At 36.3% G+C, this 144,179-nt stretch overlaps 1 protein-coding gene across 2 annotated transcripts; it reads right to left on the bottom strand.

Annotated features, from left to right (window-relative positions):
* Positions 1–23,639: 23,639 nt before the first annotated feature.
* hs3st4 (heparan sulfate (glucosamine) 3-O-sulfotransferase 4) lies at positions 23,640–137,389 on the bottom strand. 2 transcript variants are annotated; one of them, XM_058768428.1, is made up of 3 exons: positions 136,612–137,389; positions 135,990–136,493; positions 23,640–25,055 (listed from the first exon to the last, which is right to left on the bottom strand). In XM_058768428.1, the coding sequence occupies exons 1-3, from the start codon at positions 136,632–136,634 to the stop codon at positions 24,401–24,403; spliced, it is 1,182 nt and encodes a 393-aa protein (XP_058624411.1). In that variant the 5' UTR covers positions 136,635–137,389; the 3' UTR covers positions 23,640–24,400. The 2 variants fall into 2 exon arrangements, with proteins under 2 accessions (XP_058624411.1, XP_058624410.1); XM_058768427.1 differs by having other exon boundaries at positions 135,990–137,389.
* Between the last annotated feature and the right edge of the window lie 6,790 nt (positions 137,390–144,179).

The raw sequence follows: 144,179 nt of genomic DNA, 5'->3' as shown, positions 1-144,179 counted from the left end.
ATTCTAGCAAAAGCATGGAATAAACATTAAAACTGAAGAATAAACAATTCAAAATGGATAACAGGGTTGCAGATTTAACCTAAATGAAGCTGTCATTCAGTAGACGCTGGCTAATTTTGTAAACGTTGTTTGTTTTTATTGATGAGTATTTTATATTTCCCACAGATTAATGAACAAAAAATAATTTGATCATTTTCTTCTTACAATACCTTTAGTGGCACGGTTGAATGGTTGAGCTTGATGAATGCTGTCAACAGAAAATTATGTTAGTTCTTGGGTTCATTTTTGATAATTAAAATTAGTTAATGATTTAAAAAAACAACAACTGTGAACTGTGAACAAGCATAAATAAATAAAAGAAAAAATGCATTTGGCAGGTGAATTTAATCAAAGGAACAGACTATTGAAGATATACATTTTGGTCAGTTCATGAATACCTTGGGAACTGAACCTATGACCTTTCTCTACTATTTGTGCTGCAGGAACTTACAGGAGTAGTTTAACAGAAACATAATCATGATAAAATTTCAAGTTTCTCTCATTTCAAGTTTCCAGCTTATGATATCTACCTCACATCCCTTCACAAGTAATAAAATTTGAATGATTTCACAAGTTTCACAAATCAGTTTTCATTAATAATATATGCTGTATTATATAATTCATACATAGGTTCTAGACAGGCCCTTCCAAAAATGTATATTGATACTGGTACACCAGAAAGACAAAGAGGGCAAGAGTGGTCTTTTTTTTTCTTCTTTCCAGCAGTTGTCACCAAAAACATAAACTTATATGGTGTTATAGCGTTCTCCCGGATTCATGCCATTGAAACATGTCAGTTGATGTATGTTTATATCAGTGTGTTCTTGTCAAAATGTCTCTTTTTTTTTTCTTCTTTCCAAATCTTCAGCAGGAGAATAATATGACAGATGTGATGTTCAAACTGCCATTCCTCTTAATAATTTGGTCTCTTGAGCTCAGTAATACTCCAGGGTATACTCTTCTGTGAATCTGTGATCTCAGAACAATGTTAATTACCAAAGAGAAAGTGTAATGTATATGTTGGAAGTTAAAGCTCAAGTGTGCTTATAAAATATACACTCACAACTCTGTAATCTATTAGACATACTGTCTCTGAAAGATTCAGTCCGGATTATCCTTTTTACATTGATTTTTATAGCCTCTCAAATTACTTGAAGTAATATGTTTTGTTGTTTTTGTTGGTGCTGTTGCAAAACCATAGTATCATAAAGGTAGTCAATTTTTACATTTTTACATTTCATGGCTTTCGAAGCTTTGTATGAGGAACAAACTGATATTTAAGTTGTTCTGTAAAAATCTTTCCCATCTTTTCAGATCCCTTCACGCATCTCTGTAATGGTTTAATATAATTAAACCGGTACTGTCACGAATCTGGTTCGTGGCCTTCCCTCCGACTGCCACAAGAGGTCGCCTCTCCTTCATATTGACTCTCACACCACACAGACTGTTACACATCACCCTGGACTGCATTTCCCATCATCCATTGCACTGATTACACACAGCTGTCACCAATCACACGCTCATCTGAAAGCTATTAGACACACTATATAACACCCACTCAGAACCTGTTCAGATCACCGAGTATTGTTCAGCCTTCATCATTGTGGTAGCTGATAGCCACTTTACAGAGCCTGTCTTAGTTTTCGTAGTCATAGTCTTGCCTGTTATTTTCCCGTGTTTTGATTCTAGCTTGTGTATCTTGGATTTACCCTTTGCCTTGCCATTTCGGACTCTGTATGCCACTGCCTGGACTATTGCTATGTACCTGGATTATATCTCTTTGCCTTGCCCTGTTGGATATTGTTCGCCGATCGAAGACCTCCACTTGCTCTAGGATTGCTCTTGTCTGACCTCTTTTATGTCTGTTTGCTGTGAACTGACCATGCCTGTTTTGACCATTCTAATTAATAAAGCTCTGCTGGATCCGTACGTTTCCTCTGTTCCTCCCGTAACAGGTACATTTACCATAAAAACATCATAAAACATTGTGTGGTTGAAGCCATATTCAAATATGTGATCAAATCTTCTTAGAAAATTGAAGCACACTCTCATTTCAACCCATGAAGTGGATCAAACATTTTTTGACATTTAACACTCGAGTCCAGATGACTCAGTAAACAATCTGAGGCTTCATTCAGCTGAACCATTAGAGGGGCTTCAGTCTCTGTGTGTTGGCCAGTGATGGACTGGAAGCACCCTTGGGGAGAGCAGCAACATACTGCCAGATTTTTTTTAGTGCTGACACTGTGGGCAAAACGCAGGTGCATTCATTATCCTGTAATTACCCCGCTGTTAGTCCTCTGGTATATTATTCATTACATGCATTCTCCACACAGTGCAGTGACAGGGTGGGGAGAGTCCGCACTGCAAATGGATGAGCACAGCACAGCACACCGCACTAACTATATCATCCCACACCATCATCATTAATACTTCAGTAAAGGTGAAAAGTAAATCATCACAGTTCAAGGCCAACTGTGAATGACCTGTCTTTTTTCCTTTTCCTTTTCTAGAGGATAAATTGTCCTTTCCTTGTCATTTGCATTTCATTTAATGAAGAGTATCACCTTTAATTGCAGGCTTTACCATTAAAGCATCCATACTTTACACTTTTTTTTTTCTGATAAAGTCATGTTGTCTTGAATCAAAAACATGTACAATTTATTTTTACCTGACCATTTCCCATGTTCTCTTTGACCCTTAGGCTGATTATACCTTTAAAGGAGTAGTTCAACCAAAAATGAAAATTTGCTAAAAACTTACCCTCAGGCCATCCAAGATGTAGGTAAGTTTATTTCTTCATCAGAACAGATTTGGAGAAATTTAGCCTTACATCACTTGCTCACCAATGGATCCTCTGCAGTGAATGCAGTGGATCCTAACAGCTGCTAAAAACATCATAATAATCCACAAGTAATTCACACTACTCCATCACTGAGACATAACTTCAAACCATTGTTTCAGGGAAAAAACTAAAAACTAAACATCACATTCCAAAGTAAGAAAGCGGTTACAGTAATTTACTCCTCACAAGGAATAACAGTCTATTTTGCAATGGTTACTTCTTTAAAATTGAGACATCCTTATTCTGACATATACAGCTGACAAATGCAACTTCTGGAGGCCGCAGCCTTCAGGATGAGACACGGCTAGTGTTTTTGAATAAATCTGTTAGGTGAACGATAAAATGACTCACCCACAAAGACAAACACTTGTCGCCACCTACTGGTGTATCGTGTAACATGGTGTAACATGCAGAAAGAGTCACTGGCAAATCCCCATCATCACTAATAAACAGTCTCTCTGCAACACACAAACTCAAACAAGCGGAGTGATACAAATAGTGAAATATCCCAGTGCTGTTGAGCTGTTATATCAACACGCTTGGAATGCTTTTCAGCCAGGCCAGGCTTTAAATTAACAATACGTTTTACAATATTTTACATAGTACATTAAAGTTTTATTGCAAAAATATACTTTTTTTCCATGACGTAAATTGAATAAGGAAATAGGAAAGAAATATGGAAAATATTTTAGCTTTAATTTTATTTTCTTTGTTGATAAATTACTATCTGGCAACCAAAAATGCTGGTGGCTTGTAATAATGTCAGTCACAATATTCATGCATATGTAATAGAGGGCTTTAATAGAATATCCATTCTCCTGCAGGAAATTGGTGGGTGTAAGTAAATATGATATGTCAACATAAATAATAGTTTCATGAGCATTTTACATGCAACCTAGCATTTAGCGGCTAACGGGAGAGAGAGAGCATACTGAAACACTCAGGGGATCACAACACAAGAGCAGCCTTCGCTCACTGAGCAGCACGGAAAACAAGGGACACTAGATCTGCCCAACCTAAAGGAGAATAAATTGAGGATGTATTGATCCCAAGGCAAGCCCAGCAAAGAGCAGACACTGCACCTCAGAGAAGGAGCTCATCAACCACAGAGATGTTACACTACATGTGAGGAAAAGGACATGCTTGAAGTAAAGAGATCAAATGGACTCCTTAATGGGCTTGCCGGCAAGTCTTGCACAAGAAAAACCAATGATGCTTTTTATAGCGAGAGGGTAAAATAATGCTGTTTATTATGCAGAATATGACATTCGGTTTAACCGATCCTTTTTGGAAAAGCTTTCATAAAATGAGGATTGATCAAGTCATTTCGAACATTATTTCTTTCTAGTAGCTCCTGGGTGTTTTGCACTTCATTTAAAAAAATTCAAGGCAAACAAATTTGAGAAGTTAACCATCATTTTAATCATTTTAACAAGATATTCCTGCACGTAGTCTTTGAAACACTGGCTTAAGATGGCTGGCTGGCTGGCTGGCTAAAATGTACTGAGGATATTAAATTATCTTGCATCAACTGTTTCTCAAGAGAAACACACTATTCTTCATTCTGGAGGCATTTTTAAAATGTATGTGGTCTTGCACAGTTGACCAACATTAAATCAAAGCCCTTTCTTTGTAATTAAATTCTAATTTTAAATGTATACAATATTAACCAACTTACAGTGCACCTATTATGCTTTTGATTTTGATTATGATTTTACCTTTGTTTTAGTGTACAATATAGCAGTTTGTGAATGAAAAACGTCTGCAAAGTTTAAAAGATCAAAGTGCACGACAAATTAACTTGGAAAAAGTCTTCCCATCTGAATCAGGAGAGAAATATGCACAGATCAAGCATAGTTCACAAGTGAAAACAGTCTGTAACAGTTCTAAACATATGTCAGTAGATTTTGATGTGAGAGGACAACAGTGGATGGACTGTTTTATAGGAGTTATCTCCAATAAAAGATGCAGTTTCTGCACTGGCTGAAACAAGTCACTAGTAATTCTAGTCTTAGTTCCTGCACAAATCTAGAGGCTTGTAAAAAATTTGCATAATGCCCACCTATGGTCTTCACTAGCTGCCCGCGAACAATGTGTACAGTGTTGGGAGTAAAACGTTACAAATACAATAGTATATAACTTTTTGGCTGTAACACATTACTAATAACATTTGGGTAATATTATTACTCGTTACAATCTCAGTAACAGACATTGCAACAACATATTTTAACTCAAAAGTAAGTGGTTCTGAATACTGTTAAATTTAAAGGATTTAATGTGTAGTGAGGAGAACTAAAATAGTCTATAAGCTAGCTATTGTGTTTATTGTTTGTCAATTAACATTCTGCGTTATTTACTGCTATTTCTGAATGTAATTGCGGTTTGTGTTTCAAAGTGAAAGTAACTCAAAAGTAGTATAATGCATTACAATTCAGAAACAGTAATATTGTAATGTAACTAATTCAAAAGACATTAATAAGTATAATGCATTACATTCTTGAAGTAACTTGACCAACACTTAATGTGTACTTCGAACCAGCCTTAAACACTTTAGTTGTAGATGAGGTCTGTAAGAGCTTGGTTTGTGTTGTCGCAATGTCTAAATTTTTTTCTTTGAGCTTTTCAGCTTTGCTTGGCATTCTGGTACAGTCCCACAGGTGCACAAGCACATCAATAAAATAGAATTGTACACATTGGTTTGTTGATTGACATACACTTGTTACCACTGATGGAGAAGGATTTATGACACACTTATGACATCTCATCTACAATGTACAACAAACTTAAAAACGGCCTGCCACAGAGAAATGTCCTCAAGATTTGTTTGCAATGGTGGTTCGGATTAATCAGCTATTCCCTCTGGTGTATCATTGTCGGATTCAGGCTTGAATTGATATGGTAAAATGACACCATTGTTACTGTTCATATCACAAGTACTAAGCCTCATGCAGATTGATATCTGAAAGTTTTTTCTTCTTCTCATTAACATTCTAATATTAAAATGGAATAAAACACAACAATAACAACTACGTAGGTCAGCTGATTAACTTAAAAGTCCATAAATTTGGTGGTTAGTTCATACAGCTGTTAACACTTTCTCCAACAAGCAGATGAGATGAGACCCTTTTTTTTTTTTCTCGGTTTGGTCAGGTGATGTTAGACATATCTGTTAGACCCCCTTGGATAGTTAAAATAGCATAATAGGAGTGCTTCAGTGACATTAATTTATTCTCATTTAATTTAATATTGTATGAAGAAACCCCTTGTCCTCATGAAACAAAACAGAAATAAAAAGTGGTACAAAATCCCTGCTCACATCTGAAGAAGCATGAACATCATTTAGTTAAAGCTTCAGTGTTGTCTTCAGAGCATGCTGACATGTCATCCATGCGTGAGTACTGCAGAAGCTGTTTTGCTCTGATTAGACTCACACCCATTTGCATTTAGTAGTCAGCGTTTCACGTGATGCCTTTTGAGAAAATGACAACATGCTGTTTAAAAGTTGTATTCCTGGTTTTGTACTTCAAATATGAAGGTTTGAGGAATGCTTTTATTTGAATCAATAGAAGACAGAGCTGTTTATTATGCAACTAAGATTGTAATAAGAACAACTTTAAATGCATTAATGGACTCTGCAATTACCAGATACATCAAAGATGATATATTAAAAATGCTAGCAGTGGACTGTGTAGTTTTTTTTTTTTTTTAGTGTGAAAGATGGGGAAGTGAAATGCACATGCACATACACATTTATTGGCCTCAGATGGGTGCATCCATGGCGTCTCCCTACCTATAATATTAATACAGTGAAAATTATATTTCCTTTTATTGTTCCCAATAGCTGTTGTTCGGCTATTAGTATTAATAGTACTGTTTTCTCAGTTCATTAGTCATCAGATTCTCAGTAAACAGTGCAGGTGTCACGAAGGCTGCAAGCCTGAGATGAGTGCCCACTAAAAACCACCTCAAACCAACATACATCATCATTTCAAACCATTTCTGGTTCATTTGGATTTAGACAAAACAGATCACAAGATAAAAGGTGGGCATTATTACATTGACAGCTAATCAAACAATTATTGTGATGAAAAGAATATAATGGGAATTATTACATATTTACACAATTACATTATTTTAAATAAATAAATAAATTAAAATTATATTTTTTTACAGTAAACCATTATTCATGACTGCTGTCTTGATTTCATTTATACCTTACTTCACAAATTAGCACTAATGTAACCTTCTATTTTTATTTTTTATTTATTTTATTTATATCAGACTGTTGTATAGGAATTTATCTACATATACGACATACATTTAAATATATATGAATTTATATATGAATATATAATATATATGAATCTATATGAAATATAAAAATGTTATTTATATGTATATGTTAAAAAACAACAACAAAAACATAACACACATTTTAGAGTGGCCTTTTATTGTGGCCAGTCTAAGGCACACCTGTGCAATAATGATGCTGTCTAATCAGCATCTTGATATGCCACACCTGTGAAGTGGATGGAGTATCTCGGCAAAGGAGAAGTGCTCACTAACACAGATTTAGACAGATTTGTGAACAATATTTGAGAGAAATAGGCCTTTTGTGTACATAGAAAAAGTCTTAGATCTTGAAAAATGGGGGCAAAAGCAAAAGTGTTGCGTTTTTAATTTTGTTCAGTGTACATACATCGGTCTGTCTGTCTGTCTATATCTATCTATATACAGTACATGCACATGTACTGTATATGTATGTATATATAACAGATCAATCCTAAATATTTTCCTTGATACATAGCATTTTATTTTTGCTGTGTATGTGAGTATGTGATGCATAAACATAAATGAGAAATTAAAGAGAAAGAAAAAACAAAAAACAAAAAAAACTACACTTCATATGATCTTTATTTAACATAACAATTGGAGTGAGAAACCTTTCAGTTACTCAGTGCAGTATGAAGAGATAAGTTAATATGTGCGTGATTCAATCATTTCATTCCTACGGGAAAGCCTGTCTCCACCTGTCAACACATCCAGCCGTCTCTGCTCAATATTCTTCCTGTTCTGACTCTCCCTCACCCACTTTGACTTATATGCAGCTATAACGCTGGCAGAGTATTTGGGAGAGCTTTCCATATTTTGAAATGAGTGACTAAATGAGTGACTAGCCAATGAAGCTTTCCTTGCAGCTCTCTTTGGTCTCTATTTAAAATTGATGACTTATGGACCAACAAGAACTTCCAACACAGCCCTCCATGAGAATTCGTACTCTCGGCTCTATAGAAAAACCTGACCAAACACGACGGACTCACTGCAGAAGAGTTTATGGGGCTCCAGTCTTTGAGAGCTTCAGCAACACAGCTCCATTTATATTTCAGCGGCCCGATATGAATAATGCACAGAAACCAGTAAGAAGGAATTTAATGATGCCTTTTTGGTAGGGTCTGCCTCTCGGAGCAGACGCATCCCCTCTTCCCATCCACCTGCTCTAGTTTAGCCTGAGGGAGGGAGGTGCTGATATGAACAAATCTTGACCTCATCTGTCTCATACATGTGGAGGAGCATGTGAGGGAGGTGCTGAGGTCTGGAGGAGGTGTGGTGGGGGCTGGAGCTCTTCAGCCTCTCGGCATATTGATCCGTTCTGACATCTCATGTAATGATGTTTATTCAGTAATGAAATGACTGGAAACTGGGCTGTATCAGACTGCTTTTAATTAAGACTCGAAAAAAGCCCAGCCTCACCTACTGTATAGCGGAGCATCTATTTTAGCAATCCTATAAGATCACTGCATGTCACACTGTGCGACATGGATCTAATAAACTTGGCTACGACACATGTGTAGATTGTACGATGACTCGTGCGATACGATGCACGTTACTATAGAAGAATAATTCCTCATCAGTATGCGCTAGTGCTAAACAAAAAGAGCATGATAAATTACTCTTTAGCAGTTGTATTTTTGATGTGTGCTGAAAAAAAAGTGGAAGCGGCGAAAGAGGAAGGGATAAGAGCTTGAGGTAAGCAGTTTTATGTTTTAGCGTCATGTCGCGTTGGTTTCATGTTGCAGTTTTATTGGTTGGTCAGTAAACGTGAATCGTACCAGCAAACACATTGTGCGATGATCATGTTGTATCGTAGGCTATCTTTGGTCGCAAGATCATGACAACGGCCGTCTTTGAACCTCTCTCACTGTACAACACAGGACCACTGATTAGGAACACAGAAATCGCCACGATTGCTTCACGATGCCAATCTTTCGTCTGGGACAGCCGAAAATCGTGCAGTGTGTTTAGGGCTTAACACAAGCTTCCTCACTTGTACCAAACAACCAAGATCTGATGGTGACAGTCATGCTTGTAGATTTGAGGATTAAATCCAATATTGTTGGAATAATTGCAGGGAAGTTTGGCTCCATATGACATTTCGTTCCTAGCAGTATATGGAATGAATTGACATTTCAGGCAATACACAGAAACTTGTGGTCTGAAATCAATGTTTGGACCACAGAGTACAGCTCTTAATAGACACCTTACACAGTCGTTGTCCCTTTTAACAGCCCAGGTGCGACATTATTTCGCAAGGAAACTGTAAAAATCTATCCACACTGCAATGCTACTTTCACTGCTGTCATTGATTAATGTACAGTTTTATATAAATGTATGATTATTTTTACCTAGTGCATTGGGTTGTGTATGTTTTACTATGTAATTACCACTGTAACCATTGAAGTGAAAACAAAACTCAAAAGCCCTTATTGTGCAGTACAACCTCTCTTTTACTGGCTCTGCACATTTCAATGAAACAGCAAATATTGTTTAAACATACAACGGGGTCTTTATAGCCCCTGAGCAAGGGTTGTGCATTTGAATAAAAAGTAGAATTAAAATGGAATTTTAATGTGAAATTCATAAAGCTGCTATAAGTGTAGTTTTTAAAAAGTGTTTAAATTTCACTCATTTCCAGAAATATTAGATAATGGTAATGATCAATGTTCTAAAAGAAACCTACAGAAGCCCTAAGAGCCCATATGCTATTATTATTAATATTTTTTGTCTTGTATTCTATGTAGTCATCACAACTTAATTTTTCCTACAAAAGTTATTTTCTCAAGATTTCGACAGAGGTTGTTTTCTCTTATTTATTCTTGGTCTGAAGGCAAACAGAAACCATTTCTAAGTGCAATAAAAACTGCAGTTGTTTTTAGTTTGATCAAAGACTCAGTCAAACTGAAATAGCTCAATGTCTGTCAGTAGACACTGAACAATTAAATCAGTCTGTAACACTTGAGAAGGAGACTGCAACTGTATCACAGTATAGACATTATAGTGGCTCTGAACATGTGGTCAACTAAAAGCTAACTCATTATATTTGATAAAATAATACATACAAATGGCTTAAATGGTTGTAGTATTTTAACAGTATTGAACATGTTTAGTTGAGAAAAATGTATGCTATATATGTTTACTCTGTCAAGAGAGAATTTCGTTGCAGTTTAAATAATTCATCTTGCTGTGATTGCAATTTACATTCCAATTAAACATTCTGCAGGACTCAGATTAATTTCACATTCACACAATTGCTCAAAATTTACTCAACGTCAGGCCATCCAAGATCTTACGGAGCCCTTTACAGGACATTGTGGTGGGAAAAATTCGGGGTGAATGGAAAAAATTCAGGGTGGGAGGGAATTTTTTTTTTCAAATGTTTTGCGTTCTCTCGCAAAACTTTTGCGTTCCCTCGAGAAACTTTGCGTTCCCTCGCAAAGATATTTGCATTCTCTCGCAAAACTTTTGCGTTCTCTCGCAAAGATATTTGCGTTCCCTCGCAAAACTTTTGCGTTCTCTCGCAAAGATATTTGCGTTCTCTCGCAAAACCATTTGAGTTCGGACAAACGCTTCCTGTTTACTTTGCAGCTTGCAGTGGTTATAGCTCGTATGTTCACAATGAGCGGTTCATAGAGTTTTATTTTGAACTTGGACTCAAATAAATTAATAAGTCAGTGCTTAGTTCAAGGCACGGTTTTGGGACATAATAAAACGCTTAATGTGGCTTAATGTTTTAAAACAGTGACTTGGAGGACCAAATTCGATAATAATAAAAGCTGATACAATTATTAGGCTAATATTAATAACCTTATTAATAATATTACTAAGCAGAATAGCCCAGAATATGAACGCAACGCCCTGCACGTAGCCTAAGCTTTTTCTCCCCCATAAAACGCTTAAGGTAGGCTATAATGAAAACGGTGATTTAAAAATACCAAATCCGTTGCATTCATATTCTGGGCTATTCTCCTTTATTAATAGTAATATTATTAATAAGGTTATTAATATAAACCTAACAATTTTATTAGTATTTATTATTATCGAATTTGGTCCTAATATCACTGTTTAAAGCCACATTAAAGCGTTTTAGAATGTCCCAAAACCGTGCTTCGACATAAGCACTGACTGTATTACTTTGAGTGCAAGTTCAAAATAAAACTCTATGAACCGCTCCATTGTGAACATACGAGCTATAACCACTGCAAGCTGCAAAGTAAACAGGAAGCGTTTGTCCGAACTCAAATGGTTTTGCGAGAGAACGCAAAAGTTTTGCGAGAGAATGCAAATATCTTTGCGAGAGAACGCAAAAATTTTGCGAGGGAACGCAAAGTTTCTCGATGGAATGCAAAAGTTTTGCGAGAGAACGCAAAACATTTGAAATTTTCCTCCCACCCTGAATTTTTTTCATTCACCCCGAATTTTTCCCACCACAATGTCCTGTAAAGGGCTCCGTAAAGATCTAGATGAGTCTCTTCGTGAAAACATATTTGGAGAAATGTAGCATTACATAATTTGCTCACCAATAGTTCCAATTGCGATGTGATCCAACTGTTTGGACTCTCATTCTGACTGCACTCATTCACTGCAGAGGATCCACTGGTGAGCAAGTCTTGTAATGCAAAATTTCTCCAATGAAGATATAAACTCATCAAACTCATGTTGGATGGCCTGAAGATGAGTTAACAATTTTTATTTTTGGGTGAACTATTCCGTTAAAGCCCAAATTTTGCTCAGCATTAGTGGTTTTCCCTCTAAAATCTGATCAATGACTTTATTACTGCAAGCAGTGTATTTACATTATAATTGGGGACAGAACACAACCTTACTGAACACATTCTGCGTTCTGCTCAACCTCAGCCCAGTGATTAATGATCTTACTGTGAATCTCTGGAAAATCACACACAAAGAGAGAAAGAGACAGAGAGAGAGAGAGAGAGAGAGGGTGAGTGTTATTATTGCTATTTTTCTGTTACTATGTGGTCATAAAACTTTTATGCACCCCTAAGGTTTGCTCAAGGATTTTTGAAACTTCAGAATCTGAGGACACATTTTGATGCCTGCGACTCTTGTTTTCAATAGAAGACATTCGGATGGATTTTAGAGATTTCTGTTTCTGCATGTCAAACCCAAAATCTCTAGTGATTTCCTCTGCTGACTGTTTTCCATGCAATTAAGTGATAAGCACTGTTCCAGACCATCCATATGTGATGTAGGAATTCTCTGAATTCATGAATATAACATAGCGGTCTCTAAACACAGCAGACAACAATTCTTTTGCTAGACTCCCTTTTTTTCAACTGAATGCATCTCATATTCCGTTTGAGAGACATCTGTTTGTTCAAAACAAACAGACTTAGACACATCCTGACAGCAGCTGCAAACTCCCACCCTGAGGCGGGTGTGAATCCGAAACATTATAGTAATTGAGAGAAAAGAAGTAATGTGTTGCTCTGGAAAAACAAAAACAAAAAAACATTACTTCTACAAATACTAAAAGGAAAGGTCAAATTATTACAATCTGACCGAGATAATATGTTTCATAGCTCAAGGATCAGAAGATTAGCTTGCTCACAAAACAGCAAACTTGAATTGTAGAATAATGACAGATGAATAGTTCAAATTAAATAACCTCTCACAGATTTCCTAAATTTGTCATTGCTGTTGTTTTGGATTTGCATCCGTTTATCAAAATGGACTTTGCTGCTGGACACAAGAACCCAAACAAACCGCACTTAAAAACATTATGTTTTCTACCGGCTTCATTCAAATGAGCTAATTCAACACAATCCTTGAAATTGTGGTACAATTTATATTCATTGTGTGCAGTCTATTCAAATGTGTAAAACAGACTTTTAAGCAGTTTGAATAACATTTGGTTGGTTCCCAGCATCCTTTTCATGGGATTGAATTGAGAGTGTAAATGTTGAACATTTACTGTTATTTTGTGTTGTGTTGGTCCCTTGCCAGTGTTAAATGTTCAGTTGCAATTAGATTTAGAAGAGTTTATTATTGTGGTGAAGAGTGGCAATTGTGTTATATGTGCTAATGTGAATGAAGATGATACTGTATTCCAGGCATCCTCAAATCTGGCCCACTCCTGCAGAGTTTAGCTCTAACCCTAATCAAACACACCTGAGCATGCTAATCAGAGTCTTCAAGATCATTAGGAAATCACAGGTAGGTGAGTTTGATCAGGGTTGGAGCTAAACTCTGCAGCAGATTGGCCCTCCAGGGAAAGATTTGAGGAACCCTGCTGTATTCATTAGTTAGGAAGTCTCTTCATCCTTGTTACTGCAATAGATATTGCATGTCACAAAATATAATTTTCACAAGTGTGTTGTTGCTAGCTAGTAGTCTCCTAGAGTTAGTTTGGCATCTCTAATTGTTTGGGGTCTGCTCAATTCAGTGAGTGCATTTATGCTCGTTTTCAGTCTTCTGTTTTTCAAAACAATTTGTACTATGGCAAATCCTCATAACCCTACAAATCTATTTGTTGCATACATCAACATATCTCAGTCTAATAACAGTCAGTCTTGGCTAGAAAATAATCCCACACAGGTTCATTACTGAAACAGGGTACGATCTAACAGCTTGAATGTAAAGTAGAGAATTGTTATATTGTTAAAATAGTTATATTGTAAGAAATCTCTGGCAACAAGTAACCAAACTCTGTAGCTAAGGTCCATGAGCTTTTTGTCATTGCACCATATGTATTCATGTTTCCACACAGACAAAATCAATATACCACCTCATTAAATGTCTTTAGAGACTCAAGGACATTCGGGATAAGATCTTCAGGATAAAAAGGGAAGTATGAAGCAATATACTGTTCAGTTTTTGCAAAATATGAAAAGAAAATGAAAGAAATTAATAGCTATAACCAAAATTGAGAACCCTTCAGATTACGTTTATTCATAAGAATGAAAGTTTCCACTCATCTAACATTTCAAATGAACTGAAGGAAAACAGAGACTGTGTTATACTAGAGCATGTAAATCTCTATTCAACAACTTATTAAAATTCCTGCTTTGGGTGCAGGCACACATACCAATCAGATCTGGCGTCTTTTTGTCTTGCATCATTTATGTGTTGCCAGGGCAAGATACAACAGAGATACACAGCCCATTGGCAAAGACCTCTACCGTGTTTGGAGGAATCGTGGCTGCTGTGGATTTCTTTCCTATTTAATCAGGGTGGGAAAGTCTCTGCTCCTGAGGTGGAATATATTTGCATAAAGATACTTCTACCATGACTGGACCCTCCTGTATCAGACTCTTCTGAGAGTTGACTTCTCAAACTGTACAGATGTGAACAGAATCAGTGATGTGTGGATTTCTCTACTTTGGTTCACAATTTGGTTCATGCAGATGTTTTACATTATAGATGTTAAATAAACAGGTCTCATAATATACAAAGCTATGCAAACCATTTCAAAGAATGTAACAGTATAACTTCTTCACACAGCATAACTTTACATAACACAAACTTCACAGAACAAAACTTCATATAACTTTACATACATAACTTTACAGAGCTTTACATACTGTATCAACTGTATAGAACAAAACTTTGCATAACTCCACATACCATAAATACCATACCAAAACATATCAACAGCTTTACAGAACAAAACTTCACATACCACAACATGCTGAAACAACTTTACATAGCATATTAACTTAACAACGTAAAAGCTTTACATATCACACCATAACTTTACAAAACATAACACAACAAAACAACTTTATATAACATAACTTTCATAACATAGCAAAACTAACATAAAACACACAGTATATGTGTTTCTGTTAGTTATACTCATAACCATTATAATCCACAGCTTTAGCAAATGAAATGGATAATTATAAGTGCTATAAATAACAAAACAAACAAACAAACAAACTAATGAATAATATATATGTAATTTTCTGAGGCCTGGGAAAACCTTTAAGGACATTACACCATGACTGTAAACATAAGAGTAGAAAAAGCAACTGGTTAAATATTAAAGTAATGCTTTGGGCAATTTAAAGTGGAAGTTAACTGTATTTAACATTTCCGATATCATTTTTATACACATAAAACAACAGAGCTGGATGCTATTTAATAATTGAGGCTTCTAAAATCATTTAAAAGGCATTATCCACGCTTGTTTAGTTTCCTTTAGAGCTCAGGCTGACTGACCTAAGAAAATGCTGCATTATAGCAGATGCCTCTAATGCACAAGGGAATAATGGCTATGCTTAAAATTACACTTAAAGATGTCACTTTGTTCGCTTGTTTGAATGTGTAAAAAGCTTTGTCCATAAGGCAAAGCAATGAGAGAAGAACATGCAATCACACACAAAGACCTGTCTTGCCTGAAGTGTTTATATGCTCTTAAATTAATAACGGTTCCATGTATGAGCTTGTCTGGAAACTAGAGTGCATAGAGGTAATAGTTTTAGTTCCTATAGTCAATATTTCATGTTCAACACCAGTAATTAAAACATTCTCATATATACGAATTAAATGTATTTGTGTTTCTTATTTGGAGAAAACTGCAAACTAATATAGCAGGGAGTAAAAAGGGATAATTCATTTTATGGGTGTAGAAGCAACCATAATGCAAATTTGGACCCATTAAAGCCTGGTGAAAAATGTATTGAGGGCAAATTAGCAATCCAAAAGAGATTAAAATGATAAGGAATGGAGCAAAACATACTTCCATGCCTTTCTAATGAATAATGAATAAAGAACTGTGCTGTTGAGCGTCCTTGCTCTGAATGTCTTTTGTTCCGAAATCTATATAGGTGCTAGCACAACTCATTTTGTAATTTTTTTTTTTTATCCATTTTTGTACCTGATAATATTCAAGAACATGTTTAAATGATCCAGTGAGGTTTAAAAGTAGCCATGATTATGGATTTGATTGTGGGCGGTGCATCGGTTCAGTCACTGAACTGCAATGGGAATGTTAGTCGATGTTTCTATGTAGTGTATTGCTCACATGCAGTTCCATGTCTCTTTATGATAAAGTTTTACTTAGTGTTCTTGTGGGGACATTTTTTGGTCCCCATGAGGAAAACAGCTGAGGTTTAGAGGACTTTTACAGTGTAAAAATCATGGAAATAGAAAATGTTCATGGAAAGTCCCCATAAAACCCCATCATGAGTGTGTATTTTGTTTATTTTTAGGCCTTTTTATTTTAATGGTGAAGTAGACAGATGTCAAGAATGACCAGTCACAAGTCAGATTTGAAACCGTGTCTTGTGCATGAACAGCTTGCCTCAATTTGTCTGGGCCTTGTGTGCTTCTAGCCACAGTACTATATTCCTATGTAGCTTAATTTGTCACATTTAATTGCACTTTTCTGCAGAATGTGCACTTTTAAATAAGTTGATACAAAATGTTCCAGGGGCAAAAGCAACTGAATCAATTTCTGCTGTATTGCTGAACTGTGCTGCAAAATGAAGGTCTTTAACAGGGGAAGTTGTGCGTCTCTGTAAGTTTCTAGAGGCTGTAGAGCAATATCCTCCAAAGCGTCATTTGGTATTCTAGCGTCACACTCTAATAGAACACACCTCCCACAAACATAATGAATGTTTACTGGCAAAAGGTTAATATCCACTCGGCAGAAGATGAATCAACACTCTATTAATGAGACTATTACCAATAATGATGGATAGAGAAACTAGATACCTTCACAGCCAGGATCATTTTGGAGGTATTGATTAGTGGGATGATGCATTTTTAGACATCACTGTCTCGATGGCCTGAGGGGTAAACCAACGCTTTGTCACCCAGTACAAACCTATAGACTTTGCTGTAACCTGTTGTCTTTTCTCAGCCATACCGCTGTGTATCATAAAACAATGCACAAACAATAACAAAAGGATGCGTCCATAACAGTATGATATGTGTATGTACACTATTCTATAGGTAGCAACAATATCTAAATGAATGGTTCATCCAAAAATGAAAATTTGCTGAAAAATTGCTCATGCTTAGGTCATCCAAGAGGTAGATGAGTTTGTTTTTTCATTGAAACATATTTTCAGAAACTTGGCATTACATCACTTGCTCACCAATGGATCCTCTGCAGTGAATGGATGCTGTGCTGTCAGAATGAGAGTCCAAACAGCTGATAAAAAAACAAAAAAAAAACAATCACAATCCACAAGTAATCCACACGACTCCAGTCCATAAATTAATATCTTAGAAAGTTAAAAAAAAAAAAAAAAGTCCACCATTAAAACATTTTTTAATTAAAAATGTTTCTTCTGGATAAAATACCATACTGTCCATAAAAGTCCATACTGCTTTCTCCAGTAAAAAAAAAAAAAGTTGTCTAATCTGAATCAGGGGAGAAATATGCACAGATCAAGCAAAAACCATTTACAAGCAAAAACCATCCAAATAAATTCTAAACTAATATATTGTTGAATTTTGATGTGAAAGGACAACAGGGGATGGACACCGGAGAACGTTATTATGGATTATAGATTTGTATTTTAATAAACAATGGTGAATATATATAGTTTTTTTTTTCTTCAGAAATCACATTTCAGCACATATCTTGAAAATGAGTTTCTAATTTTCACAAAATAAAAAAAATAAATGTTGTATTGTGAATGGGTGTCCAAAGTCATGTTCTCATTTTTTTAAATTTTAATTAAAATTTTTAGGAGCTCTTCTATATGATAAACCAGCTAAGGATTTTAACGCTCATCACGTTATTAAGCTGAAATGTAAATGCCACCAACTGGAAATTACCCAACTTCATTGTCCATGCTTTACCTGCCACAACAATGATTTTTTTTCAGCTTGTGATAACAGGCCAACTGCAGTGGTTCTGATAGGAGTGAATGACTCCGCCTGTAGTCTAGCAGAGATCAGTCCGTCTCAGAACCACACGCCATAACCCCCCCATAGGGACAGGCAATTGGAGGACAGCTTTGCATGTCTTTCATGCAACAGATCTCTGGTAGGGTGTATCAAAGAGGTATTTCTCTGAAAACAGACCCTGCATACCTGAGGGGTTGAGTGGAAGAAACAGTTCAAATCAAAGGCTAAAATTAGGACTGTAGGGTTTCTATAAAGTTTGATCCATATGAAGTATTTTTGGAAAGATGTCTGGGTTTAGGATAAAAGAAAGTGAAATGATTTTATTTGCTTATTGCATATATTTTTGTTTCGATCACTTACGTTAAAGGTGCATTTTGTAGTTGTTTAGCTAGCATTAGCATCGCTGTTCTTCGTAGCTTTTAGTACTGATTCCACAATAGTGTTAGAGGCAGCACTGCCATCCATTGATGTGTTATTTTGCTTACATTGCTTATTTAAATTATGCTGATAGTGAGTTTTAGAGATTGTTCTATGCAATAATTAATTTACTTACCTGTCCAACAAATAAAAAGAAGCAACTTGAGCATCACAGTATTTCTCTGTCATCGAATCTTTCCACATTGTGTTTGCCGTACTGATGTTCACGCTTGTATTTGTCTTCATTAGTCTTCTGTCTTTTGGCTTCAGACTTTTTCTGCTTCTTCGGCCATGCAGGTACTGATTCTCCTGTTGTCTCCACTGGTAAAGCAAGATAATAAGTGTGTTTCATTGGGTGGGTCTCAGTCAACACCCTACTGCCCAGCAGTAAGGGCACTGATCAGGAAACTGGAAAGTCCCACGATAAACACATTTCTGAACAGTCTTCATCTCATGTATGTGTACACCATTCAGATGACTCTAGACAAAAACACCATTTATTTCATAACGTGTAAATTTTATAAAGTATTTAACTTTATTGTCCTTAAAGTTTGTACCACCGTGATAATACTTTATGCTTTTCACTTAGTGGGTTTTAAAATAAGAGAAAATCCTAATCTATATCTATAGACCATTATATCATTGGACTTTTAAGCAAAGAACACCTTAGAATTAATATTAAGTGTATATGACATCTAATGTGAAAACATAAAAAAATATAACAAAACACATACAGTATAATAAAAATGAAATGAAATCACTTCTAAGAGAAATAAAGCAATGTATGCTCAATGATTCTTGCTATGAGAAGTTTACCTAGTGCCTTTGTTCACACGGTGGATATTTGACTCCAACACTGAAGCCCTTCTGCTGTACGTTTGACAATATCAGAGATTGATTTAAATGTAAAACCTCAGGTTTAGCTCTGGAATAACAGTGTCAAAAGAGGGTAGGATTTATATTATCCCTCTTTTATAATAACAAAGGACACTAAAGAAACGTCTCTTGTCGGAGCGCAGAAATGAAAGACTGAAACGTAATCGAAATTTAATTCCTTTCAAGGTTTGACTCTTTTTCCCCCGGACTCTCAGAGGTTCTGGTTTCTTTTCTCACTGCACTTCTGAGCCTTCAAAGCTCTTGTTTCTATCTTTTTGCTCACTGAGTCAGCAAAAGCATTGCTAGTACATAACAGCAGCACATCAGCTCTTTCACAAACACACACACACACATGCAGGAGGCTGAGACCTCGGTGGCTCTCGTTCCACTTTTATTTTCTGTTTGAAAAAGAATTCTGTCTGCATATGTACATTATACACTTCCGATATTTACATCATAGCATTTTTTTCTAGATCAGTGTGCAAATACATAGAATATTCATGAAGCTGTACATTCCAAAATATCCGCAAGAACCTAATCACCGCCGCAGCTTATTCAAACCTTGAGTATTTTCACACCAAATACTCATATCTTCTTTTTTTTTTTTCTTCACAGTGTGTTGATTGTAGTCTCGTTCTGGTGAGTAATTATCCATATGAAACTAAAGCAAAGGATTATACCATGTCTTAACCACCGAATGTCCAGCAAAAAGCTAAATTGTTGCGACACAATTACACATTCATCATTTTTTCATGTTTAAAAGAGTGCTGCAGGAATTATGTATTTTTATAGTCCAGCCTGGAAGTCGGCATCACCCTGGTTCCCTCAACAAAAAAACCAATAGGATTTTCCATTTGGGATTTGGATTATTGCAGAAAATAAGCTCTGTGGCCAAGAAAGGTTTATGATTCTTATATGTTTTGTTCATCATGATGTTTTAATTGCAAATAATTTTTGAATTCAGAAAGCTAAATACAATCATCAAAAGTAACCATGCTGAAAAAATAAAAAAATAAAAGCAGCCTATGCTGCTTGGCTGGTCTCAGCCTGACCAGCTAAAAAGTGGCCAGAAGACCAGTTAAAAACAGCCAATGATTTTTTTTTTTTTTCACCAGGAAAATAACAAACTACTATAAACAAACTGCATCACAGTCACATGATTCCAATGTCACTATTATGCTTCAAATTGTTCCAGTCTTCATTAAAAAAACAAAAAAACATTTTCCCTGAAATTTAAGTTATAATAGTTTGTAAGAGCACAGTAATAAACACAACGAGGCTGTGAAAGCAAGCTAACGAGTAGTTGAGTTTACCTGTTCTGTGTGATGACGTTTAATATGCAAGATTCATAAAAGCTTAATATAAGCTCAAGTGGAGTATTTTATGTCATAAAAAAAGTGAAAATATATTACTTATTTCAAGCATTTAACCAAACAAAACAAAACAAAACAAAACAAAACATAAAAATATTCTAAAAACCCATTGACTTTGGAAGTGAAAAACGCTAGTTTCCAGGTATAAGGACTAATTCCTGCAGCACTCTGTGTACAGTTTTGAGGAGCAGGAATTTGGACAAATTAAATTTCATTGTGGGTGGGGCTACTCAGCGTGACACCACAAAAAATAGAACTAATAACACCTGCAAAATGTCTCTTGTTGCGAGAAAGCACGCAGAAACCTTTTAGTAGTTTAGCGCATCATTCCTGGTTAGGACACAGTGTTTGGGAAACCATAATTTGACATTAGTGCTTGGTTTGCACAAATCATAAAAAAAAGTACGAAAGAGAAAGAAAAAGCAGCCAGTTGGCTCCCACCTGTCTTACTCCACAGATCCATTGTCGAGGGAAGAATGGAGGTGTGTTACATGGAGGAGAGAAAGTTGAAATCAGAGCGCCTTTCAGCAGAGCACCAGGGGGATAGCTACACAGCTGAGGCTCAAAGCAGAACGGGTGACCTGGGATATTGTGGTTCAGGCTTCAGTGTTCAGTCAGGGGGATATAAAAGGGCAGCACAGCGCTTACTCTGATTGAACCAATTGCTCTGTGTAACTATCTCTCAGGTCTGTCATTCCCCTCAGGCGAAAAACACACCAGCTCAGCACTGAGAACATACAAGAAGCGCCGTACGGCCAGAGAGGTGTGCAGAGGGAGGGCCGGTACAGGCCAGGGATGTGTATTAAGACCGTGTTTATTGATTTATTGGCTGCATTGATTGTCGAAGTTGTTAAATAGTTCACAGACATGGCAGACAGACTGAATGGAGGGGGAATTCGAAAAGCATGAGAATGCGAAAGCAATGTTGAATGGACATTGACACCCTGTTATTTTCTTATCAAACAAGCCAGATTCATGTAAACCACATTTCTGCTTTTTTTTCCCCCCGGAGAATTCTGTGGAATAAGTAAACTCGGAAAAGTGACTTAAGTTCATTCTGGCCTGAATGTTTGTAATCAATTAACAACAGAAAATAATACATTCTAAATGTGAGGCTAGTGAGATTTGCTTTATCTCAGTTTTTGTATCCTGAGGGTGTACTTTAAATGTCATAGCACAAATGTAATTAATGTTTTCTTAAAATTATCCAATGGGCTGTTTCATTTAATCACTGCTTGCTATTCAAGTAACGCTCTTTTCAGCTGAGACTTGGAGTTGCATGTTTTAAATTATCAGATAGCACAACACAGACTTAAATTGGCAAATAAATAAGTATCGAGTGGCATTATAGAGTAGTTTTAGGCATGACTAGGTCATGCAACAGTGCTTTGCATAATATTTAAATGTATGACAACACCGTGTGAGATGAAGGCAATTGAGAAATGTTGTTTTGGGTCATGAATGGCCAAGACTTACACATTGTCAGATTAATACTGAAAAACATTTGACTCTCCAAATCAAGTGCACAAGTATATAACAAAATCCACCATATCGTCAGCTAACAGAGTGTTTTTATGAAAACAACATGGCTTTTTGGTAAAAAATAAAGCATTTAGCATCAAGATCAATGCAGTATTCCCAGAAATTTCCATACAGTGGTTCTTTAAAGTGATCCTGAAATGTATCAGTCAGGTAAGTTGCACATTGAAAAATCTCACTTCCTTGATGATTTTCACAGGCATCTCTTTTAATGTCACATTTGTCTGTAATGACAGAGGACTTTGTTACAGCAGATGTTTGGTAACTCCCTGCTGCTCTCTCCGCCAGCATTGCTGCTACACTCATTATCATGTTGCTGTATCACTATGCCAGCGACTGTTTTTTCTTTTTTCTTTTTTTTTCTCTTTAATGTGGGGGGTTAAACCCAGGAATGTTGCATATGTGCAACACTTTGAATTTTTCTGAAATAAGCCGTGAGAGTGATAATGACAGTTTTAGTGGCTGTGATCAACTCGCATAAGAAATGGCATCACTCTTGAGGTTGTGATTAATGACACACAATGTTGCACATTGTCAGAAATTATATATATGTATATATATAAAAAAAAAAAAAAAAAATAGATACTGCTAAATCACTCACATACCATTTCACACATCATTTAGACCTGCCATTCCTTCAATCCACACTCACACAATGAAAACAATTCTGCAGTTCTGGTACTGTGCAGTTATACATACTGTATGTAACCTCAATACTGTACTGTATATACCATGTTAATGAATAATTACCATATTAATAGTAAAAATCATGGCAATAGCATGGCAGATGTCTAAAAGCCTGTTTTATTACCATGTACAGTACACAGCCATTCAAAAGTATGGGGTAAGTAAGATTATTCCCCCAAAAAATTATGTTTTTTTAATACTAATACTATTTTGTTCGACAATATGCATTAAATTGATCAAAAGCAATAGTAAAGATTTTCATAATGTCAGAAGATTTATATTTCAAATAAATGCTTTTTATTGATCAAAGAATCCTGAAAAAAATGTGTCATGGTTTATACAAAATATTAAGCAGCTCAATTTTCAACATTTATAATAATAAGAAATGTTGTTGTTTTTTTTAGAGTCAAATCAGCACAATAGAATGATTTTTGAAGGATTATGTGACATTGAAGACTGGAGTAATGATGCTGAAAATTCAGCTTTGCCTTCGCAGGAATAATAATAATTACATTTTAAAGTATACGCAAATATAACAGTTATTTTAAATTGTAATAATATTTCACGATATTACTGTTTTTACAAACAAATGCAGCCTCTGTGTTTCGAAAACATAAAAAAATCTTACCGACCCCAAACTTTTAAACAGTGGTGTAAGCAAACATTTATGCAAATTGAAGAATTGAAAAAAAAAAAGTACTGCATGTATTGCATTTCTTCAAGCTAATTTATTAAAGAGGTAAGGTCCAAAAGCCTGATGCCTGAAAATAAATGTTTTAAGATTTGAAAAATGTTAAATATATGCAGTACAATTGTAGTTCTGATAATATATTGCATACTATAATATTAAATACATGATATAATTTAAAAAATGCATATAGGAGTGTAAGCTTTTGGACCCAACTATCTGAATTTTTATTAGCCACAAAACAAAACAGTATGCATAAAATTGGGCAGAAATAGCTGAAACATTTTCATTTTAGAGGATTACTGTATTGATAAGATCTGCATTTGATTGTAGTTGTTTCTAGTCTTCTGAATCCACAAATAACCTCGAATGATCCCTCAGACTCAATTGTACTGCACTCACTGCTGGTGTGCGAGAAAAAGGGAGAGATTAAAAAGAAAATCCTCAGGGTGACGGTGGGTAAGGACACTTAACTCGTCGCATGCATCATCATAGAAGACATGATTCGTATAGCAACTCTTTCTGAAGAAAATGAATAAAATCCTCTTCTCTTGACAAATATAAATATATTTATGTTCGGGATAATATGTACAATAACCATGTTTGCCATCATAAACACCATTGGTATTGGGGGTTGACACAGCAGATTAGCACTCTTGCTATGGGTACACACACTTTCGCAAAGACAGCAATGACCGATTGGCGTGTTGAAGCACGGATCGATGAGGGGCGTTCGGCTATGAGAAGGCTGGTGGTGTGGAGAGCAGCAGTGGTTTAGTCCCGAGAGCCAGGCAAGCTGCCGTCCTCCTCCAGTTCCCACTGAAAGTTTTGCCCTGTCATTTGGTAGAACATCATGTTAAAGGGCTTGTAGAATTTGTGCAGTCTGCGAATGACATCGGGGTCTATTTTGGGGTGAGTTCTGCCCTTGGACTTGCCAAGGCACCGTGGGGTACTGCTGTCCTCTGGCTTCTTCAAGCAAGGGAATCCCTTGGTTTTATTGAAATAGAAATGTTTGTCAGTAACAATACGCTTGAGTCCCAGGAAATCCTGCACCTTTGCCATCTCGCCGGCCGGATCGACGATAAGCTGCTCTCCGCTGACAAAGTGCATCTGCGAGAGCGGGAAATACTGCATCCAGCTCTCCAGGTGAAGCGCGTAGATCCCTATTCGCAGGGCACTCCACGACGCGTCGATCAAGCCCAGCGTTCGGTTCTTGAAGGCCAGCACTTCGAAAGTAGGAATCTCGGGCCTCTTGGAGAGCGTCTGAGTATAATCCGAAATGGCTCTGGTCACTGGGTTGCGGACGACTATGATTAGCTTAATGTCTCTCGCCATCGAGTGGATTCGCTTCGGGGCGCTGTTTGTCACGAAGTAGCTGGGTGTCTTCTCCATCGTGATCTGTCCCTCCAGAGTAGACGGCATCAGCTCCCTGCAAACAACAGAAGTGAGAGAAGCAAATTAGTGTGAAGCAGTTAACACGATGCACTCTCTTCATTATAATGAAGCAATACCCAAGGACACGGTACGTTCAAAATTGATTCAACTAGTAAGTGGTAAATTATTTGAAATCACACGTGAAAATAACTGTTATTATCACTGGACATAATGTTGCAAGTAGAAGCGTACAGCTAATTACAGCCACAGAGTAACATACAAGAGATAAAAGCCCAAAGATGAAACGTGTACATGTACGAGCGCTCGTTGCTTAATTGACTCCATCTGTGTTACTCCTGGCACTGTTTTGGAACTTTAATAACGAGTTCACTGCATATCATTAATACTGCTGAGCCTGGGGTATTGTTTTATCATACATTTACACTCTGTACCCAGCAAAGCTTTTTTCTAATAATTTTTTTTAATGTGTTGCAGATTTAGGTAACCTTGAGGTATAATATTCTAGATTATCACACCTAAACAATAAATGTTAAAAAGAAAAAAAATATCAGTAAGCATCAGACATTTTTTGTTAATCTCAAAAATTTTATTTATTTATTTATTTATACGTAAAAAAAAAAAAAAAAAAAAAATACAAACGGACTCAAATGCAAATCTCTTACAGGTTTTGTGATTTAAAGCACTTAACTCAAAAATTATTTCAAAAACTTCTAAAAAGTAATGTCAGGCTACAGGCTAGTTATTCAGATTAAAATGAATCATATAGTCTATGATGTAAATTGAATTCAGAATGGTTACTTTTATAAACATGATGATATTTATAAATATACTATTGTTATTATGAATAAATGCAAAAAAGTAACACTGGAGTATAACTCGGACTGTATAACTATTGTGTTATTGATTCGATTTTTTGATATTTGTTATTGCACTTTGAGATTTGAACACATTCTGACATATTTTTATGACATATGTATCAGGCTAGATGTGCTAGTAATGTTTATAAAACATTGCAAAGGAATGCAATGTGCATAAAACAACAACATATGTTGCTGCAGCAGTGTTAAAATCCAGACATCTGATGTCAAAGTACATACATAAAATAAAAACATTATCACGTCCTTTTTACAGTTTAAAAGTTCTATGCATCCTATGACCTTTCTCCTCTTCTTGTTCTGATTTAATGTTCAGATGCCTCACTGGAAGAACAACATATTAAGTATGGCATTTTCTGTGATAAAAGATGTATGTGCTTTGAGTGATTACAGTCAGCTGTTTGTCACTGTATGAAGTATTGTGTTCAACTTTTTATCATCAAGATCAAACTGGGAGATGAATCAGTGTGCCAGGAAAGAGTCATTCATAAGTGAAGGAAATTAAATAAATATTTATCTCTGTTTTGGGCTTATATTGCAATGTGATCCATGCCCCAGGAGGGCAAAACAAATGAATATTTAGCAAGCTCTCTGCTCTATGATCTATTCATACTGATCTATTCAGTATGATCCCTCATTAAATCTCACAACAAGAATTTGACCTAAATTTATGAGTACATAATTAATTTGCCTTCAGTTCTACGTAATTGAGACACTATGGGACTTATCAGTACACACACAATAAATAAATAAAATAAAAATCACAGACATAAAATTTAAATTCTACATAAAATTCACTAAAATGATCTTATATCTTATTAAATAAATAAATGTGTTTATTTATATATAAATAAATGTATATGTGTTGGGGAAGCTATTTCATTAAGGGGCTATTTAAGGAGAAGATATTTATACATTTCTAAAATATAGAACTGATAATGTAATCAGATAACAATTTATAATTTAATTAGATAATTTATGATTTAACAGTATTTCCCAATCTTAAAAACAATGAGGCTTTTTAAATAAATTAATCTAGATTACGGTGACAGCATTAATTAAAATTTAAAAAAGTACTAAAACTAAAAATTACAATATATATTAATTAAACAATATATTTGTTATGTGTCCTTCCTAATAAAGCACATGACGAAGGAGTATCCACAAAACAGAGTCTTTTAATGAGAATTCAAACAAGAAAAAGAAATAATCCAGGAGCGAGGGGTATCAAACACATAGATCAAATAATAGCAGACAAAGAAACAAAGATGAACACAGGCTTTAAATACTAAACGTAATCAAGGGGAAACAGAAACAGGTGTGGAGCTAATCAACTAATCAGGGGAACTAAGGAAACTATGTCAAACTGTAACATATCGCCTCCTCCCGGAACGGTGCGTCCCCGCGCCGACAAAAGCAGTCCAACAGAGGAGGGAGGGTGGGGGTTCTGGAGGTGGGCGTGGAGCAGGAGGGGGGCAGGCAACAGGAAAGGGGCACAGTTCATAGGGCCAGGGTGGAGTCGATGGAGGAAGGAGCCAGGGAGGAGCCCGGAGCAGGAGGAGCCAGGTTGGCGGGCCACGGTGGAGTTGACGGCGGGAGGAGCCATGGTGGAGAAGGGACCGACGACACCAGGGGACCGACTGACGGAGACTGAGCTGCTGGAGGTGGAGACCCAGGTGGAATGGAGCAGACAGAGAGCCAGGGCGAAACTGTGGATCCGGAGGGCCAAGGCAGAGCTGAAGGCTCAGGCGACTGAGGTGGAGGCGGGGATCCGGAAGACCGCGGTGGAGCCGGTGCGACTGAGGCTGAAGGTGGAGCTGGAGGGAAGGAGGAGCCTGACAGAGCCGGAGGGATGGAGTGACGAGGCAAAGCCAGAGGAGTGGAGTCCCAAGGCGGCGGATGGTCGACGACTGACCAAGGCGGAGCCGGAGGGATGAGCGAGCCCGGTGGAACCAGTGGGATGACGGGCCATGGTGGAGGCGAGGGAGCTAGGAGCCGAGGCGAAGCCGATGGGTCGGAGGACCGAAGTGTAGTCCACGGCTCGGAGGCTGGAAGTGGAGACAGGGGATCCGCATGTCTGGCTGGAGCTGGAGACTGGAAGTCCCGAGGCGGCGGAACAGAGCGCATGGCAGGCGCTGACTGAGGGTGAGCTGAGGGACTGACAGGCATCAGCGGAGATGGAGGTGAGGAACTAGATGGTTTGAGAGGGAGGTTGGGAGGGAACACAGGAGGACATGAGCTGGATGGAACCAGCGGAGACGCAGGAGATTCAGGAGCACAGGTTAGTACTTCTCCAAACCAGTCTATAAGGTCCATCTTGAAGATGTCCATTAGTTCCTCTATATAGCTCCCAGAAACCAGATGCAGCTCACCCTCAGTCGCGGGAGTGTGGGCTGGGCTTCCCTCCAAGCCCTCGAACACCACCAAAACTCCCTCGAGGACGGACTGAGGCTCAGGCTCTGTGGCGATGATGGGCTCAGTCGCAGTGGGCTCAGGCTCTCCATCTGCAGTGGGCGTAATCCTCCTTGGGACCGTTCGCTGGAGATGTAGGAGATGTAGAAGACGCAGAGCGAGCGGTCGGGGAAGTGGGTGAGGCACGCCAGATCGAGAAAGTCCCTGGTATGGTCTTCCAGCGAACGGTCCATCTGCTCCAGGCACAGGAGTTGGACGGCGGGCAGATCCATTCCGGGAGAGGACCAGGAAAGAAAAAAATTAAATAAAATAAACAGAAAGAAAAATGCCGCTTAATTACAAACTTTTTGGTCTGCTATTCTGTTACGTGTCCTTACTAATAAAGCGCACAACGAAGGAGTATCCACAAAACAGAGTCTTTTAATGAGAATTCACACAAGAAACAGAAATAATCCAGGAGCAAGGGGTAGCAAACACGTAGATCAAATAATAGCAGACAAAGATGAACACAGGCGTTAAATACTAAACGTACTCAAGGGGAAACAGAAACAGGTGTGGAGCTAATCAACTAATCAGGGGAACTAAGGAAACTAGGTCAAACTGTAACAATATTTCATTACATATATATATATATATATATATATATAATAGTGTATGTATATATATATATATATATATATATATATATAAATAGCGGTAAAATGCAAAAGCTTTTCAAGAGAGACAAAACAAATGTATGGTTTTAAATACACACTGTTGGTGGCAATACAATCCTTTCTGTGGCTGCATGGACTAAATCACCCAAAGCCAAATATAAACTTTAGTTAAGCGATTTTAGCTGAATTAAAGTGTTACAGGCTGAAGGTCTTACTTTAGGGCACAACGGTTAAAGAGCAGGTCTTTAACTTTAGCTGAAGCCTGTCAAAATGTTCTGCACTATTTATTATGTAATTCTTGAAATGTTTGCTTTTTTCACTGTGTTTGACCTTTTCTAGCTTTTACGGGAGCAGGAAATAAATAAATAAAGCTGAGTTAAACCAGAAATTCAGAGTTTAAATACCTGCTTGCACACACTTTCTCAGAACTATCAACATATTAAACAAAAAATGGAAAAGTTCACCCAAAAATGAAAATTTCTTCATCGGATCAGATTTGGAGAAATGTAACATTACATCACTTGCTCACCAATAGATCCTCTGCAGTTAATGGGTGCCGTCAGAATGAGAATCCAAACAAACAAGAGTTTTGTGGATTATATTACTTTTTTATGTTTTTATCAAAATCTGTAAAATCTGAAAAAGAAACAAAATCACCTCCATCTCGGATGGCTTGAGGGTGAGCACATTTCAAGCAGTTTTGGGGTGAACTATTCCTTTACTTTCCATATCTTCACATTGAACAACTGCATTCACTTTGTGCAATCACAAATATTTGTGTGAAGTCTAGGTAAATAAAGAAAAGGTGTTTTTAAAAATTATTCCCTTGAACCTCTCAGTAAAGACTCTTATTTCCTCTCAAATTGCCACCAACTGCTCCTCATTATTATTACATTTACCGTACGCAACAACAAGCAATGGGTAAGAACTCAAGTTATTCAGGCTTATTTGCTAATACTATAATATCTGAGAGTTCAACACGTAGAAAACCGAAGGGGTCGGACTTCCAGCCTCACAGCTCAAAATCATATTACTCTGGGGCATTACTGATGAAAACAGCAATAACCTTTGATAAAGGAGGTTCCACACTGTAAACATCATATAAAAGACAATCAGTAGCTTTGTTACATTCAGTACAATGTCAATCTGTAATTCATCATCAGCAGAATAACCTGGCTATATCATCTTATTTAACCAACATGAAATATTTAAAGGTTCTGAAAATTATATTATTTTTTTGCGCTACAATCTGATCACCTATAATCATATATTATTGACCATATGTCAGTGTGCTAACAGGGGAGGGGGAACTAAATATTTTGTGGAAGGGACTGCAGATACTTATAATCTGATATTTTTCGAAATTGTATTCTTTCATCCTGCATTGATTTTGCAAAACCTACTGTTAGAAAAAAAGGTTGCCAACACATCTGAAGGTTCAAAGTGCACTGTAATGTGCAGAGGCAGCACACATACTCACAATAGATTGGATACTGCATGTGCTGTTTCACACAGCAGCACCTTGCACAGACTTCATTTATTATATAGATGCTGAGGGATTGTGGAACTGAAATATAAGCATTGTCCATCAAATTGTATTAAATTGAACTGCACCACAGTTCACAGGTGACAATGAAGTGTGTGTGTGTGTGTGTGTGTATATACCCTACATTATGGGGACAAAATGTCCCCACAACGATGCCGATATCCAAAGTCCTTGTCCTTGCGGGGACATTTGTTGGCCCCCATGAGGAAACAAGCTTATAAATCATACAGAATGAAGTTTTGGAAAATCTAAAAATGCAGAAAATTTTGTGTGCGGTGTAGGTTTAGGTTAGGGCGGTAGAAAATATAGTTTGTACAGTAGAAAAAAAAAAAAACATTATGCCTAAGGAATGTCCCTATAAAACATGGAAACCCAACATGTGTGTGTGTATGTGTGATTTTTTTTTTTTTACTTTCTATTTTTCTTTTCTTTTCTTTTAATATCCAGTTTAATATGCAGAGACAACTACAGTACGGTGGCCGAGAGAGCTCAACATGCTGCAGCTTCAGAAAACACATGCAAATAGAAAAAGTACCAGCAAATCAAGAAAACATCTTCATGAGTTTGACAGCAGGTGCTGCAAATACTCACAATGCAAACAAATAAAGAAACGCGCTGCAAATGCTCACAACACAACCAAATAAAGAATTTTATTTGCAGCGCATTTCTTTGTTTGGTTGTGTTGTGATCATTTGTAGCATGTGTGTTGTCATATTGACGAAGTTGTTTTCTTAATTTGCAGGTGTTTTCTTCTATTTGCAGTGTGTTTCTTTGTTTGGTTGTGTTGTGAGCATTTGCAGTGTGTGTGTTGTCAAATTGACGAAGTTGTTTTTTTAATTTGCGGGTGTTTTTTTTCTATTTGCAGCGTGTCGAGCTTTCTCGGCCACCGTACTACAGGCCTATTTGTAATCAACATTTCTATGTTGATTTCATCTAAAAAGTGTAAGACTGGCCCTGTTGCTCATTTATTTATTTATAATATATATTGAATATTTTATGAAATATTTAACACTGCCTTTTTTGTAATGCATTATAAAGGTATTCGTAATGCACATTGTAATCTATCATATCTTTTCATAAATAACTGAAGACAAACTGTAGTTTGTCATGTGTTTTAATGCATCATGTTTTCTGTGTATTATAATGTATAATAACTTTGGTTACATTTATTCTTGAGATCATACAATGCATTATAAGGTGCATTACAAGACAAAATTAAAAAAGAATGTTCAGCCAAAAATGAGAACTCATTTACTCAGGCCATCCAAGATGTAGATAATTTTCTCTCTGACCTGAGAGTGAGTAACTTTTCAGCAATTTCCATTTATCGGTAACCCATTCCTTTAATTACATACATTATAAAATACTTTTAGAATGCATTTTATGTAAAGGATTCAAGTAAAGTGTTACCATCTTTTTTTCCTATTCCATTTTGTGTATAAATGTCTAACAATTATAATAAAAATAAAGTATTACTTATAAAATAGCTTATGAAGCAATATAGTTGATTGTAGTGTTGTCTCTTTCGATATATACATTCAGAATGTCTTCCGATGTGACAGCTGTCGCTCTCGCACAAATATGGCGATAGCACAAGCCAATCAATCACTGCACGCTGGACACATTTTAAATGAGCATCTCTCCGGGCCGCATTCGAATTCTCCTTGTGGAACACATCAAATGGAGTACATATATCCTCCATGCCCCTCAGCACACGCATGCACACACTCACTCACAAGTGCCTCTGTAATTTCATTTCTGTAACAGTATTGCACTTCTGATGGGTAATTTCCCAATGGATTATGCTTTGCTCAACATGCTATAGAGCTGTGGCCACTTCTAGAGCAGTAATGGGATATAAAACACATCTGTAGATAGCACAGTGACTAGAAAGAGTATTAGTTTTCATTACATTCCATCAATGTTCTACACTTCCTCAGTGCGGTAATGAATGACTAAAGATTTTTTGCCCTCTCAAGGTCTTCAGGAGTTGCTATTTAAAGTCCACGATGGAGCACACAAGATGCCCAGGACGGGGGTTTGTTTGCTCACAAGTTGAATTGACAAAAAAAAAAAAAAACTTGCTGAGAGCGACCAAAACGGGAAAAAACCCATAATGAATCACCTTGGATTCACCTATGTAAATCGCATCTAAAGTACAGGCGCAACGAGCAGCAGGCCTCGATGTTTAATAACAACACGTCATGCTTCTCCGGACGAAACGTTCCGTCAACAGGACAGATGACTGATGCTCAAGGTAACCTTCTGCATTTAAGACAAGCACATAACCGGCCATTGTCCTCATCAAGCTCGATGCAACTCATTATATGTGTAATTGCAAAAATATGGAGATTATGGAGGCGCGATACCTTCATTTGTGATTGAGGTCGAACTCATTTTGATTGTGAGCGAATCAGTCATGGATGGTGTACATTTAAAATGTCAGAGGGAGGGAGAGGTGGAAAAGAAAACAGAATGCTGATAAACAAGCTAATTTTCCTACGCGCCGTGGATGACTCGGCTGGCCTTGCACTCAGCTGGAACGGTGAAAAACAGATACAAATGGTTAACAATTGCTTATGCCTGCATGAGGAGTGCAGCATGACACGGGTCATTCGGGTGGGCAGGTAAATACAGCGCGAGGGGCTGAAAAGGCTTCCCTCACCATCTGCTGTTTACCTACTCGCACAAATCGCATAATATACCGGAGCTATTTGTCTATAGGCCTTGCCGTGCTTGCATAACGCTTGGATAAACATGCTTAGGACAACTAGAGTTAAATGAGATAAATTCCTTCGTAGCTCCGTGGATCATTTCATGCAGACCGAATTTTTCAGTTTAAGAAGAAAAAATGCATGGTGCATTGATGATTGTGAATTTCATGTTGTGTAAGTTGTTTATTTCTTTTTGTTTTCATTTTACAGCCAAATAGCAGGTGAGCACAGAAGGAATAGCAGTTTAATGAACATCATTTTTGAGGGAATGTTGCTTTCAGAGCGCAAAACTATATTGCCTCTTTGTGCTTTGAAGTTAAAAGCATTCTAATTGCCACTTGCTGAGATCTCCAAGACAGAGAAAGATAATGCATGATCCAGAGGCACTATTTTACACTGGTATTTCTCAGGTTTGCCTCCAAATGCATCTTCTAAGCCGCTCTCTGTCTCCAAGGCAGATGTGGAAAAACTCGCAGAGAATGCAGAGATGCCTCACCTTTAGTTATAGACATTGTATTGGCCATATTGGTCACATTTTTAACTGACGTTTGTTCATTGTTAATTAAGTTCTGAATTAATTAAATTCTGAATACTGTTATTATGTACTATGCTAAATTCAAATTTGAATTGCACTAACAAGACTTGCATTAAAAAAAAAAAACACACAAGTTTTGTAATTAAATGTCAAAACTGATTATACCTATTTCTATTTTCAATAATAAATAATTGTAATAATAAATAATTTTCAATAATAAACATTGTAATTAATCTTAATTTTGTCCAGTATATTACTCTCTGATAACTTTTTAGAAATAAATTAGAGCATTCCTGGACAATAGTCATAAACCATTTTCTTCAAATATAATGAAATATTGAAAATTATATATATATATATATATATATATATATATATATATATATATAGAATTTCAAGCATTAATTATTAATATCATTACTTACGTCTCTTGAAATGCCATAAAATAAAAATTTATGTGTATACACATTCATGCAATTATGTTTTAGTAGCTGTCCATATGTCGGTATTGTATGTTTCAGTAAATGTACTTGTGGTAGAACCTATGATTTGTCTATGATAGTATAAGTAATTCATACAAAAATTACATTTACAGCAGCACGAGTAGCCTCCCCACAGTGAGATAACCCTGCATTGTGTGCGCCCTTTTATAACTCTGAATACTTCCATGCACAATGTTTCCCACAGCAGCTCTGCATGTACCTCGGTTGTTTATCAAGGGGATGTAATGGCAGAATTGCCTGATTGTTTCAGGAGAACAGGATGTGGGAGGGACTCATGGCAGAGATTCAAGAAGAAGTCAATAACAGGAGCAAGACTTTCCCAAAAACAAGTCAATGATTGCAACGACGAATCGCTCCAAGACATAAAACTTTGCTGTAATTATAGAGAAGGTATTCAAGCAATATTTGGCAACAACAAACCAATCCAGCATATAGTGTATCTTCATAATATATATGTGAGTCAGTGAAGGGATGAAAAGATTATATTGGTCACATGTGTAATTTCTGGATCAATAAAAAAGTTAGTTTCACAAAAATTCCCCAGATTTACTACTGGTAGAGCAAACCGATAGCCCCGCCTCAAACTCATGCCATTGGTTGAGCCAGTGTTGCTAGGTCTGTATGCTCAAACAAATAGAGCAATGTTTTGTTAACACCAAAGAGACACAGTGTTTACACTTTTGGTGGAGTCAACCTACGAATGGTTTATTTATAGTCATGTCTACATTAGTCTGAGATAGTATTTTAACATTGAAAAAGGGTTAGTTCACCCCAAAATGAAAATTCTGTCATCATTACAGTCATGTTGTTGTTGTTTTTTCTTTCTTTCTTCGGTAACACTTTATTTTAAGGTCTCTTAACTAGTTGTTAATTAGCATGCATATTAATAGAATATTAGCCATTTATTAGTAGTAATTAAGCACATATTAATGCCTTATTCTACATGACCTTATTCTACATCACTAATCCTAACCAATACCTAAACATAACAACTACCTTACTAACTATTAATAAACAGCAAATTAGGAATTTATTGAGGGAAAAGTCGTAGTTAATAGTGAATAAGTGTTCCCTATTCTAAAGTGTTACCCTTTCTTCTATAAACAAACAACTATAGACAAAAACAGGTGAAATGTTCTTCAAAATATCTTATTTTGTGTTTAGCATGAGAAAGTTATCAGGTTTGGAATGACAAGAGAGTAAATAAATGATGACAGAATTTTCATGTTTTTAACATCCCAACATGATTTCATGAGCATTCTTTTACATTCATTTGTGTGATATTGGCAGCATCTATGGTAAAACGTAACCATTTAGAGACATACAAATGTTTATTTAATTTATGAATATTTAATGTTGCTTTTTGCCATTTTTGAAATACATGATCAATATAATGTTATATTGTAACAAATTATTTGGGCATAGGGTTAAGGGATCTAATACAGCAGTAAACATGTAACTATATAAATATGATATAAAGGAATTTAGAAATACTTGACTTTTCTAACTAAATTTTAGTTGCTGTCGATATGTCCATACTGTATGTTTTGAACATCTACCCAAACTGGAAAAGGTATGTTTTGTAGCTGTAAATGATTCATATAAACATTTATCAGACAACACTGAGAGAAAAAAGTGGTGAACAATTTTCACTCAGAAATTTTACAAATATATACACATAGACAATAAGAATAAGAATTAAACATGAAGTAGAAATAGTATTTTCTTATAAAATGTACTCCATTAATGGGGTTGTTTTATTTACAAATCGAAGTAAAAAGTGCAAAAGCCAATGCCGCCGAACTTCAACACACAATCTCACTGCAAGAGCTTGAGCGCATCTAGATGTGCTTTTGGTATGATATGAAGAGGCCCAAAACGCACAGGGAATTGTTTTTCTTTTCTTATGGGGTGAACAGAAAGGCTTTCTGAGAACAATGCCAAGAGACTAGACAGGATGAAACACCTACGACAGTTCCCCAGACAGTTGTGCCTCTGTTTCCTTTGCGCTCTTACCCGGCTGACTGATGTTGTGCTAAGAGAGCTGTAGAACAGTCAGTTTCTAAGTTGCATGGAGAGAGGTGTGAGTAATTAAGACAACAACACGTTCTCCCCGCTGCAAGCAAAGCCCCTTCCGGTTCCCCGAGAACTGTTCACTTCAATAAAACCATTTAGGAGAGAACTGACAGCTGGTCTTGATCAAAAAAACCTTTTCTGTTCTCTCCTCCTGCGATCCCCAGAAGGCCATTCTACGTCCAACAGCGAGGCAGCACAGTGCATCGCTAGCCATCCTGCCAGCCTGCTGCACTTAGATCTAAAGCTATGTTTATGAGCCTCTTGGACATGCTGAGCGTGATGAAATCAACCAGAGGAGAAGCTTTATGGATCTTTGGAATATCACCATAAAGCTGATAATTGCTCCATGAAACCAGCCTGTATATCACCTTGTAAATTAGCTTGTTTTCCCTCGCAACATCATTTTAACGAGAAATTGCAGAGGAAGGCGCCACACCTCCGAGCGTCAGACTCTATTTATGAATTCGGTCCTGAGGGGAGAGTAGAAGCGAATTTTCTTTTCCCATTTTATCACTCACACGGCCTGGATGGCTCTAGAAACCTGCCATTCAGTGGAATATGCATGAAGGTACTTTCAGAACTTGCGTCTGTTTACGTTGCTTTCGATGGCGCGAGGAGAGCGCTTCAGGCTACGCGCATACAATTTCCTCACAATAGCCCTCGATATCCTGTGATTGGTGAGGCAATTACAAAAACGAGTAGACGCCACATTTTGCTCCTGCTATAGAGCGCCAGAGACTGCACGAGCACGCTGATCAGTCATTTTGTATTTTACCAAGATGCAATTGAAAAATTATTGCCATCTGAAAAAATTAAAAAAGCGCAGTAGAAGTCACACCTGGGTACAATAGAGGCAAAGGCTATAATTTCTATCCAGAAAATCTAGCTGATATGGTTCAGTTAAGCAGAACTGATTAATATGACAGATTGGATGTGATAGATTTTATTGCCAAAAAGAAACAGCGATGAGCACTCATCCAGGTACTGAGAGAGATTGCACTGCTGCCCATGAATGATAACACCACAGCTTTCCTACTCTGCATGAGTGACGGGAGTTACAGGCATCCATTAGTGACGGGATAACTGTGTAGAGACCCATGCATTAAAAATCAGACTTTTCCATATGGCTTCCATCCATGATAACGGACTGACATCAGAGAAGAAATGCAGCATGAATCCGCTGTCGTTTCTTCCATGTGCGTGCCCATACATGCGATGCATCATGATCCATTGTGTAGGAGACAATTAGAGCTGCCAACTGATTCAAGATTATAATCAAATTATTTTCCGATATGCCAATTAATTCATCGACGTGATTACAAGTTGTCTCATATATCAATATTGGCTAAGAAATGTTCCCAAATTTAGCTCTTTTTAGCTCAGCTGAGTCTGTCAGAAATAAACGGTCATAAGTGTTGCTTTTTTAATTTTTACAATGGATTTATCTGTCAGGTGGCCATTTCTGTCCATGCATATTTTTGCACAAACATGAAGGTTTTATTTTAATTTATATACAGATCAGGGACAATAATATGATTAATGATTATTAAAACTTTTTGCTTTATTTTTATTTCATTATTCTTCAAAAGTTTGGGGTCAATACGATTTTTTAAATGAATACTTATGTTCAGCAAAGATGCATTAAATTGAAAAAAAAAAAAAGAATGTTGTAAGATTTCTATTTTAAATATATGCTTTTCCTTTGAACATTTTATTTATTAAAGAATCCTGAATATTTTTTAAAAATTCACGATATTATTGTTTTCAATAATCAATCAAATAAATGCAGCCTTGGTGAGCATAAGAGATTTCTTTCCCACATAGATAGATAGATAGATAGATAGATAGATAGATAGATAGATAGATAGATAGATAGATAGATAGATAGATAGATAGATAGATAGATAGATAGATAGATAGATAGATAGATAGATAGATAGATTTGTAAATCATTTCTGTAAGTGTATTTTGGTATTGCATATATTTTTAAATGAATGCTTTATAATGAGAATAACAGCAAAGAAAGAATTGGAGCTCCAGCTGGGGCACAGGTTCAAGTCTGACCTGCATCATGTCCTGCTCTCCTTTCCCCTTCTCGTTTCCAAATAATTTCCTTCTATCTACACTGTATTATTTAATAAAAGGCAAAAAGCCCATAAATAAAAAAGGAGGAAGCAGCCTGCCTCTGTGAACAAAATAAGACCTAAGTAGACTGTCTTATGGCGTTGTTTGTCTGATATGCTGAAGTCCTCTGAAGCACAACAGTACTTTTAGAGTGCTGTTAGTCTGCAGGCACTCCATTGAGTCTGATATTTGCTTGAGTCAGCATCACAGGACCCCATTTGTCCAGTGCACTTACTTATAATAGCTTTGTGCAAAGCAGCATTTGGGAGCAGCTACGGCTCCGCTCATTCCGCCAATGACACTCCACCGCTCTAACATCACATACTACGGAACATTTCTCTCTGATACAGTCAAACGTGATGTATTTTCTCAATTTCCCTGCTCGGACTCACTGGACTGGGAATTACTAGCCTTTGAGAAAATCTAGACAGTGGATTGATATATTCACTAACAATGCACAATGGGTGAGCCGTTTAGATATCACTGTAGCAGTCATTATTAAAATAATATCAAAGTTTTCGGTGTCTTCTGCTCTTTGGCGATAGTGTGATTTGCAGCATGAAAGTGAACTCCTGACCGTATTTAAATTAAAATATCTCTCCCCTCCTCTGAGCCAGTTCTGCTAAATACTTTAAATATATCGAAGATTCAATTTATTTCTCTATCTGTGTGAAAGGCTCAGGCCGGCAGTGGCCTCCTGAACGTGAAGCTGATCAGCATTCTCTTGCCCTCACAGGTATGGTTGAGTACTTTGAGATACGGAGAACCTGAAAGTTTTTAATTAATTAAATTTTTTTATTTAAAGGTGCTGTATGTAGGATTGACACCCAGCGGTTGAACTCGGTATTGCAGTCCAAAATTCAAAATATTGGAGACGTTTTTTTTCACCCGGCCCCTCCTCCTCAGACTTGACGCACACGCAGGTTGCCAGATTAACGACACCAACAGGAACGAGCGCACATGCCGATGAATGAAATTAAATACGCTGTGTTTTCCTCCAACTGGCAACCCGGGGTGCAGAAATACAATTGGGTAAACTGGCAGTGGGCGGTTTCACAAACCATAACAAACACAGATATTCCGGGCCGGAATGCACGTTTTCAAAGGAGAATAACTGACTGTAGCATTGTTTTTTAGATAAACAAGTATGTTAACTTAGCATGTTTCTTAAATATCTACAAACATATTGTGTTATTTTTATGCTTTAGTAGAGTCAAAATCCTACATACAGCACCTTTAAGAACAGATTAAGTAAAGTATATCTTAGCAATTTGTATTCAGGTGGTTCTACAGTCTGTATGTGGACAGACTACATTTTTTTTTTTAGATGACTCTACCGGCAATGTGGTAGAAACAGTGTGTACTCCAGTTCATTAACTGCTCTCTTATAGAGTATAATTACCCTCAATGCACCCCACCTACAAACATGCGCATGAACCAGCAAATAAGTAAATATTTTAGTTTCTGAAAGACTGTTTTTACTATGTAGTGTATATTGCACAATAGACGTACAGTATGCACAGATTTATAGTTATGTTATTTTTTGAAACTTTTGTAAGAACTTTTGAGTTTAAAGTAATGTATCAATCGTATATTGATGACTGAGGCTAGTTGTCACATGGGGACATTAAAAAAAAACAAAAAACTGTGTCTTAGTAGCTGAGTCAAAAGTCCCTTTAAATATGTTTTCCCTAGCAGCAGTCTTATATATTGATTTCAAACATCTAGGCCTAGTTCAAAACCCTTATAAACTGAAAATATCTATAAATTCTGTCTCAAACTCCAAGATCATCATACAGTACTGCTGGGTAAAACAGTGATAAAAACACACTCAAATACTGTACACTCTTAAAAACAAAGGTGCTTAAAATGTTCTTCACAGTGATCTCACAGAAGAACCATTTTTGACTCCACAAAAGAACCATTCCGTCAAAGGTTATTTAAAGAACCATCTCTTTCTATAATCTGAAGAACCTTCTTTCACCACAAAGAAGCTTTTATGAAACAGAAAGGTTCTTCAGATGTTAAAGGTTCTTTATGGAACCATTTAGACAAAAAGGTTCTTCTATGGCATCGTGAAGCTCCTTTATTTCTAAGAGTGTACATTCAGGCAAGAGTCCACCATTTCTGCACGTTACTTTTTATATTTTTGCTGTTCCACGAATTGTTTTAAAGTTTACATTTTTCTGAAAAGCCTGTAATAGTCTTTTTAATGGCAGCTACCATTGTGGAACCTTACCCCTATAGCATGACAACATAAATGTCAATGTGTTTTCAATGAACTGTATCTTTCTGCCTGGGCAATAATGGTGGATGGTGGAAATATTCAATAGTTTTTTTTTTTTTTTTTGTAGCCAGAGTATGTGCATATACAGAAAATGACTTTCAAAGATAAACTGAGAAACGTTCACTTCAATAAAAATTGTGAGAACCATCTTCTTTTTTTCACCTCCTGTATATACTCTATAGTAAGAAAAAATACCAAAATGTTTTTAAAAATGCATTTATTTTGTGCTAAGTATACTACAAATACATTTACATATTTATGTGCTTAATAAAAATACCCTGCAAAAACTGGTATACTTAAAGTATACAAAATTGGAACAATTAATTTTGTGCTTAATGCACTTTAATTGTGCAGAAGTAGTGCTGAAGTCCAAATAAATATATACTGAAGTATATTTGATTGTGCTAAAGTGGAACTATTAAAAGTATATTTCAGGTACAATTTAAATATCTTGCATATTACACAGAGATCATACAATGCTTATTAATACTGACATTAAAACACATTTTAGGCTCATATTAAGATATGTACATTGGGCAATAAATAAATACTCCAAATAAAGTTTAAATATAATTTTATATTATTAAGTCTTAAGAGATATATCAATAAATATGTTAATGGATTTGATATATACTGTACTTAGTATCAAACTCACAAATTTAAATTTCTAAGTATGCTCAGATTGATTCTCAGTTAAGTCCCAAAGTGTTAAAATAAACTTTTTCACCAACCTACGAGTGCAACACAAAAGAGAATGGAACCAAGACAGAAAAAGGTTCTTGGACTTCACTAATCCATCAAAGTCCTGTGTATGTTTTTCAGGCTCTGGTACTCAATGCGTTGTTGACCTTTGATATGCTTTAAGGGCGAAACATATTAAAGCGTTGAGAATGGAGCAGAAGCACCAATGCTTATAGCTAATGTGCATGCAGTGTTGTCATTCAACTTTTAAATGTCACCGTCTCTTTTTATCTTGTGTGTACTGCAACTTCAAGAAGACATCTTCACTGTATAGTCTAACCAAGACAGGCACAGATGTTTTTACTTTCTTTTACTTCTATGGTTTCTAAAGGCTGTTGGCTACTTGCACTTTCTTTATAAACACTAAAGTAAACAAGAAGTACACATTGGCATACTTGAAAAATAGAGTACTTATTACCAATATAGTTTCAAAGAATATACTTAAGTGTAAACTTAATGCAATGTTATTTGCAATTAAATGAAAATGTATTATATTTTACATTCATATTAAATGCAACTAGCCGAATGTTTCTGACCCACTTAAGTATGCATTCTTTGCACATATATGCATTCTTTAATCTTTATACATAATTTCATAATTCTGTTGTCTTTGAAACATAATAAAATGTACTGCCGAATGTACTAACAAGCATTTATGGTAAACTAAAATATACTTTAATGCTATTTTTATCAAAGCTTGTATGTCATATATTTAAATATATCCGTACTTACACATGTGTAATGATAAAGCAATTTAGTACATTTCAAATGTATTAACTTTAAATTTAATATCAAATAACCAACAATTAAAGTTACAATGTGAAAACAGTGATGCTTTATTACGATACGGACAGTATTGTCTTTTGATATTATTACAAAATGCACTTTTAAAACGTGTACTTCATTGTGTTAAGACATATAGTCATGAAAGTATACTCAAGATATCTAATGCACTTTTAATTATTCTTTATTACTACACATAATATAGTATATTTGAATTACGCTAACAATAATCTTGAAATATACAGTATCTAAGCACACTTCTTTTTTTATATAAGGGCAGCTTTGCATAAGTGAGGAGTGAGTTTAGACCTTTTCTCATTTCAACAGCAGAGCAGGTTTAGATTAACCTTTCCTAATTAAAGAGCTCCTTACCGTAGTAAACATCTTCATTTTAGGACCAAAATAACAGGTCACTAAAATCCAGGCTAGAACCGCATTAGCTTTCACAGAGACGTGATCGCGCAGTGGTGTTTATTAGTGAACATCTGGCTTCATGGAAAGAGCCTGCTAAGAATGTTATAATCACGTACTGAAGGACTAAGCTGCTCCATTAAAGGCTAAGCTGAACTATTACTGGAACGTTTGGTAATCCAAATTGTGCTTTTACTGCCTCAAATAATGCTGTGAAAAAGGAACTGCTTAAAAAAATATATACACATTCCAACTCCACAAGCAGGTTTTCTGTCACCTGATAATGAAATCTCTTGTCTTCAAGAGTTGCAGGTGTGATCGGGAGGGATTTCTGGGCAATTAAAGCTGTAGCGGTTGTCTCGCAGACAAGGCACTTATGCAAGTGTAAAACGAACACGATGGAAATTCAAGCAACACATTTGTCATGTGGTCTGCCGCAGCATATGGAGAGGAACGCCTGTTTGCTTCCTGTCTCCAAATGTCCATCATTTATCTTTACCTACATATGCAATATATGGAGCACTTTGGCTTACAGAGCTCTGGATGATGCAGCATTTTAATGCAAAATTACAGTAAACACTGAACCAGGGTACTGCCAAAAGTTCTTGTTGACATAAAACATGCCAACGGATTCGACCAATGAAAAATCAACAAGAGCAGTTTGTGCTTTCAAAGAGAAACACAACACAAGCCCTAGATTACAATGTTATCTAGACATCATTAATAATCGGACAGCTTCAGTCTCCATTTTAACTGTCTTTCTATACCGTACTCTGAGCTCGACTAATACTGTTTTAGCCCTCTTTTTAGACTTGGATTTCATGTATATTTAATGATGCCGTGGATCAAAGCACGAGATGTACAATTCAATTTCACTACGTCACTTGCAACCCTGTTATGTGCAATGTTGCACCGCTGTTGCTCGATGGTTTCAAGCGGTGTACTTTCCTGTCAAATTCCTGCATAATATCTCCTAGCAGCATGCTGTGTCGGCTCAATAAACGAGAAAAATCATTCTTTATCTTCAGAGGGAGCGACACAGAACATGCCGACTGTGAAATGACTCCCAAGTCATTGAGCACTTCTCTGGCTTGCGATTCGAGAGATGCGTCTAGATATATGTGTAATCCTGGAATGGATCTCGGCACCGCTTTCAGAAAGCCTTGGGGCAACTAATAGCTTGTTTAAGCACTTCCAATAAACCACTGTACATATCTGTAATCTCTTCATCAGATGTGGTTTGATATTAGGGGAGGATCACACATTGCGAAGGCAAGGATAATGTTTTACTGATACACAGATTAATTTGTGTAATCTGCATGGCCGAAAGGAAGATTTTAAGTGCGACGTGTCAGCGTTTATGGATTATTTAAAACCTCAGTATTTAATCCTTGTCTCGGGTTTCTGTCATCACGATAATCTCAAAGATTGTTCTTTTCTTGGAGAAGCTGTTCATACACATTTACATTCATTACACACATTTACACAATATCTCACTGTATCCAATTACATTCCTTGTTTTCAATCAACCAATCAATAAATTTAAAAAAAATGAATAAATGGATGCAATGACCTCACTTGGTAATCAAAATATACCTTTGGCTTTGAATGAATGAATGAATGAATGAATTAATTAATAAATAAATAAACAAATAAATAAATTCCTTGCTAAAATCGAGCAGTAACCTCACTTGGTAATCAAAATATACATTTGGCTATAAATGAATGAATGAATGAGCAAATTAATGAATGAATATTGTACTGAAAAGGTAGAAATGCAGTTAAACCATTTTTGACTGAAGAAGAAAAAAAAAAGCAAATAAATTCTAAGCTCTAGAGCTCGTCCGAATATGGCATTTTGTAAACAATTAATATTAAATACAGCAATGAACACCCATAAAATGATAATTTTAAGTATTTAACAGCCGTTTGAAGTGACTGTGAATCATTGATTAGAGAATGTGAGCAGCCCGTGTGGATTGTGGGACAGTCGGTGGGCTTAAATCATAGCTCAGAGTCAGGAGAGATTCGAATGAGGCAGGGCTCCAGTAGCACTGAATATTCTCTAACCGGAAACAAGATCCTCCAGGCGCTGATGGAAGATCCTGTCCTTTGATCCCCAGCTGCACATCCAACCTTGAAAAAGCTTAATTTAGGCAGGAGGCAGAGGGGGATGAAAAATTATACTTTCAAGCAACTTTGCCATTATCACCTCACAAATGTAAACGGGCCAATACTCTGAGAGAGAGAATGATTGAACAAAACCACAAACATTGTTTATCCTATAGTCCAAATTCTTTATCTTTGGAAATTTAAATATTGTTCCAATGTATTTTATTAAATATGTACTAATATCAGTTATCTGCATATTACTGTATATTCTTTGAATCACATACTGTATATTATTTGTTTGCATACACACACACAAATACAATATACAAAATATATACAGATGTCACAGTATACAGTACTCAAAATATATACAGATGCAACATAGCATCTCAGGGAAAGACTCACAGAACAAAGGTTAGCATGGCATTTGCAAATGTTATAAGTGTTAAAAGTGCTGGAATTCGGCAACATTTGTATTCAGCCGTCCTCAGTTTCATTCAAGAGATCCCATGTGTGTATTTACTGACAAATATTTGAAATAATACAGAAAATATGGGAGCAAATCATTGCTAGAAGCAAGCAGTAATCTCACTTGGTAATCAAAATATGCCTTTGGCTTTGTTTTATTCGGGAGTGATTCTGCTCTCTCAGTACATGCAGTATATTCAGTGTCATGGAAAAGTGCCACTGGAGTTCAGTCAGCCTCGTTTTTTTGTTATATTTGACCCTTAAATAACTTCATCATGACCCACTTTAGGTAATTTTACCAACTTGCTTTGTTTAGACTTTCAAATAGAGCACAATGAAATTAGCCCGAATGTCAGCATGAGTGAAAACTCAAGAGCCCTGTATTGTTACTGTGGCAAAAATTGTTGCCTTATTTATAAACTAACAAATAATTTGAAGCATTTTATTATCAAATTATACCTTTATTTTCACAATCTTCCAGTTAAAAATTAATTTCAGCCTTTACAGGGGTAAGTATATTCACAGAAGAGCAAGCAGATAGTATTCTGCGGCTGTTGGTAAGATATAAACAATTTTTCCAAGTGCTTTGAAATTATGAGATTACAGTTAGGTCAATAGTACTTCTTATACCTTACGTGAGAAGTGCAAATAGACTGTGGCGTCTGCCCACATGAGCGTCTCTGCAGCCGGCTCTTATAATCAGTGCTGTAAAACGAGTTACAAGACACCAGTGAATAAACCCCCACTGCTGCTTCTGAATGAGCCTGTGGACTCAAACAGATCCTTAAACATCCTTATTTAAGGGCTAATTTTATGACTCTGCTCATCACCAGACATTACACAGGCTCTAGAAACTATGTTGTGTTAAATATTACATTGTTATGGCCAGACTGATAAAAATAATCTGTAAGAGACACCACAATCTCAGATTCTCCAGGTCGGGAAATCTGACCTCATAATGCGTTCATGAATGATGAAGCCCTTCATTACATTTAAAAGACCTTAAGTTTAAAAGGGACTGTTAGAACAAAATCAGATAAGCTTCCCTCATTCCCTCAAGTCTTTAGGCACAGCAGTATGTGAGTTTCAAAATAGCAAGTTGCTTGGCAGCTATTTTCTAATTCTGCTGAAAAGGCCAGCTTACACCTGCGTGCACTTCCATGCGGGTCCAGTACAGGTTTGATATTGGTCTAGCTGGTGCACCAGTGTGTTTTAGAGGAGTAAAGGTAAGATGGCAGAGCTGGATGATTTCCAGCATCCAAAACACAGTGAGTAACACTGATATTAGCATTTTGCTTAGCTAATACTCTGATAAACACAAAAGAAACATGTTCAAATACAACCCGAATTCCGGAAATGTTGGGACGTTTTTTATATTTGAATAAAATGAAAACTAAAAGACTTTCAAATCACATGAGCCAATATTTTATTCACAATAGAAAATAGAGAACATACCAAATGTTTAAACTGAGAAATGTTACAATTGTATACACAAAATGAGCTCATTTCAAATTTTATGCCTGCTACAGGTCTCAAAATAGTTGGGATGGGGGCATGTTTACCATGGTGTAGCATCTTCTCTTCTTTTCAAAACAGTTTGAAGACGTCTGGGCATCGAGGTTATAGTTTCTGGAGTTTTGGTGTTGGAATTTGGTCCCATTCTTGCCTGATATCGGTTTCCAGCTGCTGAAGAGTTTGTGGTCGTCTTTGATGTATTTTTCGTTTAATGATGTGCCATATGTTCTCTATAGGTGAAAGATCTGGACTGCAGGCAGGCCAATTCAGCACCCGGACTCTACTACAACAAAGCCATGCTGTTGTAATAGTGCAGTATGTGGGTTTGCAATGTCCTGCTGAAATACACGAGGCCTTCCCTGAAATAGACGTCATCTGGAGGGGAGCATATGTTGCTCTAAAACCTTTATATACCTTTCAGCATTCACAGTGCCTTCCAAAACACGCAAGCTGCCCATACCGTATGCACTTATGCACCCCCATACCATCAGAGATGCTGGCTTTTGAACTGAACACTGATAACGCGCTGGAAGGTCTCCCTCCTCTTTAGCCCTGAGGACACGGCGTCCGTGATTTCCAACAAGAATGTCAAATTTGGACTCGTCTGACCATAGAACACTTTTCCACTTTGAAACAGTCCATTTTAAATGAGCCTTGGTCCACAGGACACGACGGCGCTTCTGGACCATGTTCACATATGGCTTCCTTTTTGCATGATAGAGCTTTAGTTGGCATCTGCAGATGGCACGGCGGATTGTGTTTACCGACAGTGTTTTTTTTTTTGACCTGTAGCAGGCATCAAATTTGAAATGAGCTCATTTAGTGGATAAAAGTGTAAAATTTCTCCGTTTAAACATTTATGTTCTCTATGTTCTATTGTGAATAAAATATTGGCTCATGTGATTTGAAAGTCTTTTAGTTTTCATTTTATTCAAATTTAAAAAACGTCCCAACAATTCCGAATTCGGGTTGTACTGCAAATACAGAATCATTTGTTCACACGTTACAAAGTTTGTGGTCAGTTCACTATCCCTTTCAAGGAAAAACAATTAAAATTGACATTTCCCTTAAATGCATTTAACATCTTAGATTACAGTTGTCAGAATGTATTCTGTTATTTATATGACAGATACATGTATATGGAGTCAATTTAATGCTGCATATATATGCAAAAGTAAATAAAGTTTTGCAAAAGAAAATGAAGTATTACAAGAAGAAAATAAGTTTTGCAAAGAAAAAGAAAGAATTTCAAAAGAAAATGAAGTATTGCAAAAAGAAAATATGTTTTGCAAACAAAAATAAAGAATTGCAAAATATAAATAAAACAGAGCAAAAGCAATGATTTTGCAATACATATTTTCCATGGCCATATCTACTAATTTATTTGCAATGCAGCTTTTATTTTGCGTTTCAGTCAAGTTTGAGCTTGTGATACCGTTTTCCTTTTGCTTCACGTTTCTCGCGTCTCACTTTGTGGCGCTGTTTTGACATGGGGGTGGAGTCAGGGGACGGGGCGTGTCCAACAGGCCTGGGCATGCCTCCCTGGAAGTGACGTCATCGGCCCGAGACGCAGATCACAGCTGATCCAGGCACCGTCATTGAGCAGAGGCATGCGGGTGGATCGTTTCCTTTTATTCACTAGCTTTAAAACATGCATGTTTTCATTTTATTAACAAATGTATATGTGTATTAGCAGCGTTTGCTCAAGTTAAAGAAGTTGTTAATATGAACATCTGCTGTTTATTTCTCTCAATGTGTGCACACTTTTATAGCATTAAAATGTGTATTGTTTCATTTGGTTAACTAAATGTGCATTCATAGTGCTTGTTTAAAATCTCTTAACCTGTGCACAGCGCTCTTTGTTTACATTAGTTCAGAGTTACTGCTAGTTTTAATGTAAAAGAATGCAATTAACTTCACAAACTATACATCATTAAGAAGGTCTAAGATTCAAGCTTCATATCCATCTCGACTTCGTTTTTCATTTACATAACTCCTGGCATAAATTAAGAAATGACATAATACAGTGACATACTACGTTTTTAGCCATATCAAAACAGTAGTCATGGCATGGGTAAATTTGACCCGCTGGCGCTTTTAGGTATACAGCGACCTCTGCTGGTTGAAGTGTTAACCATAGGCTACGTACTGGACTGTATTGCACGCGATGTAGACAACTTTCGAATTAAGTTTATTATGAATAAATGTTACATAAAGTATAATAAAATAGGCCGACAAGAAAACATTTTTATCCATTCCACAAGTCTTGTAAGTCCATGTATTTTATTAGTATTGGTAATATTTTTATATTTGTTGTTAATGTAGGCTATTTGATTTATTTTCCCTTCATTTCGATCTCTTAACGTTCAGGGCTGTATTATAATAATAATAATAATAATAATAATAGCCTAATATACACATATATTACATAAAAAGACATGATCAACGGACTGTGGGATGTATAAATATATTTGATCAGTCTCTGATAATCCCAGGTTGCTATGGTCACGCGGGTTTGTTTATGCATGATTAAACTCATGGCCACGACATACAGTATTATCACGTTCCCACGACTTAATATCTCGTGGCCACAACAAAACTAAACCAAAAAGACTTTTTAATCTTTTTTTAAACTTCCAGTGACAGTCATTTCTTAATTTATGCCATGAGTTATGTAAATGAAAAACGAGATGGATATGAAGCTTGAGTCTTAGACCTTTTTAATGATGTATAGTTTATGAAGTTAATTGCATTCTTTTACATTAAAACTAGCAGTAACTCTGAACTAATGTAAACAAAGAGCGCTGTGCACAGGTTAAGAGATTTTAAACAAGCACTATGAATGCACATTTAGTTAACCAGATGAAACAATACACATTTTAATGCTATAAAAGTGTGCACACATTGAGAGAAATAAACAGCAGATGTTCATATTAACAACTTCTTTAACTTGAGCAAACGCTGCTAATACACATATACATTTGTTAATAAAATTAAAACATGCATGTTTTAAAGCTAGTGAATAAAAGGAAACGATCCACCCGCATGCCTCTGCTCAATGACGGTGCCTGGATCAGCTGTGATCTGCGTCTCGGCCGATGACGCCACTTCCAGGGAGGCATGCCCAGGCCTGTTGGACACGCCCCGTCCCCTGACTCCACCCCCATGTCAAAACAGCGCCACAAAGTGAGACGCGCAGAAACGTGAAGCGCAAAGGGGAAAACGGTATCGCAAGCTCAAACTTGACTGAAACGCAAAATAAAAGCTGCATTGCAAATAAATTAGTAGATATGGCCATGGAAAATATGTATTGCAAAATCATTGCTTTTGCTCTGTTTTATCTATATTTTGCAATTCTTTATTTTTCTTTGCAAAACTTATTTTCTTCTTGCAATACTTCATTATCTTTTGCATATATATGCGGCATTAAATTGACTCCATACATGTATAATGCTTTAAACTGTGTCAAAATGAGGGAATTTTGCTGCCCACTATGATGCCTGAAAATGCTGTCCAGGTAGGCCACTCATTGGATTTTGGAAGACAGCAACAGTTGTACTGTTGTCAATGTACATCTTTTGCTGTCTGCTGTTTTACCAACATTCAATTAAACCTTGGGATCTTATGAGTTGACACAAAAAACTGCAATGCGTCTTTTTCTGTGTTTCCCTACTGCGAGGAACCCTAACCAGATGTTATTTCAAAGCCAAGATTTTTAATGCCAGGGAAGAAGGAGGATTTGGATTTAACCCAGATTATAGACACATAAAGGACACCAGTGAGTGGAAGCTTGCAAACTGTAAATTCACAAATATGAACGACACACATCGTTAGACATGCAAAATTGCCTCTGATGTTGGCAATGTTTACAAGGGGGAGGGCTGAATCCATTCTTGACTGATTGATTTTACATTGATTAGACTTACAATGACTCATGTGCATCTTAAAACAAACACACAACAGCCAACATGGTGCCTTGTGATGCTCTGCAGAAACCCATCCACTACAGTTTCGGTGTTCACACAGAAAGTACTCTTGTGTGGAGACATGCTGACCTGTCCTTGAACCCAAAACTTATTGGAACAGGTAGAGCTGTATCAAGACAAGCTTTTAGGAGGAATGTTCTCCACTGATAAGTTTTACAATGCCACGTCTGCACCAGTAAACCGATATGTTTGCATGAAAGATAAATTAACCTTAAGAATTGAGTTTAAAAATAAGCTACTTTTCATGTAACCCTCTAAGACTAATACAGCCATAGCTAACAGAAAACATACTCAGAATGTTCTGGCAAGGTTTTCTCAAAGTTATGAACAAACATACTTCCAGTAACGTAAATAGATAAACGTTTGAAGTTACCTAGTGTTAATAATGTTCTGAAACAGTTAGCACAAAATTTCATTTATACATCATTCATGGAATATTTTTCTGAAACTTTGTAGTTGGACATTTATCTAATGTTTTTTTTTTTTGTTGTTGTTGTTTTTTTAATGTTACTACTTGTTTTTTTACCTTGAAAAAGTCTACTAGCCGAAACATTGATTAATAAATGTGCTTAAGTGAGTGTGCAGTTGTTCTCTAATCTATTTATATTTTTTCCTTCAACTTGCACCTCATAAGGTGTGCGTTTGCCTCGCTTTGCTTGCACTACTTGTTTTAGAACATTCAGAAGCAACATTCCAACAATATTTGCAAATGATAAAATGGAATGTTCACTTAATATTTGTATACAACCAAGAACATTTTGAAAGCATTTTAAAAAATAAATAAAAACATTTTGAAAGTTTAGAGAACATAGAGAAATAAAGTTTTCATAACTCAGTACCTGGGACTCTTGGTCTGTAATACATTTGTACAAAGATATTCTGATAATAAATTAACCCAACAAAAGCCTTTTGATATATACACATTCAGACCTGCAAATGTACTTAACAAATACTGTTAAAAATTACTTCTAAATGTATGTTTTTTTTAATTTTTTTTATATAGAATACAAATGGTTATTTTATGGCAATTTCTTCTATGAAAGAATTAGTCTTAAGCCTATATGCTATATTTATATGTTTGACACATAATCAAATCATTTACAGAACCGTGTCATTCTTTAATGTGATTTTTCTCAGTCCATTAAAATGTGTTGAAAGGAAGCAAAAATAATTCCCACAAGCTGAAGGTGTCTGAAATGACAGTCAAAACTGGCTTCATCTTGTGCTATTTTGGACATTTAAGCTGATTAATAGTTATTTATATGCAATGATGCAATTATGTATGAATCAAAAACACATTTCCATGGCAGTACACACATTCACTGGTGGGCAGTCTTTTTTTAGTTATTGTACATAATCGCCATCTTTATAGTCCTTGAAGGATACAAACAGATCTGCTCAGTTAATCTGCCTTTCATTCTCACAAACGTAAATGCGTGGTGATGATGTGCCATCTTTGTTTGTTTGTTTACTGTGGTTTGTTTACATGTAGAGTAAGGTGAAGCATATGAGCCGTGCAGAGCCTTGGCCGCTTGCTGAGCGTGTTCTGAATGCAGCGAGAGGAGAGCTCTCGACTACGAATAAAGAAAAGCCTCATGATGATGGCCACATTATTAATGGATTTTCTGTTGGCATGGAGCAAATCTGCAATGATTATGAACCTAAAAGGTTCATTATTTTTGTAAGCAATTGATGCAAGCAACTCAAACAATTTCCTCTGAGAGTCCACTGGGTCCTTCTTTTCCTTACAGCTGCTTTACACCAAGATAAACCAGACAAGCTCACCATGCTCATTATAAAAATGAGCCTCCCCAAAACTCAGTGGCTCTGCCCAGAGGAACATTTTATTGCTCAGAGGTTGCTCTTTCATAACTCAGAAGACCTTATGGTAACCTAATTATCTTTTATTTAAGTTTCAACTTAAATCTCTTTTAAAATGTCTTTGGATACATAAAAATAGAGCCAAATGAGGCCACTCTTGACATAAAGTAAGAGGGTAGTAAAAACAATTTTTGTGGAAAGCACAGTTCAGGCAATTTGATTTGGAATATTTGATGAGAAATGTGCATATGGAAATCTCTAACTTCAGATTTGTTAATAATTATTTCTGTTGAATTAAGTTTATTATTCTTAACACACTGGCAACTATTTTATTTTATTTTATTTTAGAATTGCTCTAAGGAAAAAACTTGAATAAAAAAATCAACATTTATACTAAGTGAAGTAGTTCTAGGGGAAACCATTTGAAATAATAAACTAAAATAAATAAATAAAATGTGTTTCTGTTTTATGGATTAATATTATTTTAATATCATCCACAAACTATTAAAATATTTACTTGAATTTCAGACTAGTTTAAGTCGTCATGTGCTTTTGTCATTATATTTTTTAATTATTTGTTTTATAATATTTCTATATAGCTTTATTTTAGTTTTAGCAATTTTAGTAATTCAACAATAAACTTTATTATTTAAAGTGTTTAGTAATATTTTAGATATATAGTATTCGAGTAATATTTTAAAGAGACTATTTTCAGTTTTCATTTGAATTTTAGATGAAGTTGTAGTAATTATTGTTGTATTGTTGTATTCTTTTGATATTATTATTATTTTCTATTATTATTTTAATATTTCTATATATAGCTTTAATTCGTTTTTATTTAAATTTTAGTAGTTCACCATTTTTAATTTTCATTTGCTTTTTAGGCTTTTCTATAGTGACCGCGAGCTGACATGTTCGGTTCACTTAGTTTATTATGTCGTGGCCACAACTTCTTATGTTGAGGGAACGACATATTATTTTCGTGGCCACGAGTTTAATGTGTAAACAAACCTGTGTGACCATAGCAACCTGGGATTATCAGAAATGGATAAAACATTTTTATTAACAATAAACATTTAATTTAATATTTGTATATTATTATTATTATTGTTTTAAGTTGTTAGGGCTATATTTTTTTAGCCTATTTATTTCATATAAATATAATATTTTATTATTTCCCCTTTCAATTCTTATCGCTTTACCTAATTAACATTCTGTATAATTATGCTAGTATTTGCTACCATATTTTTGCAAATACTGTAAACCCTGACAATTAGCCTATGCCAATAAAGTTTTGACTTTATGATTGTATTTATGCCCGTGTGTGATGATAATGAGCGTGTTTTCATTTACAAATGAAACTATGTGAATGCTTCATTCTTCAACGAAACACTATAGTATTAATAATATTAATTAGCCTAAATAAAATGAAATATGTGTTAAATTTAAACTGCATTCCAGTAAAAATTTGAGTCAGCACAATCAGACCTTCATTGGCATATTGTGCATTTACAGTAGGTTATCATTTACAAAAATATTCGGAAAGTTAAGTACAGATATCGAAATGAAGGGCAAAAAAAAAAAACAAATATAAAAATATAAACAATAACAAAAAGCTAATAATATTAATAATTATTATATACAAATATTACAGGGGAAAAACGATTAGTTAATGGACTTACAAGACTGTGTGATGGATAAAAATTTATTCATGATAAACTTCATTTGAATGCTGTCTACATGGCGTGCAATACAGTCCGTTAGCCAAGGCCTATGGTTAGTCTAATATAATAATTTAATAATGTAATAATTTCTATAACAATTAATATATTAATTTCTTAATTCAAAATAAAATATTAATAAATATTATTTCTGATAATCCCGGGTTGCTATGGTCACGCAGCTTTGTTTACGCATTAAACTCATGGCCACAAAAAATGGATGTCGTTCCCTCAACATAGCATCTCGTGGCCACGACATAATATCACGTTCCCACAAGATAATATGACGTTCCCACAAATTAATATCTCGTGGCCACGACAAAACAAAGTGAACCGAACATGTCAGCTCGCAGTGACCGTACTTTTCATATAATATTTCAATGTTTTATTCTAGCTTAATTTTAATTACTCAATCGATTTTTAAAAGTGTTAGTTTTAATTAACAAAGACAACACTGCTGTATGTGTGACCTTTAAACTGATCACCTCATACACACCCACTCCCATCAAACGTCCTTATACTGAGTCTTAAAATAACAGCAGTTTCAGAGATACATAAGCCACAGCTGCTCGGGCTGTTGTTCTTGAAGATATTACGAGGCCAGTGAGATTCAGCCGCAGTGGGGGGCCTGAATATGTCTTTCATTATTAATAAAGATGTGACTACAGTCCCTGCCTGACAGCCCTCAAGTCCCACACTGCCTTAATGTGCAGCCGGTGACAAGCCGAGAGCAGGAGCACCCACGCACACTCCAGCCCGGCTGTTGTCACACCATCCCACCATAACCTGTAATTATTCATGCTGCCTAAGTGCTCCCTACCAGATATTGGGATCATTTGTTAGGTGAGTCTAGTTTCAGAGCGAGAGAAAGAAGGAGAGCAAGTAAAAAGAGTGAGAGAGTGAAAGGGTATAATCCAAGCTACTGCAGTGAAAGTGTCTCTCCCCTCCTTTCAGCACCGGCCCTTGATTGATCTGAAATTACTACTTGAGATGTGAACCACAGAAGCAGAAGGACTGAAACACTAATTTAGAACATCTCATTTCTGGTAATTTCAAAGTCCTGGTGTTTTCTTAAACACGCAGCTCAAGAGAGACCAGCTGGGGTAGAGGCTCTGTCAGGGTGCAGGTCTTAATATTCCCGCTTTAATTCTTCATCAGACAAATGTTGTCAGCAGGACAGGTTGGGGAAGAAAAACAAGCTAACAATGTTCAGTCACTCAAGACTCAGGGATGTGTTTTCTGCAACAAATTGTGTAAAGGCAGCATTGTAATTATTCATAAGGAGGGATGTTGTAGTAGGCTATTTTGTGTCAGACCGCTTTAAATAGATTATGAAAAATTATGAATAAGTAAATAAATGTTATTTAATTTTTATTTATTTATTTAGAAAGGTTCATTTTTCTTAGGTAAAAAAAAAAAAAAAACAAGATGAAAAAAATTGTCTATTTATTTTGAGTGCTCTGATTCTAGGGAGAAACATTCAAACTAAAATGTGTTGTAACTTATGAGTAAATATATTAAGTAAATAAAATAATTTAATATCTTATTAAATTTAATTATATTTAGCAGGTTCACTTGCAGTGACTCCATAGTAGCATCATTTAAACTAAAACGAATCACAACTTCCTAAAAGATTGGTTGATTGATTGATTGATTGATTGATTGATTGATTGAATTAATTAATTAATTAATTTTATTCATATATTAAAAAAAAAAAAAGAGACATGAGAAGAGAGGGAGACGGATGAGACAGGGAGAAACACTGAACCTGAGATTTTTAATTACAACTTTCTTTTAAAGTAAATGTATTAAGCAAGTGTGTAAATTTAATTTCTGATTTCTAATTCGATTTGACAAGTTCAGTTTCACTGATTAAAGTGTAGCAGCAGACACATTTAAACTAAAATGTATCTTTTTTTTTTTTTAGTTAAATAAACAAATAAATATATATATATATTTTTATTACATTTTATTAAATTCAAATTTTATTACATTTATTACATTGCTTTATTTTTGACCACATGGTGATCAGTGGTCATCCAGTTCAGCTTCCATTTTGCTTTGTTACAGTTTTTCTCTGCCGATTTATCACTTTTTCTAAAAAGTAATGTAATGCGCTCAAAGCAATTAACACAGCTATCTAAACACAGGCTTATCTTAACCAAACAGTTTAACTTTACTGCAAAATGAAGCACTGCAATTTAATCTAGTAATGCTTTTATTAAAAGTATATATTAATATCACATCTATATGTGTGTTCTCTACTGATTATTCAGCTCTATGCACAAATACACTATTGAAAATACATGTTTATTGGAAAGTTCTTCAGCAGGGAGTTTTGTTTTATATATACTGTATTATATATATATATATATATATATATATATATATATATATTGTGTTTATCTAAACATTTGGACATATCTGGACATTTACAATTAATGTAAAGAACAGAACTTGAGTCTCAGGAGGACTACAAATCTACACTATCAACAATAATAGCAAGACATGTAAATGTCCAAACATTTTTTCAATGGAAATGAATGCAACAAGAAAATTGTAGACATAGTGGTTCAGAACAACATTTGATGTTAATTTATACTTTTAATAAACACATAGAAAAAAATCGCAGTGCTTCATTTTGCAGCTGACAAGTTGAACTGTTAGGTTAAGATAAGCCTGTGATGGATGTGCTAATTGTTTTGAGAGCACTTACATTTCTTTGGAGAAAAGTGTCAAATCGATTGAGAAAAATATTGCAACTATTATGGCAACATTTAAGAGTTTGTGCAGTGTTTTGAGAAAATTATCCACATGATTTGTAATTTGTATGAAATTAATGAAAACTTACAATCTGTTTAGGACAATTACAAAGTGTTCAGCTCACTGTGTAAACTGTTTTGAGAACAGTGACCTGACTTGTGTCAAATCGATTGAGAAAAAGTGTAATAAAAATAAAAATAAAATAATTGTTTGATAGAAATTGTACACTTTTCCTAGACTCTCCTTTTTCACACATATATAAGACACTATGCCATTCAAAGTGTCTTTTACTTTCGTCATGTCTTATCTCAAACAGAGCACCAAGTGTGACACTAATACCGGCTAGAAATATAGGTGCATGACACCCCTATTTTTCCAGTCCAAATAAACGTACCAGGTTCACCCCATGCACTTCAATTAATGTCTCACCATGTCAGAGTCGAATCCCCTGTGTGAAAGAACAGATTTGAAGGGGGATTCTGTGTGTCGGCGTGATGGTCTCTCTCTGTGAGCTGAGTCAGAGAAAATCAGCTGCTGTCAGTCTGTCAGATCCACTGATGATGACGGAGTGGCACGGCTGCATGTCTCTCATAACACACATGTGCACCCCAAAATTACAATTCTTTCAACATTTACTCACCCTCATGTTTTTCTAAACCTGTACGAGGCTTTCAAACATCAAAAGTATCATGAATGTGGCCCATGTAGCTTATTTATTGCTGTATTTCAAATACTTTAAAGCCATATGATAGCTTTGTGTAAGGACTGAAATTGTGTAAACACTGAAAATCTCAGGTGAAAAAGTTCATAGTGCTTTTGTGTCATTATTGAAGCTTGAAAGCCTCTTTTTTCATAATTGCATGAAGACCTTTGCTCCATGAAAGACAGACATGAAGGTGAGTAAAAGATTACAGAATTTACGTTTTTTAGTGAACTGTCACTTTAAGGAGGAGGTAGAAGAGCAGCAGCAAGCAAGCATCCATTTCAGCGGTTTACAGTGAGACACTTCCTCTCAGATGGGATGAGCTAAGTCTGAAAGGCCTGAGACTTCCTCATGGCTGTCTCAAATGGATAACGCCACCACATAAACTGCCAGGTCCTGGAGAGCACACTGACAATTTAGAGCAGGGGTTAAAATAAGACACTTACAAATACAAATTACAAACACATTAGGTGACTGAAATAAAGAACAGGGACTAAAACAATGATACTAGCTGATGTTGTGATAGATGATAGATCAGGCATTTGCAGCTTACAAGGAATAAACTAAGAATTCAATTAATAATTCAACAATGCATTTTTAAGAACACAAGAAATGCATTTAAATACATACATACACACATACATACATATATGTATATATTCTTGCTGTTCCTTACAATTTAACGAAACCAGGTCTATTAAGCTCGAAAAAGAAAAGAAAAAGCACATTACATTATTCCATACAACTTGTATGTTATATTCCATGTCTTCTGAAGCCTTTGGGGTCTGTTTGTTTGTTTGGTCTCACACACTTTACTTTAAGGTCCAATTCTCACTATTAACAAACCATTAACTGCGACGTTTGCCTCAAACTCCTAATTTGCTGCTTATTATTAAGGTAGTTGTTAAGTTTAGGTCCTTATACTAAAGTGTTACCGTTCGTTCATTCATTCATTCATTCATACATTCATTCATACATTCATTCATATCCAGCAATGATACATTGACTGATCAAAATTGACCAAAGTACAAAACATATTTAAAACAAACCTTGTTCTTTGTACTTATCAATTATCAATGAATCCTGATAAAACATGTTTCACAGTTTCCACAGGATAACTGTTTTCAACTCTGATAATAATAATAATAATAATAATAATAATAATAAAATGTTTCTTTAGAAGCAAATCAGCATATTAGAATGATTTCTGAAGGATCATGTGACACTTGAGACTGGAATAATGATGCTGAAAATTCAGCTTTGCATCACAGGAATGAATTACTGTACATGTTACAATATACTCAAATACAAAACAGCAATATTACAATATGATATTGATCAAATAAATGCAGTCTTGGTGAGCATAAGACGATACTTACAAAAACAATTAAAAATCTTACTGACCCCGAACTTTCAAATGTGACGAACAGACTGAATATCTGTGCCTCTCAAATCAAATCTTTCACTGAAGTATGGTTTAAATATCATCCCGTTCCTCACACAAAACTATCGTATGTCTTTAGGATAGAATATACTGCAAAATGGTGCTTTTATGGAGTTTTTATCATTTGTGGAGTTTGAAAGACTCAGTCCACTCTCATTTTCATTGTGTTGAACAAAAAAAAAAGTTTCCAGGATATTCTAACAAAAAATCATACAGGTTTGGAATGACACGAGGGTGAGAAAATGATGACAGAAATGTAATATTTGGGTGAACGATCCCTTCAAGTGTCATTCCAGTCCTTGTTAGCTGAAAAATTGCCTGAAGCGCAGTAACAGACTGATATGAGCTATAATCTCAACTATTGGCACTTGCACCACACCAGCGCACCGACACAGAGACTTCCAGTATGTGTGGCCTAGCGTCTGAAGGCATGATTGAAGGACTGCAGAGGCTGAAGATAATATGAATGCCGGTGAGTACCAATTGGCAGGAAGAGGAGGGCGCCGGGATTCGACTGACAAAATCAGCCCAATGAGAAGAGCACAGCGTTAATGAGCCTTTTCATACCAAACCATGAGCAAGAACCCTGGGGAAACGGGGTAATTAACAAGCGTGCTGACGAAAAAATTCTGATACTTTTCAGAAGCACTGGCTGTTTTCATTATCCAACTCAAAACATGTTTTGCTGTTTTCAGTTTGATAATTCTCCGGCGTCAGGACAATAACAGGCCTCGGAGGTCCTCGAAACGTGCTGGATGTCATTATGAACTGTTATTTCGCCAGATACGACGTAAAGGTCAAATGTACAGAGGGCAATTATGCCGAGTCCGACTGATCTGTGTCTATCAGTGGTAATTACAGAGGGACATTAAACGACGACTCGACAGTGGAAGTGAAGAAAACGTGTGTTCTTTCCTTTTAGACAAACTGTGCTTCATCGAGACATCGCTTTAATCACAAGAGCAGACATTGTGGCTCCGACTACAGATGACTTCCTGGTTTGAAAAGAAATGTATTGGTTTGCTTTTATCATTTCAGTACCGTGTTATCTTTGCCTAATGTCTGCTGAAAATGACCGTCATTCAATCAAAAGTGCAGGCATTTCAAAAGGTTGCACAGAAAAGGGGGACGTCGGAAAGAAGGCTATTACCCACATAGGCGGATGAGTTCTGATGGGCATGTTGATACGGCGAACTAGCGGAATTTGTGTGCGAAGAAAGTGAATAAAATGCCAGTCAAGCCAGCAAATGTCATCTGGAAAAATGGGACAGATCAGAGCTATAAAAACCTTTGCAAGACCAATTAAAGATAAATACGACAAAGATTGATAGGGGAAGCATCGGGTTATCAGGGCACTTTCATTTTGGAGCAATTAGCGGCTGGGCCGATGAGGCAGCCTCACGACCGCAGAGGAGCGAGAGAAGACCAGAGACGAGAAACACGACATCATTTTGCTGGAATCAATGCACGTGACCTTTGCAGCCTGAAAGATCGCTGGGTTTTTTCGCCCGAATACTTGATAGAATTACAGTGAACATGAGTCACGGACAGGGGGATGAACCGCTGACCTTCTGGGCCAGATGCCCGTCACGACCCGCCATGCTCTTGTCTGAGGTTCATGCCCTGTAACACACAGTCTTTCTGAATTTGCAGACGTAACTCAACGCCACGGGTGACCTTTCTGAAGCCTTGGTGGAGAAATTGACCCGTAGATTCTGTTGATCAGTTTTCCTTTCTCTCGCATTCATAAAATTCTAGCGTGACTGTTTTGTAACAAAAGGTGCATCCAGAAGGAGCGGCGGTAGAAGGCAGGATTTGCTTCCATGAAGAGAATCTCACAGATTGCCCCATGAAAAATGCACTCAACGTTGGAAGTGATGCCAGTTCAATGCTGGTTGAGTGGGGATGGGACTCAGGAGAACAAAGGATGAGACAAACAAACAATATCATCAAATATGGATGATTGTCTTTCCCTCCCAAAATGGCGCATTTGACCATGTAAATGGTTGCTTTTTTTATTGTAATCCAGTGAGACTTAGAATATGCAGTTAAAAACAATTCAATAAAGAGAGTCAGATATAGCCTGCAAAGGTCCAAAGCTACTGTCAACTGAATATTACTGAACACAGATTCACCGTCCTGCAGCTACTTCCAACAGTGCGCTGAATGAGAAAGGCTTTTATATAAGTATAATAGAATACACATTTACAGTACATATGGCTACATTAGAAATAATAATATAGAAGACATAAAAAAAAGGGTAGTATTTTATTGATCTATTTTTATTATTTTTTAAGGGGCACCAGTGGCAGCCCCAGGCTCTGTAGGTGAGATATGACATGACCAAAGAAAAACAAACATTATTTCAACAACTTCTTTTATTTTAGGGTAAACCCTAGTGAAAAAAAAAAAATAGTATACTTAAGTACAATTTATTCGTATGTAATTCAGTATAACTAAATATAGTTGTGGCACACTATACATTGGTATACTTAAAGTCTGCTAAATTGGAACAAATCATTTTGTACTAAATGTATTTTAGTTGTGCAAAAGCAGTTTAATAAAGTTGTACTAAATATACTTGTTTGTGCTAAAGTGGAACTATTCCAAGTATACTTAAGTACACTTTAAATATCCACTCTTTTATTAAAATTTTTAAATGCAGAATTCATTCAGCATAAACTTCAAATGTATTTTGATGACATTACAATTGTAATTAAATTACACTGTAAGAGTGTTGAACATACATTAATATTATACTAATAATAAACTGAGTTCATACTATCCCTTACTTTTAGTGACTTTAAAATGCAAGGCAATGGCATTCCAAGTAAACTTGATGTGTGCTAATGGCACAATTATTGTGTGCTTCTAAACCAATAAATTAACCTTTATAAATACTGGCACAGCTTAAAGGGATACTCCACCCCAAAATTAAAATTTTGTCATTAATCACTTAACTCCTATGTTGTTCCAAACCCGTAAAAGCTTTGTTCGTCTTCGGAACACAAATTAAGATATTTTAGATGAAAAGCGGGAGGCTTGTGACTGTCCCATTGACTGCCAAGTAAATTACACTGTCAAGGTCCATCGTATGAAAAACATTATCAGAATAGTCCATCTGCCATCAATGGTTCAACCGTAACGTTATGAAGTGACGAGAATACTTTTTGTATGGAAATAAAACAAAAATAATGACTTTATTCAACAATTCGGCATAGTAACGTCACTGTAGCATCACCGTAGCGCCATTTTGGAGAGTATCACTGCACGCAAAATGCGTACGCTCTTCGGTGTCAGCCGTGACACAAGGACGCGTTTTCTACGTGGATTTATGCTTTGATTTAAATGCAAACAGCTCATCCCTTTGTGGCTGACACGGAAAAACGTAAGCATTTTGTGTGCAGTGAATATCTTAAATTCTGTTCCGAAGACGAACTAAGCTTTTGCGGGTTTGGATCGACATAGGAGTTAAGTGATTAAAGGGGTGGTTTACTGCTTTTTTTCTTTGCTTGATTGTGTTTATGGGGTGCAATATAACATGTCTTTGTGTTTCGTTTGTTAAAAAACTCCTTATTTTTCATATATTTCACCTTTATTGTAAGCCGCTTTCTCCTCTGTCATTTGAACGACCAGTTGACTTCCCGATTCTCTGAAACCACTCCCTCAGAAACAGGCAATGGGCTCAGATTGGTTAGTTGGGCCGGTGTGTTGTGATTGGCTAAACTGCGTACTGCACATTGTCCGGAAACGTCACGCCCATTACCTTCACGGGCGACAGTTGCATGTGCTCCAGTCAAATGTAAATAATGGTGTCAATATTGCCGTCTCAGTTTGAGCCAGAATCAGACCCAGAAAGCGGTAATGAAGAGAGTCAAGCAGAACTTCCGCAAGCACGGCTCTTACAAACGTTTCTGAATGGAAGTTTGCTGTTGTGATTACATATCATTTTTTGAAGTTTGTACACGTTTGTCTTATGCACACAAAATAGCATCGAACTAACTGGCCACTATAACCAAACAGCATTGGCTTGTGTTTACGTTCTTGATCAAATCGAAAAATTACGTCATAAAGTATACATGGAAAATACATTTACAAAATTAGTACATAATTACAAATTCGGTTCCAAAATGTTTGTATGCGTTTGTCATAGACACACGAAATAGCATTTAACTAACTGGCTACTAAAGCCAGCGTTGGCATTTGTTTACGTCCTTGATAAAACTAAAACATTACGTCTGAAATTATACATGCAAATACATTTAAAATTATGAAATCTTACTTACAGGTCGTGGCCCAACAACTGCTGCCTCTGTTTTTAAAGTTGTAACTGCTCCATGTTTTAGTAATAGTTTCTGTGAGAATCCGGCATTGAACTCGTGTAGATTCTGGAAGCTGTCTTCCGTAAAATGCGCAGCACAGAGAGCTAAATTAGGATTGTAATTGTCAGGAACATAATCAAACATAAATTTTAACCATTGTTAACGAACTACAGCGTCCGTAGGAAGCCCGAACACAGAAGACCTGACAGCTGGGTGAAAATAACACCGTTTCAACGGTATGACTACAACTCTCCACTATAACTCTTCCTCTTCGACAAAGCTGCAGAACATGGCCTTGCCCCCTTTTTTGCATGTTCCGGAGGGAGGGGTTTGATGGGTTTTTTACGTATGCAACCCGGGAAGTATCTCGTTGTAGTCCCATAGGAGTCATTTTTGTAGGCATTAAACTTCCTGATTTTTAAAAGACGATATCTCCACTTACGTTGAACTTTCAGCGCCTCAACTTTGCAGATACTGTTCATGCACCAACAGCAACATTACACACTATTTAAAATGAAAAAAGTGAAATTGCAGTAAACCACCCCTTTGATGACAAAATTTAAATTTTGGGGTGGAGTATCCCTTTAAGAAATTGCCTTTTACTAACACCCCCAGCATACCTGCCAACTCAATTATCCAGAGAACATCAGTGGAACATTGGACTCAGACATTTGAACATTAGCTGTAGGAAACACTGTGGCAGCACAAATTATATGTACTTAAAGACTGCGAATCGCAGAAAAGTCTTAATAAAGGTGCAGTAAGCGGTGCGTGTAAATAAACGTGAAACGGCCTGTATAGAACACAAAAGTGTGTTAAACCTGAAGTTGTTAATGTTAGCAGACACAACATTAAATATCATCTGCAGAATGTTTTGCTTCCCTTTTACCTGACATGATCTGTCATTAACGCTGCAGAAAACAATTGGATAATTTAGTAAAATTTAGTTTTACTCTTGTGCACGCACTGTGACTAAAACACAGACAGTTCCGTTTGTTGGTAGAAGAATGTGAACATACTGCTTATGTTTCAGTGCATGCGGAAGGAATAAAACCATCCGTAACATCTCTGCCCATTGTCTCTGCACGCTTCAACTCTTAATGCACTGCACAAATGTTAATGTAAAATGCAATGAAATGTTTTGGAGGTTTGACGGTCTCGCAGTACGCTGCGGATTTATATGTGACGTATCAATTGATATTATTTTAATACATTTTGTTACTTTTCATGTAGTTAACGTCTGAATTTATTTGACATTTTAACTTTTTGTGCAATTTTGAGGGCTGGTCAGGATCATTTTAATAATTCGTTTAATAATTCATTATCATTTGACAGCCCAAAGTGCTGCAGTCCACATTTCCAAGTGCAACGTTGTCGTTGTCCGTATAAGACATTAAAGAACCATTAATGGAAAAAGTCTGTTGGTACAGGTGCATTGGAGTGTATTGGGAATATACTAAAGTAATAAACCTTCTGATCAAGTTCGTGAATTTCTTTCACCATTTCAAATCCATGACTCAAATCCATGTTGTTTACATATCTTTACTTTTGTAACTGCTTTCTAAATGTGACCATGGGCCACAAAACCAGTCATAAGGGTCAATTATCTGAAAGCTGATGAAAAAAAAAAAAAGTCTTTAGCAATGCATATTATTAATCAAAATTAAGTTTATATATATTCACAGTTGGAAATTTACGAAATATCTTCATGGAACATGATCTTTACTTAATATCCTAATTATTTTTGGCATAAAAGAAAAACCCATCATTTTGACCCATTCAATGTGTTTTTGGCTCTTGCAAATATACCCCAGCGACTTAAGACTGTTTTATTTTATTTTTTTGGTCCATGGGTCACATATGTATGTAAAGCTGCTTTGCAACCATGCAAAACTGTGAAAAGCACTATTTGAAGAGTGGTTAAATATTTGAAGAGCTGATAAAATGTAAAAACTGTAACTTGAATGCAATGTAAGTCGCTTTGGATAAAAGCGTCTGCTAAATGCATAAATGTAAATGTAAATGTAAATTATTGAAAAGGTAAAGTTCATAACTATACAAAGTACTGCATCATTATGAATTATTGATATGATATATGATAATATGATATGATTATATGATAATTATTTGTAACTCAAAACAATTATTTTTATCTAAACTATTTTTATACTCAAGTAGAACTGAAATACAGTGTATTGTATTGTACATTTAATCATAACAGGTCAACAGAGGATTCAACTAAAATAAATTACTGAAGTATTATTTCAATATTTAACAAATTAAATAGTTTTATTTGAAAATCCCCCATTGTTACATTTGTGCTGTAGGCAAAAGTTGTGTTTGGAAACTCTGCCCTTAAAGCACCTGTTAGCAGAAACATACTGGATGTTTCAATTCACACCTCACATTTTCTTTGGTTTGCCCAAAAAAAAAAAAAAAAAAATCATCTTCAAATAAGATGATCATCTTACAATAATTTAATTATTATCATATTTGAAATCCATGGTGAGACTTGTGTCTTTAGCTGTAATGAGTTTCTAGACTCTAAAGGTTTCTTCTGAGAAAATGTGCCAAATCTGCAACACAGATTCCCAATAATGTGCACTCTGCCGAATTCAGATGTTTAGAAAAGCACAGCAAAACACATTGTTGGTGAATTTCAGAGCTCATCAAAGTATAAGGTGAGGAGAGACTTATCAAGCCCCCTTCACCGAACATACTGTAGCCTATATTTAGGCCGATGTTAAAATCGCATTATTAAACTACTTAAGATACTTTTAAGGGGTGAAGGAACAAAGAAATATCAATACACAGAATGTGATATTGTCTCTTGTGCCATAGTCTTAGATGAGAAATCCATTTTTGGGAAGTGTGATATGGTCTCCCATTCTCTCTATAGTAAACAACATATCATTCTCACCCACTAATTTCCCAACTAACACGGCATATTTTCATATGACATCACACAATAACTCCCAGGTGGAATCCAGTCTCGTTCTTTTCATCTCCGGAAGGAGCTTCCAGCCCACCGCAATCCTGCCTTCAGACGCTGTCTGAAGTACACAGAGCCGTGGCGCTCTCTCTCTCTCTCTCTCTCTCTCTCTATATATATTTCATCCTTCCCCAAATGCATATGTAAAAAGTATAGTATTTTACAAATGAATTTGTAGTGCACTAAGTTTGTGCTTGATGAAAGCATGAAATAACTAAATTTAGAGTGTATTTTCAGTTAGTATAGACATGTCAATCTATTTTTAGTATACTTATCATAAAATAAATATATTTTAAATGCAGTTAAGTATATTTATTTTTCACTAGGGAAGTGTTTGTTTAGCATTGGGATTCAGCTCTAAATCTCAATCTAATATATAATTATTTTGAATAAATCACACAAAATTGCACTTGCACTTGACAGCCAGTGATCTGCATGCATTTTTGTTTTATGGAAAAAGCAGCTTTGACATGTAAATAATAATAACATGATTCTGTATGCTAACCCTTTTTAAGTTTTGAATGTCATGTGGGTGGGTAGATCACATTTAGACATGTTAATGGCTGTTTTCTGAAAACATGTATTTTCTTACAGTAATCATGTACTTAAGATGACTTATAAATAAAGAAACGTAAACATTTATGAGATGTAAAAAATATTCATATAGAAACAATATCATTTAAAACATCGGAGTTGGAAAGATATTTGAATTTTTTTAAAGACATATCTTATGCTCACCAAGGCTGCTTTTATTTGATAAATACAGTTCTATTTTGAAATATAATTGCAATTTAACATCACAGTTTTATATTTGAATTTGTTTTAAAATGTAATTTATTCATGTGACTGCAAATCTCAATTTTCAGCATCCATTACTTCAGTCTTCAGTGTCACATTCATCATTCAGAAATCATTCTATTCTGATTTTTTGCTCAACAAACATTTCATATTGTTAATGCTGAAAATATACTTAATATTTTTGCAGAAACTGATACTTGTTTTTTTTAGATTTTTTTGCTGAATAGAAAGTTTAAAATGACAGCATTCATTTAAAATAGAAATCTTTGTTGAACATTTTGCTCCGTTGAAAGAAAAATCTAACTTTTGAATACTAGTGCATTGGAAGTTTGATCACTTGTGTTTAAATTCTGACAGCATGCGTTTTCTTCAATGGCCATTCTGGATACATACATGAATAATAAATATAATATAATATATAAAATATTAATATATTATAATTAATATAAACTGCAAAAATAAAAAAAGGCAAAATCTAAACCTTAAACATTGCATTCTGAGCACACCACGTACCCCAGACCCCCTCACTCCAACAAACCACATATTCAGTAGATTCAAAAACTCTTATATTAGCTCGGTTATTTGAAAAGCCACATTATGGAGGTCGGAAATTCAATTTTCCTGCTTTGCGCAAGTAAATGCATGAACGGTTAATCAATTACAGTTGCTTAAAATCTGATTCACTCTGCATAATGCCCAAACAGCCGTGCCACTTCTCACACTACCAGCCTTGGCAATGCCAACTCTTCAATTTTAGTTGCTGAAATGGAGTGTTTATAGACACCGTGCTGCAGTTTAAACTCGACCTGGACCTGCTCCAATTATACAACGCAATAGGAAATAAATCGACTTTGATCAGTGTTTCTCAATCCTGCTCCTGGGAGCCCCCCAGCTCTGCACATTTTAGGTGTCTCACTAATCTGACACCCAATTCGGGTCTTGGAGCTTCTACTAATGAGCCGGTGAGTTGAATCAGGTGCTTAGATGAGGGACACATCCCTATAGCACAGTGCTAGGAGGCTCCCGAGAGCAGGATTGAGAAATATGGAATTCTATACAACTGATGGATCAAAACAATCTTCCAAATCAAACTTTCGTTCTATTTTCTCCCCCTTTTAAATCCATTTTTGGGACGTGTCATATGGTCTCCCATTCTCTCTATAGTAAACAACATATCATTCTCACCCACTAATTTCCCAACTAACACGACATATTTTCATATGACATCACACAATAACTCCCAGGTGGAATCCAGTCTCGTTCTTTTCATCTCCGGAAGGAGCTTCCAGCCCACCGCAATCCTGCCTTCAGACGCTGTCTGAAGTACACAGAGCCATGGTGCTTATTTACTTCTCGCAGCCATCATCTTCATGTCAAAACCACTTTTAAACTCTTATCACTTAATCTGCGGGAAGAGGAATGAAACGCCACGGTAAAATGAAAAATGTGCTTCATAACGATAGTGGCACGGCGAATGATGAAAAGCGAAGCGGCACAATGACACTTCCTCTGACAAGTGCAGGCCGGCATCAACAAATATCTGAAAAGCACAATATAGGTGTGTTATTTTTTAATTCCGTGTCTCATTTTGAGCCCAAACGACAGACCTATGTGGGAGACATGTTTGCAGCAAACTTTCATCGTCTCGCAGCGGTTTCCACGGTAACGATGAGGGAGGCAGATATCAGAGGATCCTCGGCACTGGCACAAATCGAGGCTGCTATATTGGAGTAACTTAATAAAGGGGAGTGACACATGACCAGGAAATCCATGCGAAAACACAATGAAGTCTTCAGACGATCAATAGTCACAATTTGTCAAAACGGTGAAGCATTGTCAAGCACACCAAGTGTCAATCAGGTGACTTAATTTCTACATACGTATCCCCAGTACGGCTGATTACAGTGGCATTGTTCTCCAATTTCAGCGTGGCAATTTAGAAGCTGTAGCAATGAATGCTGACAAAAGCTTCTCATTAGAGACCTTTGACGCAGACGGGGATGGGAGAAAGTGAATTCTCTGGGCTTCTAACCAAATCAAAAATCACCAAAACCCAAACCGGGCAAATCAAATTGCCTGGGGCCAAAACAGATTCTAGCTCTGCTATAAAACAGCAACAGCAACAACAAGACAGATACTGCAAACATCGACACGCACTGCACACAAAACAGCTACAGATTTCAGATGCCTTCACCTGTTCGGAAAGAATGGAGGTGAATGAATTTCACCATAATATTATTATGACAAACTGCGTCGCAAGCTACGTCCACATTGTTGTTTTTCAAACGCGTCTCTCGGCCTTGAATATTAATGGGATTTTATATGTGAATTTTTACTTGCTAATTGTTGCCGTCTCATAAATAGAGCATCTGGCTGTTTATGCTTTAAGGAGAGCAACAAATGTAAATGAGATTACTTATCTCCTCTGCCTCGTTTGGATGCTTTATCTGGGCTACACAAACCAAATGACTAATGTGTCAAAAGGCGAAACGCTTACAGGAATTGAGGAGCACTTTTTTTGACAAGCGCTCCTCTGTTTTCACACATGGCTGATAGCAGGCTGGGAGCAGAGGGCGTGTTGAAGACACTGTCCCCATCGGCTCTGCTCCGATTGGCCACAAAGGGCTGGCAGCAGGGGAGTGTAATGTCTGTCTGAGCTTTGTAAATAAATAACGCAAGTTGGGGCCTAATTAGCCCAGCATGTAATATGGGTTTGTTTTGCTTATTTTGCCAAGCTGATGCTGGCTGAGAGATAACTGATTATTTGTGGTTCCCTTTTTTCTCATTGTACTGCACGTTCACAACAACAACAGGAAAGAGATGTCAACAGCTTCTGGATTGTTTGCGTTCTCTCTTGTGAAGACTCGCTGTCAAAAATAAACGAGGTGTTCGTAGAAAGGAAAATGAAGGATGCGGTTTGCGTGGCTGTTTTTGAGTTCTTCAAATCATTTTACCCCAGTAAATGTCTTGACTCAAGTTGCCATGACAAAATCTGCCATCGTTTTAACAAATCCCTTGTTAAATAAAGTAAAATCAAGAAGTTCTGGAGGTGGCTTTCAGGCACGTTTTAGCTTGTCAGGCTGGGAGGCCATCATTGAAGGTGTAGCCACATTTATAGTTGTCTGGCAAAATTTTAAGGGCAAAATCCAGGCATTTGAATCCATGCAATCTATAATGTCAGGTAAATGCAGATTTCGCAATGGGTTCAAGATGGACAGACATATTTCCACACTCAAACCTTCAAAGCCTCAAACACTTCAATAGACGTGAACAATGAAAATGAACAATGAGCAAACAGTCACGGTAACCTTAATCAAGGCTTTGTCATTTCATCGAAATATAAACTCTTGTGATCTTTAGTCTGTCAGTTTTTAGGTTAACTGATCTAATTTTGTGTCTCTGGAAAATAATGATCTGTGATATTGCAATATGTTGAAAATTACAGTTTTTGTGTCTGTGTGTTAATGAGAATTGGCACAGAAGGCCCCAAGTGGCATGTTGTTATTTAATACTTATTGTAATTCATTGGGTTATTATTTGATAATTACATGAGCTGGATTTCAGAAATCTTTGATATACTATATGTATTAATTAAAACCCAGGCTAACTGAGAGAAATCATTCAACTTCAATTCAAATAATCAAAAGAATAGATTATTTAGTATTTTATATTAGTGGATTAAAAAAATTATATAAATGTTACCAATAATGATATAAAAAGTTTAGTGGGGGTTAGGTAGGGGCAAGAATCATTTTTAAAAATTATTTATTTCCATTAATAACACATGGATGCCTCATCATCACGCACATCCTAAACATACATCTAAATATGTTACAATTCAAAAGTAAATGCACATTATTCTTAAGGGGGACATCATCCCTTATCTTCCCCTATATTGTATAAGAAACGCTGCACTGAGATGCTTTTATTGTGTTCCTGAAACTTAAGAGTAAACCAAAGAACTGCAATCAAGTAAATTATTTACTTGAGCTAAGCATCGTTTTTTACAGTGCCCTTCGATTCCTGGAATGCCCGAATTGGTCTTCTTAGGAATCTGAGATTTAGCCTCAATAATGACTATCAAAGAGAAACAAAGAATGGGTAAGAAGAAAGTAATTTATTAAAATAGAAGAAAAGTAATTTGGTGTGTATGGGTCAAATGGCCATTTCTTCTTTTCATCTTGTGTCTTAACAGTAGGACCTTTGTTTATTTCTTCCTTTGATTATGGCAAACTGAATGCAAGGATTACTTATGGGTAATCTTTTATCAGCTGCGTGGTCAAGGATTATAGCAAGTTCAACATTCAGTAGAGCTGGTTATTGCTGGTATTTTTGCTACAGAATCCAACTGAAACGGCGGTAATCCTCTTTAGAAACCATGTTTGCGAGGTTTAAACCGTGGATCCATGATCGTTTGGCAGCCATATTAAATAATAGAACACTCTCCTGTCATGAGAATCGTGGTCCGGTCAGGATTTGAAAACCTCCTCTCATTGGGTTGCTATCATGTCTACACTGACTGCTCCCGTTTCACTGAAGGAATTGAATTCAGCTCACATAGCGCTCTGTAGATCTGCCTGCACTGCACTTTCTATTGGAGCACTTCGCTCTAATTGCAAAGCAAAAAAAAAAAAGAATCACACAACTTTAGCGGTTATGTCAATGATATACAGGAAAAACAATAGCTGTCAAATAACATTCAGCTTGCCGTGACAGATCTTCCTCACAGATAAAGTGAAATTAAAAATAAAAACCACCCACCGACAAGGAGGCAGTAAACATCAATCACAGCAGCAGCAACATCTGGAGTTGGCAGGCCTCTACAGAGTTCTACATGTCCCATTAATCCCTTCAAATTCCCCCAAATTCTGGGTATTTGGGAGAATAATGGAGTTTCATGAGCACTTTGATATTTTAAAGCGTATTTGTATGGCTATAACAGGGAGTTATGGCCAACAAAGGATTGCAACCGTCTTTGCATGCCTGTTCAAGAGATTTGGTTTTGGATGGTAGGGACATGTTCCTATTAAATTTAAGAGACTATAAAATAATCCCTAGCAATATTTGTTGCAATCACAGTTGTAAATGCAAAATGTGTCAAGCTTTCTTTTGTCGAAAGAAAATATTTCTCTTCATAAATAAAATCACTTCTAAGAGACATTGTCTATCACGCAAGTGTTTGCTTGTAATAAGTATTTTAATAATAATAATAATAATAATAATTATTATTATTATTATTATTATTATTCTGGAGTGAACAGCCCCAGATGTGTGGATCAGAAAAAAAATAAAAAATAAAAGATTTGAAGTGAAATTTTGAAGACAGAAATATTGGAGTATGTGGAGTACTGTTTTCAAAATATTGTAACATGGCAACTATGTATTGAAATAAAAATGTTAGAAAACAGAAATTCCCTCAAATATTGTTCCAACTGTCAGAACAGTTGCATATGATCAATGTTGATATTTTAAGGTGTTTATTTGGAGTGCTATTATTTATTTACTTGGAGTATGAATTAAAAATATTTATATTTATATATAAATTTATATAAATCTATTGGCTGAATAAGACATTTTGCATTTCATGAATACAACAACAACAAGAACAACAAAATATTATCAGCAATTCTTAAATATGCTATACAATACATTTATTTCATACTAAGTATAGTTCAAATCTATTAACATATTTACTGACATATCCCTCAAGACTTACTGATATAAAAATTATAATGAAACTTTACTTGGAGTACTACTTGTGCACAATGCACATTTCTTAATATTAAGCCTAAAATGTGTTTTAATGTCACTATTTGATGAAGATTGTATGATCTTTGAAAAGTATCAGTCTTTAAATACAAGATATTTAAAGTGCACCTGAAGTAAACTTCCAATAGTTCCACTTTAGCACAATCAAATTCTGTATACCTTTAGTTGGACTTAAGCACTACTTCCACACAAATAAAGTGCATTAAGCACAAGATTAGCTGTTCAAATTTAGCAGGTTTAAGTATACCTGTTTAGTATACTAAAACTACAATTGCAGAGTATTTTTTATTAAGAACATAAATATGTAAATGCGCAAATACGTTTTAGTATATTCCTTTTTCACTGTGTTTTTAGTCATTTTACAGTTAATTATAAAATAATCAAACATGTCAGAAAATGCATTGCATTCTGTACAAAATTAACAAGAGCTGCACAAGAACAATCAAATCAGCAAATCAAAACAGCTTATTAGAAGTGCGCGGTTACTCGATAGGGGCTACTCAGTTTTCAGTAAAATTCAGATACTGCAGTTCTCAGCCGTTAGATACAGTTACAACCCACGTATATGGTGGCCAAGAAAATCTTGAATGCATAGACTGCAATTATGCATGTCTGCCCGTGTATCTGTAAAGACTACCAACAATCAAACCACATCAACGGCCCTGTCGTCAACAGAGCGAAAGCAGATGTCTTTACAGAAAACACACACATTCTGCAGTAATTATTTGATTTGAGCATAAAACTCTATAATTATTATTAAAAGGTATGACAAGAAAAACACAGAGTACCTAATTGAGCGTGATGAGTATCCTCAGTCTAAATGAGGTATGACTAAACGTCTCCTTGGATATATAAATGCGGCATTTGCCGAACCTCAGAAGATAAAAAAGCATGACGTTGTGCGGTACATTTCTGGAGGATGCAGGGCCGTGCTGCAGCGTGCCAGTTACATAAACACACTAATCAGTAAAAAGGGGGTGCCAAAAGAAAATCTATGATGCTTTGACATGCTGTGACTAAAATGGATACCCTAAATGAGGTGAGTGTTCACAAGCTCATCCTCTTCATCACCGCAAATAAAGGCTGATGTTTGATTTCAGCAAGTCAATGCCAAATCACACGGGATCAATCAAGACTAACGGGCAAATGAGAACCCATTTGTAAGTCGTTCAAAGCTCCTCGCAATCTGAAATTCTCGAGAAATGAGGGATGAATCCCTGCACCCGGGAGCTCAGATGTAGCAAAACCGCCTTCGCTGTGCTCTCTCTTTCATGGCAACAAAAGAAAGCAAAAATAGACACGGTGATCAAAGGCACATCTGGAACTGGCACCAGGAGATAGAAATCAACATCGTATGATAAAGAAAGGAGGAAAAAAGACTGTCGTTTTGTTGTTTGTAAAGGCACAGCGCACTCTTGAACACGTCTCATGTATCACGTTGATGCTCTACATCACCCGGGGTCACTGATGCTCCCGCCGCTTGGGCTTCACGGTGGGGTCCATCAATGTTTAAAACCCACCCGGTTTGTAGGCGGCATGGCAGAGAGAGAGAGAGAAACAGGTGGATGGTGATTTTTTGACATTGCGGGAGTGAGATGGCGAGAAAGTGGAATTCAGACAGAGAAGGTGGTCAAACGGAGTCCATCCCTCCGCCCATCTGCTTTCTGAGCTTTAAAGTAGGTCACACGTTCGCCACACTTTGTGCTGAGAAATCTAACAAAATCAGCATGCAACGTCCCCTCTGCCGTTAAAAGCAGAGTATGACGATGGCTTTAAAAATTAATGGAAATGCAGAGTCCTCTGAATGCCAATTAAACCTCCAGAGGTCTGTCCTCAGAGACCCTCAACACAATGAAATACACAAAACGATTCTGGATAAAACAGATATGCATGATATCCAAACACTTAGATGTGTTGCATTAGTCACCTCCAGCTTCAATGCATAGCAAATCTGGTTACATTAAAGTTCTCGGATCAATTTTTTTATTTATTTTCCCCTAAGGTCCACTTATAATGTTTTTCCATACTCTTTCCACCCCCTCTCTGACCCTTACAAATTAAACGGCAGTTTTTTTTTTTTTTTGCTGATGTGCCTTTAAGACTTTGATGTAAACACTCTCTTTGCATGTGAAATGAGATGTGGAAGGGTGAACTTGCTGAACTTACTAACACACTGCAGGGCTTTTGTGGAGTCCGGTGTAATATGTAACTGCTCCATCCTTCTGTAACAGGTCTGAATGACACTGTGACAAATTCACAAAATGATCCATAGAAACAGTTCAGATCAGACCGAAGCGATCAGAGATCTTGTCAGAAATAAATGTTATACACCTGCTTCTAACATTCAGCAGTGCAGCATTCAGAGCTGTAGGTGCTACACACAACCAGGAATTTAGCCATATTTTACTCTGACTTAGACTTGTTAGTTCCTCTGGTGTTTTGGACTAATAGTATCTACCTTTGAGGAATTAAACCCATGACTTTAGCATTTACAGCACTATGCTCTACTCTTTGAGATACAGGAACATTTTGTTTACATAATGTTGCCTCATGTGACTAGACAGGTTTCTGATCACTGACTTTGTGTAAATGTGTTAACATTAATTTATATTAATTTGGGTGACCATATGCTCTCTTTTTCCCAGACATGTGCTGGCCAGGATTTCTAAATTGCCTGAAATGTCAGAGTTTTGGCTTTTTTTCCCCTATATTGATGTGCTCTTGACATATGAGTATTTGCATTGCTTTGACCATTTTCTGAAGATCCCATCGTCTCGCATACCATGATTGGTCAGTTATGTACAATGTCTGCATGCTATTTGTCAAACTATATATATATATATATATATATATATATATATATATATATATATATATATATTAGGTGTCAACATTAACGCATGCGATAAAAAATAAATAAATTAACGCGTTAATATTTTTTTAACGCAGATTAATCGTTTGATAAGGACTGACCCAAACTTCTTCCCGTCATCGCAGCGCGGAAGGTTATCTATCAATGTGTGATGAGGGTACAGCGAACCAGTGTTGCCAGGGTAACGTTAGCGGCACAAGTGGGCTATTTTGAAAATACAGTCGCGGGAAAAAATTACAGAACCGTGGGCTGCGGTTTATTGGGCTACTTTTATAATGTACCGCGGCCGCCCAAGGTGTATATAATCAAATAAAAATTAAAATAGATCCTTTTACTAATTTGTACTTGGAATGTATACCTGGCAACTTAAGAACGGAGAGGCGGTTGTAACATCACAAACAATGTGAGTTTCAGCCAGAGCAAAATAAATTGTCTTATGTAGCATGATGCTAATGTTAGCGCTAATGCACCTGCAGAACAGGTCCAATTCTTCTTTATAATGCATTTTGTCATAATACTTCACATAAGGTCGCAAGAAAATGTTTTGTTGTATTTATTCAGAAATACTTTTGATAATAGTTGGGTCAATGTATACTGGGGTTGAAGCGATGTGGCTTGGTAAACGTTTTATTGCCAGTTTAAAGCCTGATAATGGCTGAATAAAAACAAAAGAATAATGATAAAAGAATAATAAGGATTATATCTCATACCTGGCGGAAGTGTGAAAGGTTTCCTTAAGTTTAAGTTTCCTTAAACTAGTTTGTCATGCATTTCTTTTTCAACACATTTACAGGTAAATTCTAATATTTTAAATTTGTGATTAATCATGATTAATCACAGTCCATGACTGTGATTAACGCGATTAAATTTTTAATCGATTGACAGCACTAATATATTATATATATATATATATATATATATATATATATATATATATATATATATATAAAACTTTTTCATGTAATTAATATATTTGCTTTAATCAAACGTTTTAATACTCAGTCCATACCAGTGTGACACAGAGGTACATCGATGTGCCAGTCTCATAGAGAGACTGGGTTTAGGCTGTAATTGAGAGCCAGAGCTCTGTTGTGTTTGTCATGCCAATCACAGCCATCTGCTGGGAGCTGGCTGGGAGGGACACCCATTACTGCAGACACTTGTGCAAATCACAAAGTGCTCTGCAATCCAGCTGAGCGCCACCGGAGAATGAACAGAGCGTGGCAACTGTTTAGCTGGGTAGTGCAACACAAAATCACAGCACTATAACACACAGGTGTCGTAGAACATTTTCCAAACGCTCATGAACAAGTTCCGAAAGCATCTGTCGCCGAAAATCTTCTTTCCTAAAACATTTGCAGAAATGTGGAGAACCTGTGTGTCTATTTTTGTATTTGCAGCAGATGCAGGTAGGAATATGACAGATTGTATGCATGTGTGTATAGCCTGCCTAGACGTTGCTATTGGAGCGACGGCATCTCATCAAACCTGGTCTCATCATTATCTGAGCACTCTCACCCTAACGATCAGCTTTATGTCAACTCAACCAGAGATATGTGACAAATTTGCATTATAAAACATATAGCCTTTAGGGATGTACTGATGGCCGATGGTTATGAGGTTGACTAGTTTATCAATTTTATTTATTTTTTAAATTTTAATTAGTGTGCGGACAGCTTGCTCTGCTTTCACTATTAGACAGTTGCACAGTAAAAACCCCTCGGGAAAAGGTACATCTTTAAATGAATCCCCTTTCAAGCTCTGCCGCTACAGCCTTGCAAATTCAGACAGATGCTTTTGGCTGCTGAGTTGAGTTTTTTTTAATCATCCCACCAGTGTTGTGTTTAACACACAAGAGCTGTGTTTGGAATGCAGATTCAAGTTAAAAGTAGTGTGGTGTTTAAATGTAATGCACTCTATCCACCTGTTTCTGAATGCAAAAACGTGTCCTATATAATGAAAAGTGCAGCTGTGTCTGAAACCAGCTTAGTTTTACATAAAGATTGGAATAATTAAGATTTGAAAGAAGTCTCTTATGATTATCAAGACTGCATTTAGTTGATCAAACACTAATATTGTAAAATATTATCACAATTTAAAATAACCATTTTCTACTTGATTATATTTTAAAATGCAATTTATTCATGTGATGCAAAGCTGAATTTACTCTTCAGTGTCAAATGATGCTTCAGAAATCATTCTAATACACAGATTTGCTGCTCAAAAAACATTTCTATTTATAGTGGTATTTGTATGTACTTTTGTAAGTGAACACATTTATTTGTAAGTAAAACTTCTTTAATAAGGGAAGAAATGCTGAATGTACCTTTAAGATTCATTAGTCGACTAGTCGGCTTTGAAGCTATGCTGTTTTGCGCGCCCCTTTCTAAACCTCAGCACTGGAAGTAGCCTGAACACCCACGTCGACACTTTGTCCTCCCGACTGAAGCACCACCGCTGTGCCGTAAACGAGATGTGACGAGGCCTGGTGAGAGGTGTCTGCACAATCTGTCTTACCATATTGTCTCGCTCACCTTGTACTGATGAAGTTTTGACGGAGCACAAACTCTCCTTCACATAACAGAGCCTCCGCTTGGAAATGCAACTCAAGCGAAACTCATCAAATTACAAACACAGGTGAACAGTTTTAGAGGTGAGGAGTAATTCCATTTTCATCTCAGAAAAGCTGATAATGAAATCTTACAGATGTCAAGGGTTTCCTCTACATCACACCATAATTATTTGATGACACTGCAAGCCACAGAGTATTCACATGGCTTCGTGATGCCTTTTTTCTCCTCTTCTCTCTCATGTTTTACAGCGCTGCCATTTTAATGGTGTTAATTTACTGGCGTTAATTATAAAATAATACTAAAAATAATAATAACAATAACAATGTGATAAAATTAACAATTAGTCATGCACCCAGACGTATGCATTAATTTTTTTAATATGTGTTTTTCCTGCCAGCTGAGTTATTCAAGCTTGATCTGAGAGGCCCTGAGACAAATGAAAAAGTAACCTATGAGCCAAAACAAAACAAAACAAAACAAAATGAAAAACACTATAAATAAAAAACAAAACAAAAAGCACTATAAATAAAATAAAACAAATAAATAAAAAAACAAATGCAGATGATGTGATACATAAAAACAAATAAACAATATAACCACTTATTGTAATGTTTATTCAATAAATTAGTGATCTACCACTAATATTGTCTTTAAATTGTCTCAATAAACGTTTATGTACTGTGTGCAATCAGTTTGATAAATGATTGGCAAACCATTCAATTATTCTGATTCAAACTCTTAACTGATTGAAAACACTATTTTCTAGAGTGACGGTTTTACATAGTTAACCCTTTTCTAAACTGCCATATGATTTACCATGAGGGAATAGCAAAGCTGCTGGACAAAGTGTGCCAGGATCTTAACAAGCCATTACTGCAAGGACTTCAGGAGTGTCTCAAAGCAAACATCTCTCTCAGAGACAAGACATGAATTTACGCTAGACCTCACCCAGCACTTCCACTTATAATTTCTGTGCAGAGCAAAGGTAAACCATGCATGGAGCTTTTTACTTATTCATTAAGCTGTTTCAGCTGGCAAAGAACATGGACCATCTACATAGAGGGCATCCTGACATAACTGAACACATCCGTGAATGAACCCAGCTGCGTCTTTATGGATACATTGTGTTCCCTCATGTAAGCAATACGCCCTGGGTGAGAAGGCACTAAAGAGGAGAGCTCCTACACAAAGCTAATGTCTGTCCAAGAACAGATGTAATGGAATGGAAACATGGCAATCCGAGGTGTACGTTTTAAGGGTTCAAGGGAACCAAGATTATGTCATACACACACACACACACACACACACACACACACAATGGGTTTCCATGTTTTATGGGGAAATTCCATAAAATTAATGGTTTTTATACAAACTATATTTTCAATCCCATTACAGTATCCCTACCCCTAAACGTACCTCTAAATTTTTCATAAAATTTTTTTTAAAAAGATCATTCTGTATGATTTATAAGCTTGTTTCCTCATTAGGACCAAAAGTGTCCCCACCATGATTTTGGATATTGCCATCTTTGAGTCCCCATAACGTATGGTACCTGATCAACACACACACACATTTATACAATATGGTTCAAAAGTCTGAGAACCAATTGTGAAAATTCTGCTTTTATATTTTCTCATTTAATACAGATTATATAAGCATAATTATTTCTGTGGAAATTAGATAACTACCTGTTTATTTTTATTTATTTATTCCATTTATTTAAATTATTCAATTTATCATGACTTTTCTTTGTTGTAAATGTTTCAAAATCCTAGAATTTGCTGTTCCCACAACCCCCAGATTTTATAGATTTTTACAGATTTTATTCCAATAAAATTAACATGACTCCTTTTTGGTATAAATGTTTCAAAATCCTTTAACTTGCTGCTTACTTACAGAAATGAAAATATGAATTTTTCATATTCCTTTTAGTTGTTGTAAATGTCACACTGTTTTGAAATCATAACACTTACACGTTATCCTGGGACTGTGACAGAATCACTTTCCAAAGCTTTCACTTTATGTTATGACAAGACTAAAAAATAGCCTTACTGGTTAATTTTGGTGTCAGTGCAAAATAAATACATAGAACGTATTTAAACTATTTTTTTTAATAAAAATATACATTAATATATTTTGCTAAATAATTATATAAAGGCAAAATATAAGCCTTATATTTCTGCTTTTAAGTCCTCCAGTCTCACTTGATTTGTGGTTTTCACTGTATGTAAGTGGCTACTAAGTGACATTTAAAAATGCATGACTGTTGAATTAGATAACAAAATATCAAACCAACTGGCATTTATTTAAAAGAATGGTAGCCCAAGTACACTTTTAAAGTAAAACTTCTCATAAAAAATAGCTTTTTTAAGTTTTAAATGATAAAAATACATAAAAACGCAGCCGAAAGGATGAGCCAACATTATTTCCCACATGCCACAAATGCAGCCCACAGCCATTAAGTAGTTCTCGGTCTGTACCAACACAAGGCCTCGCTATTGTTGAGTGCTAATGATGAATAGCTCACTTGCAGGGTCCATGTTGTCTCCTTGATCAATGTTATCTGCAGTTTTTCTGAGATGTTCATTGCGCACACCACACTCGTCCACTCTCATTGTGTCTCACTTGAGATAATGTCACTGGAAGGGCATGAGGAGCACTTTCATCCCTCTCCACTCTATGGCCGCTCTCCGCTTTTCATCAAGCACACAAGCAGACATCGAGAAGCGTGTTGAAAGGTTATCGCTGGCCTTCAAAGATCAAAATCAAAGACAACACCTTAAGGATACAACCAGCCGAGAATAAAAAAGAATGTGACAAGGAACCATGCTTGACGAAAAGACAAGATGTGGCAAAGTAAAGCACAGCTGCAGTGAGAAAAATCAAGAAACTAAACAACACCAACAACAGAAAAAGCCTATTGTACCATAAGTTATCAGAAGTATTTCTGAGGACTGCTGTGAAGGCAGTAAACAATGCCCTCAAACCCTGACTAAACTGTGCGATTTTTCTGAACCTTGAAACAAAATGTCTCTCAGGAGATGTGCAGACGAAAGAAAACAGAGCTCATTTGATTTAGAGCACAGTGGTGCAGAGGAAAGACTTGAAAGACATACGTTTACCAGAGTGAGGCAGGGCTTCCCCCGGCACACTGTAAATAATCTGACATTGACAGGAGCTACAGCGAGAGCAGTCGCAGATGAACCTCTTTAGAGGCCAAAAGGACAAAAAGGACTGAGACGCAGGAATATATGAGACAGCTGGAGGTGTAAGTACTTGAGGAACTGTACTTCATTACTACATTATTATTAACAGTGTTATAACAGTGTTAATCTTGTCAATGAAAGTACAGACAAAAATATTCATCAAACAGGTTTTCCCCACAGACATTTTTTTTATTTTTTATAACCATATGTTAGATATTTATTTATTTATGTATTTGTTTGTTTATTTAGGAAAATTATGGTTTTACATGTTGTGCACTGTAAAATGTAAAATAATATGATCAGAATGTCATGGTAACGTTTTTATTTTTTTAATTTCAGCTTAATTTTTTAAGATTCAAACTGAATATACTTCAAAATTTAAGGCAGCAATATAAGTTTTAAGTAGGTGGAATTTTTGATTATGTTGTCAAATACGTGTATGCATGTTGAAATTAACACATTTTAAAATATATACTGTATTTCTGTAATTTAAGTAAGTTTTTTCTGTTACAGTTAACATGCTTTTTTTTTTCATTTCAAATTTAAAGGACATATTTGTCAAAAGACAGCAAAGTTACACTGTATTCTACACTGTGCTTGTGACAATTAAGTACTGAGTAATATTAATTATGTACGTAGGGTTAGGATCAGGGATGCAACAATACCATTTTTTCAGATCCGATCCAGAAAATTCTCAGTATCGGCCAATTCCGATCCAATCCAATACCAGCGCAGTTTTCTTTTAAATCAATGTAGAATTTGTATACTTCTGTGTGTTGACCTGATCGTCACTCTTTTGTATGTTAAACACAATATACTAAATATAGACAACTTCATTTTAATGAAAAACAACATGAAAAAAAATCTATCATGATCTATGACAAAAATACTATTATAAACTAGGTTAGTGGATAATTTAGCAGCAAAAGTTATTCTAGAAAAATCATGAGTGCACAATTTTATAAAAATCTAAACATTTAGTGAAATAACATTATGTAGTGTGGGAACAAATAAAAGTGAATAAGTGTAGTACTAAATCTGGTAAAATGTTACACATTGCTCTTTGTATTGTTGTAAAATACATTAATAAAAACAAGTAAATGTATTTATTTATAAATATAAACTATAAAATTAAAAGGCATTTCTTTTAAATGCATAGCACAGTAATGAAGGCAGCAACATATGATAGATAGTCCTATAGTGTTATATATTAAATTATCAATAGCTATAAATAATCTTTCATTGCGCAAAAGCATTATAATAAGAAAAGCTCCAATACAGAGCAGCACAAATCTCTTATGCGCATCGTGTGCAGAATGACGCGCTTGAAGCAGCACGGAGTCACAGCGCACAGCGCTCCGCATAAAGAAGTTTAAAGCACAAAGGAAAGAGATATTGATGCGTAATTTATTAAATAGTTTATTGAGCCTTTTCTTTCAACAGTTTTAAATTTAAGTTACTGCGCTCTTGCAGTCTTGACTGTCGTAACCGACCGTGACACAGTTTGAACGCTGAATGGAGGATGACAGACAGCTGCAGTGGGGAGAAGAGTTTACGTGAACTTGAGTTTAACGACTTAAATATTAATCTATACCTCACATTAAACTATGAAATGGCTTCAGAACACTTGGACTTTGACTTTATGATGCTTTATAATGCTTTTGTGCTTTCTTGGGGCTTAACAATAACACAGAATAGTATACGTGCAATATCAGATTTGGATCGGTCTCGTCTGACCGATACCCGATCCGCAGAAAATGCCAGTATCGGAGCCGATAACGATACTGAATATCGGATCGATGCATCCCTGGTTAGGATGAGGGTTTGATTCAGGGTTAATTGAATGCAACAAGTACATGTGATACAATTATAAAAATAAAGTGTTATCGGCAATAAGAAGAAGAATGTAGTTCTTAATACGTAATGCTACTTAGTGTAAGTATTATTTTGAGGAGATTTTATATGAATACTATTAAAACTGGATACTTTTTTACTTTAAAAAAAATCTAAAAAAATGAACAGTGACTATAAAACAGGATGAATTTTTGTAACATCATATATAATTGTAACTATCTTCATTACTTAAGTGACTTTTGAAAGTTTATTTTTCTTCTTTTACCTAGGTACAGTTTAATGTGAAAACAAATATTTCACTTAAGTACATTTTGGCTAGCTACTAAGAGTTTAACACCCACACCTTTAAAGTAAAATATCTTTTTTTTTTTTTGGAATCAAAACAGTGGGATTTAATTCTGAAACCTTGTTTTACAGGCAGCTTTATCAGTTTTTCCTTGATCAGATTTCCCCTTTTTTCTCCTAAACATCCAGCATTCAGAAGCAAATGTTCTCAAATATCAAAGATGTTAAACCAACTTGTCCAACACAGTCAAAGCAAAGACTAGTCTGCGGGAAAATAATGAAGTAAGCAAAATGTGAAGGGTGCTAGAAAACAGTGGTATGTTGATTTAAATTGTTTTTTAGTTTATAGAATTAACCAGAACCACATTGCAAAATGCACAAACATTTTGATAATAATAGTATCTTTTGACAATATATAAAATAGGTGTTCTAAATGCAAGGTCTTGAAGTGCACTCATGACTAACTGTGCTAAATGAAATTACCTAAAATGAAAGAGTAAATAATATTAACAATATTCCACAATACAAACACAAATGCATGCTTTAACACATGCATTAAATATAACCATGAAAATGGACCAAAGATGTACATTTACAGAGGCAGCCGGACGGCCCACATAACTATGGGTTTGACTGATGTGATGTCAGGCTGTGTTATGACATCTCACATAACATTGATCAAAGGTCAGCTGTATGACAGCACTATTATTACCATCACAATTTGTTATTATCTCTCATGACTATTGACAACATCTGTTACAGCCGGCATAAAACAGTCTCATGACTCGGAGGATTCGAGTACATGTAAAAGCCAAACACTTGACAGCTATAATGTGATGATTAATTCTTGTAATAAGTTGTCACAGATGGTTTGTGCTCCAAATGTTGCATTATTTATGCATTTTTAAGGAATACTCGAGCTGCCGGTATTTTGCTTACAAATTACTGACCACATCCTTAATTTGCTCAAATGTTATCAAGCGTTATATTAAACATTTCTGGCAAGGGCCAATCCAATACCTGTTCTTGTAAGAGCACGAATCAATTTTAGTGCCCTGACTGCAAGCTGTCATGGATAAAATAAAGGACTCGAGTCAGCTCAAGGTAACATACCATAAATCTTTGACAGCTATAATAGAAACATAGACTGTTGTGGAAACATATACTGTACATTGTACAAGAGGGGGGGAAAAAAAGAAAGCTTTCCTGCAATAAAATTAAGTTTGCCCTTCTGGTTCCTGACATGCTCAGACATGCTCCAAGTTCCCTGCATTTAACGGTTTACACGCACTGTGGATTCCAATATGTTCGCTAAAGTGAAAGGGAGGAGGATAGAGGCAGCCAAGCATTTTATAAGCTGAGCAAATGGCTTTGCCACATTTAGAGCGCTGGAGGAGTTAGTAGGAGCACTATGAAGCGGGCAACAGTACTTAAACCTACCAATGTCTCTGTTTTTTATATTTCAGCTGAGTCACCGGCTAAATCGATGTTGCCTGACAGGTGATGTACTTGTGCCAAACCTTACAAGAATGGTCTCCGGACACTCTGTGAATAATAGAGGCACTGGTGTTTTTTAAAGCCGAGCGAGAGTTCTCTCGGCTGATTTTCGAGGGAATTTGGGCCCGTGTGACAAATTTAGAATTGAATTTGAAATGTCCATGTCACAAGCACTGGCATATTTAAGCATAAATCAAGCTATAAATATGGTGCATGCTTCCTGTGTCAGCGCAAACACATTCATTTGTGTTGCTAGTGCCAATCCGAGACCCGTATGATTGACATGGTGACAGAATACACTTTATTAAACGATTAAATCTCTGGCTGCCGGTATCTGACTCTAAACGATCATTCAACTATTCAATAAATCACAAACATCTGCTCTTTGCACGTGCCACAAGAGATAAAAAGATTAAGAGGCTGAGAGAGTTAGAGACAATATTTACACATGCAGGCTTGCTGAAAGTGCTGCAACATAATTATGAAAATTACTGAATCGCACATAAAAAGACATTTTTATGGGCCAAATCTAAAGGTATTGAGAGCGCTTCTAATTTGTGCTTCAGTTATGCCTTATGCTTCACATTATTTAATGAGTGCCATGTGCATATAATTACCGTAATTGGTAACATCTTCTGACAGGATTTTAACTGTATTAACATTCATTATACATATTCAGCGTATGCAAAATACCAGTCATGGTAAATTATGGTTCTTCGCATGTTATGCTATAAAACATGCAGAGAACTGGGGAAAAAAAGCAAGGTAAAATGAAAAAAAAAAAAAAAAATGCAAGGAAAAGGAGACAGAATTTGAAATTCATATAATCCATTATATTCTGTTGGTGTAGCAGAGACCAGGGCTAGTTTTCACACATGGAAGCTCTATTTATCAGGATATGTATATCTCCAAAAACGCTGAAGCAGATTTTCAAATATATGTTATCTTTATTAACAAACCACATATTTGTGGTTATATAAGTTATATTCCGTGAAACAAAAACAGTATAATTTATAAAATTATAGTGGATTTGGGCAACCACAATGATAATTGCTGTGCAAAATACTGCAAGCAGAGTTATACAAACGGTGAAACGGTTGGAGTTCTGTTGTCACTAGAATATCACACTCCTCTCAGCCAATCAGATTTGAGGACCAGACAGAACTGCTGTATAAATAAATAAATAAATAAATAAAAGACTATTTTTTTTTTGGTGTGCCAATATCTGTTACATGAAGTAGCGGCAGGTCTTTTCTTCTGTATTGTGATGCACATCCAAGTCAAGTGTAGTATTGAAAAAAAAAAAATAAAATGAAGGTATACTGAAATCAAAAAATTTAGAAACAATTTCACTTAATCACTCGGAAATTGCAAGGAAATTTCACAGTTACATAGAAACATCAAGTAACAACACTGTTCAGTATACGTCACCAGAGAAAAGTCTAATGTTTCTGTGGATGATTTAGTTTCAAAGTCATTTTAATTTCATTTCATGGTGACTTTAAGGTCTGTGCTTATACACAAAATATTTACTGTTGTAAAACTGTGTCAGGGAGCACCAATCTCCTCTTTACCTATGTAAGAGTCAATTATTCCAACATGTGACTGACCATCTGTCACTGATCTTAACTAACACTGGAGAGAATTTGAGTCTCAAACTAAGAGAAACTTCACAATTAACATCAATGCTGTATCCCATGAGCTTCTCTTTTGGAAACAAGGCTGACCTACGGTTCAGACACCATCTTTGCAAATAATAACAGTACATTTTTTGCTGTGATTACACTGAGCCAATTTAATTGTTAACAGGTCATTCTCTGTCAGCAACAACAATCCTTAGTGATTACGAAAAACAATGAACAGAAAAGAAAAAAATAAAAAATCTAAAAAATGACAGGGAAAAAAGAATCATAAAGCTGCACTGCAAACAGCCCAAGTCTCTGGCAACCACCACCTCCGAAATTACAGCCTGTGCCACTGTAGTCATGGGATTTAAGCCTGAATGCTGGCAAACGGGTGAGTATAAGGATTTTTCTTGATTAGCACATAAAGACACTGGGCACAAGCTGCGATGGAAGCGAGTGCGAATGCCTGAAAACGTCTACAGAAAGGAAGCGAGCAAATCAAATTCAGCAAATCTTCTTGTGATGCTATGAGGAAACATATGAAATGCCCTATTGTCAGAGACTTAATTAATTGTCTTAGAACTCTTGACTCGTCTGGCTTCCACACAGGAACTCAGAACAAAAGACAAAGAGATGAAATAAAAAGTCTCCAATATTGAATATTATGCACGACGCCTCGGGAATCTGTAATGAACTCCATCCAATTTCATCTGAACGGTTATCGAAGCGATTTGAGCCTTTTTGTGCAATTATTGATTGTCCGAAGAAAGGTAAAATAAACAGGAGCTAATTAGTATTCCAGGGCACTCCAAACTGTGCTTTTATTAATCTGACCAAGCAGAGAGGAAATCTTCACCTTGCATGCTGAATAAAGAACCGTTTCGTGTCTCTGGCCAGAATGCTTTCATATTTCTCATATTCAGAATGATTATGGTAAATGGAGACGGGCACAAGTGGAGATTGGATAACACTGACCTTTTGCGGCTTGGTGAAAAACTGACAGAATATTAGAAGCCAGTCATCTATTAGCAACGGAGAAAACTGTGGTGTCCGATGACACATCTGTAACCGAATTCTCCTAGGAGAATCCGAGAGGCTTATGTCTGCTCCGTGTTGTCGATGAAACTGAACGGAGGGGAAGGGACTGGCGCGGAGACGCCGCTATCGAGTGGAAAGGGGTTGAGATGAGCTTGTGAATAGGCTGCCATCAGCCCTCCTCGTGGCAGCGGCGGCAGCACTATGAGCACAGTGGGGATCAGGACAGCTTGCTCACTGTTTACTCAAGCTAATAACTGCTTTCTACATACTCACAAACACTGATTACTGCAGTCGCAGCGGGCGGCCTGCGGAGCGCGCACTTTATGGAGCGCCACATTAATTCACTATTATGACACGTGCATGCCACTGGCGCATTAGTGATGTCACTCCAAGCCTCGTCTAGAGAGAGTTAATGGTAATTGGTTTGGCGGAAGGTAGCGGGTTTTGGTTGGCGTGCCGGTGCGGTTCCTTTCAACTTTCTGCTGTTGAAAATGTCCCTGTGATAAAACAAACAGTTTCAACTTTTGATAGAATGGGCTGTTTTTGAAGCTGTCGTAAGATGGAAATGGCTGCACATTCTTTATGAATGGAACAAGTAGCCAGACTGTTACTATCTCAACTACAAACTGACACTTAAGACTGGTTTTGTGGTCCAGGGTTACATATAATATCTGTTTCAAGTTGCTTATGAGTATTAATCTATATTGATATTATGTGGAATTGTATTGTCATTGTTTTTTTATGTGTTTTTGTTGAGTATTATTTGAAACCATATTGTTAGTGTTTGTCTTGTGAAAAGTGCTATACAAAACAGATTATTATTATTACATTTTTTTAAAAATGGAAAATATTAGGTGTGATATTGTAAAGACAACAAAATTAGAAGTTTCATCAAGTGTACATACTTTGCGTTGTTTATGTATGTGATACTCTCCAAAATGGTGCTATAGGGTGACCCGGAGTAGACACCCTATTTTTGTAATCTAACTCTCATTATATTTTGTATTTCTGAAAGTATTCTCGTAGCTTCGTATTATTTTAACAATGTCCTTGTTACGTTTTTGTGCCTTGATTGTGTTAGGACAACCTGATCTCACAGAATTCTGTGTAATGATCACGGACTTAATTAACCCTGAATCTGTGGTGGCATCACGGAATCGCCGAAAATTCCGTAATGGGCTCACAGAAGGCATCAGCCGTGGTCCATGCACGGATTCACTGGTTCAACACCAGCGCTGCATCGGACCACGTAAAAAGAGTGACTCCGATGCAGTTATACTTTCACTGGAGTACCTGACCCCACCCCTACCCTAAACCTACCCAGTTCTGAACAATAATGATGATTTGACGATAAATTTCCCAGTATCGCGTCGGCATATTGATGCTAAGGGTTTCCGTGCGTGGAGCACGGCTGATGCCTGTCACTGACTTACATTGGTATCACTTCTGTGAGCCCATCACGGAATTTTTTCTGTGAGCCCATCACGGAATTTTCGGCGATTCCGTGATGCCACCACAGATTCGGAGGTTAATTAAGTCCGTGAACATTACACGGAATTCTGTGAGATCATGTTGGTTAGGATCCTTGCTGTCTATGGGAGGGTCAGAGAGCTCTCAGAATTAAATATAAAATATCTTAATTTGTGTTCTGAAGATGAACAAAGGTCTTACAGGTTTAGAACGACATAAAGGTGAGTAATTAATGATCCCTTTAATCAACAATTACCTTTGCACACCTATAGGTAATCGATAGGTGTGTAGGAAAAACAAACAACAACAACAAAACAGAAAACAAAAAAGAATAAATCCTGCACACTAGCCGCTCTTGCAGATTTATTCACTCACAACGTTTCGGTCCTGTGACCTTCATCAAGTATGTTGCGTTATGTTGCTCTTGCCACCATTTTACAAAATCGGTAAGTGATTTTTAACCCAGATTGGGTTTTTAGGCAACAGCTTCGTGTTGTGCTAAAATCACTATTATCTGGCACTTCTCTGCTTTATTGAACATCTGCTGAGGAGCCTGTTTCAAAACAACGAACTCACAGCGCGATGATGATCCTGCTTCCACATGTCACAGGAATGAGCGCTGTATGGTCAGGTATGTGGAAAGCGCTCCTGGTGCAAGTGTGAGGTTGTGCCGGTCATTAGCAACAGGGGGAGTCAGTGAGGGAGCGCGACTGACTCATTTGAAAGCGGATCTGCTGCTAGTAATGGTGCTGTGCTGCTGTTTGGGAATGCTTACTACAAATGTCACCTCAGCGCGCTGCCTGGCACTCTGCCCTCGCTCCGGCACGTCAACAGAGACTGTTCTGTGCCATGCTTCATGCCGCAACCACGCTTCCTTCCGACGCTTCTTGGAGAGAGGCGTGACTCAGTTATCTCTACATGCGCCAGCAGTGGCCCTACATGGAGAATCAGCACAGGGTGACTAATGCTGGGCCTCTTTAACATTTCAGAATTCACCTTCTGCAAACTCTCTTTTTCTTCACGCTCTGCTTATCACCCGACACATACTGTGACTATCTCCAGCTGCTCCCGGCCTAGATGCTTAGCGATTCTTGCGTTCTTAAACTCAGTGGGTAAGTGAACAACCTGTCCTCTGAATAGCGTCTCCCACACAAACATCGCCTGTAAAAAAATTAATGCTCAGAAAAATAAGCACTGACACCACATTACGTGTGAAAATAGTTCCCAAAATAGGAAAACTGGGCTTCATTAATCATTATGTAACTTTTGTCACTTAACTAATCAAGTTATATTCAGTTCATTAGAATGTTGTGCTGACTCAATCTCTTAAATCCAGCTCAAAAACATATTTTTGCCAGGCAACAGTGGCCATCTAATAATAGGCAGGCAGAAGAGGAAAGAAAGGGTGCAAAACTCTTTACAGAGTCATTCTTTAGACGAAAGAACAGTGGGTCTGTTAAAAGGCTGCTCTGAAAAGCAGTGTGACAGTGTTCCTGTAACTCAGCTGGCATAGTGCTAGCAACCTTAAAGTTACGGGTTCGATTCCAACCCTTGCAAAAAAGTACACTTTACTTAGCAATTAGATGAAACTATAGTTTAAATTCACATTAAATGCAGTTTGCTGAACGTTGCCCACCTTAAGTAGAACTTAAGTACATCTTTAGCTGTAATTTCATAATGACTTATCTTTGAAATATGGCTAAAAAGTACTGGCAAATGTCCTGACAATTAGTTATGGTGAACAAAAATATACTTTTATGTCATTGTCAAACTTTAATATCATGCATTTAAATATATTTCTAATGATGGAGTTGCACGTTTGTACATTTAAAATATATAAGCTTTAAATGTAATATCAAATATCATTCTAAAATTATAATCAAGTACATACTTCACATTTAGTGTATACTTTAGTGTTAGTCAACACATCACAAGTGTAGCTCTTCAAAGCAAAACAAAAGATTATTATGTACTGTAAGACATTTAATTAGACATTATTACAACGTGTTTTTTTTTAAGAAACATTGCCATGAAATCATACTGTCTTTAGTGGCCTTTTAGTTATATTATCTACAATAACAGCCCCCCCCCCCCCTCCTATAATAAAATATACTTTTATGACTATGATATTATATGATTTATAGTGCACATTCAATATAATGAAGTGCACTTTTTCACAAGGGCAGTGAACACACTTACATCACTGATAAAATGTAAAGCTTTAAATGTACTTCCTTTGGAAAAAACAAATAACATGTTAACACTGATTCACCTTCAAAATCTGTAAAGATACAAAGAGTTTAAGCATGCTGTACAAAACATTTTGCAAAAACTGTTTAAAAAATACATTTTAGATGCAATTAAATTTTAAAATGCAATTAACTCCTAAAATGTAGAATCGGAATAGTACAATCTTGGCTCATGAATTGTAATTATGTACTGTCATGCAGTTATTATTCATTAGGCCCTACCTGAATCATTTAAAAAAAATAATTGTCACTTGTGCACTGCCACAAAAAAAAAAAATAATAATAATAATAATTGGTAGGCTAGTCATTGTTAGCATCTGGGGGCTGTTTTAATATTTCAGAGATGCTAGCTATGTTTTGAATTCCTCAGATAGACGATAACGGAGTCTGCCTTTGATTGAGCAGACGATGCATTATTTAAGTATCTCTTAATGGCTCTTAGGGAGGAAAAAGAATTGAATAAACTTCAGAGGAGGAACAACTAATTAAAACAACCTTTTTATTTATGCACATCCTCTGCAGTGTGTGCAATGCAGTATGATCCAGGTGGACCCTAGGCCTGCTGGAGCGCTGATGGATGGCCCGCCTCTGGGCTCGGCTGTCTCCCACTGACGCGGGATGGTCGTATTGATTACACCTGCTGCCAGTCTTCCTGAGAGCTGCCAATACCGCTATCAGCCTCCCGACAAGGAGGGCCCAGCCAAAATAAAGGCATCAAGAGTGCATCTTGAATGAGAAAGATGCCGCGTTCCTCGTTCCCACACCCCTGAGAGGCAAACAGATGGAAGCCTTGCCGTCTGCCTGGTACAGAACAAACCTCGGTTGCCTGAAACCCATACGCCGCGGGCTCCTACCACTCGCTTAAATATGCACTTCATTTCTGCTAGAGATTAAAGTCTTGAATATGCTTTCAGGTGAGCTAAAAAGGCGGTGATAAGCCTCTAGACTGACCAGGTGATAAGATGCTATCTGTGGAAGTGGGAACGTAGAACTGTTCTCAGGTTCGGGGTAATTATTCATCGCTATTTTGTCTCCTGCTGCGTTTTTTGTCATCTGGGACAGTGTAGTCGAGCCGAATGACACTGTACATCACAGGACGAGAGTTAGAGGCCACTCACTAATGTCTCTCACACAAAGGAAACATCCAGCTGATGTGTGACAAACGCGAAATCAAATCCTTTGTGGCGTCGTTCACGAGGCAATGTGAAACTGAAAAACTCAGAATAAAAAGAAATACATCCCAGCCGGCACACATGCCACTGTGATTAATTCTGCCAAATAACTCCTACCATAGAATTTAAGATTACAGAGTGCAAACAGAAGTGTAATTACACGATAAAAGTTAGACAATTACAGCCATGCTCTTTCCCTGTACAAAACCAGTGGCATAATCACATGCAAATTACCCAGGAGCCTGTAATCGGGTACCTACTTGAATGGCATTGTGAAATCATCTGGGAGCAATATCTGTCTAACGTCACTTATTCTACTGTCAGAAATCGCAAAAGAGCGGGGAGAAATGGGAAATGGGAAAAATCATTATTGCACCAAAAACTATGTACAGCACATTTACTCAAGCAATGAAGAAATGATTTGTTTTGCAGTAAACTGATTACTGAGAATGAAGAAGGTACATCTTCTGTATCTCCTTTCTTGCTTGCTTGTGATGGTTATACATGTGGTCAAGTTGTCCCTCAAAATTAACCTTAAAGCGCATGAATGCATTCAGAGGGTCAAAAAGACTCATATTGGTCTATAAATAAATAAAAAAACCTCATGCAGATTATTTAACTAGGATCCTTGAAGACAGGCTTTTGGGCAGAATTTATTTAATGAGACCACTACTTGTCAAAAGTTTGGACAAGCCTTCTTTTAAATCATTTTCATTTTCATTTTCAATTTTCAAATTCAGTTGTTGTAAACTATCAAGTTATGAAATCACTTTTTTGATAGAGAATAATACTAACAAATGGGTATCCTTGTTACAGTGTAATTATTAAGTACTGAGTAATATTAATGAACTACATGTACTTACTATATGGTTAGGGATAGGATTAGGGTTTGGCTTAGGGTTACTTGCATGTAATTATGCATAATTGATAGTAATTATAATAGTAAGTACATGTAACACGTGTAACGGACACCTTAAAATAAAGTGTTACCCAAATAATTTTGAACCCTATTTACAAAGACTTTGGGTAATAAAACAAATTTATAATAAAACTTATTTGAATTGATCTATTCCCAACAAATATGTAAATTACATTGTGGAGGCTCACATTCCAGATTTATGAGGAATATTAAGGAACTAAATGATTTTAGAGAGAGAGAGAGAGAGAGAGAGAGCACACCATATCTGCACTCCTTGTGTCAAATAATTCATAATGGTATTAGTTGCTTATTAGCATGCATATTATATTGGCTGTTTATTAATAGCTATAAAGCACTTATTAATGCCTTATTCTAGATGACCATATTCTAGATCCCTTAACCCTACCCTATAGGTAGCGCAGTCATTACTCATACGGTAACTCATATGTAGTGCACACCTCCATGTAGCCGCCCAAAACTAACCACTGTTCAGCACAATGCTAACCACATGAAACTACAACAGAAATTATTTTAAATGTCAAACATAACAGTATTAAACACTAACAGGCCTTTCCTTTTATTAAAACACATGAAATATCACTAAATTTCAACATTTGTGACCCATGTTGGCAAAATGAGTTGGAATGCGCACAGGCTAATTTTGAGCTACAGACAAAAAAAAAGTGAAAAATTGGTAGAATTTCATGTTTTCACAAAAAACAGTTCAATGCTCCAAATTAGGGGTGTGCAGCGAAGCCAGTATTTGTATCTGTATTTGTATCTGTAACAATCACAAAATTATTCGTATCTGTATCTGTTTTCGGAAGTAGGCGGAGCTTGAACCAGAACCTTTTTTTCCCGTTGTTATCACTGAACAAATATGCTGTGTTTAACTAAAATCATTATTTTTTTATGATTATAACATTTATTTAAATATCTCATAACAGTCGGAGCCGATACCCTTGTTCCCAGTGTGGTTGTGCTTCAGGTGACACGAGTTCGAGTCCCAGCTTGGGGACCTTTCGTGATCCGATAAATACATATTTAAATATCTTCTAATTAAAACAGTAAGGGTTCCTACCCAGTTTAGAAATATGGAAATTGATTTAAGTAATTTCCAGGAAATTACTGGGAAAAAAAGGCAACTGCAACACTGCTATTTTATACACTCATTTACTTCACACACTTGTTACTGCTTTGTAATTTTAGAGGTTTAGGTAAAGCAACATGCTTTCCTTTGGCTCACCGGTTCCTGCGCAGTTTGGAGAAGTATTTCACTTTGCCTAAGTAATTTGCAGGTCTGGAAAAGTATGGAAAAAAAAAAAAGAACAGAGTATGGAAAAATATTTGTGTTTCGACTATTTTCCCTATTTATTGTGTTTTGTGGAGTGCCACTCCGGACCCAGTGCCCAGCCCACTATCTCCCCGATGCGCGAAGCACATGCCTGAGCCCGCCACGACCGACAAGCCATCGCCACATGGAGTGACAGAGCTAAGGATCGCCGCGGAGCCAGAGCTGCTGATGACATCAGTCAAGGTGTGAGAGCCAGCAACTACGCCCGCCACGAGGTAAAATGCCGAGGTCAGTGAGATCACGGAGAGGAGCTCTGCCCACTGCAACATGGCTGAGCATGAGCTATCTATGGACCTGGGTATAAGGACTGCGGAGGAGGATCTGATTGACTGGTACACTGACCTACCCCCTCTCCTCCCTCCTGCTGCGGAGCCCTCTATCACTCCTGCTCCCACGTCCAGCCCAGAGTGGGCTCCCGTTCCTGAGTTTAGCCCTGAGAGGGCTTCAGTTCCCCGATCCAGCCCAGAGAGGGCACCCGTTCCTGAGTTTAGCCCAGAGAGGGCTCCTGTCCCCTCGTCCAGCCCAGAGAGGGCTCTTGTTCCTGAGTTAAGCCCAGAGAGGGCTCCTGTCTCTGTGTTCAGCCCTGAAAGCCCTGAGGCTCACAAATGCCTGCCCTCCCACCCACTCCTGCCTCCTCCACCACTTGCTCCGCCGCCGTTGGTCGGCCCCCTGGAGTGACCTGGAGAGCCCTTCCTCCTCCATGGCTCCTCCCACCGTCAGCTCCACCATGGGTCGTTATTATGGCTGTGGCCTGGGTCCTGCCTGGCTCCTCCTGCTCCAAGTCCCTCCTGTCTTCTCCCTGTCTTCCCCCAACTGCTCCCCAGGCGCCGCAGCATAAATGGCTGCCCACTGCTTTGGATGTGTGTTCACGGTGTGTGTGTGTTCACTGCTGTGTGTGTGCACTTTGGATGGGTTAAATGCAGAGCACACATTCCGAGTATGGGTAACCATACTTGGCCACATGTCACGTCACTTTTTCACTTTTTAAAAGACTGTTTAATGATTCTCTGCCTCTCCTGCGTTCCTTCCGGCAGCGAACCGTGACAGTGTGGGTAGTGTATATTTATTATGTATATATAAACACACACACACATACAGTATATATTTTGAAAATATTTACATGTATTTACATGTCTACATTTATATTCATATAATTTATATTATATATAAATATATTTAATATATGAACATAACATTTTTCTGAAATGTATACATGCATGTGTGTGTATTTATATATGCATAATAAATATACACAGTACACACATATATTATGTAAACAAAAACTTTTATTTTGGATGTGATTAATCGTGATTAATCGTTTGACAGCACTACTCAGAACATTAAACTGATGTAATGATTAGCATTATTATGTTAACAGAACTCAGACATTATTATATCAAAATAACATTTGCAACTTTAAAAGATTAATATAAATCAATAAATTGAATTTTTAACTTGCAACCATGCATTTATTTAAGTTGTAGTAATAAGTATTTATTTTTAGAGTGTGGTCAGTTTGACCTGTTTACGCATTCTAGGGTTAATACCTAAACTTGTCACAGCAATGCACGATAAGGCCACCCATCCTCGCCAAGGTTGCGACAAAGTTTCAACTCTGTGAGCTCATAAATTGTAGACACCAGCACAGTGGAGCTAATCTAATCTTAGACAGTGGTACAACCCCTCTCCAAGGCTCCGTCATCACTTATCAGTAGGCAAATCAGCTTAGTCATTGACCCTGCGGCCTCTGGCTCTCATTAGTTCTGACTGTTACGTTGATGGAGGGCTGGGTCTCTCCTGCAGTCAAAGCGCACAGGTCAGTGCTAGTGGGTGGGGAGATTAGCGAGCACCGAGAGCTCTCTCATGTTATCCCGCCCGAGGCCAGCACTCACTCACTGGATGAGAGCTGCGGCGGGACAGCATCCCACTTCCTCCTCCTCCCCAAGTCCATTTTCCTCTTATTTTTGTCCTCCCTCCACCACTTGTTAGAGGCAGGATGACATGGATGGAGAGCGAGGCATCTGAAAAGCCTCGGTTGACATGTGGTTCATGTGAGCACTCAAGGCATTATGGGTCCTGTGTGGTGAGTGCTCTAAAATGAGAGAGAATCAACTGCAGTTTTACAGCCGAGGGAAGCAGAAAGCAGTGCGGCTGCGAGTGACAGTGTGTTAGTGTGAGCTGTTAGTTGTCACATTATTAATGTTGATAGAGTCAGTCACACATGGGGACAAGAAGTGTTCAAAGAAAAGACACAACAGGAACCGACGGAAACACTGCTGTAATTAATTTTCTCTGATCAATTGCTGTGATATTCTAAAAACAGGTCAGAAGATTCCATCAATTCCACTGGAAAGTTACAATGTTATCATATTTGAATAGTGAAAAATATGGACATGGGTGCAAAGTATTTATGTTTTAGTATTTTTATTATACAAAACAATTGTATGATATGGTAAACATACTTCAAAAGTTTGCGTTTGGTAGGATTTTTAAAATATTTTTGAAAGAAGTCTCATATGCTCACCATAGTTGGATTTATCTGATCAACAATAATGTAAACAATAATGTAAAAAAATAAATAAAAAAAATAATACAATTTAAAGTAACTCTTTGCAATTTTAATATTTTTAAAAATGTACATTTATTCCTGTGAAGATGTTTTTTTTTTTTTTAGCATTACTCCAGTCAGTGTCACATGATTCTTCAGATTGCTGCTCAAGAAATATTTATAAATTATTATTATTATTATTATTATTATTATTGTGTTGTTTAATATCTTTGTCAAAACGGTGATTTTTTTTTCTTCAGGTTTCGTTTTAGCGTTTATTTTAAATATAAATATTTTGTAAAACTGTAAATGTCTTTGGTGTCACTTTTGATCAGTTTAATTTGTCATTGCTGAATAAAAGTATTATTTTCTTTCAAAAAGTGACAGTTTTTTTTTTTTTTTTTTTTTTTTAGTTCTGTCATGCAGTCTTCAGAAACAAGTTGAATTTTAAAGTCAAGAGTAACATTTTGATGGTGCAAGACAGAAGTCACTAAATTTGATTTATTAAATAATATATAAAAGTAATACTGCTATTCATAAGTTCATTCTTTGTAATTCTGACTTTGCATAAAAATGTTCATTCTCAGTGTTTATCTCTCTCTCTCTCTCTATTTCAGAGGTCTATATATTTGTTCCTAAATTCTTCCTAAGAGTCTTTAATGAAAAATTTTCATAAGAATATGCCCATTTATGTTGTTATAACATAGTTATAACAGTAGAATATAGTAACTCTAAGTCTATTCTTACAACCTAATTATCTCATTTAGCTGCAGTCCTGTGGATTTACTATTAGCAAATCAGACAACAACAACAAAAAAAAGGCAAGAGTCAAAACTTTGCTGCTCATTACATGTCAAAACTCTCAAAGCAGTTTAGCTTAGAATAATTTCATTACTGCAGTAGAAAACGTTCCAACAACCAACCAACAGAACACAAAAATATAATTCAATAAATCAGCCCTTATGAGCTGGACTGTGTTTTCTGACCCGCATGTTCATGTGTGCATACATTAAAGCATTTACAACAAAGTAACACAGCGTGCTTCTAAACGTTATGAAGGTATAAGCTCATCAGCTTGAAAATAAAAGAGTAGGCTGCCTGAATATTTCAATTTCATTTCTGATACACCTTTTTAGACTCTCCTCATGAATGTGTTATCATACTGAAATAAAAAGCATTTGAAGAATAGCAAAACCTGTGTGTCTGGCACATAATAGAAAGGTGCATGCAATGACCTACATTATATTCTAACATTATGATTTGTCCTGATGCATTATTTTAAAATATCAGCTATCTTACTCCTCTGTTGTGCTCCGCTCAATAATAGTCTTTCCTTTTTCCTCACAATGTACGGACTGAGTTGTGTACACACAATAATGCACTACATATTACAGATATAGTATTGAGTATCAATTTTTGGGGGGGGTAAGATCATTAATATTGGAAGAACAACATGCCTTCTGACGAAGAGGACTTTGTTTCTTAGTGACACAACACTATTTGCTAAAAAATAAAATATTCAGATGTTTAATTTATCAATCTGACTAACTAAATCACAGAAACATAGGCTACAAAATTAAGAACCACTGTTGGAACAAGCATCTGACTGTTTTGACAAAGACCCCTCGTGATGCACAAGTTAACAAAGTCTTAGTTTTACAGAGAATTTTCAATTTTACAAGTTTGTGTCTGTTTCTCAGTAGCTAACCCACAAGGGAAATGAAACTCAATATAGATGCACAGAAACGCTCTTCCCCCAACACACTCATCACACAGAACATGTGTTAAGTGAACTAAAAATAATCCAACACAAAAACTGCTGCTATTTATTGGATTTCCTCTTGTAAAGTGGGAAAGACCAGATATGGCATGCACCTACTTGATTTTTTTGTTAATCGTTTTAATTTAATTTTAATTTATTTGACCAAACCAGAAGGAGAAGCTAAATAACTCCTTTTGTGTTCTATGGGAACGAGTCACATTAGTTTCAAGTGACACAAGAGTGGGTAGATGATGACAACGGAATATTCAGTTTAAAGCAAATTTATCAGCGGAAGGTGCGACACGACTGATCAACCAAACTTAGCCGTGTGAATGGGTGAAGACAAACATCTTTGTTTGTTAGAGTTATGCAACCTAATTATCAAAGATACAAATATTCTCTCTCTCTCTGTCTTTTTTACATTTTATTTTAAATTTTTTTTTTGGCTTACAAATCTAAGGAGGTATACGATGCTCCTAACAAACAGCAGAGAATGCGAAGGAGGCAGGAAGAAGACAGTATTAGCTCAGGAGTGGACCGCAGCAACAGGAATCTTTCTTGGAATATGCGGGAAGTACTAAATCCATTCCATGGGCGGGTGTGAATGCTGTGCCTCACCCACAGAAACTGTACAGTCTCCAGGCCATTTCATCTGCAAAATACAGCAAAGTTTCTTCCGCACTATTTTTTATTAAACCAGCCTGTCCAACAATGGAGGTAAAAGTGTAAGGAAAATCAAAATGACAGAATTCCGGGGAATAATGTTGAATGGGAGGAAAGCTTTTCAAGGGAGGTGAATAAAGAAAAGCTAATTCCCCTTATCTAAACCTCCAACATGGATTTTAATTGGCCATTCAAATATTCAATTACAGAGGATTTGAATAGCACTTATTTCTAATATTTGGCCTTCCATTATGATGGCAGGTGTGAAAGCCATTAAACGAAACCAATCTTGTTATTGAATACTAAGGAGTACAGAGGACCACTGCTGAGCAACACTTACAAAGAACTTCAGAACCTGTGAAATCTGAAAGTCTGTGTGAGCAGGAGTGGAAATTGTTTTTGCACTTTTACATGTTTATTTCCACAAAACAAGTGTAGAGAAAAAACAAAACACTCCTCGCTTTGTAAATCGTTATTTGTAAGATCTGACTAAATTAGCATACAAATAAATTATCATAAATGAGTCATGTCAATGTCATAGCAATAAAATATATGACAATAACAATTAATTAATTAATTAATTAATGTGCGGCTATTTGTAATAATAACATGAATATTCATAATAGGTCTATATTCATAATCTATTGCATATGCAATTAATCAAAATAATTGAATTAATTAATGGACTCAAGTGCATATGCTACTGTTCAAAGGTTTGCGGTTGTTGTTTGTTTTAAATAAATATAATGCTTTTATTGAGCAAGAAATTGCATTAAACTGAACAAAAGTGGCAGTAAAGACATTTACAATTTTCAAAAGGTTTCAAATAAGAAAGAAAGAAATAAAGAAAGAAAAAGAAAATGTATCATGGTTTCCACAAAAATATAAAGCAGCACACATGTTTTCAACATTGATATTAATAATAATAATAATAATAATAATATGTTTCTTTAGCAGTAAGTCAGCATATTAGAGTGATTTTTGAAGGATCATGTGACACTGAAGACTGGAGTAATGATGCTGAAAATTCAGCTTTGACATCACATGATTAAAGTACATTTAAAAATATATTAAAATATAAAACAGTAATTTTAACCAACCCTAAAGTTTTGACTGTTAATAGGTTTGTGTGTTAGTGTATATTCACACAATCAACACACTAAATAAACAGCCCTATCTACTAACAATAACTCACACACTTACGAACTCTGTGATATGGGACCCTGGACCACAAAAGCAGTCATAAGTAGCACGGATATATTTGTAGCAATAGCCAACAATACACTGTATGTGTCAAAATTATAAATTTTTCTTTTATGCCAAAAATCATTAGGATATTATGTAAAGATCATGTTCCATGAAGATATTTTGTAAATTTCCTACTGTAAATATATCAAAACTTAATTTCTGATTAGTATATGCATTGCTAAGAACTTCATTTGGACAACTTTAAAGGCAATTTTCTCAATATTTAATTTGCCCCTCAGATTCCAGATTTTCAAATAGCTGTATATCTCGAGCAAATGTTGTCCTATCATAACAAACCATACATCTATGGAAAGCTTATTTATTCACCTTTCAGATGATGTATAAATCTCAATTTCGAAAATTTCACCCTTTTGACTGGTTTTGTGGCCCATGGTCACATAGGTGGTTGGAACTGTCAGAATAAAACTTCAGAACAGAACAGCTAAACGCCCTGAGACTGTGCTGAATTTTAAATGAAGTTACTGATACAAATGTTATAGTTGTGAAGAGGCCGGCGCAGTTGACCGTACCACTGGAGATCAGAGGAGCATGGCTAAGTGTGCTGAGACAGCCTGATGCGCAGCGCTGAGGCAGGTGTGATTCAGATGTGCGAAAAAGTCCAAGGGTGAGATGGAGAGGGACCTGTGCGGCCACACGGAGCCCTGTACCCTTTCAACTAATGCAGCTGTTCAACTACCGCTATCCTGCTTGTAACTGTACAGCTGCTGACACTAAAAGACCATTACTGGTGCCACTGTAAAACCCAAACACATATGAACAGCATCTGTACACTTCACAAAGCAGGGCAATTCATTTTGCCAGTACAAAGCGGTCATTACAAAGAGGCAGCTGGATGCAAGAAATCTGATTTCTCATAATGAAGTTATAACAATATCAATGTCACATCGCAACCTTTAGGCCACAACACATTTAATCAGCACTAGCAAGCTACTCTAGCAGATGCAGGGCAGTTAGGCCCCATTATCACTCAATTTTCTTGTTAAGCAGAACATGGAGGAATATTAATTAATGCTTTTGCTTTCCGAGGGAGTTCAGCACAGTCTCTGACATCCAATTAGTCAAAGTCACTACGCAGGTTATTCAGGTCAAATAAGCTTCTGGAGCTGCACTTTATTTTGTGATGTGACCTCATCTGAGCCTCAGTTCTGAGTAAGAACATGCAGACGGTGTGAGATACTGTATCTGAATGCATTCAATTATACCGAAACAACGTCTTCGAATTAAAAACTACCTCAGAATAAGTTACCGCCAAAGGTTGCCAATTAACAGTAGGTTTGCAGCAAAAACATCTGGGTGAAAAAATAAATAAATAAAAATAAAAACTCTGTACAAACAAGTTTATGTCTGTCAAAAAGTTGGTGTAATATTTTGCAAGTTGCAGTGATACATTTGCCAGCTTTGTCAGAAGTGCATTTCCCCACAAAACATTCCTCATGAAAGAACTTTATGCATTTTCACAAACTCTCTGTGGAAAAGACATAAAGAGGATCTTCTATATTCAGTACAATGTAGGTCAGCTGGCCCTGGGCAAGGGTCAGGCACCAGAGCGTATTGTATGGCCAGCTCTGAAACAAATCAGAGAGCCGCACCAGACCCAGAGGACCAGCTTTGTGTGTTTAATGTAGTGTGAAAAAAATGCACTGGAGGGGAAGAGAGAGAAACCGAAAACCACACATATAATGAGCAATGTATACTCTCCATAATTAAATCATCGTAGTGTGTGGAGGAGAATTTCACAGTTATGGCAGAAGTTCAAGATAAATAATAATATAACGTGAGCCATTTAACATGTGGTAGTTGAAACAGAATCTGTCCATGAATAAAATTTACATGAATACACATATAAGATAAAGTGTATATCTTTACCAACAAATTAGAAATGTCGCCATGGCAAACAGAAAAAAAAAAAAAAAGTACTAAAATGACTAAAACTGAAATAACAATATCTGAATTATCTGAAATATCAATAACAATAAAACTGAAATATCAATTTATAATAATCAATTTAATAATAGTACAATGGATATTCATAGTAGCTTTGTCAGTTAACATATATTATATAAAAATATATGACATTTGCAATTAATTCAATTAAGTGAATTAATTAATGAACTGAAGTGCATCAGCTACTTTGTTTTTTGTTTTGTTTTTTTAATCTCCCTCACTTTATATCAATTTTTGCTTAAAACTTAAACTTTAACAATGAATTAGAAATGTTGCCATTGCAAAGTGCAATAAAAGAAGTTTAATTTGAAGTACTAAAATTACTAAAACTAATACTGAAATAAATATAAATGTAATCTAAATAGATTTTTGGGGGGCTCATAAAAATAACAAAAGCACAAAACTAAAGGTAATTTAAAATATTAATAAATATCATAACAGTACATCAATTCTATGTAAACAACAATATGACATTTCCATACAGTACCATGTTGTTGTTTTTTTATTATTATTATTATATGTTACATATTGGTACAGTACATACTAATACTACATTTATGGTTTATATAATAATAATGATAACATTTGACATTAGTTAGTTAATGAATTAACTTATTCAACAGGAAGCAAAACATTTGTTACAGTATTTATTAATTTTTGTTAATTACAACTGGTCATTGTTAGTTCATCTTGGGTCAGATCTATTAAATCATATTAACAGATATAACTTTTTTATTTTATTAATGAATTAGTAAAGTTGAAATTATCATTACGTAAGATTATTAAATACATAAAGTATGTTTCAATGTAATGTCTTGCTAACTGATGTAATCATGCCAACAAATGCAACCGGTTACACTTTATTTTAAGGTGTTCTTGAAATTATACATTTAAGTAATATTAATTAACTACATGAACTTACTATAAGGTTAGGGTTTGGCTTAGGGTTACTTGCATGTAATTATGCATAATTTATTGTTATTATAATAGTAAGTTCATGTAACGTGTGTAACAAGGACATCTTAAAATAAAGTGTTACCTTATTGTAAAGTCTTACAACAACAACAATTTATCCAGCATGATCAGTTTATACAACTGGATGATATTGTTTAAAAGTACATTAGATATGTATGTATAGTTCATTTCAGGTTTTGACGGTTACAGTCTACTTTTTATTTTATGGGCCTAGACATTTCAGCAATCTACCGAGGAAGCAACAGAACGTTGCCAGATTTAGATTTACAAGAAGATTCGCCTGCATTTAGACAGGAATCACAGTCGGAGTAAGCAACGCGTCTGCCACTTGTTTATTTCTGCGCAGAGCCGACAGAAGACAAGACACGCACCGGCGGTCATGACAACGGCAAACTTTTAAGATGACTCTCATGCGGCATCTCAAACACAACACTGAAGCTGACGCAAAACCAAGCAGAATTAGGTTTAGTTCAGTATCCGATAATAACTCTGCCTTACAGCGGCGCAAATGTGTTTAAGACACAGCGAGTAGCTGGAACAGGCCGTAAAGTCTTAGCGACTGTCCTTGGCTTCTCTGTTAAGAGAGCGTTTCACAGCTAGCAGCTCTGACTCAGGCTGACTGCCCTGGAGATCATGTAGGGGAGTGAAAATATGAAGAGCTGATTCACAACACCTTCTCATTAGCATGTTAAAGGTGGGAGCTGCCATTTGCAACTCAACAGCTACAAGGTGCCAATGAAGCATAAACTCAGTCGCCAGCGCACGTTTTCCGAGCAGTTGTTAAACAGCTCATTTAATACCACACACAATCGCTCAATACAGCTTTCGAAAATGGCCAAAAGCGTTGAGTAAGCCTGCTGTTTTTAGAATCAATAACCCTGATGTTTGATACACTCAGCCGTCTGGCTATTACTCGACTGCAAGGGCCCTTTCGGGTACAGTACAGAGCTTTCAGATGCTCTTCCCCTCTAGTGGACATGTTGTCACGACAGGCTGTCAGTTTGAGGAATGGCTCATCATTGTCATGCCGTTGAACGGCTCCGATTGAGCCGCACAGCTGGAGTTATGTTAAGTGTAAAGCAAAGTGACAGAAATGCTAATCAAGTATCAAAACTGACACCGCATTCCCATCGATGCACATCAGGCCGTCAATGATTTATTAGTCAAAGTAAAAGCATGCGTCACCAGCCGCAGGTCTCATGGGTAAACATGCCACTGGCTCAAGGTCCAGCACTTAGCGACACTTTTTACGTGATACACGCCAAGGACAACATTCTCGACGGCAACATGTGATGTAGGTAACCGTCACACGACAAATCCCCCTACTGGGGATTTTTTATACACGTACAAAATCAAATAAATAAATCACTTTTGTTGCGATGTGGCTTCTAAAGTCAAATTAATTCAAATTAAAAATTCCTGCTCAGTATCTTTTGGATACAACTTGTCCTGTATTCAAATCCCATAGTAGTATTTGGTCATTTATTATTTAAAAACAACTTCAATTCATAGATCCATGGATTAAAAAAAAAATACATAGAAATATTTGTATAGAAATGTAATGAATATTGACAAAACTGTAAAAAAAAAAAAAAAAAAAAAAAAAATTAAGTTCTGCTTTAAACTGGGCTAAAATTGTTATTTGTGAGCCAAGTGAAATTATGAAATTATTAAAAAATAAAAAAATAAAAATTGAAAAATTGAAAAGTCATAGAAATCTATAGTTCAAATGTTGTTTAAAATAACTTGCAAACTTTCAACTTCATTGAATTACTTAGTACATTTATTTGTAGTACTTACTACTTAATGTTACAAAATAAATAAAACTCTGTCTATCTGCCTAGTTTATTATGAATGTGACTGTTCAACACCAAGAAAAACAGAGAAAAATATAGTGGCTCAGGTGCATCGACAATTATAAATTATACTGTTTTCAACATTGATAATAATAAGAAATGTTTTTTGAGCAGCAAATCAGCATTAGAATGATTTCTGAAGAATCGCGTGACACCGAAAACTAGAGTAACGATGCTGAAAATTCAGCTTTGCATCACAGGAATAAATTACATCAATTTGACATTTTATTTGAAAGTGTAATAATACAGTATTTACAATATTACTGTTCTACTGTATTTTTAATTGAATGAATGCAGCATTGGTGAGCATAAGAGTGTTGGGAAAAGGTCCCCAAACTTTTGAATGGTAGTGTACAGCATTACAGAAAAATGGATGAGTTTACATGTCTTCTGGATGCTTATTAAGTGTGTACGTCTGTCTAGTTTTGATGACAAAACAGGAAAAAGTTTTTTGTTTGTTTGCATTTTCAGGGTTTTATAATGAGTTGAATTTTGTTAGTTATCAGCCTTTCACTGTACATGTAAACACAAAGTAAACATAATTAAAGCACATTATGAGTTTGCACAGCTGCCTTGCTTTCTCACAGTGTGCATGAGCGTGTGTCTGTGTGCTCTTAAAGGTGCTCCAATGTGCTGAGTAAGCGTTCTCCCCTCCTCTATTCCTGTCCCCTTGATCTGAACGCAGAAAGAGGGAGAGAGAGAGAGAGAGAGAGCGCTCCAACAGGCCCCAATTATCTCACCGTCATTCAGCATTCCTCATTCAACTCCCCTAGCGACACCCACCACTGCTTTCATTTCTGTGAGGAGATTCCAGCCTGAGCCTTGGGGATCTGGGGGTGGAGAGGTTAAACACTGCACAGCTCAACTGAATTTGGCATTAGAATCGCAGGGATGAAAGTTGAAAGAAAGCTGGCTCGGCCGATCCCGTACGTTTTTTCGCATATTGGGCTGAGAAGAGAAGGGTGCCGGTTTGCTGGATCTCCGTGTAGCTGTTGCCAATTAAGGCTGAGCTTCTTTTAGAGCGGGATTTTGGAAAACGGCCTAGTTCGACGCATCAACAATTTGCAGACACATAATTTAGTTGAGGCGTGTAAGTGACAAAACAGCACAAAATGAGGCTGCAAAATTCAGCTTCCGCCGCATAGCAAACGAACCATTTTAAACAGGTGCTCTTGTAGAGCGACACAGTTCTGCCGGCTGAGTTTGTATAATTCAACATATTGTTGTAGCAGAGAGTATACCTCAAGCTACATGCAAAACATTTCCAGATGCAGACTTCTAATATTCAGAAATGGGACATGTGTGACATGCTATACTCTAAAAAAAAAAACAATTAGAAACAGCACCCTGGTTTTTAAAGAAAAAAAAAAATATGCATGCAATTTTCATTACCTCAGACTATATATGAGATATTTATTTATAAGTAATTTGTCATTCCGCAGGATTATTTAAAATGAATTAGAATACATGTGCTAGTCACTAGTTTTACGACAGTATGTTCGCTAAAAGTGTGGAGAATATTGTAAAAAAAAAAAAAAAAGGGCTATACACATTTATAATAATTTATATTATATTGGTACAAAAAATACATTTACCAAAATTTTAACCTAAAATCTCGCCACAAAATAAGAAAGATAGAAAGAAATCATGGAGATACACATGTAAATATTTCCCAGGTTTGTATCTAAACAAATTTATTTTGGCTTCAGTAAAATTGAACAGCCAATCATATAATTTTGTGAACAAATGGTTGTCTTTACAATATAATTTTTATATTTTAGGAAGAATGAATGGCATCAAAAGTTGGAAAACCCCTCATGTAAGATATGAACTTTCTTTTATACATTTATAAACAGTTTAACCTAAAAATAATGCCACTGATTTGATGAAAGAAAGAAAGAAAGATCATTAAGTCATTATTAATATTGGCTACAGAACAATTAAACAGTTAATCAAATAATTTCGCAAACAACATGTTGTCTTTATATTATATTTTTGGGAATATTCAAAAATTTTAAATTGAAATAAATTAATAAATTAATAAAATTCGAAGACACAAAGTCATTGATTCGTGACAGTTTTTGACCAAAACAGGAAAAAGGCCCAAAGAGGTCTTTTAAAATCACTGGGCTGTTTTTGGTTTAAACTTCAAAACGGAAACAGAAATTAAAAATTCTGCAGGGTTTTTTTTTTTTTTTTTGTGTTGTAAGACACACTTTCTCTTATACATATACAAGATGTTAACCTAAAAATCTTGCTGTTGATATACATATCCATAAATACATTAAAAAAAAATAAGCAGATACCCATTGGTTTCTGTTATTTTTGGAGACATGAATGACATACAGTGATTACAGGGTTTTATATCCATTAAAGCATATTTATGCATCTTAATAAATATTGGAACGGCTGGTTTATGCATAATTTATACATCTTAACATCTGAGAGAATGCCTGGCCCCACGAATCATTTCGATTGGTCCCTGAAAATCAAGGCAAGCCCTCACTGTAGAGCTGCGCTTCTCGCACAGGCTTAATACTGGGGTGAAACAGAATTACTAACGATGTTGATTATTCAGCAGGGCAGACCAACATGTTGCTTTTTTTCCTTGGGCAAACCGTGACTCTTTCGAGAATAACAGATTGAGCTGAATATATTCTGCCAAATCTCAGACACAAAGAAAGACCAGGATGTGCACACTTACACACACACACACTCACACAATTGATTATTCTCTGAGGATTCCTTTTGAGTCCTCCATTAGCTTTGATGTTGATAGCCATTAAAAAGATTTCTTACTTGATGAGTGTAATTAATGTTCTCTCTTTGTTCTCACTTCAGTCTTAAAAGAGGAAGAACATCCATAATTGTAAACTCAAGTGAATATTCATGCCGTAATCTGATCTCTTTTCGCTTCTCATTTCACTGAATGCACCTAAATCACTTTCAGCTTCACGACAGCTGCACTTTTCTTCTTAAAGGCAAAAGCAGTGGTGGCGTCCTGTGGCTAAAGTGAATGTTTTTCTGGCTCGCTCTTCTATGGACAGCGTGATGCATTGTTTGCTGCATGAGAGCAACCCGCGGCATTTTCTGCTTTCATAGGTGAAGTGCAAGGAAGAGGCATTGCGAGACTAATGGTGTATAAACAATATGGAGACCAGGATAAGCAAAAGACTCGAGTCATGTGCGCTTCATGTCATCAGCAGTGCCGCAAATATTATATTCTGGTGATAAAAGCTTGCCTGTAGCTCAAACAGTAGACAATGACGCTAGCAACAAAATTGATAATGTGTACCTTGAATGCAGTGTTGCTTTGGATAAAATTGTCTACCAAATGATAAATGTAAAAGCAGTGTTGGGAAGGTTACTTTGAAAATGTAATAGGTTACAGATTACACGTTACCCTATTACAAATGTAATGAGTATGTAACTATTTCAATTACTTTATTAAAGGAATGCAACTGATTATGTTTGATTAATTTTCTAAATTTCGACCAGGTTTCCGTAGTACTCAATATCTTTACAAATTCAAAGAAGATAACCAAACAAAAGAATTAGAATAGCATTGCTGTCAGCCTTTAAATGACAGGAGGTATTGTGCACATCAAAAACAGGCAAAGCAACAAATTAATATTATTCAACATATCCTAGCTTTTTGCAGAAAATTAGGTAACGCTTTATTTTAAGGTTACACATTAATTACACGTTACATGTACAATGAGGGAAAAAATTATTTGATCCCCTGATTTTTATGTTTGCCCAGTGACAAAGAAATGATCAGTCTATAATTGTAATGGTAGGTTTATTTGAACAGTGAGATACAGGATAACAACAAAAAAATCCAGAAAAACGCATTTCAAAAAAGTTATAAATTGATTTGCATTTTAATGAGTCAAATAAGTATCTGACCCCTTCGCAAAACATGACTTAGTACTTGGTGGCAATCACAGAGGTCAGACGTTTCTTGTAGTTGGCCATCAGGTTTGCACACAACTCAGGAGGGATTTTGTCCCACTCCTCTTTGCAGATCCTCTCCAAGTCATTAAGGTTTCGAGGCTGACGTTTGGCAACTCGAACCTTCAGCTCCCTCCATTTTCTATGGGATGAAGTTCTGGATACTGGCTGGACCACTCCAGGACCTTAATGTGCTTCTTCTTGAGCCACTCCTTTGTTGCCTTGACCGTGTGTTTTGGGTCATTGTCATGCTGGAATACCCATCCACGACCCATTTTCAATGCCTGGGCTGGCTTCAATGCCCTGACGGTACATGGCCCCGTCCTTCGTCCCTTTGATGCGGTGCAGTTGTCCTGTCCCCTTAGCAGAAAAACACCCCCAAAGCATAAAGTTTCCACCTCCATGTTTGACGGTGGGGATGGTGTTCTTGGGGTCATAGGCAGCATTCCTCCTCCAAACACGGCGAGCTGAGTTGATGCCAATGAGCTCGATTTTGGTCTCATCTGACCACAACACTTTCACCCAGTTCTCCTCTGAATCATTGGCAAACTTCAGACGGGCTGTACATGTGCTTCTTGAGCAGGGGGACCTTGCAGGCGCTGCAGGATTTCAGTCCTTCACGGTGTAGTGTGTTACCAGTTGTTTTCTTGGTGACTATGGTCCCAGCTGCTTTGAGATCATTGACAAGATCCTCTCGTGTAGTTCTGGGCTGATTCCTCACCGTTCTCGTGAACACTGAAACTCCACGAGGTGAGATCTTGCATGGAGCCCCAGTCCGAGGGAGACTGACAGTTATTTTGTATTTCTTCCATTTGCGAATAATCACACCAACTGTTGTCACCTTCTCACCAAGCTGCATGGCGATGGCCTTGTAGCCCATTCCAGCCTTGTGTAGGTCTACAATCTTGTCCCTGACATCCTTGGACAGCTCTTTGGTCTTGGCCATGGTGGAGAGTTTGGAATCTGATTGATTGATTGCTTCTGTGGACCGGTGTCTTTTATACAGGTAACAAACTGAGATTACTCCCTTTAAGAGAGTGCTCCTAATCTCAGCTCCTTACATGTATAAAAGACACCTGGGAGCCAGAAATCTTGCTGACTGATAGGGGATCAAATATTATTCATTTATCATTAAAATGCAAATCAATTTATAACTTTTTTGAAATGCGTTTTTCTGGATTTTGTTGTTGTTATTCTGTCTCTCACTGTTCAAATAAACCTAACATTAAAATTATAGACTGATCATTTCTTTGTCACTGGGCAAACATACAAAATCAGCAGGGGATCAAATATCCCCCACTGTATAGTGTCCATTAATGTCTCAGAAATAAACTGTAAATAATTTGAATCACCTTTTATTGACTGGAGACTTAAAAAGCTCAAAGATTGTCCAACATTTGTAATATTGCTGGTACATTCCTACAAGTCCCAGTACAAAATAGAGTCCCGTCCCGGCAATAGCTGTGACACAGCATTATCTCTCCACTTCCCATAAAAATCCACTCAGAAGTAATATAAAGCTGAGGTATTTATTTAGGATGAAAGTCACACCCCGGTGAATCTGAATCATATTTGAGAGATCAGGGATAAGCTTTGGATGTGCCGGTCGAGTGGCGAGTCTTTTGGGGATACGTGGCGGTAATTCACCTTTACGCGTCCTGTCAGACGTGCTGAGACGATCCGCCACGGATTCAGATTCTTCTAAACACACAAGTCATTACAGCGTCTGGAGATGAATGACTGAGATCATTTATTCATTAATAGACTGACAGAAACATTGTGTACCAGAAATACACAGACCTTGAGCCAAATGAATACAATGAGATGGTGATTCATTACAGACTATTCTATCAAGCAGTCTTGTAGTCATGGAAACACTAAGAAGATAGTCTCTAATGCTAGAAATTATGAACTAATGAACTCCTTTACCTTTTTTCACACTTTATTTTTTTATATACTGTGTAAATATGACCATCTTTGTGGATTTCAGTGGAACTGGACATTGCTATATCTCATTAGCTTTAGTTCAGTTGATCATTAATGAATTCAGCCGCACCCTGTGAATGCTCAATAACTTCAATATTACAGCTGAATGCACGGAATGACCATGAACTGCAGCTGCAAATGAATCACATACATTTGATTCGCTTTAGTTCATTGTAAATGCAAAACTGAAAGCACTAATTAATCATTAATCTCTAATACTGCAGCTGGTACTCAAACAGGAAGACGTGAGAGAGGGAAAAATGTCTCAAGGTATTATGGGAGTTTGAAAGGGAAGTGAGAGATGAGAGCAGTTCTTTATACAGTAGATGCAAAGATACCTGCCTTCAGCTGTAACACTAAGAAACCAGCTGGAAACCAATGATCTGCAGATACTAACATCCTTTTCCCTACCAATGTTCCTTTCAGTCCCATGAGTTCTTAAACCGTTATAGAAACCTTAGAATTAAACACAAAAGTAGCTTGATCATCTCATTTAGTGGATGATACATATGTGGCTGCTTTCCTCACTGCTGTGACAACATTCGCATCCCTCCACCTCTACAATGCCACAATTATTTTTTATATATTAGCTAATTGCTATTGAGTTGGTAGTATGGTAATTATATTGATTATATGAATGTGAAATTGAGCACAACTGTATGATTCATATTCTCTACAGAGAAATTGATTTTTAACGATAATGTATAAACTTTTCAACCATGGACAATGATGTACTTCCTTAAAAAGCCAGACGTAAATGTGATTTCAGTTTGATTATTAAACACAAATGTTTAATAGACATGCTTGAGAATATTCTCCTCTATCCTGAACAGAGATTTATGTACACACACACACACACACACACACACATACACACGGTTTCCATATTTTATGGGGACATTTCATATAGACATAATGATATGATGATATGAAGAGTTCAGATGCAAAAACCTCTAAATGCCATCTGAAATTTTCTTCTAAAATGAGTATTTTTATCAGGCTCCTATACTTATATTGCCATTAGAGTAAAATTACTGAACCTAAATATAAGAGCCTGATAAAAATGCTAATTTTAGAAGAAAATTTCAGATGGCATTTAGAGGTTTTTTGCATCTGAACTCTTCATATACACATTTGGTTTTTATACTGTACAAATGGTATTTTCTATCCCTAAATCTCACAGGAAACTTTAAGCATTTTTAGATTTTCAAAAAAACTTCATTCTGTATGATTTATTAGCTTTTTCCTCATGGGGAGCAAAAACAAGTTCCAACACGGACTATATTATATTATATTATAATAATTAATACTTTTATTCACGGAAGCAGTAAATTGTTTGAAAACTACAGCAAAGACATTTATAATGTTACAAAAGTGGGAAGTATCACAGTTTCCAAACAGTAAAATGTTTTTAACATTGCTAATAATAAATGTTTCTTGAGCAGCAAATCAGCATATCAGAATGAAAGGATCATGTGACACTGAAGACTGGAGTAATGATGCTGAAAATGCAGCTTTGCCATCACAGGAATAAAATATATTCAAATGAAACCAGTTATTTTAAATAACTGTATTTTAATCAAATAAATTCACCAAATCAATGCGTATAATATTGAGTTACTTGGTTTAGTTTGTGTCTTAGACATCTTTATTGAAGAATTTCAGTGAATCCCTTTTGAGACAATGAATAAGAAAAATGCCTATGGAACTAAGTTGAGGGTCACTGTTAAAAGATAATATTTACATCACATTTGCCAGACACTGTTATCTAAAGCGACAATGCATTTAAGGCATAAACAACTTACCAGAATGTGTGTTTCCTGGAAATCTGACCCAGCGCTTTGTTCTTGCTATAGCGCCAGGTTCTACCAGCTGAGCTATAGAATCTACATAGACACATATAGCCAATATAATTCCGTTTTCTAGAATGACCCGAGACGCTACTTTTCACTCTTAAAATACAGTTTCTTCAACAGTTCTTTGCAGCACTTTAGGTTCAGCAAAGACACCTCTTATCATCAACCATTTTGTGCAGTAAAGCACTTCTGAGTGGCTACATGGATCTTTGAATATGTGTGAGGAACATAGGTTGAACATTATGGCCTGGTTTCACAGATAGGGCTTAGACTAAACCAAGATTAGGCCATAGTTCAATTAGGACATTTTTATAAACATGCTTAGAAAAAAAAACATTACTGGTGTGCATCTTGAGCCAAAACAAAGGCACTGATATATTTTAAGATCAGTCAGTGCAAGTTTATTTCACTTGAAACAGCGAAGACTTACATTTTAGTCTGGGACTAGGCTTAAGCCTTGTCTGTGAAACCGGGGGTATGAAATATAAACTAGATTCAAAATCACAATGACCAACTCTAACCACTAGACCACAGCTCCAAAAATGATTAGCTAAAGAATTAGAGAATAAATGTAATTTCTGCATCTTAACAAGGCTGTCTTATGGTCCTTTGGGAATCTAAATGGATCCTTTATTCCAAAGAGTCGTGTTCACTTACAGTGCATTAATAAAATCATTGATTTACCTGGCAAAAAACACATAGCATGAATCTAAGATGGACTCGCTCTAGCCATAGCGGAATATTGTATGTAATTTCAGATGAAACGGAGCATATACAAATGACATGTGAGAGCGAGAGATAAAGAAACACACACACATACCCAGTCGCACCCTCTGGCTGGAGCTGCACAGGAGTAATGCTCTACTCTCATAATAAACATGTCCACATCTCACATCCAAGTTGCTCTAATATACCGGAGAGAAAATTTATGGCACATCCCTGATTTGTTTGCTGTTATTAATGGGGCAGGGAGGACGGAAGTGTTCTGTGGCTGCCAGCGCAATATCTGACCTCTGAGAGTGCATTAAATCAAGGCATTAGGGCCTGTGTTAATAAAAAGGATAGCAGAGGCGGAGCACCTCGGCCAAAACAAACACACCCCAGACACAACAAGCAAACGGCCCAGGCTTCCAGCAGCACAGGAAGGAGAATTAATATTAGGTTTTAATCTGCCATATTAGGGCAGCGACCTGCCGAGATTGACTGAGATGTGAAGAAGATCTCTGCAGAGCCTCTGGGTGAGCTCTGCTCAGAGCTGATTCGAAGCGCATGTCCATCAAACTGAGACCCAGGTTAATGCCCTGAACGCAGATCACAGAGGTTAATGCTGTGACTGTAAGTGGTCGCTCTTAAAAATGAAGGTTCCAATTAGTGGCAAAATGGGTTTTACAGCAGGACACCACTGCAGAACCTTTTTATTTACATTGCTCATTACAAAACCAGCTATATATGTTTCAGAGGTCTCATGTTTTTAGCCAAGTGGATTATAAAAGCAACTAAAAATTCCAGGTTTGAATAGTGGTCCAAATTTGCACTAAACAAAAATGGTAACGCATGACTTGTTATTTTGGCATCTCTGATGTACTATTATAGTTTTTGTTAATATTTTGAACTATATTTTATTTTATATTTTCTGAATTAACTTTAATATTAAAGTTTCAGGAATACTGTTGTGTTTGTCATTTTTCTTGATATATTATGTCACCTTTTTTATATACTTTCAGTTTTGGTTTTAGTTAACAATAATTTTATCTTACCTAGGATAATAAGTTTGCCCTAAAAACAAAACTAAACAAATATAGTATTTATTATTATTATTATTATTATTGGTCTTAGATTATTTTGTTGAGAAAATGAGAAATGTTGCCTTGGCAAATAGCTAAAATAAACTTTTTTTTTTTTTTTTTTTTAATATAGTTAAATAACTGCTCTAACACTAAGTTTGCCCTAACAAAACAACAAAAGAACAAAACAACAACAACAACAACAAAACAAAGTGCATGATGCTCCTATGGTGTTTTAAAAGAACCCATAAAGGCTTTGTAGTTCAACCAAAAATAATTTACTCCAAAACCCATATGACTTTGTTTTCTCTGTGGAAAGCAATATAAGTAATATTAAAGAATTTCCAAACTACTGATGTGACAGGTTTGTATATGCATGCAGCTTGGAACGACATGAGGGTGAGTAAATGATGACAGATTTTCCAATTTGGGTGAACTAATCTGTTAACTGATGAAACCAAGAACAACACGCTGATCTGCCGAATCTACAATGCAGCATCGATAATATTTTCAACTATAAAGCAAAATTAATGAAGAAAATCAAATACAAATACAACAAGAGCCATTAAAGATTTAAAGATCTACACAGATTCACAGCAAGTGTCTCTAACAACGAAGCCTTGCATTCACAGTGATTTTGTGACAGATGTCTGTTTTCATTTTGACAGACATTGGGTAAGAGCATGTGGGTGGAAATCATAAAAGCTTGCCTGGACCATGCCTGATTGGCGCTGAGAATTTGAGCATTTCCTAAGCCAGAATCAATGTGTAAAATAAAGTGGCTTTGTTTGAAAAGCATCTACCATAAGCACTCTGTGACGGAGCTGTGGTCACTTTTAGTGTAACTTACAATGCTAACCAGCACATGGACTGACGGAAATTTCAGTTATTGTGCTTGTGCCACGGGAGGCTTGATTACATTCATTATCACAACAGGAATGCTTCACTGAGTTTCCATAATTGACAGAACATGTGGTGGACTTTGTTGTGTCTTTCATTTGAGAATAATGCAAAAGGCAAAAAGAAAAATGAACAGTGTCAGGGACAGGATGAAATGAGAGCTAAAAGCGAAAGGGACATGCAAAGCACAGTGGGACTTCTTTTGCTTTAGGCATGTCGTTTCATTCCCATGTCACTTTTTGGTGTATACTTCAGTTAACATAAATGTAATGCTGTCCAAACTTTCGGGTTCGCTTCAGCAACTTTTATGCACCCATATTCTTGTGACCTCTCTTTTTAAGCCTATTCTATAACTACTGTCTAACTTCATTGTGAATCTATCATAGGTACTGCTTCCCGTAGTCTTTATGATACATTGGTTACGTCAGACTAATGTGAAGCATCACATGTGGGATGTTAAGTGCCCTAAACAACAAATGCTTTTAATCTCTTTGCATTTATTCTGCAGTGACTTCATTTCCTCCGTCCCCAGACTAAAGTTATCCAGGCAAATGCAGTATACACCCTTGTGAAAAAAGAAGTGTGCTTAATTGCAGTAAAAGTGTACTTTTTGTGTTCTTCAGTTATTAAAAGTATACTTTTTAAAAAGTGCACTTGCAGATAATATAATATAATTTAAATTAAAGGCCACTTAAGTGTACTTAAAGAGAGTACACTTTAATGACAATAGGTCTTAACATACTTAAGTGCACTTTTTAAAAATGCACTTTATAATAATGTCTAATTAAGTATTATTTAAACATACATTTTACATAATTATGATTTTATTGTGTTTTAAATAAGTACACTTATTTTGATATATTTATCAGTATAATAAAGCACATGTAAAATAATTTATTTTAATTTCAACTTGTGTGTTCTCAAAAATTACATTTTTTATGTATTTAGTCTATAATATATACTATGTGCATTAATGCACTTTGAAATGTATATTTCTTCTAAACTTAAATACACTTTCTTATACAGTATACTCCAATAAAACTTGTTGAAATTTTCATTACCAGCTCTTGCACTATGAACTCTATGAAGTTTAATTTCCGACATAATATTTGACATACAGTGTCATTTATGAGAGTACTGTATTTGTATGTAATAGTACTGTACTTTACATCTGTGTACAGAATACTTTGAATATCAAGATGTTGTTCTAAGTCACTTAAACACATTTAATTGCATTAATTGCAAGCAAAAGTTTAAAAGATCTAAACTAAATTAATTTGTATTCAAATACATTTGATTTTAATTAGACTGCTATACTGCACTGTAAAAAATGACTGACTTTTAGTTATGTCAATGAGTCATGAATGAGTCTAACAATAGTCTTTGGTCTAATTACACAATGAATTAGGACAACTTGAACTTGAACAGAAATGAAAAGCATGAAATAACATGTAACCACGCACTAAGTATCTCTTTTGTTTTATGCGCATGCGCCAAAATTACTATGTCATGATGGCACGCTACTTCAGCAGAGTTTGAAAAATACGCTGTGCGCCATGTTTCTGTAATCGCGACGTGCGAGGGAGCTTCGCTGATCAAACAAGAACAGAGGAGCGGCGTGTTTGGATGATTATGAGACTTTATGTACTGCAGATAATGAATCAAGTAAGTATATGTTAATATAAGCTTTCTTTATTCTTAATTTAGTTTTACCATTCCTGCGGCTTTCACTGGCAGTTCTTGCTATATGGACTCGGGAGGGGAATTAATCGTGTCCTATAATTTATCTATGAATGCATTCTTATATCGGAATGTTATCGTGTGCGTGGACCAAGAAATTTGGCTGCTGAAAATATAATATTGTATTTTAACTAAGCGATTTAAAATTCAATTTAACGCTACTGAACAAAATTCAAAGATCCGATCTTGTAATGTATATAATCGATATTATAACCACCAGTAATATTCAATATGTCAGCCTCCTCTAGAAATAATGTTGGTGTTGTTTTTTAAATTTATTTTCTTTTTGCATTTGAAGAGCGAGATGTTCCGTTACTGGTTGTGTTTGTAATATGGTATATTTTTGTACTTATCTGGAGTTATTCATTTTGCAGAATCAGTACAGATTTGTTACTAGAGATGCAGTGTGGAAACACAGACCAGTACTGAAGAGGTGATGTTAGAAGTTTTTCATGAATTGTTGCCTAGTCAACTCAACCTGATCACAAATGACAAGCTAAAAGTGCTATATTAAGTCAGTATCCCTATGGATTTTAAATGCTTTGAATCTTTTCCATTTACAAGTAATGTCTTCCCACCTGTGCATTTACAGATCCCCCTCTAATCATCATATATTTTACAGGTAACAAACCAAAGGAAGAGGACAGCAGCTTTGCTGTATCAGTCGTGGTAAATACAGGAACATTCTTCATGAAGATGTGTGAGAGAAGCTTGCAAGGCAAGATGAGGGAAAAAAATTAAAGGTACCTTTCTTCATTTTCATAGATTTTGGGATATTTATCTATATTTGGGTAATTGATAAAGTTATGTTTTATTCCCTGTAAAGTAGGAATAAAAAATGTTTGTAAAAATGTTATCTATTTTTAAAGCCCAGTGTCAGTGAAGATGGTGTTTGTAGGAAATCTGAAAGAACATCTCCCAGCATTCTACTACGATGTTGATGATTGAGGTAATTCACCTCTTAGGTGATGCAGATGTGGTCAGAAGTTTACATACACCTTGCAGAATAAACTGCTTCATCAGAGTAGAAATTGCAATTTTTTAAAGATTCTACCCCTCTACCCTCTTACTGCTTAAATGATTAACATTTTGCAGAGACTGCAAGGTGTATATAAACTTTGGACTGCAACTGTGTCTATTGCTTTCACTCAACTGAACCATTTATAATGATGGGGTATGTTTTATAACAATTGTTCTTCTTTCTTTCCTCAAGGAATTTTTTATGACTCTCCTGCCTCTTTGGAACATTTCCGTTCACAGAGACCGTGGAGAGATGGTGTGCAGCTTCATGACATTTGAAGTTTACTGTCGATGGAGAGCTTCTGGGACACTGACAAACAGCACATCCCAGCAAACTCATTTGGAGTTCTTTTTTTTCTTTTCTTTTCTTTTTTTTTTTTTTATTAATTAATTAATTTATTTAGTCAAACTTGCATTCACTAATGCTGGAGTGAGATTTTAGAAGAAACCTTTCGGTCCTGTTTAATGTTGGTGCTAGTAAAGGTTTGATAATTTATGGCCTGGTTTCACAGACAGGGCTTAGATTAAGCCAAGATTAGGCCATAGTTCAATTAGGAGATTTAAGTCATTTTCATTAACATGCCTTAGAAAAAAACATTACTGGTGTGCATCTTGAGACAAATCAAAAGCACTGATATTTTTAAAGATCAGTCAGTGCAAGTTTCTTTCAGTTGAAACAGCTCAGAATTACATTAAATTCAGTTCAATTCAAATGAGCTTTATTGGCATGACTTGCACAGTATTGCCAAAGCATAATTATGGAATTCAGTGGTGGCTGCTGGTCTTTCAAAGAGGGGAAGCTCATTTTCGGCCTACATCATAAATATTGTCCATTTATTTATACTTAAATTCTGCCCTAGGTTCCTTTTCAAGAAAATGCTCTGTGACCCTGTAGTACCAACTAGGAGTCTTTTCCAGTGACACTAGCCTACTGTATGAATGAATGAATGAATGAACAAACAAACAATCTAAAAAAAAAAAAGATATTAAACTCGACGGAGGAAATGTTTAATTAGGTTAATTAGGAATTAGGTTAAACTGAAACAAAGAATGTGGTGTATAATAGGGTTGTCATGATACCATAAAAATGTCTTACGATACTATACCAGCTTAATTTATAATTCAATTCTACAAAATGAATCAAAATTTAATAAATAAATAGATGTAAGTGAAAACAGACAATATTATTCTCTGAATACTTAATGTGAATGAATGACTGGCTATTGTTATCCATGAAATGATCTAAACAAAACTCATCTTAGCACTGCACAGAAGCTGCATCAAGTGACATTTAGATGTGACATTTATTCATTTAGACTACATGTATATTTATAATTGCATGAATAATGTTATGAGATTAATGTTTTAAATACTAAATTCTGAATATAGAAATATGTTGGAAAATAATGTAGCATGCCTACTTTTAGACGTGAAACTTAAAAACGGCCTGCAGGTGGCAGAAGTTCGTGACTGAATCACTGAGTCATTCAAATGATTCTTTCAAAACGGCTGAATCCTTCAGGAGCGAATCAAATTACTGTTTTTATGAGTGGCTCAGTGAATCAGAATGATGTTTTCTATGATGGCGAGATTAGGTACTTTTGTATGTAAGTATGTAAGTGATTTTGCATTGTTCTACAGACTCTTTCTAATAAGTGAGTTAAAGTGTTGCAACTGTGTATAGTGTTGGGTTTTTCTTGTGAATCAGCAAATAGTGTTTTGGGGTATTTGTTTTAGAGATTGTTTTGTCAATAAATGTAGAGGGTTTTTCCATTCTGTGTTTGTGTTGATTGTAACTAGGTAATTAAAACATTGAAATGACATTGAAGTATATTTTAATTCCAACCTTTAGTTCACATTAATTGTTTATTCAGAAGTAAATATTTACCATATTTCAAAGTACATATAAAATGTACTAAAATCCCACTTAAGTGGTTCAAAAATATCACTCAAAAGTTCAACGAATTGCATTTAATGTAATTTTAAACTGTAATATATTTGAAATCAATTACAAATAACACATGCATTTAGGTGGTCGAAGATATTACATTTAATTCACGCATAAGTGTATTGTTAACTGACATTAAAGTATATTTTAGTTAACATTAATTGCTTGTCAGTACATTAGTAGTACACTTTAACCATATTTTAAAGACACTAGAAGCAATTATGAAAGTACATATAAATATGTACTAAAAAGTCCCACTTAAGTGGTTTAAAAAAATCACGCAAAAGTTCAACTAATTGCATTTAATATCACTTTAAAATGTGATAAATTTGAAGTTAATTACAAATACAATGCATTCAAAAATAACATATTTAATTTGCACTTATGTGTGTTCTTTTAAAGTATATTGTTTCTGCAATAAGTACACTTTATAAAAGTATACTTAAGTGCACTTATTTTTCACAAGGGCAGTACATGAATTAAAAGTAGAGAATTGATGAACCAACTTTCCCTCTGCAATATCTATTTCTGCATCATACATGTTATTGTAAGAGAAATATTGAAACAAAACAATGCAGCGTGAACCAGTTCTTTGCACTGTGTGCCATGACCACAGATCTGTATTGATTCAATGGCTGAAGGTGTATTTAAACGCAAATATGTATAATACGGTTTTAAATCCTAAGCATTTCAAGACTCAATGTTAAGCATGCTACAAACTATTTCAATTAATCTAATACATTAAAAATTATAGGTGGCGGGGACATTTTACCCCATTGACTGATTGACCATTGATTGATATCACCGTATAGACTGTAATATCATAATTTTCTAACATCAAATATAAAATCTGAAGACCACACATGCACACCTTATGGCTATTTAAATTTGTATTAATCAGGATTGTTGTTACATGAAATAAAACAAATAATAACATTTCTCATTTTCATTAAGTTCAATTTGATGTAAGTAAAATATAAAATACAAAACTCATGATGAATGTTTGATTAACAGAACAGATTAACAAAAAAATAAATAAAAATACAAACTGACTACATGGTCATGCTTTAATAAACAGCCAATATGCTAGTAATATGCATGCTAATAAGCAGCCAGTTAATAGTGAGAATTGGTCCTTAAAATAAAGTGTTACCGAGTTTTCTGATACATTTGCACCAACACATGAGTTTGTTCAAATTTATTTACAATGTTGTTGATATAATTTGGCACGCCACTGCTGCTGTCTGGCTGTTTTATTCATGCGGTTGACCGTTTCTCAACTAGAAATGGCAAACTGACCTTGAGTTTCCCATTTAGGATAGTGTTTCAAATCAAAACACAACTCTGTGTGTTGTCTGTGCTCAAATGCCACTTGCCGTAACCGACTGTATGAATCTCATCCTCAGCTTTCACAGTGGCCCAGTGGTACTTGATGTCAAATAATCCTGTCAACCGTCACCAACCATAGCTACAAAGGTAGCGGGAACGCACGCGACGATAGTCAAATCCCAGAAACCCTGTGTGTATCCACCCCGCATGATAATCTTAGCATGACACACTCAGCCAAAGGCAAATTCTAAGAGAACTAAGCAAACAGAAATTCACTGTCTCAATGTGCCTCAGCCCTAGGCATCTATCAGCATTGAGAATGTTTTACAACACTTTGACACCTCAAACCAAAAAACGTTGAGAAGAGAACATCAAATATGTTTGCAAGGAGGTAAAGAACAGAAGGAACTGTCAAAAAAGTGCCAACATGTTATGAAGAAACAGGCACATTATAACCGTCACAAATTAAACTATCTGTTATTAAACACTAGGCAAAACATTCCCTCATCTGGCAACACTCTGTTGGTTAACTAATTGTCATGCCACATTCATTTTCTGCACCCTGAAGCGTTTGTTGGATTTACCCAAGGTGGAGCGCGCATGTGTTCGGCCGGTTTATTCCAAAACGCAGCTCAGTGTAAGCCATTCAGCAGGAACTGTGGCTATGCAAACCCAAGGGCTGCTGGGATTGCTTCATTTACATTCCACAGATTGCATCAGGAATTCTGAGACATTTTGCTTTTTTCCGCCTGTTAATTGGGGACAGCATGCACCGAAAGAGATATGCACTGACACGTAAGCACAATAGCAACATCACAGGCGAGTCCCTAATTAGTGAGCGTTAATGACTACAACACATGCTTGACTATGACCGTGATATTCTATCAGTCAGTAACCACAGCCATTTTTCTCCGGCTGCTTCCTTCACGTATGACGGTCAGGCATGTGTGTGTTTTGCATCGAATGGCAGTCGTTGCGGCAAACACTCCTTCCCATCCATCTGAGGACGTGTTTACAAAGCTTTCATTTCTGAACGATTCTCGACCCAGCGTGCGCGCCCCCAGCGTGACGTTGATTAGGAGGCTTGTCAGAAATAAACTGGAGAGCCCCATTCCTTCACAAACCTGTATTCATTTAGTTCTGCCAAGTTATACAGTGCCATATCTCTGCAGGAAAATCCAGCATGACATGAGAGCGAATTTTGCCCTTTTAAAAAGAGGGTTAATCTTTCTTTCTTTCCCACAGCAACCTCAATCTCTCTCTCCGGCCCGCATGGCTCTTGTGATCCCGGGCTGCTGCAGTAAATTAAATTAAATAAACCCATTAGTTACAGCACTGCTACCTTCTCACCTCTGCCCAGATGTGCTTTCATGGTTTGTTGGCCTTTTAAAGCAACCGGAGACTGAGTATATGGAAGCTGTGATTGGAAAGTGACCTTGAATGAGCAGAACAGAGAATCGGGTTCATTGTTCATCGGGATGATCAATTAAAACTTAGCTTGTTAAGACATTTCCGACTGTGGTTTTCAGGTTACAAATGCATTACAAGTATTACAAAAGTAAATCTGAGTTTTGGTGGGAGGAAAAATGGGGGTGGATGGCTGTGAAGAGTGAGTTTGCATCACTGCAAACATGTTAAAAAATGTGGCATGAGTAACTGAGTGGAGATCACCATTCCGGCAACATGCTGACAGCCTGAACTGCACGTCTGAGGAAAGAGAGACTTATTATTTATTTCGCATTATTTCATTCCGTCTGTTGTTTTAAATCATGAAAATGTGTATTAGCTTGAGATAAAGGGACTAAAGTGACTAAAGCTGGGAGAGAATTTAAAAGAAATTCACTGGTGAATGAAGATCATTTAAAGTACCTCATCCAGTGGAATAATTCTCCCTCAATTTCCCAGTTTGCTTCATAAAAACAGAAAAGCTCATTTGTATACCTAATTTTGAACACTGCAGGTATTCATAAATGTTTCCTTTTACACAAAGATGCTTTGAAATCTTGAAAAATAGCATAATCACAGAGGGGTGTGCAACACAGTGCAACAGTTAGGTTCTGAAAGTAAAATTCCTATTCTTTGTCTCCATATATAGAAAATGGCAACAATTCTACAGAAACCTTTCAAGACGTACTGTACATACTATGAGCTGAGCTCAGAGGTCATTAAACTACTGCGTGTTTCTGCTCAAGCTGTCAGTCTGCTTAATTTGAACTTAAAAACGTAAATATTTAATAGCAAAGTAACAGGTGAGGAATCATAAACAGTAAAGAAAGAAAAATCGACCAGCTACAGAATCGAAGCAAACAAATCAGGATGCAGGAGCTTAGCAGTAACCACCTGCTCTGTGAAGTACTGTCAGTGTTGTAATTGATTGATATTGTAACAAGGGCTGATTCAGAAAGATGGAGAGTAGGATCCAATTGCAACATAAAACATTTATTAACAAACTAAACAAAAGTAAATCCATGCAAAGGGAGACATGGGCAAAAATATAGTAGCCTACATCCAAACACAGGGGAAGGCAGGCAAGAACTGAACAACACACATGAAACATCCACAAGAGACGACACCAGAGCATGACCAAGGGCAACACTGAGGTATAAATACACAGAGGGCTAACAAAGAACACCTGGAGAACAATGACTGCAATGACTGGCTGATTAACCAAAAAAAACAAAAACAAAAACAAAAAAAACAGGAAGTGAGAGTAAAGTCTTAACAAGACACTCGACTATCTATTCTACAACACTTTTATACATTAGTCTCTGTACACAAATAACATTTATTTCTATACATATATAACGTTCAACAGTTTCGGGTCTATATATAGCCTTTTATGCTCACCATAGCTGCATTTATTTGATCAAAAATATAGTAAAAACAGTAATATTGTTAAATATTATTACAGTTCAAAATAACTTGCTTTTATTTGAATATATTTTACAGCAGTAATTTATTCCTGTGATGTTGAAGCTGAAGTTTCAGCATAATTACTCTGGTCTTCAGTGTCGCATGATCCTCCAGAAATCATTCTAATATGACTTGCTGCTCAAGAATCATTTCTTCTCATTATACAACGGTTGTGCTGTTTAGATGTAAAGATAGATATATTATCTTATTCATGATTTAAATATGTCATGCACAATGCTTCAAGTATTTGCAGTTCACTTTTCATAAAGATGTATTTTCACATTAAGTACACTTAGTTGGTGCATTTTCATCTCAGATCTGGTTGATTTAACTCATGGATTTGAACTCTTTAATTATTATTATTATTTTTTTTTTTTTTGCCCATTGAGAAAATGAATGGGGAGAAAAATGCTTCCAGAACCACAACCATTTTCAGGTTTATTTAAACCAGAAAAGTCTACTACAGTTGTTTATGTTCGCATGTGGTATTTAAATGAAAGACCGATTTTTACTTTTACTAAAAAAATTACACAAAATGCAATTGGGGGTGACTCCAATTCACTCCCTTCCAAACACTAGGGGTACTCATCCTACTGTTCATATTATTACAATCATTGTCAAGAAATTAAATGCAGTTTAAATGCATTATAAAAAGCAACACTTGTCATCTATACTGTTACTAGGCAGGCAAAGAACAAACAAAGCATGTCAATAAAACATGGCCCAAACTGACATCTCAAATGGCAATAATCCAAATTACCACAGCAAAACAATCACCTTCTGATACGCCAATTAGCAATTAACATAATCCTTAAAATCATCCTTTTTCATATCATCAGCTTAGTCCAGATATCAAAGGACACTTGGCACATGTGGCAGCTGCTGCATAAAAACTATTGTGAGCTGAGCTGATATTGCGGGACATTCTCATGTGGTGTTTGATTAATGGCGTATGCATATAATTGATGGCGGGCAACTTGAAACCTCAATAGACAATGGCACAGGAAACGCTCCTAAAAAACATATTCAAAGTCACATAAGAACAGAATACCACCAGAACTAAATATGTGGAAACTGTTGCAGTCGGTTTACACTTCCAAAATACCATCCCTACATTGTTTCACACTATGCTAAAATTATTCTAGCTGAATACCTCATGGTGATTTCAGGCAAGGAAAAGCACATGAATAAATAAACAACAGAAAGCAATGAGAAACTTCAAAGGCGATGGGACAATCACTGCAAACAAGCTTCTGGAAGCCAATGAATGTGTTTGTCTTTGTTTGTGACAGTGACTCAGGGGTGTTAACAGAGGAATTAGCTCACACCTACGGAGTGTAAGCACATCTCGCCGCCATAATTGAATTAAGCCTGTCACAATCTTCTAAGCTGCGTATATTATTGAAGAAATGGGTGGTGTGAGCTATGTCACAGATCATTCACAAAGCAGCATTGCTAAAAAGCTGCCTTTCTCGTTTGTTTGTTCACATTCGGCTGTTCGCAAAATGGAGAAAACCCTCATTTGCAATTTAGCGTTCCCCTGGCAAACTGTTAAAAAGGATAGTTCAGCCAAAAATTTACATTTTGTCAGTATTTCTTCTCGCTGATCCAAAGCCATATGGTGTTATCATTTCCATGGGACACAAACAGTTTTTAGGAAGAATCTCACAGAGCAAGTTCATTGTGAACCAGTGATGTCAAGACCAAAAAATATACAAAAAAGCACCATAAATGGCTGTAAGTCTTCTGAAGCCAAATAATAAGCTTTTCCGACGAACAGACTTCAGAACATTTGGAAATATACTGTACAGTATGTATCAGATTTATGCCGCTTTTGTAAAGAGATAGCTCACCCTAAAATGAAAATTCTGGCACCATTTACTCACTCTTATGCCATTCCAAACCCATAAGACTTGTATTCATCTTAGCAGTATTCGGACAGGACTAGTTTTACAGGGAGTCATTAGAGAAATTTGTGTTTCACAGATGTACTTAGCAATTTGAATCCCAGTCTGTGTTTTTCTCACACAACCTCTGTAATAATTCAAGAGCAAATTACCTACTGTTTTTCGACAAGTCAGTGATCCTCTGAGAAAACGAATCCCGTCCGAATGCAAACGTCTGAGATTACCCACGGTATTTTTTTCACAACGCGTTTCCTTGTGCTTTTTGGCCAACGTGAACTACCGTAGACGCTCTCATTTTTGATATGTTTGTCTCCCAGCAAAGAAATAAAAAAATATCAATAATAAAATCAAGAGCCAGATCACGTAAACTGTTAAAACAGGTAAGATTAACGTTATTCACCTTAATTTCTGCACTCAATTACAAAATGTTTTAATTACATATGCACCTTTATAAAAATTAAACATATTTTTACTACAAATAAAAAAAAATGCTAACACTTTATTTTAGGGTCTCTTAACTAGTTGCTTATTAGCATGCATATTACTAGAATATTAGACATTTATTAGTAGTAATTAAGCACATATTAATGCCTTATTCTACATTACCTTATTCTACATCACTAATCCTACCCAATACATAAACTTAACAACTACCGCACTAACTATTAATAAGCAGTAAATCAGGAATTTATTGAGGGAAAAGTCATAGTTAATAGTGAATAAGTGTTCCCTATTCTAAAGTGTTACCAAAAAAATATATATAGTTAAAATAGTTAAACTAAAGTAACCACACATTAAGATGGTATTGCTATACTAGCCATATATATTCACCATGGTAGCCCTATTTGAAGTAAAGCTTTGGTTATACTATCAATCCGAATGACTATAGGCAATGCACGCATACAGAGCGCGTGATTTCTGCAACGCCCAGATGTCCAAAAAAGACCCTCCTTCCACCTGTGTAATAAACATGGAGATGTTAGTCCCATCCGAATTGGAACATGAAAATCGCAGACGTCAGGTGATAAGAATCGAAACTCAAACGTAATTTAGAAAACTAGTCCCATCCGAATAGGGCTTTTGAAACACAAATTAAGACATTTTTAATGAATCCTGAGAAATTTCTGTCACGTCCACCAAAACTTTCATGATTCAAAAAGTTTATAAAATAATCCATATACTGTATATCAAGCTGTTTAACACAGGTCTTTTAAAGAGACACTGTCGCTTTATATGATGAACACATTTTATGTATGCTTTTATTCAGATTTAAACATTGATCAACGCACATACTGTACAAATAGAGCTTATCAAATATAGTCAACAGAAGCACGAATGTGCTTCATTCGCACACAAGAACCGATGAGGTTTGTTCTTCCGTGTTACACGAAAGCACGTTTGAGCTTTTGTTGACTGTATTTGATGTGCTCTATGTGCACTGATCAACGTTTATATGTGAATAAAAGATTAAATGAAATCTGTTCATCATAGAAAGAAATCGAGTCTTTTCCCAAAACTTGGATTCAAGTGCTTGATTCACATGGATTACTTGTACGATATCTTTATGAACTTCTTTAAATATCACACTTTCAGTGGAGGGACAGACATATCTCAGGTTTCATTAAAAAGATCTTCTTTGTCTTTCAAAAATGAACAAAACTCATACAGGTTTGGAATAATATAAGGGTGTTTTTATTATTATTATTATTATTATTATTATTCCTGAAGTGTTCTTGTGTGGCAAGAGCTGCATAACAGTTCTTCAAAAAATTCTGCAGGAAAGTAACAGCATACAAGTGTAGAACAACATGAAGGTGAGTAAACGATGACAGAAATTTCACTTTTGGGGGAACTATTCCTTTAACTAGAATCCTCTATCTGTCAGAGCCATATGGTGTATTAGGATTTCTGTGTACTGTGTCAGATGTCACAGAGAGATGCAGGTGAAGCCATGTGTCACATTCCTAGCAGGGAATCAGATTTTTTTTTTTTCATCCCTACAGCTCCTCTGAGGAACAGTAAAGCCCTGCTACGATAAATGTCAGGTCAGAAGAGCAGCCGTGAGACATGCTGGAAGCCGCATGTTTGCCCTCGTTGCATGGCTTCAACGTGTCAAAGTTCCTGTCTGAACTGCATTAGCTTGTTTTTGGGTCGTGTCTTGAGACTGCATCACTTACCCAATACACAAAAAGGGAGGGGGTACTGCAGGAAACGCAGGGAGAAAATTGGAATCTTGTCAAGTATGATTGACATGCCTACTTGTCCCAGGGAATTCTTACTTAGAGAGATTTTAAGATGGCTGTAAACCAGCTCTTTGTCAAATGAAATCATTGTTCCTTCTGACTGGAAACACATCATGGCAAATCCGTGGAAAGTAAATCATCCCTGAGAGAATTAGTTTAAACTCAAAATGACTTAAGTTTACTCTTTATTTTTGGCTCAATATAAATAATTTAATACTTAAGGCAGTGGCTGGGGCTAAAAAAAAAAAAAAAGGATCAAAGCTTAACCAGCCTCCATATTTGCTTTGCAACAAGGACAAGGCTCAGGTTCTCATCCACAGACACAAAGCCGAGCAGAAGCTACGCTTTAATGGCAGATTGTGCGACGATGCCAATATTTTAATGGCTGCAAATTAAATTGACAAATTAGATTCTTAGCGTAAGTGAATTAAACTTGTGGAATTGGATGAAGATCATCACTTCAGAAACTTTCTAGCAGGATTCAGCCCAGCAGGCAGCAAGGATGTCTGTCAGAAAGAGCGAGGCGTTGATGGGTGAGTAAGAAAAGATGTATTCTGGAATCTTGACGGCGGGTGGATTTTCCTCTCACCGCCTTCAAAGATAAAACGTCGCGATTCCATGTACAGCTCCGGTGCTGCAAAAGAAATGGACTCAAATAACCCGGAAGGCCGACCTCTGAGTAAATTCCGCAATATGAGCTCACTTTTCACCTTGATTCTTTAGGCCACGGAGAACCTTTCTCATAGACTGCGGTGCCGTGTGAACGCTTACGCCTTAATGCTCTTTGACTTTAAATCCCAGATGTAATTGAACTGTCAAGACTGCTGTCTGGGATTGTTTCCGGAGGGCCAAACAATATGCGCGTGCTTATCCGTGCAACCCTGAAAGCTGGATCCTGGAAGATGCCTACATATCATCAATACGTCAAAACAAAGTAATAGTGCGAGTACATTCACGATTTTCAACCGTCAGCGACTGTATCTCAGCGTTGGAATGCCACAATGTTTGCACCTAGCCAAAAGATGACTGGAAGGGCGATAAACATGTGAAGTGCCAGGACAGAAGCTCCTGTAGTCACTGGGCTCTTGTGCTGGTGAATTTAATTAAGTGGAAATAGGGGGATGAGACAGACCTGACTGCAGCAGTCCACTCGCTCTCGACAGGCACAGGGGCATGCTGCTAATTAAAAAGTTTAATTCCACGACTGCCGCGTTGGCATCCGAGTACCCAGAGGTGCGTCCTTGCACGCCTTGGCGGAAGCTTATCAGGAACAGGCAGATTGGGGCGTCCCATGGAGGTGCAGGAGCTAGGCTGTATGGAGAGAGATGGCATCCAGTTTGAGCTGGGAGGCGGCCCTCCTCCTCTCACAGCTTCGAGCCAGCAGTCAGGAGGAGAGAGTCGGGTTGAACTGCAGTGTGGCGTGCTGAGGCAAGGTAAACAAGGGATAAACGGAGGATTTGGGTTCTGTCCTGCTTCGCTCAGCAGTGGATCTGCGTCTGCGACTCGCTCCTCCTGTCAGAGGCTCGTGCCTCGGCTTCTGATGGGAAGGAATCAACACTGCATGCTGTTCATACTCCTCAGAAACTTGCAGATGATTCGCTACACCCTGTGCCCCTAAAAGTATTAGGACACTTAAGCTACACTTAAAAATTGATGAATTGCATTGCATTAAATATCAAAGCAAGCGGCATCTGCAAACAAGTGGCACTGTAGCTTTTCACATCTAACTTTACTTTTCAGAGCTATTTTTAAAAGTGTCAGGGGATCTTTAGTGAATGTATGAAGTCAGTTCTCAACAGGTTCACACAGGTGCAGCTCATCATATCAACTATGAACATGATCTACAAGCATCTAAAGCAAAAAGTGCTTACCAAATACTAATTCTGAACAGTATATCTATTGTTTTACAACTTAAAACTTTTTTTTTTTATTGAGCTATCATTCTTTAAAATAAATTAATTTTCATTTAATTTATCTTAATTAACTATAATAATAATAATAATAATAATGATGATGATGATAATAATAATAACAATAATAGTTATAAATATATTAAATAACTAATAGCTAATATAAATGACAAGAACACAAAACTAAAAATGTAAGTAAAATTTAACTTAAAACATGATATACAATTTTTTTTAAATATTAATAAAACTACAGTATATCATCATCTCAGTAATATTAAAATAACATTGTTTTATGAACATATTAAAATAACTAATATAAATGACAAGTACACGAAATAAAATTACTAATAATTTAAGTAAAATTTAACTTAAAACATGATACAAAAATAAAAACAAATTTAAAATATAAAAACTACAGAACTACAGAAAAACGGTATCTCGATAATAATAAAACAACATTGTTTTGGAACAATATGAGGGTGAGCAAATTAGTGAGTTTTCATCATTGGGTGAACTATCCATTTTTGGAATAATTCAATATAAGAAAATATCTACAAATGGTAGCTTTTGGCATGTTAGTGATGACCACAGAAAATAATTTTCTATCCATCTCTCAGTTTGAACAGCTTTGCACATACAATGGAAGGCTATGGGCGAAGCATGCAAGATGCTACTGATTGCCTTTAACTTGCCTTTAACTCTCAATATTCCTTTAAACTACAGAAAGTTGTAAAGAATGGGGAATTTCTGAAGTTCTACTCTTCAGCAGGAAGCAAGGGGCACCGGGAAATAAATAGGTGGTGGAATTAGAGCGCTTCATTGTGCAGCCTTGTACAGGGCAAGAACAATGCGTGGGCTTCAGCAGCGTATAGCTCTCATTGATCAGAATGTATTTTATCTCCAACAAAAAGGAAGAGACCTTGGTGTAGGCAATGCTGATTCTTTGCTATCTCTTGAAAGGCCACCTTTTTTACAGGCTCACAACCAGACACAAAGATGGAAAAACTCTCCTGAGGTCAAATAGCCGAAGGATCTCCAGCTCTGAATATTGTGTGGCGGACTATTGAATAGAATGAATAAATAACAGATCAGAGAAGCCTGTATAATGATGCAAATGTCCTATTAGATTTTTTTTTTTTTTTAAATACCAGATAATAACCACATACTGTAACATACATTATATAGCATATCTGATTGTTTGTATCATTGCAACATGTAAACTATATTATCACACAGCACTACTCGGATGCTGAAAAAGAGCAATATTTTGCCCTACAAATGGCTTACTTAGAGTTGTCTCAGCATATTAAGCTGGGATATGAATCTTTTAGCACTGCAAAAATTACACACTTCAGCTTTAACACTCTCGTTTTTACCTTCCTGCACTCCTTTAATCTAAAAGTGGACCCCAACAGTGGTGCGATTTGTCTAATGATGCCGAGCTATTATTATTTGACAGAGGGAACGCATTACCCACTCAGTAAAAGTGAGGCTTCTTTTAAAAGCAGACAGGAGTTTAACAGAGCATCCGGTCCTCCCTGACAAGCCTTTTAAACATTGCTTTAGGCTGTAAAGGAGGAGCATCAACATATTTCAAGACTGAAAAGACTACCTAACTTCTCCTGATACATATGCCCAGCAAATGATGTCCAAAAAGCCTTTAGCGCTGGGTATTTATTCATGATGGCTTTAAAATGTAAAACCGGCTTGTCTATGCATCTTTGCATATAAAATATTTGTAAACCGAGTTGCCTTCACATGCATATTAAAGGGAATAAACCACCTAAAAATCAACCTTTCCTAACCTGTATGACTTTCTTTCTTTTGTGGAACATAAACAAAGATATTTTGAAGGATTGCTTTGTCCTTGCAATTAAAGTTAATGGGTTGAACGCCATTGATTTTTAAATGTACACTATAAATTAACTATTTCTGTAGTAAATAAAATTGTTAGAGTATATTTCAGCATTTCAACTTCAGTATGTTTCATTTGTTACTTGTCATTTCTTTATAGTTATTTTTGAAATATTAGTAAATTTTTCCCAAGTGTGTAGACAAAAACAAAACACTGAGACATTCTCTTCTGAGATGACATGAGGGTGAATAAATGAAGTAATAAACTTATGCAAATTCTTTAAATTAATGAACTACACGTTTCGCATGTTTAAGCTTTACAGCCAGAGCTAAGTGTGAAATGAGCCACTTCTGTGGATGCAAATCAGTTTGTAAGCATCTGGTGAAATTATGGACTCAAAAGCCAATATTAAAATACAAATGTTGAGTGTGTGTTGTGATGTCATCAAATTCAAGGCCAATCTTTTATTGTCATATCAATTTTTTTTTATTATTTTTTATAAATATACAGTTTGTTTGCAGTTTGTTATTTTTGTTTAGCTTCATTTTGACGTATCGCACATCTAGCCCGACAGTTATTGCACATGTAATATTGTTTCCTTCGGTGAGTATGGTAGTCCATTACATTTTTGATATTCCTCCAAGCTGCAAGTCATGTTCCGAGCGAATGTGGAAACAAATTTAAGGGATTTTCCACGCTCAGGGACACTGAAACACACAAGCACTCTTAGATGTTATTTATTTGAGCTTGTCATCCCCCGGTCTAATGAGCCCCACACAACGAGCGTAATGAAACAGCTCGCATTAACACCCAGGCAAATGAAGGAATGTTATGAGTTTGACTCGCTCTGAAGTGAATTGCGGCAGATGTTGCCTGGCCCCAAAGCTCTGAGTCACAGCCCGAGGCTAGCCGATCCAAGCGGATCCAGCACACGCCGCAGCGTGACTTAATGCTCATTCACTCTCTACCCCTCAGATGCTCTTTGTACGAGTGTCTCCTCACCATAGGCAAACGCTCGGCTGAATGATGTTAGGTCTATGTAGAACAGCAATCTGAAGAAAAAACAGCCTGGCTGTAATAACCTGCTCTGGCTCAGATTGTAAATAGAGTGGAGAAATGTAAACTAGAAAACATTGCAGGCTGATGAGTCAAAGCATGTTGAGGGGCACATACACCTGAGTAAGCACCTCATGATTTGAGCACACCTGGGAGTCAAAGTGCTCAACGGAGCATCCACTGCACCTGGCTCTACTGAGCAATGACTGTGAACATGAATTCGGCATGAAATGAAACAGTCATGCTGCTGTAGTAATTATGTTAAAGCTGGACAAAAGCATCTGCTGCAGCCTGGAGCTCGGTTGCATTTGAATCATCACATATGTATTAGTCTACTGACTAATTGACTGACTAAAGCGTCTCTCAACTGCACATTGGGAAACAAAATCAGATGACCAAGTCTACATTAAGTGTAGGCATACTCAAATGCAATAGGTAGGCCTGATCAAAAGATTTTTTTGTCAAATAAAGATGTATACTATTTCTTATATTATGACTGTACTAAAATTGGATGTATATATTGTCATTTAGCCATACAATCATCTTAGAATAGTCAACATACAATCATTTTGAATCATCTTCAAAAGCTCTGATCACCAAGACGTTTTGTACTAAAATCATGTTTTTTTCTGTATTACTAGACCATTCTGAAAAAAATACAATAATGGTAAATTATGTATGGAATCTCTGAATGCAAGCACTTTTTTATAGTAAAGGAAGGAAAGAGAACTCAACCCTGATATATGGGTCAATGACAAGATGTTTGTTGATGATATGTGGGCTTTGCCTGGATCTATTAAATTACTCAAAAATTGTTTTTTAAATGTCTGATTAAATTTTATTACTTTTTGCATCAGGAGTTTGGCATAATCTTTCATTATTATTTTGTTTGTCTTTTATTTTCTTGTTTTAAATTATTAAAAATACAAATAAATTAACAAATAAAAATAATAAAATAATAAAACTAATAAAATAAATAAATAAATGAATCCTATAAATCAGTCACCGTCATGAAGGAAGCCATTTTGTTGTCATGTGACAAGAAAACCATAAAACAGAGAGGTCTCCTGCACTCTCATGACTATTTTACGTAGGCCTATATACTGTATCTGTATGTGTGTGTAAAAGTGTTTGCAAATTAAAATAATAATAATAATAATAACGATAAGGATTTTGCTTCGGATTAAATCGAATGTTTTGTAAAAATCGGTATAAAACTTCTTCAAAAGCACATTAAAGTAAAGTCAAGAAAGAAGTGGCATTTCCAAGCACATTAAACTAGATTGCTGTCATGAGATCAGACATCCTTATCTGTCACTGACCCATAAACAACACAACAGAGAAACGTGAAGGGCGCACCTGTACCAATCCAGCCCCTTCTCGTAGTTCCTGTCAAAGAAGTGAGGCTCATTCCCAACGGCTCGCACATCGGGATGAACCCGCAAAGCTTCCAGCAGAGCCCTTGTCCCCCCTTTCTTCACTCCGATTATAATGGCTTGGGGCAATTTTTTAACCCCGTAATCCGAGGTGCAGTTCACCGCTCTCCGAAGCTCGCTGTCCGTGGTGCTGAATTCCGGGGGCTCACCAGCAGCGGCGACGGCGGCGGCGGAGCGCGTCGTAGCCGCCTGAGCTCGCACCCATCCCGCCGTCCTCTCGTCGATCCCCACGCTATTTCTAACGCTCGAGACGGCGATGGTTTGCTCTGTCGCCGTTCTTTCGACGAACTCCTCGTCGAGGTAGACCTGCGAAGAGGTCGAGTAAAGTTTTTCCCTCAGCGTAACAAAAGTTGTCTCCTCTGTCACGAGCCTCCCCTGATAGACGTAGTTCTCCTGGAACTGGAAGGAGTTGTAACAGCTCATCAAGCTATAGAACAGATAGGTGACAGAAAGGGACAAGGTGAACATGAATAAGATCTTCCGGGGCACTTTAGAAGTAAAAACCGAAGTGCTGGACCAAAATGCCATCTCTGATAGCAGCGAACCTCTCAGAGAAGTGGCCAGACATGTTTCCACCCCAAGTCTCGCATGGACACTCAACAACAATAATCTGTCACCATCAACACCGCAAACATCTGAAAGTGCGAGGAGGATCCCGCGCTCTCCACGCGCGCTTCGCTTGAGGAAAACGGATCGTTAAAATTCCAGAAGAACGTCTCGAGTATTGATTTCTTATTCCGACGCTGACAGCCTTTGTCACAATTGATCGGATTGAACTTGCAGATGAGAACGGCTGCGGTAGGGCGTCCTTCCAAACGAGCAGCCCTCTCGGCTGTAGACTGAGGGGGTTGATGCTGATGGAAGTCTTGGCATCTTAGAAGAAAAGGGGCAAAGAGATAGCAAAGTCTGTGAAGTGATGTGCAGGGCACGTCTGCACCCGATACCGCTTCTGGAGTGCAATTTTGACACCGCTGTCCTTCACACCGCTGATTTCAAGTGGCAATCGGCGCAAACGCTGGATCTTAATCCAAACGAGGTGCTGATGTCGTATCACGCAGTCATCCTCCCACTGCTAATCCACTAACTTTGAGCGCTGGAGAGTGAGCAGCCTCGCCATAAATATTCATTGACTGCTCTCAGTGGCTGAGAGTGCAGCGCGCAGTCGTAACGCGTCGCGTTGATTGGTAGACGTGATGTGCGCATCAGCCGTGGGCTCATCCAAAAACCAGAATAATACTACAGTAAGAAACTGCTGCTACGTCTACAGCTTTCTACAAGACGACAGGGGAGGAAAGCATTAGACGCGCTTGCAATTTGATCAGAAGAAACAGAAATACGTTTATTTAGACCCATATTTATTTAAAAACAAATAAATAAAAATATTAAAAAACACAATAGAATGCATTTTATTTAATAAAAAAAAAATGATATACCGATTTGTAATATTGCTATTTATTTTATTATATCATTGAAATATATTCTAATAATATTACAAATAAATCTAATACAAAATAATTTAATTTGCATAAAATAATATATAGTATATTTATAGCATTTATTGTATAAATAACTTTTTATGGCTTTAATTTTTGAATTTGATTTTCAAATGCACTAAAACCTATTTAATTTTATGTATAATCAAAGTTTCTGATTAAGAAAATATTGTCTGATCAAGAAAATAGAGTTGAAAGGGGGGGGTGGGTACTGAAAAAGAATGCACAAATAGAAAAAACGGCGAGCAGCATGTTCAAAATGTGATTTTCTTTTAAAACATAGAATAATCTTTTTTTTTTTTTATAGAGCTTACATTTACAGCAAAATCATTCTGTTACAGTGCAGTGGGTGTTTGTCACTCTCATGCAACCTGCAAAGCCTGCAGTGCCAGCACCAGTGAAAGCAGTACTGATAATAGGAATATTACAGCAGCTCATTATATGAATATACTTCTTCCTTTTATTATATCTGATATCACATTTATATTGTTATGACAGAAGCACTAACTTTGGTCTATACAGAGCAGCTCATGCCTGCTCTCTACTGGCCTTAGAGATGCAGGACTAATCCATGCAACAACAGCAGTGGGCAAAGAGTGGTAATTCTTCATGACAGGTACTTTAATGCACATTACAGCACATTAATGCACCGATTGGAGGAGTGACTGTATAAATGAGGAATGATTGAATGAGTGGATGCACGCATTTCTGGAATTCAGCAGTGTTCTTGTGGTATGTTTGCTGAATAATTCAACAATGGAAATTTCTTTATCTGTTGTTTTCCCTCTACCACAGAGTTCCCTAAATAGAAGCATTAAAGAAATATTTACTGTGAAAATGCTCAAAATGTTCATCTATACACTTATTATCACAAGTTATGGATGTTTTTCGCTACTGAATATGATCCAATGATAAGACATGTCTTTTAGGGAAATAAACAGATGACTTGTGAGCTGAATGATGTGTCCCCTTCCTTTAGATCCCTCCATTCATCACGTCCCTCATGTTCTACAGCTTCCAGCTCAGAGCATCCGTTAAAAGTAAGCATTTCATTTTCCTGATAAATTTGAGTTCCTGCAAGCTTCTTGCAGTTGGTTTTTGGAGGCTGTTTAAAAGCAAGAAAGATGTTTGAGCTCTGTATACTGTAAACCTGCACATTTAAATAGGTTTTAAACTAAGTGCACTGTACAATGAGTAGAAAAAATGCACTGTAAAACATACAATTTTAACTGTTAAACAATGTAAAAATGCTACAGTAAAACCTGGTAATGGGTTAACAGTAAGTTCCCTAACTGTATACGGGGAAAACTTTAATAGATCCAGCCTTGCATATAAGGTAAGTTAAATGTAAAATTTTTGGAAGTAAAAGGAACCAGTTATCTCATTATTTACAGTAAAAAAAAAAAAAAACTGTAGCCAGACATTCTTCCCTGGGTGAAACTTCACACTTGATGGTATTTAATTTACATAATTGTCATGTCTTCATAGTTTTTGTTAATAATTATGCATATTAGGGTTTTATGCTATGGTTTATTTTGTTGTTCATTGCATTATTTTACAGAACATGCAGCAGTAATTTTATGTTAAAGGTACAAAACAGATTTTAATAGCAGTAGTTTTTTTATTACAGTTTTAAACTGTAAAATTTACTGGTTGTTCTGCAAATATATGTTAACATTTTTACTATATTCAACCACAGCTGCAATTTCTTTATGTAAAAACAACAGGATTTGCAGCAGTAATTTTATGTTGAAGATACAAAACAGATTTTAATAGCAGTTGTTGTTTTGTTTAGTTTTTAATTACAGTTTTAAACGGTAAAAAAATACTGTTTTTCTGCAAATATGTTACAATTTTTACTATATTCAACCAAATATCTTTATGTAAAAACAGGATTATTATTTATTTATTACAGTGTATGAACACTGAAACACCTACACCTACATTAGTATAGGTTAGCCAAAAATCTGTATGCCATGTGAAAAAAAAAATGAACAAAGAAAACAGATTAGGCATTTTAAGAGTGTTACTATAACTGACACATGCCAGCACTGGAGCGCCTCAAAGATACATAACTTCATATTTATTACAGCACCTACACTGTGAGAAAACATGTGCTGGCTTTTGCTGCAGCTAGCACGTCTTCCCACATATAGGGCACCCACCTATCTAGATGTGGCAGTGTTGCTGTTCTCACTCTCCAATGTTGAAATGACCTCTCAAACTTAGGTACAAATGCTCACTGGAAATACAGCACCACACACTAGGAGACGCAATTCTTTGATCAAACATTCGGATGCATGTTTTTTTTGAAGTTGCTTTTAAAGATAGCACCTGCCTAGAAGCTACAAGAAAATGTAATGTAGAGTTCACAGTGAAGGAAAACTCATTTTTAAATATCCATGGATATTTAAAAGATCGGCTGGCAGTTGGACTCTAAGCTTCTGGCGTGCAGTCCAAAGGGAAATCCTGTGAAATCTGCCAAAAATGCTTGAAACAGACTTATAATTGTCTGAGCTCTGAGTGGCAAGTGGGGAAAATGGTAGTTTGGTCTATAAGCCTGCATAAACGTTAAGACCTAAGACTGCAATAAACTGCATAGCGTGAATGTTAACAAATGACATAAATGTGATGTCCAGTTGACATGATGTTTGTAAAAAAATATTTATTTTAGCCATTACTCCAGTCTTCATTGTCACTTGATTTCCTTCAGAAATCATTCTAATATGCTGATCACACAGTCTCTTCCTGTCTAATAGGCATTTGTTGGCTAGAAGCTAGGTTGTGAACCAGACTGGTCTGGTGCTGTCTCTGAAATTGAAGGATTATAGCAGTAAATCAATTTTGATTACACTCTTGGAACTGTTCATTAACAAATATGCAATATTTACTCTAATAATGAATAGTTTTACTTTTAAATGCCTTTCACACTGAATACAGGCAAAGATTCATTCACATTAAAAATTGCTTTCTTTTGGGCACTTGATTTTATAACCACAACAAGTCCTATTGTTCACATATTGATTTAAGGCTTAGGCTTACTGAGGCCTTTATGATTTATAAAAATATATATATCTTACTTAAAGCATTTTACCTACATTTCCAACCAGCACTGAAGCTGTTTTCCCCTAGATAATACATTGAGCAGACAATATGGCTAAAAAAGAATATGCAGACAGATTGCTCAATGTGCTAACAATAGGTAATTAGTGGACAAATATCAAACGTTAACATATGGTTCATCTATTTAAATATTTTTTTATGCCATGCAGCTTGGCAAAATGTCTAAACTACAATATTTCTTCTCTATCCACTGCCTTCTCTTTCGGACATTCTTATTGCTTGATCATACTTGAACATGTCCTTCCCCTCCAATGAAAACCAAACAAAACAGAAAAATGACATGCTCACCAAGCTGTGAGCTCAAGGCAAAAGCAGAAATGCTTCCACTGTCTGAGTGAGAGAGAAAACGGCAACCTCTGACAGCCTCAGAGGCATGAAAAAAAAAAAAAAAACATCCAAAAGCATGGAAATATGTGGAGAGGGTTGAACAAGCCAGCAGATCTATAAGTCCTAAAGTGTAAATTGATGATCAGCCGATAGTGCCAATGAATTCCACTGCACAAAATAATTTCACCCTCCACTTTTATTTTGGTCCTGGGATGACAGTAGAGACAAATTAAGATGATAATACAACAGAGTACAGTTTAAGGGGGAAAAAATAATCTTGTCCACAGTAATATTGACACATGCAGACATTCAAATACTACCCTTGAATTTAGAAATGTCAGCAATATAACACAGTTTCCACATCCCTTCTATGAGAATGCCAAATTGCCGGATATGAAACGATGCTCTTTGGTTGCTTTTAGTTTTGTGTACACCCAAGATGCATGACTGCATCAGGGCGATAAAAATGTGCTGTGTTACAACCGATGCCTCACGCAGGAAACTGTTATTCCTGTGACATCAGAGGGATGATAACAATTTTGTAAGGCAATAGTGCAACAAGCAGGAGCGCTTTGCTGACACTATAAAGACAGAGTCAGAAATGGCCGGGCAGTCTGTCAATGAACAAGTGAAATGATAGATACCAGGCCTTTATCGAATCAATACCGCTGTTTCCTCCCATGTTGAACAGCCTGCCATGCAGAGGACTAATTAGATGATAAAAAGTGATGGATGTGTATTAAATTCACCAGCCTCTTTAAAAAAAAAAAAAAGCTCCTTTGGGCTTTGCAGCATTTTCTGCTGACCTTTTAGATCCTAACTTTATTGTATGTGAATGCAATTAAATCAATCCGTCTGATAGCGGCAATGCATTGATGCTGTTTGCAGGGCTTAACTACACACAGGAATTCGGTTGACTGCGAAGGGAAAGCCGGGAGATTGAATTTGTAATATTGTCAACAGCGTCTGTGTAATCAACAAGAAAACAAACAAATGAAACATCTCCAATAAGCATAGTTGTGTTCTATGAAACATCAAATAGATAATGAGTGATTTCCTCAGTCAGGCATGATAAAAATTGGAAGAGTAAAAGCCTATTGATCCTAATGTCATTACACTGAAAGATAATGAGAGATGACAAATTTGAGCTGAAATAAAAAGTCACAGAGGACAGGTTGCTGGGAAGGAGAATCAAAATGACTTCTGAAGGGGTCACAAGCTCTGGAGAGAAAGAGCACGGCAAACCGCAGAGAACGGGCAGGATAACCATCAGGGGCCATGGGGAGTCTCGCATCTCGCTACTAGAAACTAGAGGTCAAAGAATTTCCCTGCGGACATCCGCTAGGCTGTGCTTTGCCCTGGAGACATCAGCCCTCTTATGAAGGCTTTTCTTCTCATTAAGGTTCTCCTACAGATCCTTCAGACTCCTGTAGCAGAACAGAATGGCAATGACACGCTCAGAAGCTATTGTTAAGACTATTGTTTAATTGCATGGTAAAGACCAGAGTGACTGTTTTAAGATTACATTGCTCGTTGTGCTATAGTATCATTGTCTATCTATATCTTAAAAAAAATACTCAAAATCCTTAGTTGATTTGACAAGAATCTTTTCAGAGAGGGTCAAGACAGTCTTAAGATCACATTTATAGCTCAACAATAACAGTTAAGGTAAAATGCATCAAATAAGTGATGTACAATATTGGTACCACATGGGTTATCGACCAATAACAGATTGTTATTTATCTATTTATTTTATGCCTATTGCTTGATATATAGAGGTTAATTGTTGAATATTAATTGTGTAAGTGATTTATTTGTTAATCACTTGCCATCATGTAACACTAACTTATGTTAATGTTTAAATATACTAATAACACATCAATAATAAATGTAATCTTTAGCAAATATCAAAATTTATATCTATTTATTAAACTAAAAATTATAATGTTGTGATGTCTAAATTTAATTTTTAGTGTTTATTTAAGTTTGACAATTGCTTGGCATTGGCTGATACTGGATATTTATTTGTGCTCATTTGCTCTATTTTTAATTTTATTTAATCATGTTTTATTTTTATTTAATCACCTTTGCTGTTCAACTCACAAGTTCATTTTTATGTACACTAATAAAACTGTTAAACGTAATCTTTGATGACTACATTCACCTTTAAAATGATTAATTTTAGTTTTTAGTGCTATGATTTGTACAGCATAGTATTTTAATATCTAACTTAACCTGGTTTTTCCCCAATTTTATATTGGAAACTGAACTTAAAAACAAAATTCTACTAAAACAAAGCAAATATCACTGAGAACGAGAGACTTAAAACTTGGAAAGTGAAGACATTTGAAGAAAAAAATGGGTGAGTAATTTAAGATAATTTCTAGCTGCACTGTAACATTGACCTCTAAATCTTGTAATAAAGGTTTGAAAAATTACATACATTTGTTTGTTCGACTAATTTTGAGAACAAGAATCTACTCAAGGAGAAACGATTCTTCACCTTTGCCTCTTAAGAGAACATTGGTATATTATTTATTTTTCCAGAACTTCAGCTGATGCAACACTTTCCCTGCTGAGCATTCAATCTTCAAACATAACTCAGAGCAACAGAGAGAAGCAATTGAATGCCAGTGGAATGGCAAAAACACCCCGGAAAGCAATCCGGTAGCGAAAGATCTCTCAAATAGTTTAAAAAGTATCAGAGCTGCTTGTAATAGATCTAAGGCCTCTAATGACCCCTTCTCGGGATGTCCCTCAGATTGATGACTTTCGCAGGCTTTTGCCCAGGTGGCACATGGGAGGAACGGGTCCAATACATCATCTTCACCTCTGGCTGGTAGCCCCAGGACAAGTGACGTCATCTCTCCCAAAGGGTCCACCGGATTTCCACCGGAGCAATGTCAGGAAGCACCTGTAGAGCGGCGACACATCCCTGAGTCTGCAAAGAGTCCCAGAGCGCCTCCCAGGTGGAGCACCCTCAGCATAATTAGGGTGGAATCTGCTAGGACTTCTAGTTTAGGGTCATTCATCAAACGGATCACCCACAAGATTAATGTGGCCCCATAGTAGCACTGCAATGGATTGCTGCCACTTGCTGAGATCATTAGCGTTGGCTCGGCTGCCACAGCGAAAGGGGGCTTTGCTCAGTGAAAAGTGAGATCTGCAGC

The sequence above is a fragment of the Onychostoma macrolepis genome, chromosome 03, assembly GCF_012432095.1.
Source record: "Onychostoma macrolepis isolate SWU-2019 chromosome 03, ASM1243209v1, whole genome shotgun sequence".
Lineage (NCBI taxonomy): Eukaryota > Metazoa > Chordata > Actinopteri > Cypriniformes > Cyprinidae > Onychostoma > Onychostoma macrolepis.
The sequence above is the reverse complement of the archived record's forward strand: the minus strand, read 5'-3'. Positions and strand labels throughout refer to the sequence as shown.

Excerpts from the sequence above, each read along its gene's own strand:
- hs3st4 (XM_058768427.1), bottom strand. The coding sequence starts at position 136,594 with ATGGCATTTTGGTCCAGCACTTCGGTTTTTACTTCTAAAGTGCCCCGG. Across the intron at positions 25,056-135,989 it reads AAGGGGCTGGATTGGTACAG|GGAGCTGATGCCGTCTACTC; the intron begins GTGCGCCCTTCA and ends TGTTGTTTGCAG.